The 131,684-nt window shown below is 42.4% G+C and overlaps 12 protein-coding genes, 1 long non-coding RNA gene and 3 pseudogenes across 13 annotated transcripts; 9 read left to right on the plus strand and 7 right to left on the minus strand.

The window, feature by feature from the left end:
• The first annotated feature begins 3,875 nt into the window (after positions 1-3,875).
• On the plus strand, positions 3,876-4,667 carry H1-4 (H1.4 linker histone, cluster member). Its single transcript, XM_032140628.2, has one exon. It carries the CDS (start codon positions 3,938-3,940, stop codon positions 4,595-4,597), a length of 660 nt encoding a protein of 219 aa, XP_031996519.1. The 5' UTR covers positions 3,876-3,937; the 3' UTR covers positions 4,598-4,667.
• An 824-nt stretch (positions 4,668-5,491) lies between these two features.
• On the plus strand, positions 5,492-6,046 carry LOC116459892 (histone H2B type 1-M). The gene has a single exon (XM_032140653.2). It carries the CDS (start codon positions 5,592-5,594, stop codon positions 5,970-5,972), a length of 381 nt encoding a protein of 126 aa, XP_031996544.1. The 5' UTR covers positions 5,492-5,591; the 3' UTR covers positions 5,973-6,046.
• Positions 6,047-7,698: 1,652 nt separating this feature from the next.
• LOC131382114 (uncharacterized) lies at positions 7,699-21,636 on the minus strand. Its single transcript, XR_009211286.1, has 3 exons — positions 20,793-21,636; positions 12,445-12,813; positions 7,699-8,637 (listed from the first exon to the last, which is right to left on the minus strand). It is a non-coding gene; the product is annotated as an uncharacterized LOC131382114 (long non-coding RNA).
• Positions 21,637-32,938: 11,302 nt separating this feature from the next.
• Positions 32,939-33,430, plus strand: LOC116459900 (histone H2B type 1-C/E/F/G/I). The gene has a single exon (XM_032140661.2). It carries the CDS (start codon positions 32,996-32,998, stop codon positions 33,374-33,376), a length of 381 nt encoding a protein of 126 aa, XP_031996552.1. The 5' UTR covers positions 32,939-32,995; the 3' UTR covers positions 33,377-33,430.
• Positions 33,431-37,886: 4,456 nt separating this feature from the next.
• On the minus strand, positions 37,887-96,576 carry LOC116459905 (uncharacterized). Its single transcript, XM_032140666.2, has 5 exons — positions 96,284-96,576; positions 76,340-76,349; positions 69,004-69,021; positions 46,071-46,426; positions 37,887-38,268 (listed from the first exon to the last, which is right to left on the minus strand). Exons 1-5 carry the CDS (start codon positions 96,574-96,576, stop codon positions 37,956-37,958), a joined length of 990 nt encoding a protein of 329 aa, XP_031996557.2. The 3' UTR covers positions 37,887-37,955.
• On the minus strand, positions 47,927-48,439 carry LOC116459885 (histone H2A type 1-D). Its single transcript, XM_032140643.2, has one exon. The coding sequence runs from the start codon at positions 48,386-48,388 to the stop codon at positions 47,996-47,998; it is 393 nt and encodes a 130-aa protein (XP_031996534.1). The 5' UTR covers positions 48,389-48,439; the 3' UTR covers positions 47,927-47,995.
• On the plus strand, positions 48,599-49,128 carry LOC116459894 (histone H2B type 1-C/E/F/G/I). Its single transcript, XM_032140655.2, has one exon. It carries the CDS (start codon positions 48,698-48,700, stop codon positions 49,076-49,078), a length of 381 nt encoding a protein of 126 aa, XP_031996546.1. The 5' UTR covers positions 48,599-48,697; the 3' UTR covers positions 49,079-49,128.
• On the plus strand, positions 51,287-51,808 carry LOC116459875 (small ribosomal subunit protein eS10-like; annotated as a pseudogene).
• Positions 53,752-90,024, plus strand: LOC116459911 (uncharacterized; annotated as a pseudogene).
• Positions 65,264-65,766, minus strand: LOC116459897 (histone H2B type 1-C/E/F/G/I). The gene has a single exon (XM_032140657.2). It carries the CDS (start codon positions 65,706-65,708, stop codon positions 65,328-65,330), a length of 381 nt encoding a protein of 126 aa, XP_031996548.1. The 5' UTR covers positions 65,709-65,766; the 3' UTR covers positions 65,264-65,327.
• Positions 65,986-66,505, plus strand: LOC116459884 (histone H2A type 1-B). The gene has a single exon (XM_032140642.2). It carries the CDS (start codon positions 66,040-66,042, stop codon positions 66,430-66,432), a length of 393 nt encoding a protein of 130 aa, XP_031996533.1. The 5' UTR covers positions 65,986-66,039; the 3' UTR covers positions 66,433-66,505.
• Positions 83,204-83,978, minus strand: H1-3 (H1.3 linker histone, cluster member). The gene has a single exon (XM_032140627.2). The coding sequence runs from the start codon at positions 83,925-83,927 to the stop codon at positions 83,262-83,264; it is 666 nt and encodes a 221-aa protein (XP_031996518.1). The 5' UTR covers positions 83,928-83,978; the 3' UTR covers positions 83,204-83,261.
• A 2,855-nt stretch (positions 96,577-99,431) lies between the features above and the next one.
• Positions 99,432-99,930, minus strand: LOC131382113 (histone H3.1). Its single transcript, XM_058432308.1, has one exon. The coding sequence runs from the start codon at positions 99,898-99,900 to the stop codon at positions 99,490-99,492; it is 411 nt and encodes a 136-aa protein (XP_058288291.1). The 5' UTR covers positions 99,901-99,930; the 3' UTR covers positions 99,432-99,489.
• A 980-nt stretch (positions 99,931-100,910) lies between these two features.
• On the plus strand, positions 100,911-101,375 carry LOC116459889 (histone H2B type 1-H). Its single transcript, XM_058432310.1, has one exon. The coding sequence runs from the start codon at positions 100,948-100,950 to the stop codon at positions 101,326-101,328; it is 381 nt and encodes a 126-aa protein (XP_058288293.1). The 5' UTR covers positions 100,911-100,947; the 3' UTR covers positions 101,329-101,375.
• An 18,920-nt stretch (positions 101,376-120,295) lies between these two features.
• Positions 120,296-121,496, minus strand: LOC131382116 (histone H2A type 1-H-like; annotated as a pseudogene).
• Positions 121,497-121,797: 301 nt separating this feature from the next.
• LOC116459890 (histone H2B type 1-C/E/F/G/I) lies at positions 121,798-122,280 on the plus strand. Its single transcript, XM_032140650.2, has one exon. The coding sequence runs from the start codon at positions 121,843-121,845 to the stop codon at positions 122,221-122,223; it is 381 nt and encodes a 126-aa protein (XP_031996541.1). The 5' UTR covers positions 121,798-121,842; the 3' UTR covers positions 122,224-122,280.
• The last annotated feature ends 9,404 nt before the right edge of the window (positions 122,281-131,684 follow it).

Raw genomic sequence — 131,684 nt, forward strand, 5'->3', positions numbered from 1 at the left:
ATGTGTGCTGGAATCTGGAATGTACCTCTTACCAACGGTTTTCTCAAGAGAACTTTTTAACCTCTGCATGTCCATTTCCTACTTTGTAAAGTAGAGATACTATCCATAACAGAGGATTGTTACACTGACTAAGTAAGAATGCAGGTAACTCAGGCTGCAGCCCAGCTGTGGGGGGAAAAAATTTCAGATAGCACGTAGTACAGTAGCCAACAAATGGAAAGGATAACTATCATTAAAAATGATAAAATGGATAAGGAATGTAGATGCTGTACTAGAGGATTCAAGTAGTCCATAAGCAGCCAAGGTTCAGTCTACCTTCTGTGGTTGGAAAATAATGACTCACTGGATGCTTAACTTTAGTTACTCTCCTTTCTCCTTCTTCAGCCCACTATAGTGGCCAGCCAGGTGTGAATCAAAGGAAGTCAGGATTGGACTAATGCTGTCCCCGTCTTTCCAATATATGGTCATATTCAGCATGGATATCTTTTCTAAGATCTCACAGACATGCCCAGAAATCCGTTGGAGAACTCACTTGACAGGAAGCACATTTGCCCTGCTGGTCATCTCTAGTGAGTTCAGCAGAGTTCCCAAACTTGGCTCGGCATAAGAATGGCATGAGAAACTTGATAAATATTCAGATTCTGAGGACCTACTGAAGAGTTATTACATCAGAATAATCTTGAGCAAGGCCTCAGAATCTATGTTTAAAACACATGCATGACTGGGTGGTTCATGCCTGTAATCTCAGCAGTTTGGGAGGCCGAGGAGGGTGGATCACCTGATATCAGGAGTTGGAGACCAGCCTGACCAACATGGTGAAACCCTGTCTCTACTAAAAATACAAAAATTAGCTGGGTGTGGTGGCAGGCGCCTGTAATCCCAGCTACTTGGGCGGCTGAGACAGGAGAATCGCTTGAACCCGGGAAGTGGAGTTTGCAGTGAGCAGAAATCGCGCCATTCATTGCACTCTAGCCTCAGTGACAAGAGCGAAACTCCATCTCAAAAAAATAATAACAAAATAAAAAATAGAACACATGCATGAACATGTGTGTGTGCACACACGCCTAGTTCTGAGATAGCCAGCCTGCTGATCAATAAGAAGGTAAGGCCTTTTGTTATTGTTCCTATTTCATCAGTGACAAGTGTCAAATAGATGCTTAATTTCACAGTGACCAATCCTCAATCTCTGTCACCAAGGCTCGAGAGCAAGTTCACTGCAACCTCCGCCCTCCTGGTTCAAGGGATTTTCCTTCCTCAGCCTCCCGAGTAGCTGGGATTACACCACCACAGCTGACTAACATTATTATTATTATTATTATTATTATTATTATTATTATTATTATTATTTTATTTTATTTTAGCAGAGACGGGGTTTCACCTTGTTGGTCAGGCTGGCCTCGGACTCCTGATCTCAAGTCATCCGTTCGCCTCAGCATCTCAAAGTGCTGGGATTACAGGCGTGAGCCACCTCTCCCAGCCCATGTATTTGGAGGCAGAGGCGCTGATTGCAGTGAACCAAAATCGCGCCATTGCACTCCAGCCTGGGCGACACAGTGAGACTCTGTCTCAAGAAAAAAAAAAAAGAAAACACAGGACACCTTAAGGGGGCAAGCAGTGGAATTTGAAAGACCACAGAATTTGGAGAGTTTAACTCCTTCCTAGCCATGAGGAATACACTGGATAAAGTGAGGCATGTGAAAGCAAACTTCCATGTGTTGTGTAAGTTTCAGTCATTTACAGGAGTGGTTTTTGTTGTCATTAAATAGGTATAATATTACCATTCTGGAATCAAATGCCCATATAATCACTTTCCCTAGTCTGTTTTGGTGATTTATCCATCTCCCTTTTTATTTCAATAAATACCAAAGGGCACATTTATTTTTGCACTTATGTGCAATAATTAGATTGAAAATATTTACACATCAAGATATTAAAAACATTGATAATTTACATCACTTTTATAACAAATTCAACATTAAACAATACTGTTTTGATACATTTCACTCGTGTCATATCAAAATTCTATATTCTCCTTATTTCAGTAGCAGAATTTGTGTCTGGAGATTTTGGGCAATGAAATTAAAATTTAAAGTGATATCCAACGCCGTATTACAATCAGCCACGTCCACAGAACAGTATCATATCACCTTATAGCATTGCGCAAAATTTTATTTTGTTTCCATGATAAGTGACTTGTAGTTCCAACCATACTGTTCCAGCCATATCGTTTTTCAGAAAAAATTCTTTTTTGTTTCTTGAGACGGAGTCTTGCTCTTTCGCCCAGGCCTGACTGCAGTGGCGCTATCTAGGCTCACTGCAAGCTCCGCCTCCCAGGTTCAAGCCATTCTCCTGCCTCAGTCTCCCGAGTAGCTGGGACTGCGGGCGCCGGCCACCGCACCCGGCTAATTTTTTGTATTTTTAGTAGAGACGGGGTTTCACCGTGTTAGCCAGGATGGTCTCGATCTCCTGACCTCGTGATCCGCCCGCCTTGGCCTCCCAAAGTGCTGGGATTACAGGCGTTAGCCACCGCTCCTGGCCTAGAAATAATTCTTTTGGTTGGGCTTTCATTGCCAACTTACATACACTCTTCTTGATTGGGCAACTACCTAAAGAAATTCACTCAGACATTGTTCAAAGGATGTTTTCAGAGGTCAGTGATTTATAATAGCTTAGATAGACTCTCAAAGCTCTGCTTCTGAGATCGAAATTTGAACTTGTCATTTAATCACTACATGTCACTTATTTTTCTTTCTATGGAGCTCTGGGAAGCATTGGGATACAATCTTCAGGGGAATTGAAACCATACATGGTGAGTGGATTAGTCATTCCTCAACTATTCAGTAATAATAGGGACTGGGTTTCCCTAATAATGGGAGTTGATATGTTTCAATCTACATTTCTTATTTATTTTCCCTTATCATCAATGCTTGAATTTCAGCTCTAAGCTACTTTATTGCAATTTGGTTCTGAAGCATATGCCAAAAGCACTCAGCAAGGCTGCAGACAAATGCTTTAAAGTAGAGTGCCCTCCACTTCCAGTGACTTTATGAACATCACATTTGAAAATCCTTTTTCATCTCTGTACGCTGAGTACATTTTGGACTTCCCTTCGTTCCCAAATACCCCGAATTCAAGGTATCTCAATCCATGGAGAGGTTGTCCAGAGGAAGAGAAGCAACAGCCCCGCCCCCAACCCTTGGGAGCAGAAAGGGAAAGAATTATCCAAAGGAATTGTTTAAAAACTCAGATGTAGCGGACAGATGTAAAACCATGGCTGCATAGATTGATGTCCCAGGGGTCCAAAACTTAATCTCAAATGGGCAATAATTTGTTTGGCATTAAACTAAACCAGTTTGATGAACTCAAATGCCCTCGGCTCAATAGGCAGGACTCTCCGAGGAGCCTGTGTTACTTCCCTCACTTAAGTGCAGATTTGTAATAAAAATCTTAATGCCAGTGGCATGCTTTTTGGACATATAAGAAGCTAACCACTTGGAGTATCATATTTGAGAGGTCAGAAAATTCCACAGTTAAAGATCGGTTTATAATTTACGAAGAAAATAGAAAGTTTTGTTTCTCTGAGTTGAAATTTGCCAAGCACGGCGGGAAATATTGCAAGTTTTTGGCACAAGGCTTTGTGCTTTCCTCATAATTTGAGATCTGCGTGAAGCCTGAGGGTTCGGGGATCATTATCTGAGAAAAACCGGGCAGTTCGGTGTAGACAATTTTTATATTTTTGGCTTTTTTTGAGGTGTAACAAACACAACTCGGGATCCGAGAGGACACTCTGCGGCTGCCAGCGAGGCGGGCTGGACAGCGCACCAATCACGGCGCAGCTCCGCCCTATATAAACGGGCGGGCGCAGCGCCGCGGCCCGAGTCCCGGCCAGTGCCTCTGCTTCCGGCTCGAGTTGCTCTCGCTCACGCTTGCCTTCAACATGTCAGAGACTGCGCCTGCCGCGCCCGCTGCTCCGGCCCCTGCCGAGAAGACACCCGTGAAGAAGAAGGCCCGCAAGTCTGCAGGTGCGGCCAAGCGCAAAGCGTCTGGGCCTCCGGTGTCCGAGCTCATTACTAAGGCTGTTGCCGCCTCCAAGGAGCGCAGCGGCGTATCTTTGGCCGCTCTCAAAAAAGCGCTGGCAGCCGCTGGTTATGACGTGGAGAAGAACAACAGCCGCATCAAGCTGGGTCTCAAGAGCCTGGTGAGCAAGGGCACTCTGGTGCAGACCAAGGGCACCGGCGCGTCGGGTTCCTTCAAACTCAACAAGAAGGCGGCCTCTGGGGAAGCCAAGCCTAAGGCTAAAAAAGCAGGGGCGGCCAAGGCCAAGAAGCCAACAGGAGCGGCGAAGAAGCCCAAGAAGGCGACGGGGGCAGCCACCCCTAAGAAGAGCGCCAAGAAGACCCCAAAGAAGGCGAAGAAGCCGGCTGCGGCTGCTGGGTCCAAAAAAGCGAAAAGCCCGAAAAAGGCGAAAGCAGCCAAGCCAAAAAAGGCGCCCAAGAGCCCAGCGAAGGCCAAAGCAGTGAAACCCAAGGCGGCTAAACCAAAGACCGCCAAGCCTAAGGCAGCCAAGCCAAAGAAGGCGGCAGCCAAGAAAAAGTAGAAAGTTCCTTTGGCCAACTGCTTAGAAGCCCAACACAACCCAAAGGCTCTTTTCAGAGCCACCCACCGCTCTCAGTAAACGAGCTGTTGCACTACTAGGGGGCGTGGCTGGGGAAAATGCTGCTAAGCAGGAGCGGGTCTCCCGGGAACAAAGTCGGGGGGGGAGAAGAGTGGGATTGTGTGTTGGCGTCTCGGGAGCTGTTTGACTAGCGTCGCGTCGCTTTACGTCGCCCAAGCCGCAGTGGAGTGGCGACATCGCGGTTTTATTGCGTTCTCGAATGCTGGAGTTGAACCCACTTGGGCCTCCCTAGTAGTTTGCACTTAGCACGACCTGGCCTGCAGATAGCAGGGAAAACAGAAGTCCGGATTTTCCCGGGCTTCTATGCTGGGTTTTTCCGAGTTCCAATCACAGCACAGCGTATCAATTTCTATGCTGATTAGAAGCCTACTGGTTTTCCCTACCGAGTATGGCAGGCAATGAGAGAGTTGAGTACGTGTCCATTTCAAGTGCTTGAGACCACTGACACATACTGCCAGACTTGGGGGATGTCCCAATTAGCACGGCTTCTGTATGCAACGAGTCCCATAACTTGTTAAAGGAAGAAAGGGATGTAAGCTCTCTTAATCTGTTAAGTATCTTTTCAGTGTAAGTTCTGACTCCACAATGCTAAAAAAGAAGTCGGATGTCAAAAACAACTGCTCCAAGCGAAGTGCACAGCTGTCTTGCCTAAAGAGGCCTATTTATAGTAGCCTCGGGTAGTCTGGTGTGGGTTTTCTGATTGGGTAAAAGTAAAGGAACGAAATAGCCAATGAAAAGGTAGATTTTTAAGTGTCGTTTACATTGGCATTTGTGACGACACACTAAAATTAATCCAATCATAAACGAAATCTGATTAACCTCATTTGAATACCGCATCTATAAATGAACGGGGCCTCGGTGGGAGTGATTATTTTCTCAGGTGTTTTCAACAGTGTTGTAACTGGTTAACACTACGATGCCTGAACCTACCAAATCTGCTCCTGCCCCAAAGAAGGGTTCCAAGAAGGCGGTGACTAAGGCTCAGAAGAAGGACGGGAAGAAGCGCAAGCGCAGCCGCAAGGAGAGCTACTCAGTGTATGTGTACAAGGTGCTGAAGCAGGTCCACCCCGACACCGGCATCTCTTCCAAGGCAATGGGGATCATGAATTCCTTCGTCAACGACATCTTCGAGCGCATCGCAGGCGAGGCTTCCCGCCTGGCGCATTACAACAAGCGCTCGACCATCACTTCCAGGGAGATCCAGACGGCCGTGCGCCTGCTGCTTCCGGGGGAACTGGCCAAGCACGCCGTGTCGGAGGGCACCAAGGCCGTCACCAAGTACACCAGTTCCAAGTAACTTTGCCAAGTAAGCATCTTTACACCTAATCCCAAAGGCTCTTTTAAGAGCCACGCATGTTTCCAATAAATGAGTTGTAATCATTTCATTCAAAAGGGGGATTATTGGACTTAGCACCACAGTACCAGTCTTTAATGTTACGTTAGTACTGCAGAGGAAATAACTTGGAAGTTTTAGGGAATAACAATTGTTACCAGAAATTGAGTGCTATGGGCACATATTAGATCGTTAGCTCATTTAGTATCACATAACACTAGCATAAACAAAGTATTGTAAATGTAGAGCTCTTTCGTTTCCGTGTGCAGATTTCCAAGTTGATCGTGATGTTGATCCGGGACTCGGTGTGGTGATGGCCCGCCCCGAGCACCAAAGTGCACGCTCTGGACAACTTCCTTATATTTGGAGCTTTCTCCACCACCACCCCCGCCCCCCATTTTCTTGTAAGATTTTTACCATGCAGATATGTAATAACTGCAAGTAAAGGCTGAAGACAATGTGAGCTGAACACGGAACTATTACAAAGGTTTCTGATTTGTTTTGTAATTGGGCCAGTTTCTGTCTGAAGCTCTGGCGAGTAGGGGAGGGAAAGGCGGATCCTAGGCGCTAAGGTGCAGAAAAAAGCAGCTTCTGAGACACCTTAAAATTCTTTTGCTAAACCGTCTTTCAGGAAGCTTTTTAATTTATAGTTTTCTTTTGGCAGCTTTCAGGTTAAAAGTCCTCTGGGTAACGGCAGAAACCAAATAGTCAATCATTAAAGTGTCTGACTGCAGGTAGGCAATAGTTATCGCAGGACTGAAGCCCCCTTTGCACTACAGTTTACCCTTTCCTAGATGCCCCTGAGTACCGAGGACTGGAGGAGGTAGAAAGGGAAAGAAAACCTCCTTCTGGCAGGATATAGCTTCTGCTGCACAAGGTAGGATGATGACAAAAGGTTTTCTCTGCTGGGGAATGGATGATTGTGGGGAAAAAAGAATCTCGGAAAAGAGTTGGGCGGGAACTAGGAGGGAGTGGCCAGAAGGAAAGGAACCAATACTTGAGACGTGAAAAACGTGAGATGGATGAGGCTAGGTTTGGAGTCAAATGTTGGCTGAGATGGAGAATTTAAGTGATGGATGATCATTGTCTGAAAGAGGAATGAATTTAGAAGTTTGTCCTCATGCCCTCATAATGTCCTCATGCCCTCATAAACAAACATGAAATCATGGATTATGGGATACATTTTCCATAACATGGCAAGCGTGGTACTTGGACGGATAAATAAAAACCTGAGTAATATTTTCTAAATTCTTAAAAGTAACAAAGAGGGTCTAAGAAAGTAAATTCAGAGCCAGGGACTTGGCCCATGTTAAACCCCAGGCACTACAGCTGGCTTTTACCCAACCCATGAAAACTGACCAGGGTATAGAGCCTGATAAGAAATCTTTTTAGGTGAAGGTGAGACACCAGACCAAAATCTGTCACCTCAGGGTAGAAGGATGAACTGAAAATAAACACACATACAAACCCATCACAGATTAATGCAAATAAAAGAGTCAGCTATGAAGTTGAGTTCTGAGCGGTGTAGATTCTACTGCTAAGGCTTGGACTACAAGCCATCCTTGATGCTTACTTGTTCCTGGCATTCATACCATAGGGATTCAAACACCCAAGCTGAGAATTTAATTTAGGCATATCCCAGGCTGGTTTTGTGCCCCTGAGCACCTGGTAGAAACAACTACAAGTCATCTCTGGAAAAGAAGCTTCATTTTACACCTCAACAAATTGCCACAGCTAAAATATCCCCCCAAAAATGCACAAGCAGCTTCACAATCTAAACAAACATCATGAAACCAGAAGTATGACTAATGAAAACAAAAGCAACAGACAATGGGAGCTGGGCGTGGTGGCTAATGCCTGTAATCCCACCACTTCGGGAAGCTGAGGCTGGAGGCTTGCTTGAGACCAAAAGTTTGAGATCCTGTCTCTGAAAAAAAAAAAAAAAAAAGCAACAGACAATGGAAATGAATGAAAAGGGAGATTTAACAAGATACAGACTTGAGGCCGGGCGCCGTGGTTCATGCCTGTAATCCCAGCACTTTGGGAAGCCGAGGCGGGCGGATCACGAGGTCAGGAGTTCAAGACCAGTCTGGCCAACATAGTGAAACCCTGTCTCTACTAAAAATACACAAAAAGGTAGCCGGTGTGGTGGTGTGCGCCTTTAATCCCAGCTAGTCAGGAGGCTGAGGCAGGAGAATCGCGTGAACCCGGGAGGCAGAAGTTGCAGTGAGCCAAGATCGTGCCACTGCACTCCAGCCTGGGCCACAGAATGAGACTCTGTCTCAAAAAAAAAAAAAAAATACAGACTTGAAATGACTAGTGTCTTTTTGGAAAAAAAAAAAAAAAAGAGTCCAGGCACAGTGGCTCCCGCTTGTAATCCCAGCACTTTGGGAGGCTGAGGCAGGTGGGTCACCTGAGCTCAGGAGTTCGAGACCAGCCTGGCCAATATGGTGAAACCCCGTCTCTACTAAAAATACAAAAATCATCCAGGCATGGTGGCATGCACCTGTAATCACAACTACTCAGGAGGCTAAGGCAGGAGAATCGCTTGAACCCAGGAGGCAGAGGTTGCATTGAGCCAAGATCACGCAATTGTCCTCCAGTATGGGCAGCAAGAGTGACACTCCATCTGAAGAAAAAAAAAAAAGAAACAAAAAGTCTTATAAATATATTGAGGGACTAAGGAAATACAAAAGTGACCACACAGGTTTGAAAAAAGAACCTAATAGAAATTCTAGAAAATAAACATGTAATTATAATACAAATTGAAATGAAAAGCTTACTGCAGAGGTTAAAACTCTAGACAATCTCTTAATATCGTCAAATATTTCTTTGCTTCACTGTTGGTTTTATAGAATCATACAAACAAGGTAGGTTTACACATTGAATTTGGTTGATAAATCATCATTTTTTTTTATTCTATAGGCCCCCCTCCCACTTTGTCCTCCTCTGAGATTTATTTTCAAAGAAGCTGTTCATTTGTTTTGTAGAGTTTTTCACAGTACAGTTGTTGCTGCGTCCATCCTAATGGTATTATTTAAAATCTTTACCTGACCTCTGTGTCCTCTATAAAATAATTCTTAAATCCAGAGTCCTGATCTGTTTAGATTCAAATTTTTGACAAGAATATTTCATAGGTATAATTGTGTATTTCTGTCAAGAGGCATGTATCATCTTATTTTTTCCTTCTCCCTCTCTATTTATCTTACTAGAGTTGATTCTGGGAATTGCCTGGATTCATTACAGTAGTCCACCCTTATCCCCAGTATTGCTTTCTGCAGTTTCAGAACAGATCAACAGCAGTCCAAAAAATATTAAATAAAAAATTCTGGAAATAAAAACTTCGTAAGTTTTAAATTTCCCACCATTCTGGGTAGAGTAATGAAATGTTGTGTTGTCTGTGCCTTCCAGGTCTGTCCTGCCTGGCATGTGAATCATACCTTTGTCTAGCCCATCTTATGCTACTTGTATGTTAGTCACTCAGTAGCCATCTTGTTATCAGATCAACTGTGGTGGTATCCCAGTGCTCGTGTTCAGGTCACCCTTATTTTGCTTAGTAATAGTCCCAAAGTGCAAGATAAATTATGCTGACAATTTGGATATGCCAAAGAGAAGCCATAAAGTGCTTCCTTAAAGTGAAAAGGTGAAAGTTCTCCAATTAATAAAGAAAGAAAAAAACTTACACTAAAGTTGTAAGATCTATGGAAGCAATGAGTGTTATATCTGTCAAACTGTGAAGTGGGAAAATTTTTTTTTTACTACTTTTGCTTTGTACTTCAAACTGCAAAAGTTACAGCCACAATATGAGATAAGCACTAAAAGTGGGAAAGACATTAGATTTATGGTTGGAAGACATGACAAGAAATGTGTTAAAATTGACTGCAGTAGTGTTCAATACTATCTGCGGTTTCAGGCATCCACTAGGGGCCTTGGAATGCATTCCCTATAGATAAAGAGAGATGACTGTATTTCATAAGAGTATTACAAAATTAAAGTGTTTTATTTTTATCATTCCATCTTCATGTATTAGCTAGAATACTTCTATAAAGAGAAAATTATCCTGTGGTACAATTTTTATAGGATAGTCAGGTTAAATGCTTGACTACTTCTCTTGTATCCATTTTCAGATTGATACATTACTTCTCTAGCAACCTCCAAAGGTACCCAATGGATTTATGTTTAGTATCATTATAAATTTAGGAACTGTTTTACTTTTGAATATGTAAATTTAGTGATCTTAAGGTGAATCAAAATATTAAACCAAAACCATGTGTACAGTTGAAAAATAATGTAAAAGAATAAAACAAAAATACTAGAGAAAGATTTGTTGAATATACTAAAAGAGTGATTTGTGTTTAAAAACAGAATTTCCTCAGTTTTTGGAATGCTAATAGTACTAACAAATTGATAGTAAATAAAATAGAACAATAAAATTCCACTAATACATTTCTTTCCTAAAAAAAAAAAAAAAAAGAAAAGAAAAGCTTACTGCATGTGTTTAACAGCAGCCAATTGGACCTACCAGTAGAAATTTAATAAACTATGTAATCAGATCTTAAGGAATTATCTGAAATGCAGAGATAAAAATGCAAAAGTGAGTTTAAGAAATCTGGAATTAGGTCCGGGCAAGGTGACTCATGCCTGTAATCCCAGCACTTTCAGAGGCCAAGGCAGGAGGATTGCTTGAGCCCAGGAGTTGGAGACCAGCCTGAATAATATGGCAAAACCCCGACTCTACTGAAAATACAAAAAATTAGCCAGGCATGGTGGTGCGTGCCTGTGGTCCCAGCTACTCAGGAGGCTGAGGTGAGAGAATCACTTGAGCTAGGGAAATCAAGGCTGCAGAGAGCCATGATCACACCACTGCACTCCAGCCTGGGCAATGAGAGTGAGACCTTGTCTCAAATAATAAATAAATAAATGAAAAGAGACCTAGAATTAGTAGTAAAATATGATCTGACGTTGATCTAATCACAGTACCAGAAGAAACAATCGGAGAATGATGCAAATGTGAGATTTAAAAGATCATGGCCAATAATTTTCTAGAATGGATGGATTACTAATAATTAAAAATAATATAAGAAAATAAAAATTGAAACCTAACTTATTGCTCATCAAAGCAAACCTAGGTTAACAAAGTAAATATTTAAACAGAAAAATGATACAAAAAAAGGGAGTCACTATGTGTGCTGTGAATTAACAAGCTCTCCAAATTTTTACAAATTTAATACTGATTTTCAAAAGATTGTGACTTCTATTACATATTGACATATTGACCTCACACTAAAGCACTGTTTGAAATTCTGCATGTAAGAGGATAATTGGATAATTGGTTATTTACATGAATTTTGTGTCTAGCTAACTTTATCAAATTCTATTAATCCTAATCAATATTTAGTCGACTGACTTGATTTTAATTGCATATAGTACTATTAGCGAATAAAAACGTTCGATATTCTCTCCCGTAACTATGTACTGTTTGCTTTAATCATCTTACTATGCTAGCTACCGTCACAAACAATATGTCATATTAGACATGCTACCAGGTATTGTCTTTTTCCTCCTGTTCATAGAAATGACTTCAGTGGTTGATGATTTATAATTGCTTTTGTGTGTATGTGCATGCATGTGTATGTGTAGTCTTCATTGTGTTAATGTAGTTTTTGGTTTTTGTTTGTTGTTGTTTTGAGACAGAGTTTTGCTCTGTTGCCCAGACTGGAGCGCAGTGACCGGATCTCTGCTCACTGCAGCCTCCACTTCCCAGCCTCCCACCTTCACCTCAGCCACCTGAATACCTGGGATTACAGGTGCATACCACCACACTGAGCTAATTTTTTTGTGTTTTTAGTAGAGACAAGGTTTCGTTATGCTGGCCAGGTTAGTCTCAAACACCTGACCTCAAGTGATCTGCCCGCCATGGGGTCCCAAAGTGCTGGGATTACAGCTGTGAGCCACCTTGCCGAGCCCTGTAGTTTCCTTCTAATCTTCTTTTAAGATTTTTTATTAGGAATGATTTATGAATTTTATTCGATCACTTTGACATCTGAAGAAATCATATGCTTTTTCTTTTTTAACCTGTTGCCATGAAGTATAGATAGATTTCTTTGTGTTGATTCATACTTTTATTCCTAGTCCAAATCTTATTTGGTTATGTTATGTTATTATTTTAAATAATATCTGAGTAAATTTTGTTAATATTTTTCATGGATTTTTTCCATTTCTATTTGCATAAAATCATTCTATGATTTTTTTTTTTCTTTTAGATTTAGTCTTGCTCTGTCACGCAGACTGGAGTGCAGTGGCATGATCTCGGCTCACTGAAACCCCCACCTCCTGGGTTCAAGCGATTCTCCTACCTCAGCCTCCTGTGTAGCTGGGATTACAGGCATGAGGCACCACACCTGGCCCATTCTATTATGTTCTATTTTGGGCTTACCTTTATCAAGTTTCATTATAAAAATTATAGTGGCTCTATCAGCTTAATTGTGGGGCTCCCCATCTCTATTATGTTATCTATTGCCGTGTAACAAATTATCCCAAAACTAATTTCTGTGAGTCAGGAATCCAGAAGTGATTTAGCTAGGTGGTTATGGCTCAGGGTCTTCCTTGAGGTCGAAGTCAAGTTGTAAACATAGGCTGCAATCATCCGAATCCTTGACTGTAGCGGGAGGATTCCCTTCTAAGGTGGCACACTCGCATATCTGGCAAGTTCAAGCTGACTTTTGGGTGGAGGTCTCAGTTCCTTGCCCGTTACACTTCTCTAGAGGGGTAACTGATTATCTTCAAAACCAAACAACTGTTTTCTCTTAGCAGGAGAAAACAGAAAGAGAAGAGGGGAGGAATAAGCCGCAATGCCTTTTGTGAACAAGATTCGAAACTTACACACTTCTGCCACACTTTTTAAACGTTATTTATTTATTTATTAGAGACAGAGTCTTGCTCCATCACCCAGGCTGGAATGCAGGGACCTGATCTTAGCTTACTGCAGCTTGGAACTCCTGAGCTGAAGCAATCCTGCCTCAGACTCCCAAGTAGCTGAGACTACAGGTGTGAGCCATTTCCCCCGGCACATGTTATTCAATATAAGCAAGTCACTGAAATCTGGCACATACCCAGAAGTAGAATTAAGCTACACCCTTTCAGATAAGAATAGTAAAAGAACTTCTTGAAATATTCCAAAGCCAAAAATGTGGACATTGACCCCAACTGCAAAAATACCTCAGCAAATTCCAACGTCTTGAAGACTTCTGAGTAGATCCCCCCATGGGTGAAGAGGCCAACCACAAGCAACACTCAGTGGTAGCAGAAGGTGGCAGGGGTGAGGACAGGAAGCAGTGCCCTTCCCAGTCTCCCAGCAGACTTGCCATCATGATCAGCCAGCCCTCTATACCACCCACTGGCCAGCCCATCCTGAAAGATGCCAAGTGGACAAGCCAGCACTCAGACACACAGATTTGGGAAAGTGGAAAACCATTTAGCCCTGGGGCTTGAGGCAGGGAAAGGGATGGGATGGGCAAGAGTCTATGGCCATGCCCAGTCCCAGGACGGGGAGCAAAAAAAGGACAGGTCTGGAGTTATTAGGATGGGCCTTTGTACTGAGTAGCAATGTGTACACCATTTGGGCTGTCAGAGTACCCCTGGACAGGAGCCTCAACATCCCCTTCCCTCCCCTCTATGATTGTTTACATCCTAACTTCTTCTAAGAGGGGAGAGCAAGGGGGAGATATATATATATATACAATTTTATATATAAAATTTTAAATTATTGATAGTTCATCTGGATTACCAAAATCTGCAGCCCTACCATAGCTAGTAGGCTGCAACCCTGGTCCCCACACCTAACGTCTTCCTGCTCCCCTTCCAGCCAACTATGCAGCCCACAAGAAGGCTCTGCAGGCCCCATTGCCCAGCACCATCCCATGGAAGGCTCTGGTGGTACCCCTGAGCCACAAGAGAACCAGCACCTTGATCTTGTAGAGTTTGTCATCACCATGTTCTCTCTCTGCTGTCCCTACCATGCCCTTCTGCCATCTTCTGGGAGAAGGAAACCAAAGTATCTAAAACTGGGGCTTGGGGAAAGATTCTAGCCTCTCTTCACTCTCCTCTCCCCACACTCTTTACTCCCCAGCCCAGAGAGATGCTCATATCAGGAAAGACTATTGAAAGATGATTTATTTTTCTCTGACCTTTCCATCCCTGGGAAAATGGGAAAAATAATCAATAATTAAAAAACAAGAAATCAGAAATCCTCCAATGAATCCACAGAAAATGATGTCTATCCTCTCCCCTTAGATTTTTGTTTTTGGAAATATTTTTAAGTTGCCTTATTGTGGAGTGGGAATCCGAAATACCCAAATGTCTGTTTTCCACGGTGGAGAGCCAACCCAAAGAGCTTCCACCTTCTCTGGATGTGCCTGGTCTTGGACTCCCTAGAATCTTTGTCTGGGCTGCTGCATGTACACAGCCTCTGTCCTGGAGGCAAGAGATGGTGGTGGCTTGGATCAGAACCATGCCCAAGATAGCTTGGCTATTGCATCGTTTGAAGCTGATATCCTCTGTCTGCACACAGCTGCTACCGTTGTGTCCCTGCTCTGCTTGCTATTGCCTCATGCCAGGCCCCGTCCTGCCATGACATCCTGCATCCTACCCATGAAACCCCAAGGCCAAGTTTGTTTCAAACTTTTGAAGAACAAACTTGGCCTGCATCTGGAACATACTCGTTCTCAACTGGAACATCTCCCCTACCCCAGAGAGAAAAGGTGAACACCCACAGCTGAGGCTTGGAAATGTTTCCTATGTTGACCTGAAAGATCTCAGACCTCAAGGAGGCTCTGTCTCTTTTTTTTTTTTTTTTTTTTTTTTTGGAGACGGAGTCTCGCTCTGTCGCCCAGGCTGGAGTGCAGTGGTGCAATCTCAGCTCACTGCAAGCTCCGCCTCCCGGGTTAACACCATTCTCCTGCCTCAGCCTCTCCGAGTAGCTGGGACTACAGGCGCCCACCACCACGCCCAGCTAATTTTTTGTATTTTTAGTAGAGACGGGGTTTCACCGTGGTCTCGATCTCCTGACCTCGTGATCCGCCCGCCTCGGCCTCCCAAAGTGCTGGGATTACAAGCGTGAGCCACCGCGCCCGGCCATGGCTCTGTCTCTCTTAAAAAGTGGAGAAAGTTGCCATTCTCCTCCTAGGGCCTAGTCTCATCCCCGCTCTGTAAGCCATCTATCTCTGCCCACCCTCCAATCGACCCCACTTGGGAATGAGGGATGAAAAGGAGGTGGGGGCCAGGAGGGAACCCTGCCAGCTGGTGAAGCCCTGTAGCAGGAAAATATATGTGGACATAGAGTATACCTGACTTCTCTTCTTCAGCCACTGACTGGATTGGGCTGTGAATGACAATGGAGTGGCTGAAGTCTCCTGTCATCAGAAGCTAGGGAGGGTGATGAAGGACTGACCCACACAGACTGGGATGTGTGTCGGGTACAGGGATAACTCCCTGTTCACTCTCAATGGGATCTGGGCAACACAGAGGAGTTGGTGGTCCTGTTGCTCACTTACTCAATGTCTTTGACCCTCCTTTTCAACTGGTTCCTCTGTTGAGCCCAAAGGCTGGAAGTAGGAGACAGTATCACAGGCTGACAAAGTCTTGCCTGTTACCTTGGGCATCTCATTGCTTTTAGCCTGGGCCCTTCCTCGCCTTTGACCTCCCAGTGGTTGGTATGTGGGAAGCCCATTTCAGTTCCTATGACCCATGTCTCGAACCATGGTCTCTGCTATGACAGTGGAATCTGAAGCCTTTCCCTGCTCAGTCTGGTGCCTGCTCTGCATCGTACCAGATACTGGGCTCCTGGACCCCCTCCTCCTTCCCTTTATTCCTTCTTTCCTTCAGGTCATGCAGCCATGTACTATATCCAGCACCACAGAAACTTCATTGTTTTTCCTCTGCTGCATCTGGGGGCACAAAGAAGCCTTGGGATGTGGGGGAAGGCTGTTCTTATCTGGGGTTTACTCCCAGGCCAGGGGGCTCCATCTTCTTCACACACATTCCTCAAAGAGGAAGCCCCTTTGGGGCAGGGAGGTAAGGACTTCATCTCAACATAGATTGCTGGTCGGCACGAGCAGAGGGGGACACTTTCGGCTTTTTTTTTTTTTTTTTTTGACATGGAGTCTTGTTCTGTCACCCAGGCTAAAGTGCAATGGTTTGATCTTGGCTCACTGCAACCTCCGCCTCCTGGGTTCAAGCCATTCTTCTGCCTTAGCCTCCCTGAGTAGCTGGGATTACAGGCATGCACCACCATGTCTGACTAATTTTTATATTTTTAGTAGAGACGGGGTTTCACCATGTTGACCAGGCTGGTCTCGAACTCCTGACCTCAGGTGATCTGCCTGCCTCGCCCTCCCAAAGTGCTGGGATTACAGGCATGAGCCACCGTGCCCGGCCTCTTTTTTTCTTTTCTTCACATTTTTTTCTTTCTTTTTTTTATTTTCGCTTTTCTTTTTTTTTTTTTGTAAAATGATAGGAGTTAATGTTGCAAAGAGTAGTTTACATATTCAATTTCTGAAGACACTTGAATTTAGGACCGATGTATCTGTGACAAGCATGCCAGAAGTGGCAGAGGCCATCAGGGCTAGCTACTTCATACCCACTATCCTCCCATGGGGATCCAAGACCTGAGACACAAAGCAACAGCCTGCCAAGATCTCTTTTCATCATATCCTTTTTTTTTTTTTTTTTTTTTTTTTTTTGAGACGGAGTCTCGCTCTGTCGCCCAGGCTGGAGTGCAGTGGTGCAATCTCGGCTCATTGCAAGCTCCGCCTCCGGGGTTCACGCCATTCTCCTGCCTCAGCCTCTCCGAGTAGCTGGGACTACAGGCGCCCGCCACCACTCCCGGCTAATTTTTTGTATTTTTAGTAGAGACGGGGTTTCGCTGTGGTCTCGATCTCCTGACCTCGTGATCCGCCCGCCTCGGCCTCCCAAAGTGCTGGGATTACAAGCGTGAGCCACCGCGCCTGGCCCATCATATCTCTTTCAAAGTTTGTCCATGCCAACACAACCTTTGGGCTTCAAACATCAGAAGGTCTGTGTGTCTCACCCCTGTTAAGGGGCAGGTTTCTCTTTCACCTGCTCTTGCACCTGGGAACAAATGCACTACCAGTAGAGAAGGGCCATCCAGCCCTCCCCCAGCCTAGACCGCTGGGGCTCAGATAGAGGTGCTAAGCCCCTATGTCAAAAGTTGTTAAATATTTTTGTGTTGTTCTATCAATCCCTTTCCTGGTGATTGATTTTACAAAAGTAAGTAAGCTACTTAGAAGGCCCTGGAAGTGAGGAGAAGAGCCAAGGAAGATGACTATGGAGGGTGAGGATTGTTGTTTTTTTTTTCAAAAAAGGCTAGGTAGAGTGATCTGAATTATCTGGTACCCTCCTGAATGGAATCCTCCCGTGTTGAAGGGTCCTTGGATTTTCCCCAGCCCCAACCCTCTCCCCCTTCAGGCATGTTGATAGTAGAAAAGATAAGAACTCAGAGCTGTTTATCATTGGAGACAAAAACTTGTCATCTGGCTTTGTAGAGAAGGTTCCACCTTACACTTATAGTATATTATCTTTACTATGGGCTAGGGTATCGTATTTATTTATTTATTTTATTTTATTATTATACGTTAAGTTTTAGTGTACATGTGCACAACGTGCAGGTTTGTTACATATGTATACAGGGTATCATATTTAAAAGCACACACAAAAAAAAGCAACGTAAAATACTTGAATGAGCTTGTATTATAACATTAATATTATTGAAGGCATCTGCTTTCCAGGCTGAATTGATTCATTTATTATTCTAGTCCTGCTTTAGTCCTTTGTAATTTGTGGTAATTATGCTTTCCTTTTTAATACCAAAAAAAAAAAAAAGTGTATAAAAATAAAAACTTGGGCCGGGCCCAGTGGCTCAAGCCTGTAATCTCAGCACTTAGGGAGGCTGAGGAGGGCAGATCACCTGAGGTCGGGAGTTCAAGACCAGCCTGGCCAACATGGGGAAACCCCGTCTCTACTAAAAATATAACATTAACCAGGCATGGTGGCGTATGCCTGTAATCCCAGCTACTTGGGAGGCTGAGGTAGGAGAATCACTTGAACCCGGGAGGCAGAGGTTGTGGTGAGCCGAGATCACACCATTGCATTCCAGCCTGGGCAACAAGACCGAAACTCCATTTTTTTAAAAAAATAATAAATAAATAAGTAAAAATAAAAATTTGATTAGGCAAAAAAATGTAAAAAAATTTATGAACATAATTTAAAACCACTATAGCTTTTTTATATTTGAAATGCTTGGATGTAAAAAGCATTTGTGCTTTAAAGACTACATAGAAATCAAATGTACAATCACCTGGCTCTGATACGTTTATAAATGGTAGAACCTTTAAGAATTTCAACAATTCAGACTAAAATTGACCACTATCCACAGAGACAAAGCCCATTAAAATCCCCTCATAATATCCTGATGGACTTTTCCCAGATATTGTAGAGGACAAAGTAGTGCCTCTACAGTTTACATAAAACATTATCCTAGCTCATAGCAGGTACTTTTTAAAAAATATGCATTGAATGTATTAATTCATCTGAGAAATTTTAAACTGCAGTCTGTAAAGCAATTCTCTAGTGCATGATTGTTGTTAGAATGTCCAACAAACAGACTGGGCCTTTTTAAAGAAAACAAAGTGAAGCAGGAAAATTAATACAATAAAAATTTTAAATCTTAGAAAATACTGCAGAGTATGAAAAAATGTTTAAAAATGGAAAAAACAAATTAATGAAATTTAAATTGGACAAGAAGTTAAAGCTAAGTTAATAATTTAATATATAAAACTTAAGATTAATGATTAAGTAATAGTAAAAAAAAGTTCCAAGTGTAAGATTAACAGATTAACACTCAGCAGAGAGCGGTATAAAGAAAAGAAATCAAATAGAAGAAATTAGTCATGAAGGATTTGTAAGGAAATTCATGAAGTATGCAAAACTCCCTAGGCACTGGCTTGGGCACTGCCGATACACAGAGAGATATGGTGGTCCTTGACCTCCTGGAGCCCTCAGTTAAAAAGACTTACAGTTAATTGTTTTCATTTACCTTTGTCTTTCACTAAAGCCTAAAAAAGTGTTTCTCATACTCTGGAAATCTTCAGCAAAGTCCCATGAACGTGGGCTCATACAGGAACTACCAAATTAATTGCATCAAGGCAAACATATGTATTCTAATTTTTGAGTAATAAAATATTGTTTTAAAATTTCAAAATATTCTTTATAAATACAAAACAATATTTTATACATATTATAGCCAAGTTCCAATTACTTTCTAGGAAATTGGGGAGAGCATGAGAAAAAAGGTGAGAGAAATTGAGAAGGACTCAGAAAAGGAATGGAAGAAGCAAACTCCTACTAAAAAAGGGAGGGGCCAGGTGCAGTGGCTCACAGCAATTTGGAAGGCTGAGGCAGGCAGATCACGAGATCAGGAGTTCCAGACCAGCCTGGCCAATATGGTGAATTCCCGTCTCTACTAAAAATACAAAAATTAGCCAGGCATGGTGGCATGCACCTGTAGTCCCTGAGCCAAGAGGGCACCACTGCACTCCAGCCTGGGCAACAGAGCAAGACTCCATCTCAAAAAAAAAAAAAAAGAAAATATTAATGGTGATGGCAAAATGGCACCTAATAACTAAACCCTTCTTATTTCTTCAATCAAAGGAGAGACATGAAGACAGAGGAGAAATGAATGCATAAAATAACTGACAATATGAATCTATACATAGAACTTAGGAAGTCTCATCTGCCTGAAAATGACTGTGGATCCCACCCAAATCCAACTCATCCTGGTTTGCTACACACTGGCTCATCAAAAGAAGGTTACCGAGTGGAAGAAACTAAACAAGGTGTTTGCACTTCATGTTACTTTTTGAGTTTATAAACATAAAAATACAATTTACTTCTGTTACAGACCTAGTTACTGGGAATTCATTACTTGCCATGGACTACCTTTGCTAAGAAAAGTCTGAATGAGAAGATGGCAGGAAGTCTGAAAAAAAAGTTATAATTAATAAAATCTGCGGAGAATTGTAAATTCTGCCTTGATTGTTGATCCAAACCCTTCTTCTAAGACCTCCCCTTTCTAGACATCTATCTACCTATTTTCACTTTACTTTCCAGCATCAAGAAGGTCTGAGTGGGTAAGGCCTAAACACTGATTTGGCTTTGGTAATGAACCTGAAGTTAAAAACAGGTTAGTTTATGCTAAGCTGGCATTTGAAAGGTCTCCTCCAGCATCTGAATTAAGGGAAACAATGTTTTGAAGCAGTCACAAAACTTTTCTGATGCATTAGATCTGAGGTAGGACCTGATAATTTGTACTTCTAAATTATCCAGGTGATGCTGATGCCGCTGGTCCGGAGACCACCTTGGAGAGCTTTACTTTAAAGGAAATGAAACTGCCCTAAAATGCAAATACTAAATAGCCACACAAAGCCGGAAAATCGCACAGAATTTCAAACCGAAGATGAGAGGTCTTGAAAAATAACAGCGGTCATCCTACTCCCGGTGCGGCAAAGCGGCCATGAAAAGGAGTCTTGGGGACCGGTCGTGCCCCTCCACGCAGGCTCCCTCATAGGGTCATCCCATCAACCCTCGCCAAAAACGCCGGCCCCGTCATAGGGCCGTCCGGCCACGCCCCTCCGTGCCCTGACGACAGATCCACACGTTACGCCGCCGCCACGTTACGCCCATCCGGCTCCGGCGTAGGGCGTCACGTACGTTTAACGTCGGTCCGGCGCGGGCGTCCGGGAGGTTGTCCGTAGGCCACTAACTGGTGGTTCCCAGTGCCCGCCGACTCGGCCTCTTTCTTCTGCGGCCACCAGATCGCGGGACATCGGAGACTTCGAACAATCCGGTGGAGTCCTTTACAGTTTAAAAACAGAGGACCGGCCGGGCGCGGTGGCTCACGCCTGTAATCCCAGCACTTTGGGAGGCCGAGGCGGGCGGATCACGAGTTCAGGAGATAGAGACCATCCTGGCTAACACCGTGAGATCCCGTCCCTACCAAAAGTACAAAAAAATTAGCCGGGTATGTTGGCACGCGCCTGTAGTCCCAGCTACTCGGGAGGCTGAGGCAGAAGAATCGCTAGAACCAGGGAGGCGGAGGTTGCAGTGACCGAGATCGCGCCACTGCACTCCAGCCTGGGCGACAGAGCGAGACTCCGTCTCAAAACAAAAAAACAGAGGACCGAAAATTTTGAAGACTGAGAGCAAGGCAACAATCTTCCCTTGATCTTTTTGCTCCTCTCACAAGGGTTTTTCAGACGGCTGAAACCAACGAAAAGAGTGAGGAAGCAGGCAGAAAATTTCAGCTTCCGTCTCTCGCATCCTCCTGCTTTCTACTCGGGGAGCTGGCACTTCCCCCCTTCTCTAGTAGCTGAAAATACGCCTCCCAACTCCAAGGAGACCTTTCTTGCACCTCCCTTACTGTTCTCACGCCTGTAGGGCTCTTCGTGTGAGGATTCGGTGTATGTATGTATGTATGTATATGAATGTGTGCGAATAATTATTTCCTAATTGTATTTTTTTTTTTTTTAATCATCTTCAGGTACACGCAGTGCCGTCCTCCATTAAACAGCAGGCACGGTGTCTAGGGTCCGCAGTTCTTTTGGAGGCTCATGAAAATATTTTAATTTCTTCTAAAGTCAGAAGGAAAAAAACGAACATTTAAGTCGAAGAAGACGTTATATATTAATCTTCATATGACTTTAATATTTTAATAAAGGAAGGTGCCCACGAAGGCAGAAACACCTAAGGTGCAAAAAAGACAATGCAGCCGTTGTTGCACATAGCTGACAACCCTTATGAATTATTTTTATTTCTTTTTATTTTTATTTCTTTTTTTCACATACATTTCTAAGTGATTTCCAGATACTAATGTCAGCCCCAAGACATACCTATGCACTGTTATCCGCCCCCCTCCCCCCCTTTTTTTTTTTGAGATGGAGTCGCCCTCTGTTGCCCAGTCTGGAGTGCAGCGGCACGATCTCACCTCACTACAACTTCCACCTCTCGGGTTGAAGCGATTCTTCTGCCTCAGCCTCCTAAATAGCTGGGATTACAGGCGCGCTCCACCATGCCCAGCTAATTTCTGTATTTTTAGTAGAGACAGGGTTTCACCATGTTGGTTAGGCTGGTCTGGAACTCCTGACCTTGTGATCCACCTGCCTCGGCCTCCCAAAGTGCTGGGATTACAGGCGTGAGCCACCACGCCCAGCCTGTTATCCCACTTTTACCCATGAGTATATACCAAGTGAAGCTTAAAATAACTTGTCCAATTTCCTACACCTAATACATGGCAGAGAGCTTTCTGACCTAGGCAGGTTAGCTCCAGGGTCCCTTCTTTACACTACAAATATTATCTCTTGGTAACTCTAAGGAATTAATTTAACATGTAAAAACAAAACCTTGTATTTCACATGATCAATGAGATTTCCACTGTTCTCTCTGCTAATAATAGTACTGCACATAAACATAGTACAGTATATACCTGTTTCTTTTTTTTATGGTACTCTCCCCATATCACACTATACGCCCACTCAACTACCACTTCTCTGGTCTTCAGGGATGCTTCTCTCTTCAGCTTGCTTCAGCATCCCAACACCATATATGGAGATGAAGTCTCCATTCTCTGTATTGAAAACAGTCACCAACTTGAGTCAACCAGATTCCTATAGCAAACTGTGAGTTGAGTTTACAATCAGAGAAATATTTTATCATTATTCACCCTCTCTAACCCCCTCATTCCCAGGGATACAGAGTTAAAGCATCCAGTGAAGAGCGATCTATAGGCAATTAGAGTATGTCAGCAAAGAGGCTGCCAGAAAACTCCAAAAATGCTTCACTCTGTTCTACTCACCTGCTGTTGATACCTAAACCAAATGCCACACTGTTTTAATTACTGTAGGTTTATATGTCTTCATATATAGTACTAAGTCAAGGCCCATCACTCTCTGTTCTTTCTTTTCCTTTTTTCTTTTTGAGAATCATCTTGACTATTTTCATTCATTGATATGAATTTTACAGTGTTCTACAAAATATTCATTAGGGTTTGCTTGGCATTAAGTTTTTCAGTAGTTTAGAAAACTATCCTTTTAGGATAGTTTAGAATATATGAACATTTTAATATGTTGAATCATCACAAAACAAACATAGTACACTATAAAACTGCCTCTTTTTAAAATGGATCTTGTTTTATGTACTTCAATGATATTTCATAATTTTTATCATATACATCTGGAATATTTACTCTTGGATTTAGAATCTGTGGTACTGTTGTGATGTCTGGCTTTTCTATAATATCTTGATTTCAGATAGGTAATTGCTAGTGTATAAAAACGCCATAAATTTTTGTATGGTACTCTTATGCCCACTAATTCCAATTCTTTTATTAATTTTTTTTTTTTTTTTTTAACGGAGCCTCGCTCTATTGCCCAGGCTGGAATGCAGTGGCTGGATCTCGGCTCACAGCAATCTCCGCCACCCGGGTTCAAGCGATTCTTCTGTCTCAGCCTCCCGAGTAGCTGAAACTACAGGCACGTGCCACCAAACCCAGCTAATTTTTTGTATTTTTAGTAGAGACGAGATTTTACTGTGTTAGCCAGGATGGTCTCTATCTCCTCACCTCGTGATCCGCCCGCCTCGGCCTCCCAAAGTGCTGGGATTACAGGCATGAGCCACCACGCCTGGCCTATGCCCACTAATTCCAATTCTTATTTGATCTAATTGTTTATAGATTCTTGTGAACTTTTACCTTGACAATTATGTTATTTTCAAAGATAATCATCTTTTCCTATTGAATCCCTGCTCTTCTGACTGCCTGTTCCTATCTCATGGTATTGGCCAAACCCTGTGATGCCATGTTGAATAGGAGTACTTTCACACCACACTTGTCTTCCTTCCGCCTCTATGGGAATCCTTCCAAAACGGCACCATTAAGTGTTATACTCACTGTAGCTCTGCCTTATGAAGTTCTCTTCTCATTGTAGTCTGTTAAGTGTTTATGATGAAAGAGTGTTATATTTTGTTAAATGCTTTCTCAGTATCTTTGGAGATGATCATGTTTTTTCTTTATTAATCTCTTTTTTATTTTATTTTATTTTAATTTTATTTTGAGATGGAATCTCACTCTGTCTCCCAGGCTGGAGTGCAGTGCCCTGATCTAAGCTCATTACAACCTCCACCTCCCAGGTTCGAGCAATTCTTCAGCCTCAGTTTCCCAAGTAACAGGGACTACAGGTGCGTGCCACCACGTCTGGCTAATTTTTGTATTATCAGTAGAAGACAGGGGTTCCCACCACTGGCCAGGCTGGCCTTGAACTCCTGGCATTAAGTGATCCACCTGCCTCAACCTCCTAAAGTGCTAGGAATACAGGTGTGAGCCACCGCTGTGGGCCTTCCTTTATTAATTTCTTTAACTGGCAGATTTAGAATGCTAAACTTAGAACAAGACTCCGTCTCAAAAAAAAAAAAAAAAATAGATTGCTAAACTTCCTTCTATTCTTAGAATAAACCCTATATAATCAGCTATTTATTTAAATAACATGGTCTCTGCAATTTCTCCTGGTTTCCATTTTTTCTCATAATAGGCGTTTTTTTCTAAAAAACAAAAATGAATGTTCATTAGTGAGACAAAACTGTAATTTTGTTTTTTTCTTCTTTCTCTCTTCCTTCCTTTTTAAAATTTGTATTCTCCTCCAGTTTTGCTAATAACGTTATACAATTTTAAAAGAAAAAAGTGAGTAGGAGAGCTATTTTTCTATAGTAACAGATTCTGTGAAATAGGTATCATGCCAAGTGAGGTGGCACGTCCCTCTAGTCCCAGCTACTCAGGAGGTGAAGCAGAAGGACCACTTGAGCCCAGGAGTTGGCGACTGTAAGGTGCTGCCATCATGCCTGTGTATAGCTACTGTGCTACAGCCTAGGCAACGTAGCAAGAACCATCTCAGAAAAAAAAAATAAAAAAAAGAGATAATCTATTCCTTAAAAATTCACTAAAACTTGGAAAATCCGACTGGACTTGGCAGCATTTGGGTGGAAGGACATAGAAAATATTTTTTAACTACCTACCTTATTTTCACAATCATAATTTGTTTACTCAGCTTGTCTATTAATTTTCTTCTTTTTCTTGAAAATTATTTTCCACTGAGTTTAATTTTTTGTAAAAGTTACAGAGCATTCTCTTGTCATTCTTTATATCTCCCTTTTTGTAGTTATGTTCCTTAATTTCTATAACTGTCTGAAACCAGGGTTAATTTTTTTTTGAAATTGTCCAATGTGTGCTTTGAAAAAAAGGAGGGATGTTTTCTGTGTCAAATGAAGGTAATCATAGATCAAATTTGCTTATTGTCTTGTTCAAATCCTAGAAAACCATTAACATTTTTCTTTGCTTATGAGTATCGAACACTCATACATAATATTAAAAGGTTACACTACAATTGTAAATTTGAAATTCTCCTTCTAATTCTGTCAGTTATTTATTGACATAGTAGTGGTTCTGTAGTCAAGTGCATATAAAGTTTTGAATGTTACATCTTATTTTTGGATTTTTATTTTATCATTATGGAGTATCGCAAAGTTCTATTTTGTTCTTTTTCAAATGTACTTGGTTTTGATTATCCCTTGGTCTTTGTTTTATTATTCTATTTTTTATTTCATTAAACTTTCAGTAAATAGTGATTTTTATAGTCTGTATCTAATCATTTCAATATCTGAAATCCTTTGTTTGCCTAGGGATCTAGGAGGAAATAGGCTCTTTGCTTATAAGGCAAACTTTCTTCGATTTTGTGACATTTGTTATGAACTTATATTTAAACATCCTAAGTTCCTGACAGAGTGTGTGGCATATAATAGGTGTTCAATAACTGCTTGCTCCATAAATAGATAATGTGTGTGGATGTAGACAACTTAGGTTCAAGATGCTTTCCTCCTGTAGGGGTTTGTTTTGTCTTCATCAGGCACAAGGGGGCACTATAAGCCTGAGTCAGTTTAATTTCAGGACTTCTTCATTGAAACTCAAGACTTCATTTAAATCTTTGGGGCCAATTTTCTCCATCCACCTCCTCAGAGTCAGAGTCCTGTAGAGAGAAACAATGTTTTATCCCAGGGATGTTTACGAGTTTTTTTCTTCTTTTTTCCTTTTTTTTTCTCCAGGCTACCCCTTTTTCAAACCATTCTGGCTTTATGCTATGTGTCTTCACTTTTGTTTAAGAGCCTAGAATTCTATTCCCCAAGGGGCAGACTTTTAATTCCCAGAGCTCATAATCCTGATTAATGGTATTTGCCCCCAGAGAACCAAAGATGCCCTGTTTGTCACCCTAGTTTCAGCTTCTAAATTTTATTGTTCTGGATGGTTTCTGGGAATTTCCCTTGTGGTTTTTTTTTTTTTTTGCTGTTTTTTTCTTTGGGATGTGTGTGTGTTTGAGACAGAGTCTTGCGCTGTCACCCAGGCTGGACTGCAGTGGCATGATCTCGGCTCACTGCAACCTCCACTTCCCAGGTTCAAGCGATTCTCCTGCCTCAGCCTCCTGAGTAGCTCTCATTGCAGGTGCGCACCACCGCGCCCGGCTAATTTTTGTATTTTTAGTAGAGATGGGGTTTCACCATGTTGGCCAAGCTGGTCTCCAACTCCTGACCTCAAGTGATTCATCCGCCTTGACTTCCCAAAGTTCTGGGATTACAGGCATGAGCCACCGCGCCCGGCCCCTTGTGTTTTTTGTTAATTGAGTAACTAAGTACAAGTTTGTTGGTTGTAGTTTCTCTAGTTCATAGGTGTATTGCTTCAATAGAGCTTTCCAGAATATCTTTTCCACATTGCAAATAAGAGTCCTTACAGTGTCCCTCTCTATCCCTATGAACACCTTTGCTTTAATATTTTCTCTGATATTAATATTGCTAAACTAGCACTGTCTTGGTAAACATTTATTTTCCAGGGATATTTGTCCGTCGTCTTCTTTATTATTATTATCTTTTTAAATCCACGCATGATTTGTTTTCAGGCCCAAATAAGAGGAGTACTCTCTAAGGCACATTATTACATATATTCTTTGCTTCAATTAAAAAAAATCATAAAAAGATAAAATACTGTTCATGTTCAAAAACAAAAACTGACATTTACTTTTTTTTTTTAGAAAGGCAAAATAAAACTTATAATAATTCCATGAAATTGCAACCATATAGCAAAATACCTTGGATATATTCCATTTAATTTAATATCTTGCATCATTTTTGAGTTTTGTTGTACGTAAACCTGAAAAAAAAAATCACTGTTCTTGGAGCTGGAGAGAACTTTTATGGGAAAAATTTCTATCAGAGAAACCTACTTATTTGTAAGCATACTAGCCAATTTTGTTTTTAAAGTAATGATCCTGTGGTCCAGGTAACACCCTTTAGCTCATCATTAAGTGATTACTACCTCAGAAGAGTTAAGAGCGATTGGGATTCAGGAAATATGACTAGACAGGCAATTTTCATGATATCCAACATATATTGCTTTAAATAATATATGTCAGTAATTTCTGATTACATTAAAATAAAACCAAATGTATTTAATCTTTTACATTTTTATTTTTTAAACATCAGACCCAGTGAGATTTAAATGATATGTCATTGATTGCAACTGATAATACTGATATTATTTTTCATTTTAATTTTGCCTATTTTTTAGGCAGTGTTCAATGGCCTATTGACCTTTATCTGAGCTCTGTGATAAAAAAAAAAACAGCAATGGTTAACAAAATCCTCCCCATCTTCTTTTATTCCAAAAATGGCTTACTGCAAAAACCACCCTTCATCATATGTGATTTAAATAAGACTCATGGGTCAGGCATGGTGGATCAGGCCTGTAATCCCAGCACTTTGGGAGGCTGAGGCGGGCAGATCATGAGGTCATGAGATCCAGACCATCCTGGCCAATATGGTGAAACCCCATCTCTACTAAAACGACTAAAATTAGCCAAGCTTGGTTCAAGCGATTCTCCTGCCTCAGCCTCCCAAGTAGCTGGGACTACCGGCACGTGCCACCATGCCCAGCTAATTTTTGTCTCGATCTCTTGACCTCATGATTTGCCAGCTTCAGTCTCCCAAAGTGCTGGGATTACAGGCGTGAGCCACTGCACCCAGCCAGGGAGGACATCTTCTATAGGGAGGTTTTATCTCCTAGGAAGAAAAATGGGAGATCAGAGTGAAGGAAGAGAAAGACCCTCTCATATTATTTTATATTGTTTTATACTCAGTACCTGTTTTAAGAAAAAACAACAAGGAAGTAAAACCAAAGACAGGCAGCCTGGCGCCAGGCCCGAAACCAGGCCTGGGCCTGCCTGGCCTAAACCCAGTAGTTAAAAATCAACTCATAACTAGAAACCAATGTTATTCATAGATTCCAGACATTGTATAGAAGAACATTGTGAAACTCCCTGCCCTGTTCTGTTTCTCTCTGACCACCAGTACATGTAGCCCCTGTCACGTAACCCCTGTTTGCTCAAATCAATCATGACCCTTTCATGTGTAATCTTTAGTGTTGTGAGCCCTTAAAAGGGACAGAAATTGTGCACTCGGAGAGCTCAGATTTTAAGGCAGTAGCTTGCTGATGCTCCCAGCTGAATAAAGCCCTTCCTTCTACAACTGGGTGTCTGAGAGGTTTTGTCTGTGGCTCGTCCTGCTACAAGAGCATCCCTCTTGCATCTGCTGTTTTTAAGTCCCTTTAGCTCAAAATAATCCTTATGCCACAGTGGCATATTGTAATCTGGAATATTCTGCCACCTTTCACATGTTTATGTGAATGTACTATGTGCCAGGCACTATTCTAAGTGCTAGATATACATCAATGGACAAAACAAGCAAAAATTCCTGCCCTCTTCGATCTTACATTTCTGTAGGGTTGTCATTCATTTTGTTTCTTTAACTTAAACAACCAAATCCTACCTGAATTAACACCGAAAATTTTCATTACTGATGCTTTATCTGTGTTGATTGAATTATTTAAAAAAGAAATTCATGCAATTTATCTTATCAATGAAGGCAACTAATCTAATAAGATTAAAATTCACTAATCCATCTCTACATAATTTCCAGGATAAAATGAACAGATTTAATTCATAGGATTTTGTTTTTAAAGATCTTATCACCAATAGCAATCAAAATATCTTTTTTTTTTCTTTTTCTATTTTATTTTATTTTAAGTTCCAGGATACATGTGCAGGATGTGTAGGTTTGTTACGTAGGTAAACATGTGCCATGGTGGTTTGCTGCACCTATCAACCCATCACCTAGGTATTAAGCCCAGCATGCATTAGCTATTTATCCTGATGCTCTCCCTCCCCCTACCTCTCCAACAGGCCCTACTCTGTGTTGTTCCTCTCCCATGTTCATAATTTTTCATTGTTTAGCTACCACTTATAAGTGAGAACATAAAGTATTTGGTTTTCTGTTCCTGCACTAGTTTGCTGAGGATAATGGCTCCCAGCTCCATCCTTGTCCCTGAAAAGGACATGATCTCATTCCTTTTTATGGCTGCTTAGCATTCCATATTGTATATGCACCACACTTTCTTAAACCAGTCTATCATTTGTGGGCATTTGGGTTGGTTCCATGTCTTTGCTATTATAAATAGTGCTGCAATAAACATATGTGTGCATGTGTCTTTATAGTTGAATGATTTATATTCCTTTGGGTATGTATTCAGTAATGGGATTTCTGGGTCGAATCAAAATATCTTTAAAAGATTAATCAGGCCCGACCAAGAGTGGTGGCTCACACCTGTAATCCCAGCATTTTGGGAGGCCAAGGTGGGCGGATCACTGGAGGTGTGCAATTCGAGAGCAGCCTGGCTAGCATAGTGAAACCTCATCTGTACTAAAATATAAAAATTAGCCAGACATGGTGGCATATGCATGTAACTCCAGTTACTGAGGAGGCCAAGGCACAAGAATTGCTTGAATACAGGAGGCAGAGGTTGCAGTGAGCTGAGATCAAGCTACTGCAGGCGTGTGCCACCATGCCCACAAAGGGAAGGGAAGGGGAAGGGATGGGAGGGCAGGGCAGGGCAGGGAAGGGAACTCGGAAGCTGAAAAAAAAATATTACCTAGTGAGAAATAGGAAATGCAAAATGGTTCTCTCCATCCAGATATTTTTATGGTCGGTATTTATGATGGTTTAAGGGACAATTATTCAAACCTTGCAAAGACATTTAGGGTTGAGGGATGGCAGGGTGGCCTGCCATTTTTCTATGCCAGGCTTCAGCCTTGAGCTCTAGATCTGTAGATGTATCTTCACCCTGAGCAGCTCTATGTGAATGTCTCAACCAGCCTCTCACCTTGTTACATATATACTAGAGAAATGTGTGCACATCTACACCAGGAAACATGTGCAAGAAAGTTCACAGAAGTAATGATCTCGATAATCCCAGATAGATACAATATGAAGGTCTGTTATAATAAATTAAATAAACCAGTGTTACTATATATTTAGCTATTTAAAATAATGAAATGATGGTACTGGAGTAACATATATGAACATGAATGAATCTCAAAAACATTGCTTTGGATAAAAAACATCATAAAATTATATACAGCTTGTGATTCCAATTACGTGAAGATAAATTAGGCAAAATTAAATGAATTACAATTTATGGATCCATTCTTAGATATTTAAACCAAGAAAAACCAAAAAACAAACAAAAACAAAAATAAGATTGATAGCCGGGCGCAGTGGCTCACGCCTGTAATCCCAGCACTTTGGGAGGCTGAGGCAGGCGGATCACGAGGTCAGGAGATCGAGACCATCCTGGCTAACACGGTGAAACCCCGTCTCTACTAAAAATACAAAAAAAAAAAAAAAAATTAGCCTGGCGCAGTGGCAGGCGCCTGTAGTCCCAGCTACTCGGGAGGCTGAGGCAGGAGAATGGTGTGAACCCAGGAGGCGGAGCTTGCAGTGAGCCGAGATCTCGCCACTGCACTCCAGCCTGGGCAACAGAGCAAGACTCTGTCTCAAAAAAAAAAAAAAAATAAGATTGATTAAGACAAAATGTAGGGCCAGGCTTGGGGTCTGACACCTGTAATTTCAGTGACTGGGGAGGCTAAGATGGGAGGATGCCTGGGCAATATAGTGAGATCCCCTTCTCTAAAAAAAAAAATTTTTTTTTTTCTTGAGACAGGGTCTCACTCTGTCTCCCAGGGAGGAGTGCAGAAGCACACAATCTTGGCTCACTGCAACCTCCACCTCCCGGGTTCAAGCAATTCTCCTTCCTCAACCTCCCAAGTGGCTGGAATTGCAGGCATGTGTCACCACGCTGGGCTAATCTTGGTATTTTTAGTAGAAACAGGGTATCATCATATTTGCTAGGCTGTTCTCAAACTCCTGGCCTCAAGCGATCCACCCGCCTTGGCCTCCCAAAGTGCTGGGATTACAGGCGTGAGCCACCGCGCCTAGCCATTTTTTTTTTTTTTTTTAGAAGGAGTTTTGCTCTGGTTGCCCAGGCTGGAGTACAATGGTGCCATCTCAGCTCACTGCAACCCCCACCTCCCGGGTTCAAGCGATTCTCCTGCCTCAGCCTCCCAAGTAGCTGGGATGACAGGCATGCGTCACCCTACTCAGCTAAGTTTTTGTATTTAGTAGAGACGGGGTTTCACCATGTTGGTCAGGCTGGTCTCGAACTCCTGCCCTCAGGTGATCCACCCGCCTCGGCCTCCCAAAGTGCTAGGAATACAGGCGTGCGCCACTGCGCCCCGCCCAAGATTTTTTGATTAAATAAATACAAATAAAGCACATTAGCTATTATTCTGAACACTGCTACATTAGCTACATAGAAAATTTTTTTAAAAAGATGTTAAACAGATTTTAAGGTTTTCTCGTCATCACTGAAGTGAGAACAACAAATTATTTTGTGAAACAAAGATAAGACACAATAAATTCCGAGTACACTTTTGTTAGATGCTAACCCACAGAGCGGAATACTTTTTGCGCAGCACCTTCATTCCTGGAGACTTAGGGCCCAGGAAGTGGGAATGGTGGCAGGAGAGGAGAGGGGCTAGGGGGCTGGGGAGCGTGGGGTGAAGAAGGGGGGGCTTAAAAAGGACAGTCAAATTTAAGAAGAACAGTTTCTTAAACTGAAGTTAGCTAAGCAGCGGGCTTTAGCCAAAGATAATAACATTAACTTGAAAGTAAAGCTGTTTGTTAAATAGCAGGCTTTCATTTTAATTCTTTAAAAAATATTTTCACTAGTTAGACTGAAGATTTATTTCTGATCCTCGCTGTAGGGCTAAACTAGGTGTGACTTGCTTTTCCATTAAGGACTGTAGCCATTTTGGCTAAGACATTCTTTCCTGTCTTAGCTCTCTTCAAGAGATGCTATTTACTTTCTTGTTGTTGTTGTTTTCTCCGGAGCTTTATTGTGCCTGCCCTTTATTTTCACGATGTGTTTGTGCATTCTGTAAAAAGTGGGAAACACTGTTCTCGGGATTGTGTGGGTGATCGCCGGTCGCCTAGCTTGCCTTTTTCAGGTCTCTCCTGCTGCTCCAGAATCTACATCTGAATGTCAAGGCATAGCTTTTCCAGGAGCTTTTAAACCGACCTTTCAATTCGAAGACGTAACTGCGCCAGGAGCTTTGTGTCCCTGGCATTTAAAAGCATAGAGGAGAGCAACTTCCAGTTTATAAAATAAGTAAACTAATCTGAATTGTTTGCAATGGTAGGAACTTGTTATATAAAACGTTAATTAGGTGGCCCGTGCTCGAAAACTGCTCTCAGGATATGACCAATGGGAGAGTAGACCTAGGCTCCTTCATTTGCATGCAGACTTCACGACAAAATAACGAATCAGAGATGGAGAAACTAAATCTTCATTTACATAACATTGTCTACAAATTCCGAGGATCAGGAGATGTACACTTCGTTTTCATTCCTACCTGCAGAACAGCAAAGATAGTATGCCCGAGCCAGCGAAATCCGCTCCTGCCCCGAAGAAGGGCTCCAAGAAGGCCGTGACCAAGGCGCAGAAGAAGGACGGCAAGAAGCGCAAGCGCAGCCGCAAGGAGAGCTACTCCGTATACGTGTACAAGGTGCTGAAACAGGTCCACCCCGACACCGGCATCTCCTCCAAAGCCATGGGGATCATGAATTCCTTTGTCAACGATATCTTCGAGCGCATCGCCGGCGAGGCTTCCCGCCTGGCGCATTACAACAAGCGCTCGACCATCACTTCCAGGGAGATCCAGACGGCCGTGCGACTGCTGCTTCCCGGTGAGCTTGCCAAGCACGCTGTGTCGGAGGGCACCAAGGCCGTCACCAAGTACACCAGCTCCAAGTAAACTTGGCCCTGCAACTGCCTTAGTAAACCCAAAGGCTCTTTTCAGAGCCACTCACCTTTTCACAATTGGAGCTATATACTGACATGTGAAGATACTAGAAACTCCTGCAGCTGAAATAGGCATGTTTTTAAAACTTAAAATGGCACTGTCTGGGCTGGTGGCTTTATGAAACTCTGGTTTCCGTGTTTTATGAGGTATCACTCGATAGCACCTAAGAGGCAATAGTAATTTGATAGTTTTGCTCTATGAAGAGGAACTTCGTTTCTCAAGAATCCTTAAAAATACGGGTTTTACCAAAGAAGCCCATATTATGGGGGGCTGGAGCGGGGGTGGGGAAGGAGGAAAGGAGACTGCTGCTCTCAAGTAGTTCTTAATGTTGAATTTGCTTTTTTCCTTTTTTTCCTCAATTACTTCAAAATGGTCTTAATTTGGATTTTTATTTTAGGTTCTAAAGGAAAAAATAAAACCCTTTTCCCTCCACGGCCTCACCTCCACGACCTGACTGGTTTCACCAATTAGACTTGAACAATTCTCAGTGTGCAACCACACTCGCGCTCGCACAGAAACACACATACACACATTGTTCATTGATCGACAATCCCCATCTCATCTTAATCATGTTCTTAGAGAAGTCGGGTCTCCATTGTTAAGGATTCTCCTAATCACAAAAACTGACTATATACCTATCCCCAACCCAATAATTAATAAGGGGCATGTGATCTTTAGGATAGGTGTAGTCAAATTAATCAGATCCCTGAGGGTAGGGGGAACTCTGCCTTCTCTGGAGACCAAGTCAGGGAACAAAGAAATAAAGTTGTATTAGGAAGAAAGGAGGGGAAATGACTTTTGGGGAGGAGGCATCTGCACTGCCTGATACAAGCACCTTCCAGGCGAAGGTGGATGGAAGGAATATCCAGTAGGTTGAAAATGGATAGTCATTCCTTCACATTCAAGTGCCAAGCAGCGAATTTTGTACTGAGGACTTTTGTACTGAGAAGAGTGGTTCTCAGACTTCAGTGTGCGCATCAGAATCACCTGGGGAGCTTGTTAAATAAAGGAGATGGCTGAGATAAAGAATATGCTAACCAAACCTCCTGCTCACATGGAGTTTTCTTGTGATAAACATGTGGGAGAAGATTGTGAAGAGTCTGAATGTCAAACAATGAAGTTTAGATTTGTTTTGCAGACAATAAAGTTATAGAAAGCTTGTGAGCAAGGACTAACAAAATTATAACTAGTTCTAGGAATATGCTTCCGGCGTCAGGAGACTGGATGCAGTGGAGGGAAATAAGGATGTTGAAGGAGGATAAAGTTTCAAGCCAAAGAAATGGCAGGAGTAATGGAGCAGAGGATACAATAAACAAATCGGAGAGTAGTTGAAGGGATTTCATTCAGTATTTCATCGAATACTGATTGCGTTCCCTTTGTGCCAGGCATTGAAATAATTCAGTGAGCAAGACAGACAAGAGACTGCTCTTCTGAGGCTCATATCCTAGTGAAGGAAGAGAGATAATAGACTGGGCATGGTGGCTCACGCCTGTAATCCCAGCACTTTCAGAGGCCAAGGAGGGAGGATCATCTGAGGTCGGGATTTCAAGACCAGGTTGTCCAACATGGCAAAACCCTGTCTATATTAAAAATACAAAAATTAGCTGAGCATAGTGGCACAGGCCTGTAGTCCCCGCTACTTGGGAGGCTGAGGCAGAAGAACAGAATTGCTTGAACCCAGGAGGCGGAGACTGCAGTGAGCTGAGATCACACCACTGCACTCCAGCGTGGGTGACAGAAATTCCATCTCAAAAAAAAAAAAAAAAAAGAAGAAGAAGAATATATAGGTCTATTTCACTCAGTAAATGGTAACAAACTCACTCCTGTTCAATGTATTATTTAGTATTATGTCTGCGATTCCTCTCTATCTTTAAATTTGGGATCTCTAGGTCTCAGACCCTGAAATCCTAGACTTCTGGTTGTTGACAGGAATCCATGGAGCCCTGGGAGTTCCTTGAGTTTCTGAGAATAAATGAGCCTCATAAAATGTCTATGTTCATATGTCTATTTTCAACAGATTCTCAAAGGAGTTTTTGATCCATCTATTACTACAAACTACTCTATTTTTTTTTTTTTTTTGATACAGAGTTTCGCTCTCATTGCCCAGGCTGGAGTGCAATGACACGATCTTGGCTCACCACAACCTCTGCCTCCTGGGTTCAAGCGATTTTCCTGCCTCAGCCTCCTGAGTAGCTGGGGTTACATGGATGCGCCACCATGCCCAGCTAGGTTTTTATTTTTAGTAGAGACAGGGTTTCTCCATGTTGGTCAGGGTGTTCTCGAACTCCCAACCTCAGGTGATCCGCCTGCCTTGCCCTCCCAAAGTGCCGGGATTACAGGTGAGAGCCACCGTGCCTGGCAGAACCACTCTTTAAGGGAAGTCAGCCCATTGAAATATACAGGTTACCACTGCTGAAGACATATAGACTATCTAGTCTATCCATTGATAACTTTTTTTTTTTTTTTTTTTTGAGATAGAGTCTCACTCTGTGACCCCGAAGCTGCTGGGACTACAAGCGTGTGCCAGAATGCCCAGCTAATTTTTGTATTTTTATTAGAGACGAGGTTTCTCCATGTTGGCCAGGCGAGTCCCAAACTCCTGACCTCAAGTGATCCACACACCTTGGCCTCCCAAAGAGCTGGGGTTACAGGTGTGAGCCATGTGCCTTGCCTAATCTCTAACTTGTAATTAGCCCCACTCTGTTCTGTCTGTAATGGAACACAACAGAGGTGATACCAAGTTGACAGGCTCATTTGGCATCGGCTTTTCTGTAAAGAGCTTTCAGGTCAATGGAAGGCTGTTCCACAATACTAAATAAGTTTAGTAACAAAACTGAATTTTGTGTGATAAAGTTATGCTGCTTACAAAGAGACTCAACAATAAATAAGCTTAAAGACAGATATTTTTGTTTCATGGAACAAATCTATTGTGATTAGTCCAGCTTTGTGAAGCAGCTCTGCTCCTTGTGATCAATCAGGAAATTTTGTTCATTCCAAGTCAATCTTCTGTCATCTCCTAGGGCCTGATGTTCTCTAATTGCTCAAAATGAAATCAATACCATTATAGTTGGGGAAGAAGGTAACATGGAAGTTTCAAAGCCCAGACCTGGTAGTAACTTTTCTATGTGTCTCACCTGTGTTGGAAATAATGTAGCCACATGCTTACATCTGCTCCCAGAAAGACTAGGAAATGTCTCTTGCTAGATAGCCACCTGTCTAGCTTTCTCTTTATTATGATAAAGTGAAAAAACTTCATTGGAAAAATGAGGGTTTACTCAATATTCTCCACAAATTAAAATCCATTTTGAGGACAGCGAATAATACAGTGGCATACTGATAGTCCTGAGATTGTAAGGACTGGAGTAACCCACTAGAGAATGGCTTACTTATTTTTGTCTCATTTCCTGAGGTGTAAAGGGAAAGAAGGTGTGAATTTAATCATGACAACCTCGGTTTTAAACGCCCATTCATGCACCCACAGTAACCTGATCTATGATTTAAGGTAAAATGATTTGTGTTAATAATAAAGTCTAAGACTATTTAAGATAAAACGACAACAAAAAAAGAACTCGTTCAACATACCTTTAAATTGGCCACGGGTACATAAAGTCCTTTTAAATTCAACAATAGAAAACCAGTAGATCTGGATGGAAGGCAGCTCAGAGGAAGAGACAAACAAGTTGGCCTCTCCCCATTCCACTAAAAAATGTTGAATCTTATGTACTTCCACGGTTGTTTTTCTCACGGTAATTACTACTTTCTTCTTTAAAGATTGTATTTGCCAGTCAAGTGCCTCTCACACACCTCCCATCCCCCCACACCAATAACCATCTGAATGCCATTTTGTCTTCCTCTCATGTAACAATGCCTCGGTAGGAACTAGTAACTACCTCCATTTCTTTCACTATTCTTCACGGCAGCATCAGCCTTTACCACCTGCCTTCTGAGGTACAGGTTTTGCTACCTTGTTTCTCTGATAGCCATGCAGAATGTTAGCGGCAGTTTGCCATCAGCCTCCTTACAGAAATGCAGAAAACACAGGCCAAGCGTGGTGGCTCACGCCTGTAATCCTAGCACTTTCGGAGGCCGAGGAGGGAAATCTCTTTTGAGCTGGAGCTCAAGACCAGCCTGGGCAACATGGCGAAAACCCATCGCTGCAAAAAACACAAAGATTAGCTGGGTGTTGGTGGCGCAAGCCGGTTGCCCCAGCTACGCAGGAGGCTGAAGCACAATAATCGTTTGAACCCGGGAGGCGGAGACTGCAGATCGCCGAGATCACGCCATTGCACTCCAGCGTGGGCGACAGAGCAAGACTGAAAATAAACTTAAAAATAAAACAAAATACACTATCCTCACTGGCCAATAAGATACGAAACCGAGACGTAATAAAACAATTTAACTTGAAAACCGGATCTACTAAACACGTGAAACTACATTAATTTTTAGCAGTGACTACTTCTCTTTCTCCTGAGTGGATAGGTGGCCCTGAAAAGGGCCGTTGGTTTTGTGGTAGTTAACTGTCGAGCTAAGCTCAGCCGCCGAAGCCATACAGAGTGCGTCCCTGGCGCTTGAGCGCGTACACCACGTCCATGGCTGTGACCGTCTTGCGTTTGGCGTGCTCCGTGTAGGTGACAGCATCGCGGATTACATTTTCCAGGAAAACCTTCAGAACTCCGCGAGTCTCCTCATAAATGAGGCCAGAAATACGCTTGACGCCGCCGCGGCGAGCCAAGCGCCGGATGGCGGGCTTGGTGATTCCTTGGATATTGTCACGCAATACCTTACGGTGACGCTTCGCGCCACCTTTACCTAGGCCCTTTCCGCCCTTACCGCGGCCTGACATACTGAAAGCACTGCTGTTAAGTCTGTAACACAATATCTCTGGCAGAGGCACGCAGCACTTTTATAATAGCGTGACGGACCTGTTTGAAAACCTCATGGGAAGGGGCGGGAACCACAGTCAGTTCCCGCCCTTCTGTGCAATTCTTCCCTGCTCAGACTGGAGGAGACCAGGAGGGGCCTGAGGTAACAAAAGAGCCTCAGCTGGGATTTAATACTCCTACGTATATATGTATATATATATATACACACATACTATATTTGCAGCCATTAACTGAGCCATCAGTTCATAAACTTTCGACAAAGAAGCCTGCCTGACAGTTGTCCCCCACTTTTTCCGGAATATGAAGTAATTAGTACACACAGTTTCCCTCACAGGGTGCTTTTTTTTTTTTTTTTTTTGAGACAGGGTCTTACTCTGTTGCCCAGGGTGGAATGCAGTGGCGCAATCTAGGCTCACTGCATCCTCTGCCTCCCGGGTTCAAGCAATTCTGCCTCAGCCTCCCGAGTAGCTGGGGTTACAGGAGCCCACCACCATGCCCAGCTAATTTTGGTATTCTTTTTAGTAGAGACGGGGTTTCACCATAGGCCAAGATGGTCTCGAACTCCTGACCTTGTGATCCACCTGCCTCGGCCTCCCAAAGTGCTGGGATTACAGGCGTGAGCCACCGCGCCGGACCACAAGGTGCTTTCCAAGTACTTTAAGCAACTCATATCTTTATTGTCTCTGAGACTATTTTTATTGATTTATGCATTCCTAGTTAACCAAGCAGGGCTCTTTGGCATGCAGGCTAGATAGTGCTACTGAGGGAACTAAAAGTATATGAAAGTTACACATTTAGAGGTCAAATTAGGATAAGATCACTGAGGGCCCATTGAAGACAATGTACATCCGTAAAACAAAACCTTGTTGGGCTGAAATTTATGAAAATTTATGCTTTGATTGTGGCTTTAATCATGGACAGATTGTAGCTAGCACTGCATCATTCACCACATTCTATTACTCCAACAAATTGGCATCATAGTATCCCTCCAAACTATCATAGAGACAGCCTGCTCCACATACATGCTGTAGGGGTAACCCTGGGCAAGCTATACTAAGTTTCCTTGTTGTAAATGTATTTTAAAAAATCTAACTTGTAAGCATTTGTTAAGTTGAAATGAGATAATCCTATCAAAATGCTTAGAAAAATGTCTAGATTCCAAATAAGCAATGACTAAACATTAATTATGGTATAGTACAATATTGTGGGTGTTTTCAATTCCTATCCTTAAGGTTCACCCTTCTAAAGGGATGAGAGTATTCTAATTTGCTAAAATCTGATTTTGAGAACTCCTCAAAATAATAAATAATTAAAAACTTAACTCATCATTAATCCCCATAAAAATTCCAGGTCCTTTAGGTGGAATACTTGGCTTTTCTTCCATGACTTGTGAGGAGAACCAAGTTTATCACAGCTGTTTGCTGTTTGATTAGTTTATGGTACATGGAAAAGATTGCAGAGTAAGGTTCTTAGCCTGGGATACATAGAAAGTCTTCAGGGGATCTGGGAATGAGTATAGAAAAAAAAAGACAAATCTTTTTTTTTTTTCTTTTTACTATTCTCCAACAGAAACTTAGCATTTTTTCTGTGTATGAACTCAGGCAACAAACAGTGTAATTGGCAGGACAAGTGCTTTTATTTATATCACATTCCCATTGCCAATATCTCAAAATTTCATTTAAAAATCTCAATCCTAAAGCCGGGCGCAGTGGCTCACGCCTGTAATCCCAGCACTTTGGGAGGCAAAGGCAGGAGGATCACGAGATCAGGAGACAGAGACAATCCTGGCTAACACAGTGAAACCCCATCTCTACTAAAAATACAAAAAAATTAGCCAGACATGGTGGCGGGCACCTGTAGTCCCAGCTACTTGGGAGGCTGAGGCAGGAGAATGGCGTGAACCTGGGAGGCGGAGCTCACAGTGAGCGGAGACCACTGCACTCCAGCCTGGGCGACAGAGCAAGACTCCACCTCAAAAAAAAAAAAAAAAAAAAACTCAGTCCTTCAAAACTATAATAAATCTTAGTCATATGGGTAGACTATTATTTAATGTATTAATTTAAAATGGACATATGCCAGGCCATGGCTTATGCCTGTAAATCCCAGCTCTTTGAAAGGCCCAGATGGGAGGATCACTTGAGGGTAGGAGTTCGAGACCAGTCTAGCCAACATGGCAAAACCATGTCTCTACTAAAAATGCAAAAATTTATCAGGCATGGTGGCGCACAGCTACTTGGATGGCTAATCGCTTGAACCTGAGAAGCAGAGGATGCACTGAGCCAAGATCGTACCATTGCACTCCAGCCTGGGCAACAGTGAGACTCTGTCTCAAAATCAGTAAGTAAATAAAATAAAAAATTTAAAAGCACAGATGTTAATATTTCACCAATTTAGATTTTTTATAATTTGATAATGGCATACTAATATAATTGTTTCACTTTGCATTCCTATATATTATCTAATGCATTTAAAACCATTATTCTGCGCGGGGCAAGGTGGCTCATGCCTGTAATCCCAGCACTTTGGGAGGCCGAGGTGGGTGGATCACCTGAGGTCAAGAGGTCAAGACCAGCCTGGCCAATGTGATGAAACCTCGTCTCTACTAAAAATACAAACATTAGCTGGGCATGGTGGTGCATACCTGTAATCCCAGCTACTTGGGAGGCTGAGGCAAGAGAATTGCTTGAACCTCGGAGGCAGAAGTTATAGTGAGACAAGATTAAGTCACTGCACTCCAGCCTGGGTGACAAGAGCGAAGCTCCATCTCAAAAATAAATAAATATTATTCTGGCCGGGCGCGGTGGCTCATGCCTGTAATCCTACCACTTTGGGAAGCCAAGGCTGGTGGATCACTTGAGCCCAGTTCAAGAGCAGCCTGGGTAACATGGAGAAACCCTGACACTACTAAAAATACAAACATTAGCTGGGCATGGTGGCATGCTCTTGTAATCCCAGCTACATGGGATGCTGAGGCACAAGAATCACTTGAACCCGGAAGGCAGAGGTTGCAGTGAGCCAAGATTGCACCACTGCACTCCAGCCTGGACGACAGAGTGAGACTCCATCTCAATAAATAAATAAGTAAATAAATAAAATAAAATCTTTCTTAGAAAGAGAGGCATAGTATGGGCCACTGAGAGCTAAATGGTGAAAACTTGAACGAGTTACCTATTTTATAACTGATCTGCATCCTCAGTGGTGTATAATGCCTCACCCGGTTATTCCATTTAAAATGAAAAATAAAAAGTCAAGCACTACTATGTCAACAATACTGCACAGGGCCTACTGCTGCAGAAAACAATCATTTGGGGAGTAGCCATAAAGGCAAAATAAAGAAATGGAAAGTTAAGGGCACTTAAGTTATGTTCTGGTTCCACACAACTCCCTATATGTATTTCTGCAAGTTTTTTTACATAAATATTTGTATGCTGTACTATAATACCAATCTGTATTTTTAGATGTTTGTAAACTACTAAGAAGATTTAAAAGTGGAGAAGTATGCAGATAATACGAAACAGATTATAATGGCCTTTTAAGAAATCGATGTAGGGGGCCTGGTGCCATGGCTCATGCCTGTAGTTGCAGCACTGTGGGAGGCGGAGGCGGGCAGATCACAGGGTCAGGAGTTAGAGATCAGCCTGGCCAATACAGTGAAACCCCGTCTCTAGTGTCTACTAAAAATACAAAAATTAGCTGGGCGTGGTGGCGCGCGCCTGTAGTCCTAGCTACTCAGTAGGCTGAGGCAGAAGAATCACTTGAACTAGGGAGACGGAGGTTGCAGTGAGCCAAGATCACGCCACTGCACTCCAGGCTGGGCAACAGAGTGAGATTTCATCTCAAAAAAAGAAAGAAAAGAAAGAAAGACATCAATGTAAGAATTCAAAACAGAGAGAGATCTCATCTATTTTGAGAGATGGGGAATGAACAATATAAAAATTTCAAAGTATGTCATTAGATTAGTTTGAAGTTTAAAACAGGGTGGGGGAGAGAGAAAAAAAGAAGAAAAAAAACTGAAAAAAGATACTCTGCAAGGTAGTATAATTAGACCAAGATCACATAGCTCCTAAGGGGCAAAAGAAGACTGAAATACATGTCATCATGTTTGCAAACTCCATGCTTCTACTAAACCACACTGCCAGATTGTTGATTTAAGGCCATATAAAAGAGTTTGATTGCCATACTAAGATTATTCTTAAATCTAAAGCTATATGAATCCAGCTTTTTCTTCACGGCTTATAAGAATAGAGAAAACCAGTTTTTAAGTGAAGAAAACATAAAGCTACAAGGAGATGGGGCATATAAATTTGAAGCTCATATGAAGAATATTTCACCCAGAGCAATGAAGAGAATGAATGACAGCACAGAGGGATGAGAGAAAGGAGCCACCCATAAAAAGGCTATAAAAATAGCCAGTCCAAAGAAGAGATAGAAGAGCAAGAATTACAACCATGAAAAGGCAAATAAACAAGGAAAGATGGATTTAGGAAGAATTCACCAAACTTAGATTGGATTTGGCAACAAAGGAAAGGGAATAATTGGAGTGTCAGTTAACAAAGCAATAGTGTTGCTGTGAATAGAATATATAGGAATGTCACTTGAAAGGTTGCTTTCTAGATGTGGTTGGATATGTTGAGGGTATGATATACGTAAACAAGCCAATATCCAGCAATCTTAGACAGAAGCTACTTAGATGAGGATGGTCATACTGAGAGTCTGGTATAGAAGATGAACAAGCAGATATCCAGCAATCATCTAGAAATCCAAGTTTGATACTTAGGCAAGAGGACAGGCCTGAAGGGAGAGACTTTAGTTACCTGTAAGAAACTAACTCACAAACCCATGAAGGCAAATAGGACAGTACCTTAGAGAATTCCTGCAGTTGGAAGGCTACAAGTCAGTTCTTCCTTTGTTGGTGCTCCAGGAAATCAAATGTAAATATAAAATATAAATATAAAATGGGTCAAAGCCATGTTAAGATTAGAAATACATGGGCTCCAAAAAAAGTGAATACACACTCAAAGTAAATGTGATTCATATTTAGCTCATGTCTCATCTCAAACATTTGATTTTAATTTTTATTAACATTTATTAATTTGTTCATGTCCTAGTTTAATTTGCTACATGAAGTCGTTTGTATTTTGATGACATCAAAAAGTGTGAAACCCTCACCTTTTGGGCTTTGCTCTGTCTGTTCCCAGCATTTATCTCCTTCATAGTCTTAGTAAAACATAGAAATGTATATGCTCCCAAGATCAGCATATGTTCAAGACATTGAGGAGTGAAGAAAATCAGTTAAATCACTTTCTGTCATCACTCCATTTTCTTCTCATATCGAACATAAGCTGTACTTCATCACTATAAGCCTATATCCTTGTTTAAACAAGAAATGTAGTACTGAATATGAAACATGGCTGTTTTTTAAATTTCTCTCTGTAGGGAATTTTGTGTGTGTGTGGTGCTTGTGTGTATATTCCTTGATCCTGGTTCTTGAATATTTTGCCAAAGTCTATCTTCCCCATGTCACCAAGCATGACAGACCCATGAACCCAAAGACTTATGAATATTTTAATAACTAATTTCCCCCAGTAAAAATTAAAAAAAAAAATTTTTTTTGACCCTTAAACGACTCAAACTCTCTGTTTTATGACCTTTCCTGGATCTCTCCTGAGTTCAGCTATGCAAACAGTCCCAATATCAGGAGAATCACTGATCATTGTATTTCCCATTTTCCCAAGGAAACGTTGAACATTTACTGGAACCCTCCCAAATTAACTAAACGTCCAAATAGTTACAAGAAGCTATCATGAAATATTTTCAGTCCCAACTAATTTTATCAGAAAGAGCTGTTGTTCTAAGTATCCGTAATGCTCTTCTTGTGGAGAAATTCAAAAAGAACCTGTTGTTTCTCTTTTAATATAAAACAGATTTCCTCGTTAAATCTCAATGAAAATCAAGTAGTTGTTCAATGTATGAGAAGCCAAAAATGTGTAGGCTATTATTAGAAGACAGCAAGCAATTGAAGACACGAATGGAAGAATTTATATTTTAAATCAAAACCAAGAAGTTGTCCCTCTGAATTGTGAATCTCTGAAAGTTGGAGCTTTTGATAAAGGCCGAGGCTGCCTTAATAAAAACTAGAGAAAGAAAATGTAAAGATCATAAAGCCTTAGCCGTTCCAGTTCATTGTAGAATAGAATTGGTGTGATTCCTCCTCAGGAAATTTAAACTATTTTGCTTTTCTGAATTTCAGCAAACACAACTCAGAAACAGGGTTGAGACTAGGTTGCTGCCAAGCTGAAAGACTGAGCTGGGAACCAATCAGCGCGCAGCGTGTCTGTGTGTGACATACACGTAATCACAGACACACTCGCAGCCTGATTTTTTTTTAACTGTTAGATATCCAAACCCACAATCATGTCCGAAACTGTACATGCCGTGACTCCTGGTCTGTCTCCCAAGTCAAAGACTGAAGTAAAGAAAAAGGTTTGCAAGTCCGAAGTTGCAGTGAAGCGCAAGAAGTCCAGGGCCCTTCTGTGAGTTCATCACTAATGACTTAGCCAGCCGCCTCCAAGAAGCGCAGCGGCCTGTGGCCGCGCTCAAGTAGGTGTTGGCGGCTAGGATATGAAGAGCGGCTGCATTAAGCCGGGCCTTGCCGTTCGCGGTGGCCTACGCTTGTAATCTCAGCATTTTGGGATGCCAAAGCGGGAGAATCTCTTAAGCCAAGGAGTTGTTTTTGGTGGTTTTGTCTGTGTTTGGGGATTTTTTTTTTTTTTTTTGATGGAGACTAGCTCTGCTGCCCAGGCTGGGGTGCAGTGGTGCGATCTCGGTTCACTGCAACTTCCGCCTCCCAGGTTCAAGCCCTTCTCCTGCCTCAGCTTTCCATGTAGGTGGGACTGCAGGCGTGTGCCACCACACCCGGCTAATTTTTGTATTCTCAGTAGAGACGAAGTTTCAATGTGTTGGACAGGCTGGTCTCGAACTCTTGACATAACGTGATCCGCCCGCCTTGGCATCCTAAAGTGCTGTGATTACAGGCCTGAGCCACCTCGCCTTGCCAAGCTGAGGAGTTTTGAGGCCAGCCTGGGTAAGATAGTGAGACCTCGTCCCTAAAAATAAATACAAATTTTTAAAAATTTGAATAAAGTTAGGCCTTGAAAACAAACGAGGGCATCTTCGTGCTAACGAGAGCAGCGCCTCGGGTTCGTTCCAGCTAAACCAGGCGGTGTTAGGAAAATCAAGACCGAGGCCAGAGAAGCCGCTGCAGTCATGCCCAAGACAGCTGTCCCGGCAGCCGAGAGGCCCAAGAAAGCTTAGGGCGTCCTTATTCCGAAGAGTACTAAGCAGACCCCAAAGGCTTTTGCGGGTGGAGGCTGCTGGAGAAGTTTGGTTGGTCAAAGGTGGCCAAGAAAGTTCCCAAGCCAGAGGTGTCCAAGCCTAAGAAAGCGGCCCCCAAAACAAAGAGAAATTAAAACTAGAGTACCTTAAAGGCTGTTTTAAGAACTGCCCAATTATAATAAGGCTTTTTACACCAATTCCGTAAGGGGAAGGGGGACGGATAGAGGTAAGAATGCTTACTTACCTTGACTGAACAGAGGTTCCAGTTTACGGACAGCAACAGTACACAGCAACTTTTATAGAAAAGGTGGTTGGCTCTGAAAAGAGCCTTTGGGTTTTGGTTAGCACACATTCACACGACAATTTACGCCCTCTCCCCACGAATGCGGCGAGCAAGCTGGATGTCCTTGGGCATGATAGTCACTCGCTTGGCGTGAATAGCGCATAGGTTGGTGTCCTCAAAGAGCCCCACCAGGTAGGCCTCGCAGGCCTCCTGCAGCGCCATCACCGCCGAGCTCTGAAAGCGCAGATCGGTCTTGAAGTCCTGCGCGATCTCACGGACCAGACGCTGGAATGGCAGTTTGCGAATCAGCAGCTCTGTCGACTTCTGGTAGCGGCGGATCTCGCGCAGAGCCACAGTGCCTGGCCGGTAACGGTGGGGCTTCTTCACGCCGCCGGTGGCCGGAGCGCTCTTTCGAGCAGCCTTAGTGGCCAGCTGCTTGCGTGGCGCCTTCCCACCGGTGGACTTGCGAGCAGTCTGCTTGGTACGAGCCATTGCGAACTTCTAAACCCTGCTAAATGACGAAAAAACGAAACGCTAACCTTTTCTACCCGTATATATAAAGACAGCCCTGTTCTGATTGGACAAGGCAGCCATTCCCCTGCAGCTCGATTGGTGGAGACGTCCATTCCCTGACAGAACATCTCCTGCATGTAGACCAAATATTAAAACTTTCCTCAGTCCATCTCCTTTAACTGCTGGGTTTTCAACCCTTTCGCCTCTGTGCCATGTTTCTGGCTTTTATTTAAAACCGACTTTGATTCTCCTTTGCAAAATTGTATCTAGCTACTAGGATGACGTGTCTTAATTTCTTTTCAAATGTTGGCGCTGAAACTGGCTTTGATCAACGTTTTAAAAAGGCGCGCGCTAGTTGTGATTGGCCAAGTGATTTCTTTCTACCCTCTTTAGTTTAGAAAGGCTAATTTCATATCTTGATTTGTCTATTTAAACTTGGAGATATTTTCAATAATTTGTTCCAAATGCACCATGACTATTAACTCATACGTAACAATTTGAAACCTGATGTTAAGCTACATGAACATATTTAATTTCACCACAATATGACATCCTCATGAACGCACTCTCTTATCTTTTACAAGTTCAACTGGTATTTGTGTAATCTGCTGTAAAAAAAAAAAAAAAAAGCCAAATTTATAAATGGCACAAAAAGACCAGTGTGCCCTTTTTAGTCATGCTGAACACTGTGCTAAGAAACACCACCTAAGGGCCATCTGGTTCCAGAGGATGTAGGTTTGTATTCCTATTTATAATTAATTAGGGTTAGCTCAGTAGAGTCGAAAGTGGCTTGCAAAAACAAACCCAAAAATCTTTACAAATTACAGGTTATTTCGTATCATTAAGATGCATACAAAAGACAATAAAAGGTTGGTTCTGGTTCTGTTGCTTTAAGTCACTAACTATATTTGTATGTAAATGTAAACACTGACAAACATTAACTTCTCTCCTCTATTTCTCAGGCCTTTTAACAGCTTTGCAATCCTAACGAGCTGCTGCATTGATCGATGTAAATTACATGTGACACAAAGTCTCTTTGCATTTTAATTAGTTTGCTTTTTTGGGTTTTTGTTTTGAGATAGAGCATGGCTCTGTAGCCCAAACTGGATTGCAGTGAGCCGAGATCGCGCCTCCGGGGTTCAAGCTTTTCTCCTGCCTCAACCTCTTAAGTAGCTGAAATTACAGGCGCGCGCCACCACGCCCGGCTAATTTTTGTATTTTCAGTAGAGACGTGTTTTCACACCGTGTTAGGCTGTTCTGGAACTCCTGACCCTGTGATGCGCCCACCTTGACCTTCCAAAGTCCTGGGATTACAGGCGTGAGCAACCCCGCCCGGACAATTTGCTTAAGTATTTTTATGGCATCTTTAAAATGGACGGTGTTTCACGGTTCATAGTGTAAGAACACCCACTTATAGGTGGAAGAATTATTAAAGAAAACTGCAATAGGTACTTACATAGAGAAAATGTGAGCCCTTTTAATGAATACATGGGTGGCTCTGAAAAGAGCCTTTGGTTAAGATTGCTTCCGCAAAAAGCCAATATGCGAGTTCTCGTTTTACTTGCCCTTGGCCTTGTGGTGGCTCTCAGTCTTCTTAGGCAGCAGTACAGCCTGGATGTTGGGCAGAACACCGCCCTGAGCAATTGTGACTTTACCCAGCAGCTTGTTTAGCTCCTCGTCGTTGCGGATGGCTAGCTGCAGGTGTCGGGGGATGATGCGGGTCTTCTTGTTGTCGCGGGCCGCGTTGCCCGCCAGCTCCAGGATCTCGGCGGTCAGGTACTCCAACACCGCCGCCAGATACACTGGCGCGCCGGCCCCGACTCGCTCGGAGTAGTTGCCCTTGCGGAGCAAGCGGTGCACTCGGCCCACAGGAAACTGGAGCCCGGCCCGCGAAGAGCGGGTCTTGGCCTTGGCTCGGGCCTTTCCGCCTTGCTTGCCGCGTCCGGACATTTTGAAACCTCAAAAACAATGTTGAGCAATGAAGACAAAAACATAAAAGTGAGTTTTGTTAGCAAGTGAGAAACTATTATACTTGGAAGTCGAATTGTAAATAACGCTATTTGATTGGCTAGAACAACCAACCAATTGCAAAGAAACGCGAGAATCACCTAATTTGCATACCACAGGCACACAAGACAATTTATCCAATCAATGTGTAAGCTTTTAAATGCCAGTTTAGGATAGGAGCTCTACAAATATTACCAGCTGCAGAGTGAAGACACTTGCATTTCCCTTTAGGTTGTGGACGAAGTGTTTATCATGCCTGAACCTGCTAAGTCCGCTCCTGCCCCAAAGAAGGGCTCCAAAAAGGCGGTGACCAAGGCGCAGAAGAAGGATGGTAAGAAGCGCAAGCGTAGCCGCAAGGAGAGCTATTCCGTGTACGTGTACAAGGTGCTAAAGCAAGTCCACCCCGACACTGGCATTTCATCTAAGGCCATGGGCATCATGAACTCCTTCGTCAACGATATCTTCGAGCGCATCGCTGGCGAGGCTTCCCGCCTGGCGCATTACAACAAGCGCTCAACCATCACCTCCAGGGAGATCCAGACGGCCGTGCGCCTGCTGCTGCCCGGGGAGCTGGCCAAGCACGCTGTGTCGGAGGGCACCAAGGCTGTCACCAAGTACACCAGCTCTAAGTAATTCTAACGTCTTCATACCCAATCCCAAAGGCTCTTTTAAGAGCCACCCACTTTTTCAGCTATAGAGTTGTAATTACCTGCATATTTTCTGTGTTTACCACCAACAGGTTTGGTTTTATCCTGATTTGAGGAGATTGCTGCTGTGTAGGTCTAGACCACAGTTCTTTTCACTGGTTGAAGGCAAAATGCTGTACTTAACCGTGGCACGTTTGCTTTACCCCAAGTGCTGGTTAGAAGGCTGGCCCATTGTGCTCATATGCACATCTTTCTTATGTTGTGCTGTGATGTGTCCCTTGTCAAACTGGTTGCATAAGAAAAGCACTTTTGAAATTAATTTTTTTTTGCTACTAACATAGTGCGAGGGAAAGGAATGTCTTCCTTAATTCCGGTTTAGTCATCACAGCATTGGCGAATTTAGCTGGTTAAAATAATGTAATCAAATTCTTCAAAATATAAGGAAAGCAAGAAAAGTAATGTGCATGAAAACAGAAAATGTGAACACCGGTGCCTGGATGCAGCACTAATAATCAAAATTGTTCTTGGTTTAGTTAAAGAAAAGTTTGGCCACTGGCAAAATACCATTTGGGAGTAATGACTGGAAGTCCAGGAGAGAAACACCCCTAATACTAAAATATTTTCTTGTCACTTCCTCAAAGTTGTTTTTGACTTTTTTTCTTTCAGGGTTGACTTCATATGTGTTCATTTTATTCTAATAGGCAAAAGTTGCAATTTTTAAATGAAAAAATGATTTGTCATTCTACTTAGAAATACCACAATTTTTCTATTCTATATACTCATATATAAAGATATTGAAGTTTTACCGTATTCTTTGTAATTACAAAGCTTACTTGAGATCATAAACTGTTATGAATGGCATCCATTGTAGAATACTTAGAATTTTTACAAAATGTTTTTGTATCTTAAAAATATTTAAAATATTATATGCAAAATATTCTTAGAATTTGAACCCAGTTAAAAAAGGAATAGTATTCTATACTATTCCTTTTTTTTTTTTTTTTTGAGATGGAGTTTTGCTATTGTTGCTCAGAGTAGAGTGCAATGGCGTGCTCTCGGCTCACTGCAACCTCTGCCTCCCGGGTTCAAGCGATTCTCCTGGAGTAGCTGGGACTACAGGCACCCGCCACCACGCCCGACTAATTTTTTATATTTATAGTACACATGGGGTTTCTCCATATCGGCCGGGCTGGTTTCGAACTCCTGACCTCAGGTGATCCACCGTCCTCAGACTCCCAAAATGGTGAGATTACAGGTATAAGCCGCCACACCCGTCCCGTAATTATTTTTCAACTTCCCACTCCCTGTCCGGCACATAAATGGACACAGAACACAGCACATACAAAGCATATATAAACATTCAAATAAACAAAACCCAACTGAAAAAAAATGAAAGCAGCAAGAAAAACCTAGAAAAACGAAAACTAAAAATACTAAGTAGCTTCATGTGCAAATTTACATGGGGATAGCAGTCGATTTTTGCTTTCTGTAGTTCCAGAAGTAAATATCTAAACTAAGGTCTACATCAGCTTGAGGGGAATACAACTTTCTGAAATTATATGCAGAAATGTGGCTATATGTGTTTCCCCTTCCCAGAACAAATTATATAGCTTTCTATCAGATTCTAAAAATATTATGATCCACTATGTTAAGCAGAATAAGGCTACCCCAGTGATGACCACATCCTAATCCCTGGAGTCTGCAAATTCCCAGAGTCTTTGTTAGGTAACATGACAAAGGGCAACTAAGGTTTCCATGGAATTAAGGCTACTAATTGGCTGACCTTAAAGTAAGGAGATTATATTGCATGTTATGAATTAACCCAATATAATTACGAAGATTCTTAGAAGTGGAAGAGGGAATTGGAATAGAGAACTAGAGATATGGCAGCATGAGAAAAATTTGGCCATAAATTGCAGGCTTTCAAAATGAAAGAAAAGGACCATGATCTAAGGAGAGAGTGGCATCTATCAGGTAAAAAGACAAGGGAAAAGATACAGGTTCTTTATTTCTTTAGTTAATATCAAGCCAACACCTTGACACTTTTGCTCAGTAAGATCTGTGACTGAGTCCCAATTTTAAAAACTATATAATTATAAATTTGTATTTTTTAATCATAAAATGTGATACATTTTCAAACCAGCAATAGGAAACCAATACACCCATGCAAGTTTAAGAATTGAGTAATGTACCAGCCCCGGCCCGGGACCCTACAGCTGCCGAGATGTTGATGCCTAAGAAGAACCGGATTGCCATTTATAAACTCCTTTTTAAGGAGGGAGTCATGGTGGCCAAGAATGATGTCCATACGCCTAAGCACCTAGAATTGGCAGACAAGAATGTGCCCAACCTTCATGTCATGAAGGCCATGCAGTCTCTCAAGTCCCGAGGCTACTTGAAGGAACAGTTTGCCTGGAGACATTTCTAGTGATACCTCACCAATGAGGGCATCCAGTATCTCCGTAATTACCTTCATCTGCCCCCAGAGATTGTGCCTGCACCCTACATCGCAGCCGCCCAGAGACTGGCAGGCCTCCGCCTCAAGGTCTGGAGGGTGAGCAACCTGCAAGACTCACAAGAGGGGAAGCCGACAGAGATACCTACAGACGGAGTGCTGTGTCCTCTGGTGCTGACAAGAAAGCCAAGGCTGGGGCTGGGTCAACAACCGAATTCCACTTTAGAGGCAGATTTGGATTCTGGTCAGCCACCTCAGTAAAACTGGAGAAGATTATTTTACATTGAATAAACTTACAGCCGAAAAAACTTAAAAAAAAAAAAAGAGAATTCAGTAATGTATTAACTAATAGTCTATTAAATTATAATTTTATATATTTAAATACAAATGTGTAAATACTATTATTATAGAAGCATGTAAATTCTTCCTAAATATCACAGTCTCACAGAATTTTGATATTGCTGGGATTTTAACAGCAGCAATTTACAGTTCCTTTTTGTTTAGTTTCTACATATTTGATTTCTTTTCACAGTAGAAATCCTAACATTTGTAAGTCTAGCAGGGCATACAAATTAACTAACATGTACCCGGTAGCCTTCGAACGGAAGACCCAAAGATACAGGGGAAATCATACATTTTTATGCTTAGATTCAACAAAGTATGGACAGCTGTGTAGAAATATGATTGGACACAAAGGGTACGAGCTAATGCTAACAGATTGAGCTAATGATAATAGCCCAGCAAGGCCTGTCTAGATTCTTCTTGGACTTTCTGGGCAGCATTCTCTCCTCTTGGGAATAGGACAAGCCCTCTTAAATCGGGGTCTTATGACCTACAATCAAACAAGGTAGGCCAGGCAATTTCTTTACTGCCAGTTTTCACACAAAAAGGCAGAGGGAAAGTTGGATTAATATTTTTTAGGTTTTATGGCTAGCTTTGGGTCTAGCTTTGGTTTATATGTTCCATCTTGGGGAGGAAGGAGTCTAGTTCCTATAGCTAGCTTCGGGGAAGAATGGGAAGGAGAAAGAGGAAGGTGGGAGAAGGAGAAAAACTTACTGCTGAGGCCTTCATTTTGCAGCATTGTTTTCTGAGTCCCAACACTACCTTTTATTTTAAAAGGCTGTAGGAAGTCGCCTATTCAATAACTTGGCCCATTACAGGTTGCCAGTTCTCTTGTGATAAAGGCTGCTACCAGCATCAAAGAGAAAAGAAAACTAACAATAGAGAAGTAAACATTAACACACCAGTGAGTTTCTAGGTTTAGATGTGCGAGTTAGCTAGATATTTAAATGAGAATTATAAATTTTAATAAACAGGGAAGAAAGAAAAATAAGCCAAAAATGTAACACGGGCGTCCACAGCGAGGACCAGAATTCGTGGGATCAATTTTTTTTTTTTTTCTTTTCTTTGAGACGTTGTTCCGCTCTTGTTGCACAGGCTGGAGTGCAATGGTGTGATCTGGGCTCACCGCAATCTCTGCCTCCTGGGTTCAAACGATTCTCCTACCTCAGCCTCCTAAGTAGTTGGGATTACAGGTATGCGCCACCACGCCCAGCTAATTTTGTATTCTTAGTAGAGACGCGGTTTTTCCATGTTGGAGACTGGTATTGAACTCCCGACCTCAGGTGATCCGCCCGCCTCAACATCCCAAAGCGCTGGGATTACAGGCGTGAGCCGCAACGCCCGGCGGGATCACTAATTACCCATGTCTTTCTCTTCGGGAAGAAAATCCTTTTGGTCAGATTTCCCTTGGCTTGGTAGTGGAGAGGGTGAGATCTTGCAGTTTTCAAACACTTCCTAAGGGGGTTCCGTCCCCAAGAGAGCAAGCAACAGAAATGCCCGAGGCACCGTGCCTATGGGGACAAAGCTGAACTCCTCATGGAATGAGATTGCTGCAGTTCCGGTCTTGTGAGCTGAAGCTCCTATTCAGTCGTCCTAGAGCATCCCAAGCAGCAAATGATATTAAACATGTTAATGTATTTAATCTCATTTACTTGTTAAAATACGCCTAAATTTCCTCTTTGGGAACGCAAGACTTGCATTGATGCCTCCATGGAGAGCGCACTCTGCCGGCGGGAACTGGAGTCGTTGGTAACGTCCTCCCGGTCTAATCTGAGAGGGGTGGGGCCAGCAGGCAGTACCAAAGTTCCCGTATGTGCGTTCTCAGTCTTCAATTAGGTCCGAATTCCCGGAATATAAGGGTACTACCTTCGCTTATCTTACAAATTTCTGCGGCGTTTTTCGTTGGTGTGTTCGGCATGTCTGGTCGTGGCAAAGGCGGAAAGGGGCTGGGTAAAGGAGGCGCTAAGCGTCACCGTAAAGTCTTGCGAGATAATATTCAGGGCATTACCAAACCTGCTATCCGGCGCCTTGCTCGTCGCGGCGGCGTCAAGCGCATTTCTGGTCTCATCTATGAGGAGACTCGCGGTGTTCTGAAGGTGTTTCTGGAAAACGTGATTCGTGATGCTGTCACTTATACAGAGCATGCCAAACGCAAGACTGTGACAGCGATGGATGTGGTCTACGCCCTCAAGCGACAGGGACGCACTCTTTATGGCTTCGGTGGCTGATGCTTCCGCTTAAACAATTCATCTCGACTTCTCAAATCAAAGGCCCTTTTCAGGGCCGCCCACACTTTTCCTCAAAAGAGCTCGTGACTTGTTTCTAAGTTATTGCTCCTGTGAACAGGTACGTATTTCTTTCGCCGTTTTTTTCTGTTCCAAATTACATTTGGGGTTTCCGCATACGATTTTCTAGGCTACGATCCCTTTGTGTTTACAATTACTGTATTAAATACAGCCTTATCAGGAGGTGTAGTAGGGCCTTAGATTGCACTGAAAAGGGTAAAGTAATAGTGTCTCAAATCTGTTTCCCTTACCACTTTTGAGTACTTAAAAACTGCATGGTTTTCGACATAAGTAGGAAAACTGCAAGAGACTGCGTAACCGCTCAAAATGGCGGAGAGCGAGGAACAAAGCTGGTGCCTGGCAACGGGCCGGACCCGCGAATTAGCGCAGCCAATCTTGGGAAGGATTGTGGGCCTTAAATACTAGCGGCCTGTTTTCTATTTAACCTAACGACCGACTTTCTGGTGTAGATAAGCTCACGCAAGGAGAGGTTGCAAGCATGCATTTCGGAATTCTTTTAAACCAACCTAGTTGTCTTAGAAGTTCTCATATTTGCTGTGTTTCGAATAAAGGAATTTGACCGTCCTTAAACTCTAAAGCTTGAAATTTAGCATTTATCTCACATGAGACAAATGTTAAAGTTTAGGAACTCATGTTCCTGCCTGAGGCAAGGAACTGAAACCAGATCACTGCATCCAGACTGTAAGACTCTGTGTCTCATGCATCATTGCTTCCTTATCCCTCCCTGATTTCCTGTTTTCTCGTCCTCCTCGCTACATAAGCCCCCAGATTTTGGTCGGGGAGACGGATTTGTGATTTCATCTCCCTTTCTCCTAAGCAGCACTGGATTAAAGCCTGCCTTCCTCTAAGTCATTGACATTCTCTGGCGAGCAGAAGGACCTAGACTGAACCCCTGGAATATCGGTAATAAAAACATTTAAAAAGTAGGTAGGATGTTACTTAGTGAACAACGGTATAGAAACATCACTTAAACTTGTTAACAATAGCAATGACAGTTTTTATAGTATACATACTATACTATAATAGGACATCATACCACAAATTGTTAGGTATACACTACTTAAACTCCACATAATCGAGTCGCATGGCTAGCAGAAAAAATGAAGGATTGATCATCTTAGTGTTATTGCCATATGGTTTCTTTCCTGTAAGCAGAAACCAACTGCTGGAAAGCATTGTAGAAACTATAGTTAGAAAATTTTCCAAGGGATTCTGATTGACCAGCCAGAAACCCCTTTCCCTTGCTTTGCAGTCCTGCCACAACTCTAATTAGAGGACCAGTCTTGTAGATACTCGTTATTGATAAGTGGACAATAGACCTTAAGCCAGTTTCAGCCAGCTTGTAGAGACTGAACAAATTGTCTGCCCTACAGTTCACCTTTTGGCATACAGTAAATCCCACCTCATTCTAATGCTAAAAGGCTCCCCATGGTTAAAATGAAATGTGTGTTACATGTTTTCCCGAAGTGCAAGTGCCTGACTTCCCTCATGAATATTCATAGAATTTTTCCAAACCTACTCAATCTGTATGTAAGATTGACTCTGTAAGGCATATATATATTCCAGCTCCCCTTCACTGCCACGGAGCGCTCATTCCATCCTGGGATTGCTTCTCCCTCTGAAAATAAAGCCTTTGTTACTTCCTACTTGGATCTCATTGTCTATTATTCAAAAAAGACATGTACTCATTCCACATTAAAAACATCCCGGTTATGCCCCAGATGTCTTGGAGATCTGGTTTGTTTAAAGAAGGATCCAGCCATAACTTCGGTTGTGTCTCCAGTTTTCTTATCTAAAACAGGCTCCTCTCCCCTACTTCCCCATTTTTGGACATTGATTTCTTGGAGACCAGACTTAACGGAATTTTTTTTGTTTTGTTTTGTATTGGCTTGATTCTTAATCATTTTACTTGGCTTCTGTACTCCATGCCCTGTAAAGTACAAGTGACTTCCATACACTTAATTGAAATCCGGTGAATATTCCTGTCAGGAACAGTTTACAGATTTAAGGTACATAGTAGTGCACTACATCAGAAACACACGATGTCTGGTTTAGGTAAACTCCAAGTGATAGAAAAATCGCAGGTTTGGGCTGGGAACAGTGGCTCATGCCTCTATTCCCAGCACGTTGGGAGGGCAAGGTGGGTCGATCACCTGAGGTCGGGATTTCAAGACCAGCCTGGCCAACATGGTGAAAACCGGGCTCTACTAAAAATAAAAAAATTAACTGGGCACGGTGTCAGGCACCTGTAATCCCAGCTAATCAGGAGGATGAGGCCGGAGAATCGCTTGAACCCAGGAGGCAGAGGTTGCAGTGAGCCAAGGTGGTACCACTGCACTTCAGCCTGGGCAACAGAGAAAGACTGCCAAAAAAAAAAAAAAAAAAAAAAAAAACCGTTGGTTTAGAGTGATAGTTTCACTGAAAATCAGATGTTTCTTCTAGCCAGCAAGTAATCTGTAGGCTGATACTTTGAAATCAGGAAAATAAATAGTTATTTTGAATGTCATTTTTTAAAAGCGTGAGCTCGTGCATATATATGAAAAGCATCATGTTACTGGTGCTAAGGCACTAGTTTGAGGAGAAAAATTTTATGAGAATGTTAATGTAACAACAGCGACAAAAAGGAGCACATAGCATGTACCAAGCATTGTTCTGTGCTCTGGGAATTAGAACAGTGAATGAGAAAGAACAAAACAAGATGTTTGTATTCATAGAATTTATAGTTACTGGGTGGGGGTACATACACAAAATAAGTAAAACTGTGTGTCAGATGGTGCTGACTGCTATGAAGATCACCGAAGCAGGAAAAGGCACAGCATGTGGAGGGAAGAGGTGATATTTTAAATGATATGGTCTTGGAAAATTTTACTCATAAAGTGATAAAAAATACATTGAGAAAGTGAGAGAGTATGCCAAATAGAATACCAAGCAGGAAAGCCTGGAAGTAAAAAGCAGGTATTATGGCTGGAAAAAGGGGCAGAGGTGAGGCAGACAATGGAAGGCAGGACAAGGGACCCCTCCACACTTGTTTACATGCTATGCTGACTACAGCAGCACCCAGCTCCATAACCTTGCAGCCATTGAAGCTTCCGCTCATAAAATCAGCCAATCAGACATAAAAGAAATAGAACACTCCAACCACAAACATCCTGGCCATCAGCATAGGGACTTCCAAAAGACCTTCCCCAAATGAACATGTGCTGTAGGGCCTTAGATTATCCTAACCTAACTTTTGCATCATGTTAATGATAAAAATCATACCCCTGCATGGAGATTTAAGATGCCAATGAGACCTGAGACACAGGAAAAAGCATGACAAGGGACTGCAAAGGTGTATCCAACAGACCACCCCAAACATGCCATGATGTCACCTGGACAAAGCCCAGAGAAGAATAACAAACTAGACTAGCTTGCTTTCAAGGAGCCAGCTGCAAGTATAACTCTGGTTGCTGTCTCCCTTTCTGCTCAAGCTGAAAGCCCTAATAAACTTCCTTGCTCACGTGCGTCTTAGATTCTTGGTTGATTTCTGTTTCCTGAGGGGCAAGAACCCACTGCCGGTATCGGAGAGGGTGCAAAGAAAAAGCAAGTAAGCGGCCGGGCGCGGTGGCTCACGCTTGTAATCCCAGCACTTTGGGAGGCCGAGGCGGGCGGATCACGAGGTCAGGAGATCGAGACCACGGTGAGACCCCGTCTCTACTAAAAATACAAAAAAATTAGCCGGGCGTAGTGGCGGGCGCCTGTAGTCCCAGCTACTCGGAGAGGCTGAGGCAGGAGAATGGCGTGAACCCGGGAGGCGGAGCTTGCAGTGAGCCGAGACTGCGCCACTGCACTCCAGCCTGGGCGACAGAGCAAGACTCCGTCTCCAAAAAAAAAAAAAAAAAAAAAAAAAAAAAAGCAAGTAAGATCTGCGAGGCAAATGGAGACGAGCGAGGCAAATGGAGACGAGTCTCTATATGGCCTTGTAGACCAGTGTGACTACTGTTTTACTCTGAGTGAGATAGGAGCCACTGCAAGGTTTTGAGCGGAGAACTGACATAATCTGATTTATAGACACACACACACACATATATATATATATATATATTTTTTTTGAGACAGAGTCTCAGTCTGTCGCCCAGGCTGGAGTGCAGTGGTACAATCTCGGCTCACTGCAACCTCAGCCTCCCAGGTTCCAGTGATTCTCCTGCCTCAGCCTTCCGAGTAGCTGGGACTACAGGTGTGTGCCACCACGCCCGGCTAATTTTTTGTATTTTTAGTAGAGACGAGGTTTCACCGTGTTCCAAGGAAGTTTTGGAGAGGATTCAAATTCTTAGTTTTGGATATCCAGAGAGAATTTAAGATGCCTGTTACATATCTAAGAGAAGGATATGAAAGATATGAAATAGACAGTTGGCTATAAAAACCTGCGGGTTAGAAAAGAAACATGGAGATATAATTCACAGTCGTCAAACCATAATTGCCATAAAAGTGAAAAAGCCACAAGATGGGATTAAATCTCTTAAGAAAGAAGGTAGATAATAAAGAGAAAAAGCTTTGGGTCAAAGAAGTAAAGAGTGTTTTGTATTCATGACGTGAATTCCTAACTTACAGTTTTACAATTTCTTTCTCCAGTAATTTTCCTTTTCTCCTGTAATTTTCAGAACAAACAATATTATCCCTATTTTACAAATGTGGAAAAATTCCCTTACTAATATGAGTATGAAATAACATTGGAATCCTCACTTAAATAATCTATTAAAGTTAGAGCCATGGGGAGATCACTTTGGAGATCCAGTGATAGATATTCACAGTTTTTCCAAAACACACCCACTCTCGCCACATATCTGGGGACATTTGAATCCCCTGATGCAATTCTATGTGTTCTCAGGCATCCTGAAGCCTATTTGTGGAAACCGGCTTCAGAGCTCTGTATCTGATTCTGCCTTTTCTCTTCCCTTAGCGCTGCCACTTCTGATGGCTCTGAGAAGATGGACCTGGAGAATGAAAATCTCCATCTGATTCCTTTGAACTGATGTTTCCTTGTTGCCATGGAGATACTATACATATATTTATGTCGTGAACACTAAATGACCAGCCTACAGCGTTGTACTCCATACTCAGAGACCCTGTTATTTACTTGAAAGTCCAATTAATATGAACTTCCAATTTCAACAGAATCTCGTTATCTCTGCCAAAACAGCTAATCTCATCATCTTGAAATTGGTGAATGGCATTTATACACTTTAAGTTGGAATCATGTCTTTTTCTTTCACATCCTACATAATAATCTATCAGTAAGTTCTATGAGCTCTTCCTTGAAATCACAAACAGAATCCAACCATTCAGTGGTCAGAGTCGAACCATCCTGGCAACAGGTGAAACCTTTATTAAACATACAAATTAATAGGGCAGTGGTGGGCCTAGCTGAGGCAGGAGAATGGCGTGAACCCCGGAGGCGGAGCTTGCAGTGAGCCGAGATAGCGCCACTGCACTCCAGCCTGGGCGAAAGAGCAAGACTCCGTCTCAAAACAACAACAACAACAACAAAAAACTCAAGGTCCTTTCAGTGGGTTACAGTGCCACACTGTCTGATCCTTGTTACCTCTTTGGCCTCAAATCCCGCTACTCTTCCTCTCCTTCCTAGCCAACTCGACTAGTTCCTGGAACTTGCTAGAAGTACTCATCACTTTCAGGAAGGACGTACTGATGGTTCCCCTTGAGTGGTCCACTCAGCTTCTAGGTTTCTGTAGGTGTTGTTCCCTCACTTCCTTCAGGTTTGTATTCAAATATCATAGTTTTCTTGAGGCTATCCCTAACAGCACTGTTTAGCATTACAACCCCTCCCCACCACCTCCATATTTTTTCCTGCCCTTGAGGAGCTTCCAGTCTATTTGGTCAGTCAAAACATGCCCTCATGGGAATCAGAGCAGGAATTAAATACTATATACAATTTCAGAAAACAGGCCAGGCACGGTGGCTCATGCCTGTAAGCCCAGCAATTTGGGAGGCTAAGGTGGGTAGATCACCTGAGGTCAGGAGTTCGAGACCAGCCTGACCAACATGGTGAAACACTGTCTCTACTAGAAATACAAAATTAGCCAGGTATGGTGGCACACGCCTGTAAATCCAGCTACTTGGGAGGCTGAGACAGGAGAATTGCTTGAACTCAGGAGGCAGAGGCTGAAGTGAGCCGAGATCGTGCCATTGCACTCCAGCCCGGGCAACGAGAACAAGACTCCATCTCAAAAGAAAATAGAAGTTCAGAAAATAGTATAAATCATGTCAGTATTGGAAGAGATGGTTGATGCTTGGCCAAGTGGCTTTTTGCCACGTTTGGAGGCATGTTAGGCCAATGACAGGAATGTGGACTTTATTCTGAACAATATGGAACCACGCAAAATCCCTTTCCTGACCCCTCAACTGTTCTGATTATGTAAAACAATTCTCATATCTTTTACAAAACTATTTCTTGCACTGAGTATGTTGAATTCAAATTGTGTGTTTAATTTATCTGAACAAGTGCCTGAATGAATGGATAAATAAACACAAATCTAAATGAATTTACAAATGATAAAATGAAATACTTCAGTGTGCATGTGAAGTATTTCCTTTCCCTGGCAGAAAAGGAAAATATTTCAAGAAGAACAAAACAAGTCTCACAGGCCGGGTGCAGTGACTCACGTCTGTAATCCCAGCACCTTGGGAGGCCAAGGCACCTGAGGTCAGGAGTTCAAGACCAGGCTGGCCAACATGATGAAACCCCATCTCTACTAAAATACAAAAATTAGCCGGGCATGGTGGCACACGTGGTCTGTAGTCCCAGCTATTCGGGAGGCTGAGGCAGGAGACTCACTCAAACCTGGGAATTGGAGGTTGCAGTGAGCCGATATCGCACCACTGCACTCCAGCCTGGGTGACAGAGCAAGACTCCATCTGAAAAAAAAGGAAAAAAGGGAAAAAAAATCAAGTCTTATATAGTAGCAGAGATTTTTGTTAAGCACTCACTCTTTTTTCAGAATCTACAGACTTTTGGAGTATAAGGGGAGATTTCCTTTTTCATAACCAAATTTTTGCTATAAGCAATATTTCGTAGTTTACAGTTCTTTTTATAGAAGTTGGAGTGACTTTTCCACAGACATAATTGTACATTATTTTTTCTTTATTTGCTTTTAAGTTTGTACTTCTAGACACATTTAAAAATGTAACAAATTGATATACAAGTTATAAAGAATAACATGATGGCCATGCTTGAACCCAATTGTCAATCAAAAAATTTGTTATATCTGTTATATTTGTCATATTACCAAAAACTGCTTTGAACTCATCTCTCATCTTCCTGCTACTGCCCCCAGAGGTAACCATGACCATAAATTATGTCACTTTCTGGCCTTAATCCTTCTTGTTCCTCTGTTCCTTACAGTCATTTTGTACTTTTTAAATTAGCCCTCCCATTTGATCCTCTCTGAGGTCATTAGGACATTATTTCATAAACATGAACATGTGCTCAGAGTCACACATATTATTAGGTGGTTCACAAATAATTCTTAGTCTGTTTTTTCCTGTTTTTTTTTTTTTTCCTTTTATGCTAGGATATTCTATTCTCTTGATTTTCCATTTCTTTAGTCAGCGTATCTTAAATTTACTCTATTCGTTTTTATATTGCATAGGATAATAGCTGGTACGTAGTTGGTGCTCAATAATTACTTGTGGAATAAGTTAGTTTTTCTTAACATACAGCAGAGAGACTTGGAGAGGAAAGGGCCTAGGGAGAGTTTCCTATTTCTTAACCACACCATTGAGAGTTTGGCATAGAGACAAATAGAGAAAGTTATCTTTAGAGGAGCTGTCTATTGCACCAAAAAAAAATGTAACAGCACTGTTAACATCTTGGCATTGACCCCTATAGTCACTCTTTTCCCTAAAACTGTAGTGTGTGTGTTTGTGTGTGTGACATCATGTAAATATGAATACACTATTTGGCAACTTGGATTTACCCCATACAATACCATGAGCATATTTTATGTCGGTTTTTTTAAAAGCATTATTTTTAACAGTTGCATAATATTCCATTAGGGATAAAACCTAGTTTTAGGCAAAGTCCAACTCTTCAACATTAATATTTCCAGTTGTTAGCCACAGTAAACAAAAATATGGACAATATTTACAAAATTAGAAGTTAAAATCAATGAGAGTTTGTATATTTTTAAATATTTGCAGAAAAGAAAAGGGAGTATTCTGGAATGGGGACTAGATTTCAAACTTGGATGAGTTAAGTGAAGATAGGTAGAGTATCATAAGGTCTGTCTTGGTTGCGCTGAGTCTGAGATGCCTGTGAAATACTTATTTCATGTACTATTTAGAAGCCTAATCACCATAATTTTTGATATCGACTGAATTGCCTGTCCCCAGCCCACAATTCAAACATTGAAGTCCAATACCAACTACTTGAAAATGTGACTTTATTTGGAGATAAGGTCTTTAAAGGTGTAAAATGAGGTTTTAAGGGTGGGTCCTAATCTATTCTGACTGCTGTCCTTATAAGATGATATTAAAACACAAACCACACACACACAGGAAAGACCAGAGAGGGGAAAACCCAGGGAAGTGGCCCCAGAAAAAATCAATCATGCTCACTGGGTTGATCTTGAACTTGTAGCCTTCAGAATTGTGACAAAATTAATTTTTTTAAGCCACACAGTATTTGGTAGTTTGTTTTGGCAGCCCTAGTGAACACACTTCTCAAACATTTTCATTCTGGGAATACTTTTCTCCACACCTTTTTAATGTTATGCCAGCTTTTGTACTCCACAAAGACAAACACGCAGAACACAGATGCACACCTACCCCTACTGTATGTTGTAGGGGAGGAAACAGCGTTTCCTTTTACCCATCTTATGTTCATTGGCTGGGGCCCTGAAACAAAATACAGATTAACAAGAGAAAAATATACACTTTTTTTTAATTTTTAATTTTTTTTTTTTTTTTTTGATACAGAGTCTGGCTCTGTCGCCCATGCTGGAGTGCAGTCGCCTGATCTTGGCTCACGGCAAGCTCCACCTCCAGGCTTCATGGCATTCTCCTGCCACAGCCTCCCGAGTAGCTGGGACTACAGGCACCCGCCACCACCCCCGGCTAATTTTTTTGAATTTTCAGTAGAGACCGGGTTTCACCGTGTTAGCCAGGATGAGTCTCCATCTCCTGACCTCGTGATCCACCCGCCTCGGCCTCCCAAAGTGCTGGGATTACAGGCGTGAGCCAGCGTGAGCCACCGCGCCGGGCCAAGAGAAAAACATTCACATTTAATATAAAGTTTTACATGACATAAGGAAATAAGGACCTGTAGAAGGGCTTAAACCTGAGTGTTTTTGCACTAGGTTTGATGAAGAGTAGAGAGTCATGCAGAAATATAACAAGACAAAAATAATACGAGCTAAGGATAATAAACAAGGAGAAATCTAGCAAGGTCTATTGTTCACATTCCTCTCATACTCTGCAAGACTCACAGGAGGGTCTTAAGACCTGCTTCAGAGGAAGGTCATAAGAACATTCCTGTCTATGTTGTTCTACTAATGTCTCAGAATATTTACTATGTCAATGCGCCATACTTTGGAGTACTATGTTGTTTTCAGAAACCTGAGGTTGCTCATGGAGTACTATGGAGTAGTGACTTTTTTTTTTTTTTGGTCCCATTTTAGAAATTTGATTAATGAGTATAAACTAATGGTTTCTGTGTTTGAGACGGAGTTTCGCTCTTGTTGTCCAGGCTGGAATGAAATGGCGGGATCTTGACTCACTGCAACCCCCGCCTCCCAGTTTCAAGCGTTTCTCCTGCCTCAGTCTCCGAAGTAGCTGGGGTTACATAGGCATGTGCCACCACGCCAGGCTAATTTTGTTATTTTTAGTAGAGACGGGGTTTCACCATGTGGGTCAGGCTATTTTTGCACTCCTGACCTCAAGTGATCCACCCGCCTCGCCACCCAAAGTGCTGGGATTACAGGCGAGAGCCACTGCGCCCAGCCAGCAAAACCTGTAATTTTTTTTTTTTTTTTTTTTTTTTTTTATGAGATGGAGTCTAGCTCTGTCGCCCAGGATGGAGTGCAGTGGCGCGATCTCGGATCACTGCAACCTCCGCCTCCCGGGTTCAAGAGACTCTCCAGCCTCAGCCTCCGGAGTAGCTGAAACTACAGGTAAGTGCCACCACGCACGGCTAATTTTGTTTGTATTTTTTTTTAGTAGAGACAGGGTTTCACAGTGTTAGCCAGGATGGTCTCGATCTCCCGACCTCGTGATCCGCCCGTCTCGGCCTCCCAAAGTGATGGGATTACAGGCGTGAGCCACCGCGCACGGCCGAAAACGAGATTTTTAAACTCAACTTTACGTTGCCAATGCCCATGGTATTCCCTCCACAACAAACTCCACAAGAGTGCTCAGAAAAGTCAAACTTGCTGTCAGGTGATCTTTAGGGACCCAAAGACTACTCTTCCTACCCCTTCCAGTGTTGCCCAGGCTGGAATTGCACTAGTGTATTCACATGTTCCTGCCGTCTCTAGCTCGAGTTTAAGCTATCCTACCACCTCAGCCTACCGAGTAACTGATAGTACAGACGCAAGCCGTCACACGCTGTTAGCTTCATTTTTTGCAGAGACGAGTTGTGTTGCCCAGGCAAATCTGTTAACTCCTGAGCTGAAGAGAGCCTCATGCATCGGCCTCCCAAAGTGATAGGATTACAGGATCTTGCCAACACAGAATAGGAGTATCTCCTGATCAACTTTTTTTTTTTTTTTTTTTTTTTTTTTTTTTTAGTCTTAGCCTCGCCTGTCCCCCAGGCTGGAATGCAAAAGCGCCATGTCGTTTCACTGCAACCTCTGCCTGCTGGGTTCAACCGATTCTCCTGCCGCAGCCTCCCGAGTCGCTGGGATGACACGAGCCTGCCCCACGCCCGGCTAATTTTTGTATTTTTAGGAAAAACGGGATTTAACCACGTTAGCCAAGCTGGTCTCGATCCGCACGCCTCAGCCTCCCAAAGTGCTGGAATTACAAAATTGGAAAAATTATTCCCTAGAAAACGGTGAAGTTCAATATTAAAGCTCTTTATGTGAGACTTGAGTGGCTCTGAAAAGAGCCTTTGAGTTTTAAAGTACCTAAACACACATTTACTTGGAGCTTGTATACTTGGTAACAGCCTTGGTACCTTCGGACACTGCGTGCTTGGCCAGCTCTCCGGGAAGCAGCAGACGCACGGCCGTCTGGATCTCCCTGGAGGTAATGGTCGAGCGCTTGTTGTAGTGGGCCAGGCGGGAAGCCTCGCCTGCGATGCGCTCGAAAATGTCGTTAACGAAAGAGTTCATGATACCCATGGCCTTGGATGAAATGCCAGTATCGGGGTGAACCTGTTTCAGCACCTTGTACACATACACGGAGTAGCTCTCCTTACGGCTGCGCTTGCGCTTCTTACCATCCTTCTTCTGCGCTTTGGTCACAGCCTTCTTGGAACCCTTCTTCGGAGCAGGAGCTGACTTAGCTGGCTCAGGCATGCCGTCAGAAAACAAGAACAGCAGTAAGAATCAATGCACTTCAACAAGAGCTAGTGTCTAGAGTCTCTCCTTTTATAGGCCTTTCATGCAAATGAAGAATTCAAAATATCCAGCTCTGATTGGGCAATGTGTTAGTGACGCATACATGTAAAAGAGCCTTCACCTTATTTCCTTTCTAATTGGTTGACTCGTCAAAGAATAATTTTAACCAATCAAATTGCGCTTTTCACAATTCTACCGACGACTATAACTAGCTTCTTATTCCTCCATCGAGCCCATTCTTTTTCTTTATTCTGTGGATTGTTAGCTCTTCTGCTGTTAGGAAGGCACTATGTCTGGACGTGGAAAGCAAGGCGGCAAAGCTCGGGCAAAAGCTAAAACGCGTTCTTCCAGGGCCGGGCTTCAGTTTCCAGTTGGCCGTGTGCACCGCCTTCTCCGCAAAGGCAACTACTCCGAACGAGTCGGGGCCGGCGCTCCAGTGTACCTGGCGGCGGTGCTGGAATATCTGACGGCGGAGATCTTAGAGCTAGCTGGCAACGCGGCTCGCGACAACAAGAAGACCCGTATCATCCCGCGCCACCTGCAGCTAGCCATCCGCAACGACGAGGAGCTAAATAAGCTTCTAGGTCGCGTGACCATCGCGCAGGGCGGTGTCCTGCCCAACATCCAGGCCGTATTGCTGCCTAAGAAGACGGAGAGCCACCATAAGGCCAAGGGCAAGTGAAATGATTACTAGTCAAGTCCATCAGTGATCCCGAGTCCCAAACAAAGGCTCTTTTCAGAGCCACCCACGTTTTCTGTAAAGTGCTGGAATACACATACGATGCCTGAAATCTCAATGTTCCCCACTGTCCTAGTTTTACGAACGCTTCTGACGTTACTGGTCAGTTCTTTCTTGAAATCCTTGCCCACGTTTCATGCGCTAATTTATCTTACTGGTGTTTCTTTGCAGTAAAAATGCGCTTATAAAGGTATACAAGAATAGAAACCGAGGTTGTGACACCAGGGTGTCACTGCGTTATTTTGTCTATAGGTCCATGGTGTGTATACAAATTTATCAATACACAGGCTGTTTATTCATGTGCACTTGTCAGAAAAGGCTGAAATATTAATGCAGAAATGAGAGAACAAAGAAGGATAGCTGTCCATTAGCATTTCAGGGCGGGCTTTTTAAGTTTTAAACATGACTACATTCCGGCTGGGCTCAGTGGCCCATGCCTGTAATCTCAACACTTTGGGAGGCCAAGGCAGCCGGATCACAAGGTCAGGAGTTCGAGATCAGCCTGCCCAACATGATGAAAGCCCGTCTCTACTAAACAAATACAAAAAGTAGCCGGGCGTGGTGGTGTGCATCTGTAGTCCCAGCAACTTGGGAGGCTGAGGCAGGAGAATCGCTTGACTCTGGGAGGCACAGGCTGCAGTGAGCCGAGATCACGCTATTGCACTCCAGCCTGGGCAACAGAGCAAGACTATGTCTCAAAAAAAGACTACATTCCTCCAGCGAGAATTGTGTTTGTTGGATTTCTCTTTTCAAAAGGAGCAATTAACACTATTCTAAAATAAACAGTAAACAAAACTAAGCAGTAATGGCCTGACGCCCTAGCTCAGACCTGTAATCCCAGCAATTTGAAAGACCAAGGCTTGATTGAGCCCAGGAGATCAAGACCAGCCTGGGCAATGAAACGAGACAGCCCCCTCATCTCCACAAAAAGTAAAAAGCCTGCCCTGCCCGGTGGCTCATGCCTGTAATTCCAGCACTTTGGGAGGCCGAGATGGGCGGATCACTTGAGGTCAGGAGTTCGAGGCCAGCCTGGCCAACATGGCAAAACCCTGTTTCTACTAAACATACAAAAAAATTAGCCAGGCATGGCGGTGGGCTCCTGAAATCCCAGCTACTCGGGAGGCTGAGGGAGGAGAATCGCTTGAACCTGGGAGGCGGGGTTGCAGTGAGCCAAGATCGTGCCATTGCACTCCAGCCTGGGCAATAGAGCGAGATTCCGTCGTCTCAAAAAAAAAAAAAAGGAAAAAGCCTGGCGTGGTGGCTCAGTCTGAGATCTTAGATACTTGGGAAAATTAGGCGGGGAAGGATTGATTGAGCCCAGGAGTTCGAAGTTGCAGCGAGCTATGGGGGGGCAAAGCAAGATCCTGTTTAGGAAAGAAAAAAAAAAAAACCCAGCAGCAAAAACTTAGTTTTATGACCTAAATTTATAAATGGACTACACTGTAAAGCACAATTAATTATTCAACTTTAGTAGAAATCCAGTCACATTTCTCTGTAAAAAATCTCAAATCTAATTGGATCACACACCAGGCCCTATAAAAAGAAGTGATCTGTAAATCTGATATGAAAGGTCATGGCCTGCACCAAGCCAACCACACGAAAGTCCAACGGTGGCAGACAGCCTCCTAAGCAGCTGGCCACTAAGGCAGCCAGCAAGAGCACTCTGGCCACCAGCACCTTGAAGATGTCCCTCAGATATAGGCCCTGAATCATGGCGAAATTCATCGCTACCAGAAGTCACTGAGCTACTTAAGGGAAAAGCTGCCCTTTCTTAAATGTTAGGACAAGGTTGCTGAATGAGATTATTAAAAAAATTAATGCCCCTAGGGTTCTAAATAATTGGAGTTATATCTATTCCACTGAACAGAAGTTATTTGCATCACAAATAATTTGCATCCAAAATAATTTCTGGTGATACAAATAACAGAAATTATTTGCATCACGAGACAAAAGCCTCCAAGAAGTAACTTCAATAAGTTTGATACCTTTAATCAATAGTAAATTGTGAGATGATGTAAGCACACTTCCTTGCAAACTTTGTAAAAACTATAAATTTTTTATAGTGGGATACATTACACTCCCTCCCTTTTTTCCTTACAAGTCTTACAATTTTTCTTAAACTAAATTTTCACTAGAACAAGATTAAAATATAGCAATTGCAAGATAAATGTCTATGAAGCCCCATAGTATAACTCCTTGACATTCTTTACACAATCAAATTGGGGCTCAGAAACAATACCCCAAAATGAAGGCCAAAGAAGCAACCTCAGAAGCAAAATTTTTCTGTGAGTTTCTCCTGCCTTCTTGTCTCTCAGTCCCATTCTCCCCTGAGGCTAGACATAGAAACTAGAATTCCCGTTTCCCAGAGTGGCTTATGACAACCAGAATCCTTTTTTCCCAAAGCCAGCCATAAAAACTAAAAATATTACTCTAACTTCCCTTCCACCTTTTTGTGTAAAAACTGGCCACAGAGAAATTATTTGATCCACCTTGTTTAATTGCAGGTCATAAGACCCCATTCCAGAGATGGAGCTGTCCCATACCCAATACCAGAAGGAAGGAATGCATGTTCAAAGAGGTGAGGGATGAAATGAAAATTCCAAACCCCTTTGACAGAATAATGTACCCTCCTTTGGCTAAAAGACCCCAAAATTTAAGTTCCCAGCCATGACAGGATGGAGGCTGCACATCCTGTTTCTTTCTACCCCTCTTCCCCTTTCTAATCACTGCTAGATTTTCTCAAAGTCCGATTTGAGGGAATAATACACCGGAAAGCCCCTTTACTTACTTTATCTGGTCCCTTCCACCCTCCTCCATGGTGATCCAGACAAGACAGGTATTAAGGACCATAGAGTTTCTTGATAAATGACTGCAGGCCCATGACTGGTTGTGACCAGTCTCCTGAGAATGCAGATCATGGACTTCTGCCCTACATTTCAGTTTTATATATAGGACCTAATTATAACTCATTTACATGTTAAATCTTCACCCCAAAGTGATCATGGGACATATCTTACCTACATGTAAACCTAATACACATGTGCTTGGGTCTCCTTCATGAATATTCATAGCTCCTCCTATAACCTGTTGAATATGTATATTTCACCAACCCATTCCTCAAAAATTCCTGTTTTACCCCTCCCTGCTTCCCTCCAAGTGCCCGTCTCGCAGCAAACCAAAGCTACCCTTCCCAGCCTGTCAGAATGGCCACCCTGCAGGCTGCAACTCTTTTGAGAAATAAAGCTCCTTTGCAAATGTATGAACCGTCTCATTCTTCAGTTGACAGAGGCCAAGAAGAGTCTAGACAAACAGGCCTTGCTGGGTTTCTCCACTCAGTTTATTAATGTTTCATCATACCCTTTTTATCCAATCAAATTTCTACAAGGTTGTCCACATGTTGTTGAACCTAAGCATAAAAGTGGACAATTTTTCCTGTATCTTTGTGTTTTGATCCAAAAGGCTCCCTTGAACACGTTAATAAATTTGTGTAACTTTTTTCCAATTAATCTGCCTTCTGCAAGCTAATCTTTCAGCAAAGCTTCAGAGCTCGCCTTGGCTCCTATAAAATGATAAACACTTTAACTTTTTATTCTTTTCAGACTTCAAAGTAATTGACCTGATGTTCTCATCGGAGTTTTTCTTGGAGTTTATGTAGCTTCCAGGAATAGCAAATTATTTTCTGGACTTTTTCTTTTCATGAAATGGCATTGTGCTTCCACAGTGATTTATCTTCCCCTTTTTTTAAACACCAGAATTAGCAGTTGTAGAGGCTGTCCTTCAAAAACATATGATCGACGGAAAAATACTCATATAACACTTTGTTTTGTTGTTTTGTTTTTTTTTTTCATTTTTGGGTCTTGCTCTGTTGCCCAGACTTGGTTGAAGTGTCACAATTATGACTCACTGCAGCCTCAAATTCCTAGCCTCAAGCAATCCTCCTAACTCAGCCTCCTGGGTCACTGACATTATAGGACTCAGCCACTGTGCCTGGCTAAAAGAATTTCAATTACTGTCCATTTACTGATATTTTGCTATGGAAAAATTCAAACATCAATAATTTTGCTAGTTGCCCACCTCTTCTTGCGTCATTGAGTAATGGCTTAACAAGCCCCCTTAGTTCCCTAACACAACTGTATAGACATATAGATGTAGACATAAATATAGATATTGATGTATTGTAAATAAAGTCCAGATGCTATAACTGGGTTCATAGAGATATATTAAATGTCCTCATTGTTTCAAGGCCTATGCTGTCAAGATATGGTAAAGAATCAAGAAACAGAGAAGAGAAATGGAGAATCCTGGAACAATTCTATCTATAAAGAATAATGCAAGCCACGGCCAGATGCGGTGGCTCACACTTGTAATCCCAGCACTTTGGGAGGCCAAGGCAGGTGGATCACCTGAGGTCAGGAGTTCAAGATCAGCCTGGCCAAAATGGTGACCCCCCCCCCCCCTCCCACCCCCGTCTCTAGTAAAAATACCAAAATTAGCTGGGTGTGGTGGCTGGTGCCTGTAATCCCAGCTACTCAGGAGGTTGAGGCAGGAAAATCGCTGGAACCGGAGAGGCAGAGGTTGCAGTAAGCTAAGATAGCAGCACTGCACTGCAGCCTGGGTGACAGAGTGAGACTCTGCCTCAAAAAAAAAATAAAAATAAAAATAAAAAAGAATAATGCAAGCCGCAGATGTAATTTTGAATTTTCCAGTAAGCACATTTTAAAAATTAATAAGCAGGTAAAGGAATTTTAATAATTATTGTATTTAAAACAAAATGCAAAATAATTATTTCAAAATATAGTCAATATAAAAACATTATTAATGCAATATTTCACATTTTTTTTAAATCTTAAGTCTTCTAAATATGAGGGACATCCTATTCAATTTGATATTACATTTTTGTTGGAAATAAATGGAATTTCATTTTGCTTTCATAAACTTCAGTGCTGAAAAATTAAATTCATATAGCTGATTGTTTAAAACATATTCTAACATTTTCCAATAACTGAAGTATCAGCCTTTGAATTAAAATAATGAAAATTAAGTAAAATAAAAATTCAGGCCGGGTACAGGGGCTCACGGCTGTAATCCCAGCACTTTGGGAGGCCGAGGTGGATGGATTACTTAAGGTCAGGAAATCGAGACCAGCCTAGCCAACATGGTGAAACCCCATTTCTACTAAAAATACCTCCACCCCCACACCCCCACGGGCCTCAAAAAAAATAAGCCGGGTGTGGTGACAAGCATCTGTAACTCCAGCTACTCTGGAGACTGAGGCAGGAGAATCCCTTAAACTTGGGAGGTGGAGCTAACAGTGAGCTGAGATCACCCCACTGCACTCCATCTGAGTGACAGAGCAAGACTCCTTCTCAAAAAAAAGAAAGTCAGTCCTCAGCAGCAACAACCACATTTCAAATGCTCAGTAGCCACAATTGGTTTCTGACTGTTTTATCACATAACGCAGATCCTACGGGAAATTGTGTTCAGGTAAGGAGATAGTGATGGAAATTACTGATTAATACAAGTGAGCTGCTAAGTTCTTATGTAATCATGTAAATTTTGCACTGACTTCTAAAATAAAGCTTTACACATATTTAGAGATGAGGATTATGAAAGGAACTGAAGGTAGGTTCCCATGGCAAAACACCGGATTGACAGATTTAAGAACACTGGGGAGGAAATAAAACTATGGGGCATAAAGATGGAATTTCCTTAATGGTTCTCACTGACTGTGACTTCAGAGTTTATCTTTTGATTTTGGAAACATTTTTTAGATGTAGATATTAACATTCTAATAATAGAAATGAAAAAACTAAAATGAAAATGAGAAAACAAAAGATAATATCAATAAACAGGTTTTGGGCCTCAGTACGGAGTGTGGAGAGGAAAAGCACAGAGGGGGCATGGCTCTCATTAACAAACAGCCCAGCCCACAAATAGGTGATCATATTGTACAAAAGGATTTCAGTTCTTTCCTTGCTTCCTATAAAACAATTTTGCCAACATACCTAACCGTTTTGCCTTGATTTAAAGCGTACAGAATTTTCTTTTTCTGAAAAGGAGAGAAGCAAGGGACTCATATATATTTCAGATGTGAGACTGAAACGCAGGACAATGTGTAATTTCAGTCAAGACTTGCCCACGAGTCCTAAGATAATTCAAATTTGCAAAATAGACACTAACTTGAAAGGTGCAATTTTATCAATCCTGTGGTTAGCAGAATTTTGATGAATGCCCTAAAATAGGGCAGGTTTAACAGAATTCAGGGAATGAGCAGGAATGCACAAAGCATCCTTTGTCCCCCCCCCACCCACCTCCAGCTTGCAGACATCCGCGAGCATTTGCGGGCAGAGATAAACTTGGTTTAGCCGTCTCCCCTCCCTGGAGGACGGGGGCTCCAGCATATTCCCGCTGTCAATCGCCTTGGACTACATGCCAGCGTCATTGCGAACCTGCTACAACACTTTACAAAATAGCTTTCCAATGAGAAAGAAAACCTACTGGGAAAGAAAATCAAAAAGAAACTAGACCTTGCAACAGGCACGCACGCGCACTATCCCCCTCTGAAATATTTATAGTACGCTTACACAAACGCGAACTTGTAAATCTAAACTCTGCCTGAACCAAAGTAGCCAATAGATTTAAAGTATGTAAATTAGGAATTCCCAAACTGCTCTTTTTATTGGCTAGGAAAAGAACACCTTACAGGGAATCCGGTAGGTTAATTTACAATACTGTTAGGCTATAATGTCATTCCTTAAGAATCTTTTCCAGTAAACATTTGTTACGTTTTCAAAGTAATTGGGAGCCGCTGAGTTTGGAAGCGAAAACCAAGTTAAGAAGTCCTGTTATCTGGGTGAGTCCAGTTCCTGTAAATGTTCTGTTGGATGTGTCTTAAATTGTTCGGTGCACCTCAGCTCTCTTCCGCAGGGATCCGGAGAAACTGCGCCATTGTTGTCTTATAAAGAAACAACCTTCTAAGACTCTCTTCGCCGCCATCTTTTTGAAGATTTTATATTGAAAATACTTTTTTGACGGCTCTTGCCATATCTGGACATTTTAATTTCAACAAAACGAAATAATAGCGTTAAATTCTTTTAGTCAAACCCGATATTACAGAGGTAAGGATTCCAGGATGTTAGAATTTTACTATAACACAACTGAAACACAAAGTTCCTTATGCTTAAACAGTGTATCTTAGAAAACCTTCTTTGAGTGAATTAGCTATGTACTGTATAATGAAACGAGGAATCATTGAGAGATACTTAGACAACGGATTTTAAATGAGTGAATAGGGAAGGGAAAAACTTCAGGAAAATGAAGCAGAAAAAAGCAGCGGAGATTTTTGAAAAAATTCTAAAGCACTTTCTAATGCAAACACATTCGATTTTTTATAGCTAAACAGGATAAAAGATCAATCTATTAAGTTAAATGATCAATATCTTTGCAGGTCATGCTCTGTGAAACATCAAAGAAACCTGTAACAAAAAAAGACTTGTTTAAAAGAGCCAGTTTTCTATCCAAATTTACCAATCAGAATCTTGCACTGAAAAAATAAACCAATCGTGAATCTCTACGACCACTTCCGGAATTTACCAACCGATCACTAACAGGGATTGTCCACAATCCAATCAGAGTGATTCTGTTCCTGTATAAATAGAGGGGCAAACCAATCTTCCTAATTCACTTACTTGGCAGATGAGCTATGGCGCGTACAAAGCAGACGGCTCGTAAATCCACAGGCGGTAAAGCACCGCGCAAGCAGCTGGCCACTAAGGCAGCTCGCAAGAGCGCTCCGGCCACGGGCGGCGTAAAGAAGCCCCATCGCTACCGCCCTGGTACCGTGGCTCTGCGCGAGATCCGTCGCTACCAGAAGTCCACCGAGCTTCTAATCCGGAAGCTGCCGTTTCAGCGCCTGGTGCGAGAAATCGCTCAGGACTTCAAGACCGACCTGCGCTTCCAGAGTTCCGCGGTGATGGCGCTGCAGGAGGCCTGCGAGGCCTACTTGGTGGGGCTTTTCGAGGACACCAACCTGTGTGCTATCCATGCCAAACGCGTGACCATCATGCCTAAGGACATACAGCTTGCCCGCCGCATTCGTGGGGAGAGGGCGTAAATTGTTTTGAGTGCAAAACTTAAGTCCAAAGGCTCTTTTCAGAGCCAACCATTTTGTCCATGAAAAAAGCTGTAATCCTTTGAGACGCATTAGACCACTAAACTGTACTGATCCAAATAGACATTTGAAATAGTGGCATTCAGCCCTCTCAATGCTTCATTTAAGTGTCCAAATTTAAGCGCTTCCTCAGGTTTCCCCTGGGGCTGGGCCTCCCTACGCCGTTCTCCATTGGTTTAGCTGGCTTTGTTTTGCTGTTCAGGCCCTCTGCTGCTTTCTTGTACTTTGTTCTCGTTTTCTAACTCGGCCACTTTGTCCTCTGCTTAACCCATCCTCTTGTTTTCTGGCTCTTAACGCTCTTTCAAGTGGTGGCCTGCATTTTAGGTCTTAACTGCCTAGGCTTCCAACGCCTTGGATTTGCCTTTCCCTGATGTTTATTTGACCTTGCCCGAGGGGCCAGCGCTTTTGGTCTGCATCAGGCTGCCTTACTCCACTAGTGTTTTCAGACCCAGCTACTTGCCGGCGACGGTCGGCGCCTTGGGTGCGGTCAAGATTACCCTCTCTGTGCGCCTGATACTGGTCTAAGGCTAAGGTTATTAGCTGGAACACCTAGACCCCTGGCACTACCACACAGCTCTTGCAGACTTGACAGCCTTGCTTAGGTTCTAAACTGCAGGAGTCAAAGCAACGAAGGTGCAGATGGGTGTCTCAGACAGACCTGAGTGCGAAAGGAAAATGCAGAAATCATGAGCCCTTTCAACTTCCCAGCTGACATCTTTTGTTTGCTTTTTTCTTTTCTTTTCTTTTTTATTTTTTTACTTTATTTATTTATTTTTTTTTTGAGACCGAGTTTCGCCCTTGTTGCCCAGGCTAGAGTGCATTGGCGCAATCTCGGCTCACCGCGACCTCCGCCTCCCGGGTTCAAGCAATTCTCCTGCCTCAGCCTTCCCAGTAGCTGGGATTACAGGCATGAGCCACCTCGCCCGGCCTTCCGGCTGGTATCTTAAAAGAACTTTTCAACTTTAGTAAATACCCTGTCTTAATCAAATCTCATTAAAGGTACCCCATATTTATCAACAAAACATGAAAATCCTTGGACGGCTTCAAAGTTCTCACAGAAAATATTCTGCCTTTCCTTTCCATACAAAGGCACAGCTTCGAAACTGGTAGATGAAGGGAAGGAAAATAAGGAATTCTGTTCTGAAATCATACAGGCTGTTATTTAGAAATACAGACGGGTGTATGTACTATATGGGATACTACATGCTGTTTGGAAGAATTTTGTTTATTTAAACATTTCAGCAAATTCCTCAGTTTTGAAATGGGGTGGAGTATTTTTAACTGTCATTGAGAAATTTCTATTAACTTTTTTTAATGTGCTGTTTTCCCACAAGTTGCACTAAGGAAAGAGGTTAGTCATGTGGTAAAATTAATAGTGACAAAGCTGTAAATAGCTCTGCAGGCCAAGGTAGCCATAGTAAGAAGTTCTGGAGATTTATGGAAGAAATTTTTGTTCATGGAAGCCTGTCAGACATGAAGGCATGGGTCTTGTGAATTGGAGATTCAGTGCATGAGGAAAACCGCATAACTATCCTTAATTAAGGTAACTACTGTCAGATATTTGTAACATAGTGAACATCCTATTATGCTGGATAGAAGCATTCTCTATTTGAATGTTGTTTCCTGTATCCTGTACTTTAAGATTCTAGCTCAACAGGTTTTAACCTGTATTTCTCTTACAGCTGTTGGACTTCAGTACTTGAGGACTTGGACTTGGTGGACACAGAATGCATCTTTTTATATCATTAAATCCACCAGGACATCTAGCATGGTCATTTGCCTAAAACAAAGCCTCCAGAAATTTACTCAAGTTGAGATTTAAAATACAAGATTACTGAACAGAATTTACCATTGAGTGCATTCCTATTTACAAAAAAATAAAAGATTAGATAAAGTTTATATAATTTTAATATATAGTTTTTCTAAATAGGAAAAATCCACACTTATTGAGTGGCTGCAATGGGCCAGAAGTCATGCAGTATTTTATGAAGCCTCCAAAAATGTAAGTTCAACAGTTATCTATTATCTAAAACAAATTTAAAAACCAAAACTAAGATAATTTCAGATAGTGCTGGAGCCAAAACTTTCCCCACTAGGCATTACTGTTTTAAATAAACAGCCTCAGCAGAATCCTCATCAGTTACTCCCGAGGGCTTTATCACCTGGAAGAGCTACTAACATGTTTAAATTTTTCACATGCAATAAAATAAATGGATGTTTTAAAATTTACAGGGTCTTAGGCCAGGCAGGGTGGCTCATGCCTGTAATCCCAGCACTTTGGGAGGCCAAGGCAGGCGGATCACCTAAGGTCAAGGAGTTCAAGACCAGCTTGGCCAACATGGCTAAACCCCATCTCTACTAAAAAAAATACAAAAATTAGCCAGGTATGGTGGCACGTGACTGTAATCCCAGCTACTTGGGAGGCTGAGGCAAGGAGAATCACTTAAACCTAGGAGGCAGAGGCTGCAGTGAACTGAGACTACGCCATGCCACTCTAGGCTGGGTGACAAAGCAACATTCCATCTTAAAAAAATAATAATACCAGCCTGGCCAACATGGTGAAACACCATCTCTACTAAAAATACAAAAATTAGCTGGGTGTGGTGGCGGACACCTGTAATCCCAGCTACTCAGGAGGCTGAGGCAGAGGAATCTTTGAACCTAGGAGGCAGAGGTTGCAGTGAGCTGAGATTGCACCACTGCACTGCAGCCTGGGTGACAGGGAGAGACTCCATCTCAAATAACAATAATAATAATAATAAAATGAACTTTACAGGGTCTTATACGATTGTGAAGTTCTATTACACTATAATTAGTACTGCAAATTGCACAGAAATGTAACTGATGGACATACAGTAAAATATGACATTAACACTGACAAATTTTAGCCTTTCTGCATACTATTCATATAATAGCCTTGATTTAACCACATATACCCAGGCAACTTTTTTCAAAGGCATACACTGAGATAGTAGTAAATAATACCAGATGTCTTTAAAATAAATTGTGATTTTATTTGGGGAAGATCTCAAATCTGACTCAGGTGTAAGATCATATTTTCTATGTACTTGTTGGCACACTATATAGTATATATCCATTTCACAGTTACATAGTTGCCTGCAAGTACTTATAATTAAAATAAAACAACTATGTAATATCTGAATAACCAGTAGCTTCTTCATATTATAAAGATAATAGCTAAAACTGAAGACAATTCAGAAATCCCATTTTATTATTTCTCCATACTCTCCCTACTCGACCTGCCAACAGTAAATATTGATATGTAACATTTTGGAATTTGCAAGGCAAAGGTGAAATTTTTTTTCTTTGTTTTTGTTTTGTAGTTGCCCCCACTAAAAATTGTATATATATAAAATGGTATACTTCCGAAGATAAGGTAGTCTGTAAATCAGGCCATTGAAACAAGGGTCATGAAAGGGGCAGAGAAATTTGTTACTCTTGTTTTCCCACCCAGGAAAACAGAAAATGAAACCACTGAATTTGATGAGTATCTGACAATAATGTAACCCAATTGATGGAATTTTTTAATTCAGACACACACACACACACACACACACGTGCCCCTAGAGTAGTGGAAAATAAGACAAATGCTCTAGAGTTCAGTTTAGTTGATGGGAGAAAATAATAGATGCATTAAAAATTTTCTATTGATAATAATTGTTCTCAACTATTAAATGTCATGAAAGCACATTTTCAGAGATAAGTTTACGTTTTGAATTAGAGGGACTTTTGCATGGAGATGTAATTTCAGAAGGAATTGGAAGTATTAGAAAGATTCTCACAGGGAATTATTCCTGAACAAAGTTGTAAAAAAAAAAAAAATAATAATAATAAAGAAGAAGAAGAAATAGAAAGGCTACATTGTTATTAGTGTCTGTGAGTGCCAGTAGACAGTATTATGAAAAGGGGCTAAGACGCTACAGGGCTTTCCCTTGAACCTATGAGAAGCCAGTGACCTTTTTCATAAGGCATATTTGGTTTTTGTTTTTGAAAATGGGCCGGGCGTGGTGGCTGACACCTGTAATCCTAGCACTTTGAGAGGCCCAGGTGGACAAATCACCTGAGGTCAGGAGTTTGAGACCAGCCTGAACAACATGGTGAAACCCCCTCTCTACTAAAAATACAAAAACAAATTAGCCAGGTATGGTAGCGTGTGACTGTAATCCCAGCTACCTGGGAGACTGAGGCAAGAGAATCACTGGAACCCAAAAGGCAGAGGCTGCAGTAAGCTGAGATTGAGCCACTGCACTCCAGCCTGGGCGACAGAGCAAGACTCTGTCTCAAAAAATAATAAATAAATAAATAAATAAATAGTTAAGAATTTAGAAATTGGAGGCTAGAGAAATTAGGGAAATAGTAAGCATTGGAATAATCCAGCTATGAGAGAATGTAGACGGGAGAATATGTCAGAATTATTGAGGATTCTTTAAAAATCAACCTGATTTAGTGACTGTGTAACAGGGATGATTGAGGCCTCCCCACAATACCATGAAAATCTGCTTCCTCCAGTTAAAGTAGTGACTTCAGGTTGATCCTAAAAATTACTTTTGTGTCAGACCTATGCCATACACATAAGTACTCTCCAACAGCTAAGATAATATGAAAATGCCCTTCACAACTTCCATGCTAAGACACTGTTAGTTTTCTTTACCAATCTCAAGATATTCATTATAACTGCTACCAAAATTTTAACATATGGAGAAAGATTTAAACAAGTTCAGATTTCCTTGAAAACAAGTGCATGTCCTCTGTGGCAAATGAATATGAATATGAATTTATATAAATCAGAGCAACTCTGGAAGATCATTGATTGAATCATCACATTTAATTGCTTCTCTTGCATTCCAAACACATTGTGAAATGGATACTTCACAAGGGGCCGGAAACAGAAATACATAAATTCTGCTTATTTCTCAATGAGCCTAAAAAGGAACTGGAAAATACCACTCCTTTTCCAGTTGATGTAACAGAATTGAAGCAGCATAAGAATGATTCTAGGAATCAAGAAACTTGTTTGAGACCTAGGTCCACCATTTACTGACAGCAAATGGTCATTTCTTGCCATTTAACCTTTCTAAAGCTCCAAGTTTCTTAACAGTAAATCAAGCATTTTAGCTATACCTGATATAAATGCATTGTAACCGCCCAAGTGAGGCAGTTAAGTAAGTGCTTTGTAACAGTAAGAAACTAGAGGTATGTTATAGTCATTTGGACTGCTCTTGCGGAATGCCACATTCCCCACCTAATTCTCTTATTCCTTATCACTTTTCATCAAAAGCCTAAATCTTGTCATTCTGGGTACTAAAGACCTCCCAGATCTCTTCTCCCCATTGGGAATTGGAAAATAATACCCCAAAACGAAGGCCTTAGAAGCAGAAGTGACCTCCTGCTATCCTTTGGCCTCTCATCCTCCGTTTAGGCTACACATAATCACTAGAATCCCCCTTCCCCAAGGTGGTTACTGAAACTAGAACCCCTTTTTCTTCAAAGCCAGCCATAAAACCTAAAAATCTTACTGTAACTTCCCCCCCTCCTTTCTGTGTAAAAGCTAGCCATAAGAAAGTATATATCTTACGTTGTTTGGCTGTAGGTCATAAGACCCTCCCTCATTCCAGAAAGGGTCCTCTAGAATGAGGAAGGAATACCCAGAAGGAAAGAATCTTGCCAGAGGCCAAAAGAGTCTAGACACAGAGGCCTTGCTATGTTTCCCCAGTCTATTAGCATTAGATGACACCCTTTTTATCCAATCACAGTTCTACATGGCAGTTGGTACTTTGTTGAAACTAAGCATAAAAATGGACAGTTTCCCCTGTACCCCTGGGCCTTCATTGTGAAGGTTCCCATGTCACATAAACCTATGATGAATTTTGACTTTTCTATTAATGTGCTTTTTTTCCATTGATTTTCAGTGAACTTTCGGAGGGTGAAGTTTTGCTCACCCCTACATACCTGTACTTTTCACTCATTTTCAAAAAGATTATTTTGAATAAATATTTCAAATCTTCCCATTTATTCAGATCCCCTTCTCAATCAAGCCACTCTCATACAGGGAGGTATTTTGGCTTTCTCTACAAAGAAGAAATTGTGTGATGTAGCCATGGTTCCAAAAAAATTAAACTCCTGCTTATAACTAGAAAGATATCACAGGCTACGTCCTTTTCTTTGTGGGGAGGGAGGCAAATAATAATGTAAAATATAATAAAATATTAACTAATAAGCAGAATGTAAACAAAGAAGATTAAGAGGTATTATAATCATGAGGGATTTATGGTATTTGGTCCCACTGCAAACTTGTTCAAGAGTTCATGACTTGTTTTGTGCTATGTATTCTGGAGACTCTGGAAATCTATAGACGCCTTCTCAAAACCATGTTTTTAAAAAATACTGATACAGGGTAAGAAAGGTAGTGACACTAAATTTTTTTTTCTTAAAGTCTGTATATGTGCTTTAGTTACACATCAAATAATAAGATCTAGCAGCAAGTATAATGTTGGCTTCAAAGGTTCACAATTAGTGTAAACTATTTCAAGACACCTGTAATAAGTACAAAGTGATATAAAAATATCTATGATTATCATTGATGTGAAATCCAGTGATTAGCTGCCTGTACTCACGAAATAAGCAAATTGCATTTAGGATTTGTGAAAATGTAATTTTTTCCCATCTAGAGTCCGATAAACATCTGTAGAAATCAGATTTTGTCGAGATTTCTCCGTACTATTAAGTGGGTTTTTCTAAAATCAAAAACAAAACAAACAAACAAAAAATAACCTCAGCCTCCCAAACACAATGGAAACAGTAGTACATCCAAGTCAGCCCAACTTCCTATAGCCCATTTCTTTGTCCTGGTAACCCCAATTTCAGGCTTCTTTCTCCCTTCTCCAAGTTTTTTCATTTATTTTTCCCTCTCTATTTCTTATCTAATCACCAAATATGTATTGGATAGCTAACTATAGCTCCCTGATTCAGCTCAATCTGTGAGAAAGCAATTTGAGAAAGGAAGTAGATTATAAGCTGACAGAGGTTCCTTTCATACTTTTTGCTATCTCTCAGCATCAGGGTGGTAGCAATACTTGTACAGACTGACGCAGAATGACAAGGTGAGTAGTCTCCAAAAAGAGAATTCCATTTGGAGAATTCCATCTGAGCGGGAGGTGGAAAAAAAACAGGCTTTTCGACTACGTCCCAGCATACACAACTTTTAATATCACAACCTGATTGGTGAAAAATTTTCTCTCGGAAAAACCACGCAAATAAAAAACTAAGAATACGTTCTGATTGGTTAATTCAGCAGGCTCTGCAAACCAACGGAAAAAGCAAGTTTTACAAAACTGAGCCAGACTATGAACTATCCCTCCGATTGGCGTAATACTAGAATTGCATTTTTTTCTAACGTTACTTGGACGCGGGAAGCAAGACCAAACTCGCGCCAAAAACAAGACCTGCTTTGCCACGCGGGCCTACAGTTGCCAGTAGGGCTAATACACCGCGTCCTCCGCAAAGACAGCTACTCCCAACGGGTTGGGCCAGCACGCTAGTGTTACTTGGCGGCAGTGCTAGGAGGTTAAGAGTAGGCAGAAATAAATGAACAAGCAAGAGATCCCCTGGGAAAACAAGTCCTGGAGACGCTGGCCACTGACAGAAAAAGACAATGGCCACACTTTTTATTTTGAGACGGAGTCTCGCTCTATCGCCCAAGCTGGAGTGCAGTGGCGCGATCTCGGCTTACTACAACTTCCGCCTCCCGGGTTCAAGCGATTCTTCTGCCTCAGCCAAGTAGCTGGAATTGCAGGCGCGCGGCTAATTTTTGTATTTTATTTAGTAGAGATGGGGCTTCACCATATTCTTCAGGCTAGCCTCGAACTCCTGACCTCGTGATGCGCCCGCCTCGGCCTCCCAAAATGCTGGGATTGCAGGCGAGCCACCTCGTCAGGCAGTGCAGCCCCCACACTGCCTATTTCCAAGTACGGTACCTGAGGGCCGATATCCCAGAGCTAAGGCTTATTATCAAAGGCCTGCGAAAAGACAGACATCTGGCGCCACCTGCAGTTGTGCAGCTAGGCCATTCTCAACGACCAGCTGCACAAGATCGTGTGCCGCAGGAAGCTTGGGCATGCCACGTGCTGCTCACAACCAGGACGGGCTGTGCTTAAGTCATCTCAATGCTAAAGTAAACTAAAGCATTTACACCATATCCCTGTGCTAGTAATAAAATTTTTTCAGGGCCACTTTTAAGTGCTGCGCTTTTAAGAGAAATCAGCCGGCCAATCACACCACCACGGGAACCTGAAAAAGTAGAACCTGGTAGCTCAAGTAGCCTTAGCTACTCCGGTGACTGGTTGAGACTGAGGCAGGAAGATCCTTGCGCCCAGAATGCTGGGAGCTGCGAGCTACTGACCCCCCAACCGGCATGACTGGGATAGACCGTGGCCGCACAACATCGCAGCACCCCACCCCTCTCCACCCCACCCCCCTCCACCCCACCCCCCCCAAAAAAAAGGCTTCAGCTCTTTTGACTGAGACCTGTGGGTGGCTCTGAAAAGAGCCGTTTAAATTTGCAAAGCGGAACGTCCCGCCAGTTTCACTTTTTCTTCGGAGTTGCCTTCTTTGCCTTTGTAACCTTCGGCTTCCCCGACTTAGGCTTGGCTGCCTTGGGCTTCGGGGTTTTGGCCTTAGCTGGACTCTTGGCAGCTTTTTTTGGCTGGGGCGTTTTCACCTTTTTCGCACTCTTGGCCACTTTCTTGGTCCCAGCAGCAGTTGCTGGTTTCTTTGCCTTCTTAGGCGTCTTTTTGACGCCTTTCTTCGGGGTAGCGGCGCCAGTCACTTTCTTGGGCTTCTTAGCTGCCCCAGCAGGCTTCCTAGGCTTGGTTGCGCCAGCCTTTTTGGCTTTGGGCTTGCCTTCCCCGGAAGCCGCTTTCTTGTTGAGTTTGAAAGAGCCAGAAGCACCGGTACCTTTGGTCTGCACCAGGGTACCTTTGCTCACCAAGCTCTTGAGACCAAGCTTGATGCGACTGTTGTTTTTTTCTACATCGTAACCGGCAGCCGCAAGCGCTTTCTTAAGCGCGGCTAGAGAAACGCCGCTGCGCTCTTTAGAAGCTGCGACTGCCTTGGTGATAAGCTCAGACACTGGGGGTCCGGATGACTTGCGCTTCCCAGCAGTTGCGCCTGTCTTCTTCGCCTTTTTCTTCACAGGTGTTTTTTCTGCGGGTGCAGGAGTGGTAGGAGCAACTGGAGCAGTCTCCGACATGTTTTCGTCTTGCCAGAAAAGACAAAAGTAATCTGAAACTATCAGAACAGCGTGTCCTCTACGAGGGAGGCTGAGGGTTTATATAGAGAGACGCTGAGTGATGATTGGTTCCTTGCTCCATGCGCGGCGCTGCTGGAAAAGGACTCCTCGTATGTACCGCGCTGCTGTGTTTGTTGCCCCTTAAAAAAGAGTAAAAATATAAGAAATCTGGGCATGAAATAATTAGAGATTTGGGGGAAACTGATCCGAGAGAGTTCGGGCTTCATTCCTGACTTTTGTTCTATGCATAGTTTTAAAACCGGCATCTTGAAACTTTTCTTATTCCCCCAACTCTCTTTCAAGCTTCGGTCAAATCGAGACAACTTTCAGGTTTTCCTTAAAAATACTATTTCTCCCTCTTCCACTTGCAAATCTCTTTTCTAGGGTATTGTTCTGTGAATTCTTATCGTCTCAACTTTATATAGATAAACTCATTTTTATCCAAATGTGCAGGGAAATTGGGTTTTTTCGCAGGAACAATAGCACAGGCTCTCTGGCGAGCTGTTTACATCAACCTCTAGGAATTGGCACTGAGGTAGAAAGTTCTATGTACAAGAGGGGTGATTATTTTCGAAAAGATAGTTTTAAAAAAAATAGTATTTGAGTTACCAGTGTGTAAGCTGGATTTGATCTCCATATTTCAGTGGTTTAAACATTTCAAGAAAGATAAGGGTGAGGCTACATTATTCCTCTTACAGAAAAAAAAAGTCCTAAGTAGAGTTACCAACCTTCTCTTAAAAGTTAGGATCATGGATTTTTCCGACCTAGAATGGGTATTAAAGATCAACTACCACATCTCCAAAAAAGAAAACTGAACCAACAAATAATAGAATGGCAGGCCAACATCATTTTGGCAACTGTGAGCATTGAGAGCTTATGTACATGTTCATGTCCCATCACTTTATAAATAATTTAATGAAAGACACTTTTTTTGCTAATATTCATCATAGAATTTTGTACATTTTTTACATTTTAAAATTATATTTATAATACAAATTTCCCTTCCTCTCTCTCTGTACAACCTGTTTCAATAACTGGTAAAAGTCACTTTAAAAAAATAAAATACAAATTTTCAACATTGCAAGTGTGGGCATCGAGGGTTAGAAAGAAAAAAATCTGATTTAAATCACTCTAAATTTTCATCATTCTTCTTGGCTTTTTACACATAAAATATGAACTAAGCTGTCACACCCTAAATTAATTGGTTGAATATGTCCACCTAAGGAGCTGAACAAACATTTCAGAGCAAACAGAAGTAACTTCAGTATTCCTTATCTGTTAGTTTGCAATACAGCTGATGGAATTAGGTTATTATTGGATAATGAAGCACAAAATTGATATTTTCCATCAAATAATCAGATGCTGAAATGAACTCCTATGTTTGTTAAAGAAACAAGAGAAGTAGTTTGATGTTATGTTTCTTCTAACAAAAATAATCATTTCAAAGAATCAAGTTATTCTGGCCTACACTCAATAGTGATTAGAGGATTTTTTCATATAAATCCTAGATAAAATAATCGACTTTAAAGATGTCATCTCTCCTCATTCAACTAATTTCATAAAAATTACTTAGCTTGTCTGGCCGGGCACAATGGCTCACGCCTGTAATCCCAGCACTTTGTGAGGCCATGCTGGGCAGACCACCTGAGTCAGGAGTTCAAGACCAGCCTGGCCAACATGGTAAAACCCTGTCTATACTAAAAATACAGAAATTAGGCGGGCATGATGGCACACGCCTGTAATCCCAGCTACTTGGGAGGCTGAGGTAGGAGAATCACTTGAACGGAGGCGGAGGTTGCAGTGAGCCAAGATAGTGCCATTGCACTCCAGCCTGGGCAACAAGAGTGAAATTCCATCTCAAAAAAAAAAAAATAAAATTACTAAGCTTGTCTTAAGTAATTATTTACTCTCTTGCATGTATGGGAAACAAGTCTCTGGGACTTAAGACCGTGTTATATACCACAGAAATACAAATTTGGTTTATAAAAAAGCTAAACTTATAGAATTGGATTAGTAGGACCCCATAATTCCAGTAGGGAAGCATTTTATAGGTTTCTGGAGGCAGGGGCAGTGCATCATTATGGATATCATTTTCAACAGTGATAGTCACAAGCATACCATAAGTATTTCTTTTTTGGGACCATAGCTGTATATTGCCTAGACGTAAAGATACAATTAAAATTCAGATTGTTTACTGTTTATTATTTTGATCATTATTGTAGTCTTAATAGTTGTTGAATAATTGTTGGAATTGTTCACCGTGTTTGATATAGTCAATTAACAGATGCCACCATTTCGTTCTTGTGCAACATTGACTGGTTCCCATGGCTACTTAGGATCTCAATAAGTAAAAAGGCATTGGGCTAACGAATCTCTGCCCTTTCTGGAGGGCAATAACTGAGACTCAGTTTCACCAACAAAGTTCACCAGATGTTCAAAGAGGAAAGGCGCTAGGCTACATAAGTTGGGACCTGGTACTTATCTTCTCTTAATTGTAGCATGGACAACGTTCCTGAAAGCTGGATCACCCCATGGACTGTAAACTTGAAGTCCTGCAAAGTTTCACCTATTACTTTGGTAGTCCTCAAAAAGAGTTCTGTGTTGCTTTGGAATCCTAAAACTGAATATAATCTAAAACAGTAGATTTCCCATTACACTGAGGTTGGAACCGTTTATTTTATAGATGCAAAAAGTAGCTAGGAAAAACTAGTTAGATAAGTGATAGCTATCTAACTTAAGGCCCAGTGTTCTCTTCATTTTGTGTTAACTCCCCCATCCCCACCATCACCATAGTAAATGACTGTGAGAGTTGTAGGTAGTATTCAATAGATCAGTCCAGTGACACTGTGCTTAAGCATCACACAATTCAGATTTTAAAGATTTCCAAAAAAAAAAAAAAAAGAAACTATGTAGAATAAATATTAAAAGGGGCGAAAACATATATAGACTATTATAGAAAATAAAGCTTTGTGTTAGAATCAAATGTGTTCCAAAGGTCCATGAGAAATCACATCTAACCATCTATGAGGTAGTCTTACCTGAGGACACTGGCTCCTTGAAATTCCTCTATTAATTTTATTTCCTAAAAAGGCCACTACTACACTCAGACTTACAATTTTCTTTTTACATGTCTCAGGCATCCACCAAACTCCCTCCTCCCTTCTAGACTGGATTAGAAGCTGTTCAGAAGAAACCCCCTTATAATAGATACAGCCCAATAGAACTTTCTGCGATGATAAAAATATTCTGTATTAACACTGTCCAATAGGTAGCCACTACCCATATGTGGCTACTGAGTACCTTAATGTGGCTAGAGTAAGCGTACAAATTAATTTTTAATTTAAATTAATTTAAATAAAAATGAGCACATGTTGCTAGTGGCTAATATAGGACCGCAGAGCTTTAAAACAATTATTCTCAAACTTGGAAGAGCATACCTACCACCCACTTAGAGATCTCATTAAAAATGCAGTATCAATTCCATTGATTTGGGGTTGGGCCCGAAATTCTGTATGTCTAACAAGCTTCAGAGTGATGCCAGTAAAGCTGGGATATGGCTGCTCCACCCTTAAATACTTGGCAGTAAGTAGAAGTATGCTGGTCTGATATCTGCCCCCTAACCCTGAGTGTACTTTTCCCTTTACTAAACTTTTGAGTTCTTTAAGAGAATAAATGTGATTATCTTTGTAAACCTGGTATTTGTACACCATTCTTGGCATGTAGTGGACATTAAATTGTTGAATGAATGAATGATGCTTGTTTGGTGCCTACCACAAAAAGGAGAGCACTTGAGATCCTTGTGTCTATTCCTACAGGTAACTGAACCTAAGCCAAAATTTAAGTAGACTCTTAACTCCACAAAATGAATAATCTTCTCACTGCTTTTAGGCACCAGCAGAGAAGGGATTTTTAAGTTACCCCTGCAGTATATAGGAGGCAATGAATGTGAAGGAGTAGAATGTAAGAGTTAATGTTGAATTTTTCTACTACACACCCTATGATCTGTGTGTAGAACATTTCTTCTGGAATCTTTTATTAGGACAGTATTTCACAGAATTTATTAGTATTATTTTTGTTAATTTACAAACCTTTATTCACCATGATTTACCATGTATGCTTTAGTGGCACGAAAGCAGTGGTAGGTAGCAAGGTAACGAGACTCCAGAATTGACCCAACAATACAATGCCATTTATTAGAGGATAATGTCTTCAAGCCTGGGGTTCCTTATCTTTACACCTCAGATATTGCATTATACACTGAAAAACTAAGAATGAAACTTCAATTAATATTGGTTTCCCGCCGGGCGCGGTGGCTCACGCCTGTAATCCTAGCACTTTGGGAGGCCGAGGCGGGTGGATCATGAGGTCAGGAGATCGAGACCATCCTGGCTAACACGGTGAAACCCCGTTTCTACTAAAAGTACAAAAAATGAGCCGGGCGTGGTGGCGGGCGCCTGTAGTCCCAGCTACTCGGGAGGCTGAGGCAGGAGAATGGCCTGAACCCGGGAGGCAGAGCTTGCAGTGAGCCAAGATTGTGCCACTGTACTCCAGCCTGGGCTACAGAGCAAGACCCCATTTCAAAAAAAAAAAAAAAAATTGGTTTCCCTGACTAGAGGTCTTTCTTTATTAGGAATTCCAAAAACGATGTGAATGTATATGTCTCTGCCAAACGCTAAGTCTCATGATTGGCCAAATTTAAGAAGTATTGCTACATTTTAATAATTAATAAAAATGGCCGGACGTGGTGGCTCACGCCGGTAATCCCAGCACTTTGTGAGACCAAGCTGGGTGGATCACCTGAGGTCAGGAGTTCAAGACCACCCTCGCCAACATGGCAAAATCCCATCTATACTAAGAAAATACAAAAATCACCCAGGTGTGGCAACGCGTGCCTGTAATCATAGCTACTCGTGAGGCTGAGGCATGAGAATCGCTTGAACCCAGAAGGCGGAGGTTGCAGTGAGCCGAGATAGCGCCACTGCACTCCAGCCTGGGCAACACAGTGAGACCCCATATCAAAAAAAAAAAAATAGTAAAAATACATTTTTAAAGAATCTTCACATTTAAAAATTAAAGCCAGGCGCCTGTAATCCCAGAACTTTGGGAGGCCGAGGCGGGCGGATCACCTGAGGTCAGGAGTTCGGAGACCAGCCTGGTCAACATGGCGAAACTCCATCTCTACTAAAAATACAAAAATTAGCAGGGCGTGGTGAGGCGCGCCTGTAGTCGCAGCTACTGCAGGGGCTGAGGCAGAAGAATCGCTTGAACCCGAGAGGCGGAGGTTGCAGTGAGCCAAGATCACGCCACTGCACTCCAGCCTGGGCGACAGAGCAAAACTGTTTCAAAAGAAATAATAATTTTATTCTCTTGTCTTTCCATTCGGTAGACAAGTGTAGCGTTAGTGCCTCCTTTTTGCAAATAATAAGGCTTTTAGGAGACAGACATTATCAGTTCTTCGAGAGCCCACAGGCACTGGACTAGACGACAAAAAAATCTACACTCAAGACCCAAACAAGGAAACAGGAAGGAGTCAAATCAACTTGCATTTCCCCTACCCTCACCGCCCCCTTTCCTTCCCAAGGCAATAGTGTAGGGGACGCCCAGTAAGTTACGGAAAAGGCGGAGACAGAGGTTTCGTTCCCGCCCCTCCAATTCAGTCTCCAAAAAGGTCCGCATAATTGATATGTAAGAGGCTTCAGTGAGTAGCAAAGTTGCGGAGGTTAAAAGTTGCTGTTTGTCTCCGATCATGTCTGGTAGAGGCAAAGGTGGTAAAGGTTTGGGGAAGGGAGGCGCTAAGCGCCATCGCAAAGTGCTGCGTGATAACATCCAGGGCATCACAAAGCCCGCCATCCGTCGCTTGGCCCGACGCGGCGGCGTGAAACGCATCTCGGGCCTCATTTATGAGGAGACCCGCGGTGTTCTTAAGGTGTTTCTAGAGAATGTGATCCGGGACGCTGTAACCTACACGGAGCACGCCAAGCGTAAGACAGTCACTGCCATGGATGTGGTCTACGCGCTCAAGCGCCAGGGTCGCACTCTGTACGGCTTTGGTGGCTGAGCCTCACCCCGGATTTTTATTTAATAGCTCATCCATAAAAGGCCCTTTTCAGGGCCACCTCCTTCGTCACACGAAGGGCTGTAACTGATGATGATTTGGGTTTCGTTTTGTAAACGGGATTCTAGCTGAGTTAAACCGAGCCGTTTTTAGCGATCCTCCCAAGATGGTGGATGTGCTAAGGACAAAGGGAAGGCGAAACAATACTAGAAACTTGTTGAGGTATTTCGATCGCAAGCCACGGAAAAGGATGGAAATGGTTTAGGAATACCAGCAGCCTTTTCTGACGTATGTGATGTGTCTTATTCCCAGGTTTCTAAAATTTAACTACTCCTATGTTAGGTGGATGGGACTTAACTACACTAGCATTACATTTTTATTTTTTGAGACGGAGTGCTCTTGTCCAGGCTGGAGTGCAGTGGCGCAATCTCGGCTCACCGCAACCACCCCCTCCCGATTTTAAGAGTCTCCTGCCTCAGCCTCCCGAGTAACTGGGATTACAGCTATGTGCCACCACGCCCGACTAATTTTGTATTTTTAGTACAGACGGGGTTTTTCTTTGTTGGTCATGCTGGTCTCGAACTGCTGACCTCAGGTTATCCGCACTTCTTGGCCTCCCAAAGCGCAGGGATTACAGGCGTGAGCCACCGTGCCCGGCCTTAGTGTTATTTATTAGCCATAGAATGTGAATGATCTTAGGGCGGCTATGGACAGACCAGTTACTGGTAAACTTAATCCACTACTTATGTCCGGGCGCGGTGCCTCAGGCCTGCAATCACAGCACCTTGGGAGACCACGGCGGGCGGATTACCAGAGCTCAGGAGTTCGAGACTAGCCTGGGCAACCAAAATGGTGAAACTCTGTCCCTACTAAAAATGTTAAATAGGAAAGTTAGCCCGGCGTTGTGGCGGACGCCTGCCGTCGCAGCTAATCTGCAAGGGCTGAGGCAGGAGAATCGCTTGAGCACGGGAGGTGGAGATTTCAGTGAGCTGAGATGGTGCCACTCCACCCCTGCCTGGGCGACAGAGACCATGTCTCAAAAAAAAAAAAGTCAAGTTTGGCTGGGCTCGGTGGCTCATGTCTGTAATCCCATCTGTAATTCCAGCACTTTGGGAGGCCGAGGCGGGTGGATCACTTGAGCTCAGCGAGTTCGAGACTAGCCTGGCTAGCGCTGCAAAACCCCGTCTCTACTAAAAATACAAAAATTAGACGTAGACGTGCTGGCACGCGCCTGTAGTCCCAGCTACTCGGGAGGCTGAGGCAGGAGAATCGCTTGAACTCGAGAGACTGAGGTTGCAGTGAGCCAAGGTCGTGCCACTGCACTCCAGGTCTGGGGCACAGAGCAAGGCTCCGTCTCAAAAAGAAAAAAAAAAAGCCCAAGTTTTTGTCTTACCCAGTGAATTCTTTGTTGGGGCACTTACTGTGATTTCAGGTCATTGACAATCTTACTGCTTTATTTCTCAAGTACTGGCAATTTATAACCTAAAGTGTTTCTCCTTGTGCTTTGTCAACCTACCCGGTTATCACCTGTGATCCTGCCTCCTAACGTTTTCATTTTTTCACCACACCAAAGAAGTGGCTTCTCATCTGTTCTTTTTTTGTCAATGGTAATTCATTACATACACTGTTCCACAAATATTCTTCAACTTGGGGTTTCCTCTTCAGGAGGCCTTTACCTGATTCCTATGGGCAAAATCAGTATCTGGGGTTTCCTTACAATTCACGAAGCACACTCTACACATGTCCCTAGCCCTACTTCAGAATTCCCTATATGACTTAAAAGCTACTGCACACTTAAATAGTTGGCAGTAATTCTTGCCCTCTTCCCAAGATATTTTCAGGCCTTGAACAATGTCTTTAATTTAGTATCCTCAGGACGTAGTATTCAGTTCATAAATGTTTGTGCAATGACTGAAGGAATCAATGAAATTAAGCTATCTGGGCCATCACCAATATATCGTTATAAAAATCATTCCCCTTTAATTAAGCAATATCTCTACTCCCACAGAACCATCTTCTCTATTCACCTTTACACAAATGTCAATATTCATGGCTGCCAACAATTTATATTACAGACTTTTTAAAATACAGATCGAGATCCATTCATGGGTAATGAAAATAATTTAGTGGGTCCCAACCAGCATATAAAACATTAATAGAATCCAATATAACAACTAGAAATTATCAAAATATCCCATCTAGTAAGTAAAAATATTGTGTCGGCCGGGCGCGGTGGCTCACGCTTGTAATCCCAGCACTTTGGGAGGCCGAGGTGGGCGGATCACGAGGTCAGGAGATCGAGACCACGGTGAAACCCCGTCTCTACTAAAAAATACAAAAAATTAGCCGGACGTGGTGGCGGGCGCCTGTAGTCCCAGCTACTCGGAGAGGCTGAGGCAGGAGAACGGCGTGAACCCGGGAGGCAGAGCTTGCAGTGAGCCGAGATTGCGCCACTGCACTCCAGCCTGGGTGACAGAGCGAGACTCCGTCTCAAAAAAAAAAATAAAAAATAAAAATATTCTGTCATAAAATTTTAGTTTCAAATAGATGTACTTTTGGTTTTACTTTGGAATTTGAAGGAGAAAAGGTTCAAAAAATACTGGTCCATTTATTTCATGGATAAATTTGTCAAATTCTCAGGTTAGGACATTGCCTCACTTCCCTGGGTTTCAGAACTTCAATACTCAGCCTCATTTGCAGCTGGAATGCAGATATGTAACCTAGGCTTCACCAATGAGTCACAGGTTTAAAAGACTTCTCTTCAGAAATGGGACCCAGGAGAGAAGAGACGGCCTAAAGCTTCTGTTTCTGCTGTGACAGATGTCAGATGGGCCAACTTTTGGCAGTAGCAGCAGCCATAGGTTACAGGTGAGTCAAGTTCTGATTCAGAAGTAACAGGTGTGACACACCAGCACCTGACTAGTTCTGCAGCACAGCTTTGGAGTTTGTCCCTGGAAGTGTCATCAGGCATGGTTCTATAACCCTCCCAAGAATGCTATTATCTATTCAATATCCCTTTAAACATCACAGTTAATGTGCGATTACCAGTCAGCTAGCAACTAAGAATTTAGAGTTTCAAACAAAAAGGGTTTTAACGATTTTCTAATGGAGTTTTGTGTATTTTAGGAATTCGGAGTCGTTTTACAACACTATTAAAAGGTTTTATGCCTTAACTATACTTCTGGTAGACAATAATGCCTCCCCCCCAGACACACGCATCTTAATCCCAAAAGCTGCGAATATGTTTCCTTAAATGGTAAAAGTAACTTTCCAATGTTATTAAATTAAGGCTTTTGAGATTGGATGATTCTGGATTACCTGAGTGGTGCCATTGTAATCACAAGGATCCTTATAAGTAGAAGCCAGGAGGGTCAGAGTCAGAGAAGTGATAAGGGTAATGGATTGTGATGCACTTTGGAAACAGAGGAAGGGGCCACACTGGTTTCCCTTTGTTTCCTGAAACACATAAAGCTTTTCTCACCTTGAGATTTTTCACTTGCATGTCCTCTGGCCCAGAACATCCTTGGCCTGCCTCCCAATCTATGTGTGACTTCACACAAGAGCAGTGATATTTAAGCCAGTCATTTTGGCTACAATCCACTGTTTAAACACTATGTCATACTTTATAGGGGCATAGAAAATTATGGCAATTGCAGGAATGTTGTTTGACAGAATAGAGTGGAGAAACCCTGAAAGGTAAAAAGCTTGGCTTTGACAGAAAAAATAAATAACAATGAGAAAATGTGTATCCTAGAAAGGGTTTTTAAATTCTAGATTGACTCTTGCATTAAAATCTATTTTTAAAAAGTTTTGTTGTGTTCTGCTTCATGTGTTTGTTGTTGTTAAACACAATGATTATTGTGTCAAGTTTCATTTTCCCCTATGAAAGCAAAGTAATATAAATCAAACATACACCATTGTAAGTTAAAAACTCATAGACTGAGAAAGTAAATATTTAATTCTGTGGAATTAAGTATATAGAGTAAGTTTTTCTTATATAAGAGTCTGTAGATCCTGTGTGGTCTACAGAAAATTTAAACTTTGACACCGTCTCTACAAGCTGTTTCCAGTGGCAAGGCAAAGGATTGGCCAAAAAAAAAAACAAAAAAAAAAACACATATAATACAAACACAGAACTGTTCACGACATTTATTTTATGAAACATGGAAGTGGTGGCATTTCCTCATAAAGTGTCTTCCAGTTGGACCTCTAGACTTATTTCCACTTTCTCCTCCAAGCCCTGGGCTTTGGGAGACTAACTGTATGGTTCTGACCAATATGCTACCCCGACCTCCACCTTCTGGTAGGATTCAGCCAGTGGAAACCCCACACAGGAGACGGGAGGAAAGGAGGAAAATGAGATGAGGTATTTATTCCCCAGTTTCCGTTTCACTGGCTGCTAGCAGCATCTCTCCAGGCCAGGGATCCCTCTCTCTGCAGCTATAGCAATTGCTTCCCATGCCCCTTCAGAGTTATAAGTGATCCTTACTAGACCTGGATGGAAGCACTACTTTTTCAGTTTTCTGTATCCTGCCCTCAGTTTGCAAATAATTTCTTTAAGAAACCCTCCTCCAATTATCCCATGTGAGTAGGCTACTTGTTTCCTGTCTTGACCTTAGCGGAACCCAATATTTTCACTACACAGCACAAAGTTTATGGCCACAATATCCAAAAGAATTGATGTAACTTAAATGCAAGTTTCTCCGTGTCACACCTCGTTAACATGCTTCCAACAATATAAGGTTAATTCTCAGTTTCTCGATTTGCAAGAGGAGGCCCTCCTCAATCAGGCAACTGCCAGGCCTGCATCTTTGGTCATATATGTATTCCCAGTCTCCATGGCATCAAACTACTTATTGCCCCTTGTGTCTTCACACTAGTGGAGACCTACCCTCTCCCAAATTACCTGAAATGCCCTGTTTCCATGTCCCTCCCCTCTGGCTAACAGCTGATCAGAGTGAGAGCAAGAGGAATAAATGTACCTGCTTATGACAAGTGTCATGCGGCTCAGTGTCCTGCTACTTCCATCCTCTCTCTGCAGACAGGTCTTTTACACTCACCTGTTCAGAGACCTCTCCCATGATGGCACCAGAGTTTGTAACAGTTTATTATCTGTTAATTTTTCCCAAATTTTTATTATAAAAATATTCAGAATAAAACATAATAAAAGATGGGTTTATCAGTCATCCACTACCTAGATTCTGTTTAATTTGGATTTTACCACCATCTGAAAGTAAGTGACAGACTCATGAGAATTTACACCTACATACTTCAGTATCTAACCCCTAACAATAAGGGAAATTCCATGTAATCTCAATATATCAAACCTTTCTTTAAAAACTTACTAAAATGACCTGTTATCCAGTTCATGTTCAAGTTTCCTTGATTATCTCCAAAATGCCCTTCAAAACTTTAGAGACAGACTGCAATTAATACATTTAGTTGCTATGTTACTCTAATCTCCTTCAAACTTAAAGTCCTCCAATTTTTGTCGGTGGCTCTTTGAACAAAGCAATTGTCCCAAATGTTCCACATTCTGGAAGGTTTTTTCCCCCTCTTGAGATGTTTAATTGGCTCTTTGACCTCTATACTTTCGTAAACAGCAAATTGAGACACGAATTATTGCAGTTACACTTTTATCAAGGTGTTTCTATGTTTATGATGGATCACAAGCAAAGGCACGAAACAGGTAAACTTCTTTTAGTGCTGCTAAATTAGATCATTGAACTAGCAAGGGGGCCAGTCCCTCCACTGCAGACACATTTGTCAGAATGGCATCTGGCAAGTTTGTGCTAATTATTGCGTATTCTCTGGTTATTGAAATTGCTTATTAAGCAGAATGTAAAAGTCGGGTTATCTTGGCACTAAAACTACAATTTTAATTACGGAGGATAATCCTAACAGTAAGGAGAAAAACACACTACCATAACCACATTTTGAGAGCTTTTAAATGACAATGTAGCCATTGATGTCCTCAGCCAGCCCACCAGATTTCTAATCTCTAAACACATGATTAATTTACCACCTTGTTGTATTCCATGTTGTATGTCAGCCTTGGCGTAAATTTATACTTTACAGCATTATACACTTACAGCTTTTGGGCACCTACAGCAGTAAAACACACAATATTGCTGAGTGCGTTAGGTAAGTTTCCACAATGTTAAACGTGAGCCCTTCAGGAGAAAACGTACGTGGCCCTGAAAAGGGCCATTAACGATATTACAAGGAAAGGCCTGGCCTCACTTAACTGCCAAAGCCTTACAGGGTTCGTCCCTGGCGTTTGAGCACGTAGACCACGGCCATGGCGGTGACCGTCTTGCGCTTGGAGTGCTCCATGTTGGTCACGGCGTCCCAGATCACATTTTCCAGGAACACCTTGAACACCCCGCAGGTCTCCTCATAAATGAGGCCCGAGATGCGCTTGACACCGCCATGCCAGGCCAAGCGCCGGATAGTGGGCTTGGTAATGCCCTGAATATTATCGCTCAGTACCTTGCGATGGCGCTTGGCACCGCCTTTCCCAAGGCCTTTTCCGCCCTTGCCCCGACCAGACATGATAAACACGTGAGAACTACCTCTAAACAAAACGATTACTCGCTTTCCGCAGCCTTTTCTATAATGGTGGAGTAGGCCTTTTTGAAAACTGAAAGACTAGGAAAGGCAGGAAAACATATTCAGTACCCGCCCATCTACTTCTAGTAATACCAAGACACAAGAAATTCTCTTGTAGTAGGGAGATTTGCTGGCATTTAGAGAATAAGGATCTCTAAACGAAAGTGTCAAACATGTACCTAGAGGAAAGTATCTCGATTTTTGATGTCTGTATGTGTTTAAAGATTTACTCCTTCCGCGTGTGTTAGAGCATTTACCATGCTGAAGCTGAAACAAGCCCAAATTCAAAGACATAAAAGAATTCCTAATCCTATTGCCAAGCCGCCCAGCTAAAGAGAAGTAGCCTGGTTTTTGGTTTCGAATCTGGGAGTGGCTGCTCTCTCACCGACATTCGACGTGTTAATCTGAGTTTCAATGGCCCTATCTGTAAAAAGGGTAAATACTTGTTAATAATTGAGTTACTTTAAGCAAAACACTGGCATATAGTTAGTAAATGTTTTTTTTTTTAATATGGAGTTTGGCTCTTGTTGCCCAGGCTGGAGTGCAATGGCGCAATCTCTGCCCACTGCAACCTCCACCTTCCGGGTTCAAGCTATTCTCCTACCTCGGCCTCCCAAGCAGCTGGAATTACAGGTATGTGCCACCACTCCCGGTTCATTTTTGTATTTTAGTAGAGACCGGATTTCACGTTGTCCAGGCTGGTCTCCAACTCCTGCCCTCAGGTGATCCGCCCGCCTTGGCCTCCCAAAATGCTGGGATTACAGGCGTGAGCCACCTCACCGGCCAGTTGATAAACGAATTCTTATTGCCACAGACTTTTTTTAATAGACAAAATAATAATACAGAGGTAAAGCACACCGAAGGATTTTAAAACATTGCCTTTGCAACACCGATACATTCAGTGCGCTCTCACTTATATTAAGCACTATACAGTTAAGCAATGAAGAATTGACCAGAAAAAAGATAATGTAAATTGCCAGAGGCTCCATGCCCTGTTCTTCTCATATGGAGGACAGAAGGTACAGGGGGTGACTGTCTTCTGGGGTTGATACAACAGGAAACTCAGGGAAAGCTGTCATAAATGTTAATAGGAGAAAAGGGGAATTTGCACACAAGCCAAAATAAAGACATAAGCACCACTAACTTTTTACATTACAAAATACTTGCTGAGCTAGTTAAACGAGAGCATTTAAGTGGAAATAAATGATGTCTCTAAAATAGAATGTTCAAAATAACAGTGGATTTTTTATTGTGCAGTTACAATACACCAAACACACAGTCCTAAAGATCATGGGTTTTTGAAGCAGGGTCAGCAATATCTAAAAAATCATGTAACTGCATAAATGAATTATGGCCTAATGAGCACGTCACCACAACAAAAAGCCAAGAGTGCAAACAACTATTTGTGGGGAAAACAAACAAACAAACTTGATAAACCATGGAATTCCAAGCAATAAAAGTAGCAATCCCATCACAGCCTATTTCTACATTATTTTGAAATAACTAGATTTTTTTTTTTTTTTTTTTTTTTTTTGAGGCGGGGTCTCACTCTGTAGCCCAGGCTGGCGTGCAGTGACACGATCTCGGCTCACTGCGACTTCCACCTCCCAGGTTCAAGTGATTCTTCTGCCTCAGCCTCCCTAGTCGCTGGGATTACAATTGCCCGCTACCACGTCCGGCTAATTTTTTTTATTTATAGTAGAGACAGGGTTTCTCCATGTTGGCCAGGCTGATTAAATAAGTAGAATAACAAGAATTTGCGTTGGGCACGGTGGATTACGCCTGTAATCCCAGCACTTTGGGAGGCCGAGGCGGTCAGATCACCTGAGGTCAGGAGTTCCAGACCAACCATAGGCAACATGGTGAAACCCCCGTCTCCACTAAAACTACAAAATTAGCCGGGCGTGGTGGCACACGCCTGTGATCCCAGCTACTTGGGAGGCTGAGGCCGGAGAATCGCTTGAACCCGGGAGGCGGAGGTCGCAGTGAGCCGGGATCCCGCATTGCGCCACTGCACTCCATCCTGGGTGACAAGAGTGAAACTCCGTCTCAAAAAAAAAAAAAAAAAAGTTGCAATAATATTTCCTTGAATCCAGTTTTCCCTGAGCATAGTGTACTGCTCCACCTGCACCTCGGGGTTTTAATTGGAAGGCTCCCATGCCACGTAAAATTTGTATTATATTAACTTGTATCCGTTTCTCCTGTTGATGTCTCAAATGAACTCTCAGGGAAAGCCAAAAAAAATGTGATTTAACTCCCCATACTGTCACAAATAAAGCTTTCGTACACTTTTGTCAACAAGTTGTTTCCTTTGTCCCTGTAGTTTTGGTTTTGCCTCAGCACACAACCATTTTCTTTTTTTGTTGTTTTGAGACAGGGTTTCGCTGTCACCCATGGCGGAGTGGAGTGGCGCGATCTCGGCTTAGTGCAACCGCTGCCTCCCGGGTTCAAGCGATTCTCCTGCCTTAGCCCTCGATATAGCTGGGACTGCATGAGGGCGCCACCACGCCCGTATTTTTGTTTTTTGGTTTTGTACTTTTAGTGAAGACGGGGTTTCACCATGTTAGCCAGACTAGTCTCGAATTCCTGACCTTCGTATAAGTAATCCGCCCGCCTCAGGCTCCCACAGTGCTGGAATTACAGGCGTGAGCCGCCGCTCCCGGCCATTTTGAAGACAGTGGCCAAGAGACAAAAGCATAGTTTAGAAAAGCCACCGGCCCTGCCCCCATCCCCTAACCCTCCACCCTCCTTGTTTTAGGAGACGTTACTCCCTAGTGCTGCGGCGCTTTCAACTGAAATTGTTGGTGGCTCTGAAAAGAGCCTTTGGTTTCAGTTGGCACACACCCTCAGTATAACTTATGCCCTCTCTCCGCGAATGCGGCGAGCGAGCTGGATGTCCTTGGGCATGATAGTCACTCGCTTGGCGTGGATGGCGCACAGGTTGGTGTCCTCAAAGAGTCCCACCAGGTAGGCCTCGCAGGCCTCCTGCAGCGCCATCACCGCCGAGCTCTGGAAGCGCAGGTCGGTCTTGAAGTCCTGCGCGATCTCACGTACCAGACGCTGGAATGGCAGCTTGCGAATCAGTAGTTCAGTCGATTTTTGATAGCGGCGGATTTCACGGAGAGCGACAGTACCAGGCCGGTAGCGGTGGGGCTTCTTTACGCCACCGGTGGCTGGCGCGCTCTTGCGAGCCGCCTTAGTGGCCAGCTGCTTGCGCGGCGCTTTGCCGCCAGTGGACTTACGAGCTGTTTGCTTCGTGCGGGCCATGGGAATGGGTTTCAAGCAACCGTCACAACTGAACAAACAGTTGTTCCTACTCCTATTTATAAAGGCAAAGTCCTTCTGATTGGTCCGAATCTTCCAATTTCGCGCCCTGAATTATGTAGTGTGATAGGACTTGTGATCAGCTACTAGGTCTCATTTTAGAAAATCTTAACCTATCTAAATGCTTTTTTTTCCCTGTTCCTTACATTTTATTATGTTTTATGTGCCTACCTGTATTACGTACCTTCATTGATTTTATTTTAATCAGTTTGTTTGGGATTATGTTTGACAGACGGAAATGAACGTTCTGCAGTTCCGGAGAGATTTCAAAAACTCCGCGTTTGAAAGTGATTGGTCCAGATCAATTTCTCCATTATACTTTTTAAAAAATTCTTACTTTGAAGAAATATTTTATTTTTAATATAAGTACCCTATTTCATATATTCTGAACCTTTCAACAAACACTGGTTTCACTTCCAGACACTCCGTTCCTAGGGGATATTAAAATCCCATGGCTCTTGAGATGTGTTCCTCCTTTGATTACTGAAAAAGCTTACATTTTTATGTAAGAATGCTGACGACCTTGATCAGATTATAAAAGAAAGCCAATGGTATAATTCTGGAAACACGTAAATCTTTAGCTAATTTCCATTTTAGAATTAGCTATTCATAGATAATTTTAAATCCGGAAGCTGCAATTTGGTAGGAAATCAGAAACATAATATCCGTCTTTGTTTCTGTTTAAATTCGCACCTAAGGAGACAGAACTTATAGCTAGATGTTACTGGCAAGGTATTAATTTTTCTAATGTTTTGAATGAAAAAACTACGTTTTTTCCCCCGGGTGGTGTAGAAAAAGATTTAGGGTAGCTTTCGCATAAATATCCAATCAAAAAGTAGACTTGAATTTAACTTTTTTATTGGCTGATTTGGTCCAATCAGGGATTGAGAATGATTAAGCACCTATTTGCATAAAAGACCTACAAAAACGGCCAGCTGTGCTGCTGAGCGTCCACTTTTGGGTGTATTCTTATTCGTTTATCTTGTTGCAATGCCTGATCCAGCTAAGTCCGCTCCCGCTCCGAAGAAGGGCTCCAAGAAGGCGGTGACCAAGGCGCAGAAGAAGGATGGCAAGAAGCGTAAACGCAGCCGCAAAGAGAGCTACTCCGTTTACGTTTACAAGGTTCTGAAACAGGTCCACCCCGACACCGGCATCTCCTCCAAAGCCATGGGGATCATGAATTCCTTTGTCAACGATATCTTCGAGCGCATCGCCGGCGAGGCTTCCCGCCTGGCGCATTACAACAAGCGTTCGACCATCACCTCCAGGGAGATCCAGACGGCCGTGCGTCTGCTGCTGCCTGGGGAACTGGCCAAGCACGCCGTGTCCGAGGGCACTAAGGCCGTCACCAAGTACACCAGCTCCAAGTAAATGGACGCATGTTCAAACCCAAAGGCTCTTTTCAGAGCCACTTAATGATTTCAATTGAGAGTTTTAATGCTGGGTGCTGCTGTATTCTATGGGAGAAGTGTCGCCAATACAGGTAAAATTTTCCTACATCACCAGTTTATTCTGTGCTTTCGACAAACACTAAGCTTTTAGAGCTTATTTGTCTTTATAAAGGTGGTGTATAACTACATTGTCCAGGCTGGTCTTAAACTCAAGCAAGTTTTCCCACCTCGGCCTTGCCTTGTATTACTGAGTAGATAATTTGACACAGCAGGAAAAGTGGGCATTCTTATTTAGGAACCAAAAAATAAGTTTGCAACTTACAATGCAATCAATTTGGAGCAACGTGTCCACCATTCTAGAGCTGGTAAGTCTGAGTATTCAAAATGAGTTGAAAGTACATTTAGTGCCTACAATAACCCACTCTTGATAGCATAATGTGGTCTTTGTAGGAGTCTCGTGGAAGTTAATGTCAGCTGGGATGTTGTAGTTTACCAAATACCTGAGAAAAATTTAAATTTCTTAATAGATAAGGATTGAGAGACAAACTTTATGGAAATGAAAAAATGCCATGGAATAAACCTTAAGTTATTCGGCAAGTAATATGAGGAGTTTTAGCTGTCTTTGAAAAACCAGATTTGTAAGACAAAGAAGAGCAGAGAATATAAGTAGTAAAGGGCCTGGCAACTATGTGTCTTTGTTTTTAGGTAATGTTGGTTGGCAGTCAGCAAAAAGGCCAGGCTCTGGTAGTCTTAACTTGAAAAGGCTAACAGGAATCACCGAAACTATGTATACAACTTCTGCCGTGGGTTTTTTAAATACCAAGATTACCGATTGTAATGGTAGGGTAATATAGACTGAAATCCCTACATTCCTCCACCCTCATGGGCATTTCTCTTGGATCATAAAATGTGGGGGTAGCAGGAGGTAAGGGAAGAGTATTTTAAGAGCCTAGATCTGAGATGTATGTTCAGTTTTTCCTCAAAGTATCTGGTGGTTGGACTAGTACTTTATTCATTTATTGAGAATCTATTAAATTACAGAAAATACTTAGTAAAGAGCAGTGAGAAAGACAGAAACTATCCCTGTCCTTTACCTGGATTGAAATCTAAAGTGGATATTTATACAATAAACTCACAAACTAAAGAAAGTCTGAAGGTCACGTTTTTCTTTTAACTGGCTTTTGATGGGACTGAATTTAAATTGCCAAAAGGTGAATTAACATCATCTTGAAAACTTGCAAGTTCCTGGAGGCAGTTCTGGAGGGAGGGTGGAGCAAAAGAGATGGCAGAAGAAGAGGAGCCAGCAGCATGGAATTCAAAAGTAGACATTCTTGCCTCCTCCCTAGTGGACAGGGAGGAGGGGTGGGGAGAGCACAAGAGAGCCATGACAGGAAGGGAGAGAGTACAGAGTTTAAGTCTGTATTGATGGAACTATGGTTAAAAATAGGGGCTACCCGTTTATATTCTCATCTGGCCATGTCTCATCAGTGGTTTACAAGGATTTCATAGAAGTGCTTTACTAAAATGTACAACCTCACTGAAATATAGAAAGTAATACTATAAGACAGCAAATATTTTATATTTATGCAAATAATTTTTTAATAAAAGTTTTTTTAATGTCCACCTGTGTTAGTATCTGATACCTCTGGAAGTAACAACTTAAAATAGTTACTCGTTAATAAAAATAAGTCTACTTTTCCCTCACACAAAGCTAATAGAGCTCAGACATGGGAATTAATATCCTTAGAAATTCCCCCTCACGGCCGGGTGCGGTGGCTCACGCCTGTAATCCCAGCACTTTGGGAGGCCGAGGCGGGTGGATCACGAGGTCAGGAGATTGAGACCATCCCGGCTAACACAGTGAAACCTTGTCTCTACTAAAAATACAAAAAATTAGCTGGGCGTGGTGGTGGCAGGCACCTGTAGTCCCAGCTACTCGGGAGGCTGAGGCAGGAGAATGACGTGAACCCCGGAGTCGGAGGTTGCAGTGAGCCAAGATCGTGCCACTGCACTCCAGCCTGGGCGACAGAGCGAGACTCCGTCTCAGAAAAGAAAAAAAAAATTTCTCTCTCTCTCTGTACATATATCATATAGACATAAAATGTGTGTTTGTCCTCTATATATAATGTGTTTCTTATTATTTGAAATTCTCTCAAATACATTCTGCTATTGAATTCTCCCATGGAGGAACAACCTAACAAATGGGACAGACGAAATTCATAAGAAGTGTTAAGTATTACCTATACAAGAAGTCTGAGATGTAGACAAAATTCAAAACCTATATTCATAATCAATCATAGATGAGTAGCCTGTGAGACGTGTTAGACACAGAGAAAGTCAGCAGGGCTTGTGTGTGCACTACTCAGAGACAGAGATGAAAGAACCCAAAACTGCTGGATATTTGTGAGACACCATATATTTATAAAGTACTCAATATTTATGGGGTCATAAATTGACCGCCCACTGTTAACACCCATTTTGGCTGGCTTCATTGGCCCCTCTACAGACAGCATGCATATAAAAGGCATGGCTGGTCAGTATGCCGCTATTGAGCAATATAAGTGGCTGTATACCAATAGAGCAAGCATGTGTTGGCTCCACATAATTTGCATCTGCTGACTCCTTTGCTTATAATGAACTCTGTTTCTCGAAATCACCCTCTCAGTGGGGAAAATATGCAAGGGGGAGAGAGAAACCTCACACACATGACATGCATAACCAAGGATTCAGGTAGTGAGACTGTCATTTGCAACCTATCTGAAAAGTGTTCACTTGCCAAAGCTCTTTCCGCTTGTTTCTTGCTATATGTTTTAAATTGATTCAATAAAATTAAATAATCCATGGAGCTCAGGAAACTTACATTGGGCTATGAGACTTTCTATTCATAGCCTCTGGAACGGCCTCCCTGGTAGTGTATTTGGAGGCTATCTTTGCATTAAATTAGTTTTCCGCATGACATTGTAATTTTGTCTTTTTGAATATATCCCTGTTTCCAGCTCCAGCTGTCATATTTACATTTAATCCTGAAGGAAGGGAAGGCCTGTGCAGTGGCTCACGCCTGTAATCCCAGCACTATGGGAGGCCGAGGCAGGCGGATCACCTGTCAGGACTTCGAGACCAGCCTTGGCCAAGATGGTGAAACCCCATCTCTACTAAAAATAAAAAAATTAGCTGGGCATGAAGGCCTGCGCCAGTTATCCCAGCTGCTCAGGAAGCTGAGGCAGGAGAATCACTTGAACCTGGGAGGTGGAGGTTGCAGTGAGCCAAGATTGCACCACTGCATTCCAGCCCAGGTGACAGAGTAAGAGACCCTGTTTCAAAAAAAAAAAAAAAAAAAAAGTAAACAATGTCAAGAATTGCTTCAGTTAGGAAGATAAGAAAACAATGCATCTCTAACTAGAATCAAATGTTCATTTTAACATGAACAGACGGTGCTGACTTCAAATGTAGCTGTTTGCAATCAGCATAGGGCTTAGGAAATCAGAAAAACACCTTGAGAAGTGAAGTCAGGGCTACATGGTCAGATTCAATCCCTAACATGAATGAGATTGGGCTGAGTTTGAAGTCCAATGGCACTCTGCTTTTCTGTTTTGTTTTTTGAGACGCGGTCTCACTCTGTCACCCAGGCTGGAGTACAGTGGTGTGATCACGGCTTACTGCGGCTTCGACATCCCTGGACTCGGGTGATCCCACCTCAGCCTCCCAAGTAGCTAGGACCGCAGGCACACAACAACATGCCCAGCAAATTTTTTAATATTTTTTTGTAGAGATGGTGTTTTGCCATGTTGCCTAGGCTGGTCTCAAACTCCTGGGTTCAAGTGATCCACCTGCCTTGGCCTCCCAAAGTGCTAGGATTACAGGCGTGAGCTACTGTGTCTGGTTATGCTATTTTAAATACCCATTCTAGTCAGCAATCTGGTAAAGCTCCAATTCTACCTGCCTTAGTCCTGTCCTCTATCTTCCTGGATTTTCTCAACTCAACATTGGAGACATACCTATTGGTGTCAATGTTCTTTATGCATTGACTCCCCCTGACCCTCACCAATAAGATTCAACCTTGCCTTTTGCTTGCTTTATTTATTTATTTATTTATTCTGAGACGGAGTTTCATTCTTGTTGCCCAGGCTGGAATGCAATGGCATGATGTCGGCTTACTGAAACCTCCGCCTCCAGGGTTAAAGTGATTATCCTGCCTCAGCCTCCCGAGTAGCTGGGATTACAGGCATGCACCACCACGCCTGGCTAATTTTGTATTTTTAGTAGAGACAGGGTTTCTCCATGTTGGTCAGGATGGTCTTGAACTCCCGACCTCAGGTGATCCTCCCGCCACAGCCTCCCAAAGTGCTGGGATTACAGGTGTGAGCCACCACACTTGGCCACCTTTTGCTTTAAACAGCTCAGCTTTCTCATTTCAAGGTACTCTGCCTTGTTCCTCAAAGCCTTTCACATCTGAAATGCCCACATTACTTGAATCAAACCACAAAGGTGAACCACACATGGTCCTTATAATCTAGGATATGAAACATTGTCCCATGGAGAAAACATTGTCCCATGTGGAAAACAACTTATCAAACAAAAATAACCAAAAGGGTCAGAATATATTTTTCTCATTTTTGTTTAAGCCCTTCTTCTTGCACACTGAAGAATATAAAGAATTTATTCAAGCACAAAGCATAAGGATGGAATACCTGGAAAAAACAACTCCAAAGTAATAGAGATAGCATTCTGAAACAGGGAAGTTCAGATTTCATTTATAAAGTTAGAGGAGCTTTTAGCAAGGCTCTGCACAACTTCTGGGGAGAATAGCTGAAGGCAACTGTTCTCTAACCTTGAGGCAGAGGGTGAGGAGCAAGTGCAAGGGAGCGAGGGGAAATTATCTTGATCAGGCTTGTTTGAAGTTATCCTGGAATTGACCTTTGAACATCCGTGTGTGCGTGACATTCCCTGAAAGGGGAGCAATAAATATTAATTACCCACAGATTGTGTTTGCCCCAGGCTTTCGGCATTCTGCCTGCACTGAATGAAAGCAAGCAGCTCCAGCTTCTCGGGGCTGCACTTTGGCCACTTGAGCCAGGCAGTCTCCTAGCTGCTCTTACACACTGCATAGCTGTGTGTGAGTACTCTTTTCATCCATCAGTCAGCCAAGGTCTGCGGGACAGATCCGGCAGGTGGTGCCCCGTGTGAGGAACGCTGCAACGGATCTGGACTGAACCCTCAAAAATGAAAGTAAAGTGACTGCTCAGTAAGTAATTGGTCCCCGCTGGGGATTTCCAAGTTCGAGGGGATTTTCAAGCTAGGGTTTCATCATGAGACAACAGTTATCAGCTCAACAGCAACAGTATATAAAAGTATTGAAATAGCTGCTTAAAGCTAGTGGAGCCTTGGTTTCGGAGACTTAATTAAGGAATGTAATGCAAACTGTTGTATTCCATAACCCATGGTTCCCAGAAGGCACACTAGACCTAGGGCTCTGGGAGCAATTGGGAAGAAATCTTAAAACAACATCATGTACAAGGGTAACAGGTCCCACTAACATCTTTAATGTTATGGGCCTTAGTTAGGGCTGCTTTGGCCCCGCTCTACACAGAAGAGCCTAAAAAAGGAGGGGAGGAAGAACCATCATCTACCTTACTGCCTCCTCCTCCTCCCTCAGCCCCGCCATTACCCGGGTAAAGATACCAAAGAGGAGACGGCGGTTTTTCCTAATTCCCTTCCCACAGTAAATTGGGAAGAAGACAAGAAATATACTACAGTTATGGGACCCTGTCTTAGGCAAGCGGCATTAGAAGGGGAGCTCCTGGCTTGTCCCGTGATGCAAGATCAACAGGCCAATTGGGTACATGAGCCTATTACTTTCAACACTTTTAAGGAAATAAGTAAAAGCATTAGAGAAAATGGACCTGCTAGCCCATTCACAAGAGGATTAATTGAGGTCATAGCAGATAACTACCATATTGACTCCATGGGACTGGTCAGTGCTAGCTAAAACAACTTTAGAGGCCTGTCAATACCTCCTCTAGAGGGCAGAATATAATGAATTCTGTGTACAACAGGCTGACCAGGATCAACTGGCAGGACAGATCATATCAGCTGCTATGCTCCAGGGGAGGGGTTCCTATGTTAATGTACAACAACAATTAAAATTTTTCCCTCAAGCCTATGCACAACTGTCTTTGTGCACTCACAGGACCTGGGACCAAATTCCCAAAGGTGGAGTTCAACAGGGATCTTTTATAAATGTTCCACAAGGGCGTCAGGAGCCATTTGTTGAATTTATCAATCGGTTAACCCAGGCAATTAAGAGACAAATTAGTCATGCCAAGGCCACTGATATCTTATTGTTGCAATTGGCCTATGAAAATGTTAACGTGGATTGCCAGCAAGCAATACAAGCAGTCAGAGGGAAAGCAGCTACAGTAGGGGAACTCATAGGAGCATGTCAGCTGGTGGGGACTGAAACACACAAAGCCAGAATATTGGCTATGGCATTAAAGCCTCCAAAAGTAAAAAGGGATAAAAATCCAAATTGTTTTCAATGAGGAAAGCCAGGTCATATGAAGCGGGAATGCTCCAATAGTAAAGACCAAAGTAACTTAGGAAAAGAACACCCTTCTATATAAGCACAAGCCATAAAACAAAAAAGGGGGAATATGAGTAAGGACCCTACAACACTACTAGCACAAGACTTATTTACCCTTACCTTCTTAAATTTAGACTTATTTACCCTTAACTTCCTAAATTTAAACTATAAATTTCAATCAGCCATAGAAAAGCACTTTGCAAAAACCTTTCAAAACACAAAACCTTTACATTTTTGGAAAGATGTAAATAGTAAGCTATGGTGAGGTCCAAATGATTTGTTAACGTGGGGAAGAGGATATGCTTGTGTTCACACCCCTTCAGGTCCTCTTTGGATTTCTGCGTGACACATGAAACCATACCATGGCGTCGCTGGAACCCAACCCGGTACCAAAAATAAAGGAAATGACCCTGCAGGACCCGCAGCCCCAGAACAATGCGGCTTCCTCGGACGACACAGGTCCCAGACATTATGCTGAAGAAGACAACTCAGGAAGCTGAGCGAATCCTGCTCCAGACACAAACACCGTTCACTCCAGATAATGCTTCTCCTCTGTTGTACATTGTAACACTCGTAGGGTATTGGTTTTTCTTATTCTCTCACTTTGCCTGCAACTCGTACCTGCTACATTCTATTAGGCCCATCTTCTAGATCCACCTTTCTTCCGCCCTGTTACTTGGGCAGACAACCCCTTCCCAGCTTCTAACAATGTGACTGCTTGGGTAGGAGGGATAAACATATGCCTGGTGGGGTTCCTCAGTAACAGCCCTATAGAACAATGTGAAAAACACCTCTCCTGGATAGACCCCGACTCCTGGGGGTCACTCTTTGATTGGAAAAGAATATTACTGATTATACTCATGCTTGTCTTATGTTACCTACTGCTTCTGGGATGCAAAGCTGGAACACAAGCTGTAACTGCTGCACCTGTCAAGCCTGTCACTGCACACATCTGTATTCTTCAATCAACAAAACCTGATGCAAAAAACAGAAAAGGGGGAGATGTAGATCAGTCAGAGTGGTGAGAGAAACTGTAAGGAAAGGAGCAGGCCTTCTGAAAGTTCAGAAGGCTCTGCATAACTTCGGGGAAGAATAGCTAAAGGCAGCTGTTTTGTAACCCTGAAGCAGAGGGTGAGGAGTATGTGCAAGGGTGTGAAGGTGAAATCTTGATCAGATTTGTTCGTTTGAAGTTGTCCAGGAATCGGCCTTTGAACATCCATGTGACTGACGTCGCCTGAAAGGGGAACAATAAATGTTAATTACCCACAGATTGTGTTTACTCCAGGCTTTTGGCATTCTGCCTGCACTGAGTAAAAGCAAGCAGCTCCAGCTTCTCGGGGCTGCACTTTGGCCACTTGAGCCAGGCAGTCCCCTAGCTGCTACACTGCATACCTGTGTGTGAGTACTCCTTTCATCATCAGTCAGCCAGTGTCTGCGGGACAGACCCCGCAAAGCAGGACAACAAAGGGGAGGTTAAACAAAGATCATTAACTAAGAAGCCAGGGCCACGCAAGGTGGCTCATACCTGTAATCCCAGCATTTTGGGAGGCCGAGGTGGGTGGATCACGAGGTCAGGAGTTCAAGACCAGCCTGGCCAAGATGGTGAAACCCCATCTCTACTAAAAAATACAAAAATTAGCCGGGTGTGGTGGCAGGCGCCAGTAATCCCAGCTACTCGGGAGGCTGAGGCAGGGGAATTGCTTGAACTCAAGTGACAGAGGTTGCAGTGAGCCGAGATCATGCCGCTGCACTCCAGCTTAAAGAAGGCAGGAGACTTTTGTCCCTAATGCCTAATGTTGCTTAATTCTAGACATGACATTGTATATAACAAGAAAAAAGAGAACTCAAGTTATCTCATCTCTCGAGCTTAATGTGTTTTAGGAATTCCAACAGCTGGTTTTCTTGTGTTTTTTTTTTTCTTAAGGAGATAAGGTCTCATTTTGTCACCCAGCCTGGAGTGCAGTGGCACAATCATAGCTTACTGCAGCCTCCAACTCATGTCTCTAATGACTCTCCCACCTCAGCCTCCAGAGTAGGACGGGCTACAGGAATGCACCATCACATCAAATTTTATTTATTTTCACAAACTATAGCACAGCAATGGAATATGCTTAACATTAGGAGAGTTTCGAGACCCACTACCTGGGTTGGAATTTGTTACATCATTTGTATTAACTGGAAGACTTTAGGCATTATGCAGAACCATTCAGCTTGTTTCCTCATTTATAAAATAGAAACAATGGATTTTCGTAATGATGAGGCGATTGCTCAAGCTTATTTACAGTTGGGTCTAACAAAGAATTCTGACTTCTATTTCACTTTTCTTTCTACCACTATCAAGAACAAAATGGTGGCTTCTGCACAGCAACTTCAGAAGATAAGCAGGTTTTCTGGAAATGGATTTAGAGCAAGCGAGGATATCTAAAATCAAAGATACATGACACTGTTGGGGCTCAGAAACTGATATCCCAAAATATGGCACTTTGACATGCTGAAATGAAGAAGCTACAAGGTCTATCTGACCTTCTCCCCGCCCCTCCTGTCTCTCAGTCCTCTGTCTCCCAAAGCACAGGATGAAGTTGTTTTCAGAAGTTCCTTATCTGCCTAAAGTCCAAACCTGCCAAAGAATACAATTATCTTTAGTCTCTACCCTGAGGTTTCATTAAATGAACTAATATCACAGGGAGAAACACAAACCTGTCAACAAACCTAGACAGATTTTGTCACAAACCACTGCCTACTCTGCAGCCCTAACAGACATTGTCCCAGGCCCTTGCATGTTCTTCAAGCCCATTGAATTCCCCTACAAATCATTTGTTATATCCCTAAAAACACTTCTCAAGCTCCCATTTCCCTAGGAAGTAGGATAAACATCTATGCCCAATTGCAGTATTGGGTGATCACTCTATCCACCCCCCTCTGCAGTGTACATGTTAATAATTTCATATGCCTTTTATTAATTCTGGTCATTAATTTAACCTTTTTCTTCTTTTGAGCCCATGTTGAAACCTCTTTTTTCAACTTCTCTTCCACTTAGGTGTGGCCTTTTAGCTAAGTTCCTGCCAATGGAACACAAATACAAGTAAAGATTGACATTTCCAGGCCTGGGATATAACAACTTTCCATGAAGGATTTTTCCATGTTCTTTCCCCTTGCAGGACAAATGTAGAAGCCACATTTAGGATGGCTAAGCCACAAAGACAGAGGGCATCTAGGTTCCAGAACCACTGCTGGAAGAAAGAGGGACCTGCTGATCTAGAATACCCTTTTTGAACATCGTATCCGCAGAAAATAAACTTGTATTTATCTTAACTAGTATGCTCTGCACCAAAGAAGGGTCCAGATTCTTAATTTCTAAAAGGAAATGCATTCACTTGTTGCTGGATGAATCTTCAGGTCAAAACACTTCATCTGTAAAAGAAACATAAGATTTCATGAAGAGAAACAAAGCAAAATGTGGACTTCTTAAGAGTTAACCAGAGGAGAGGAAGCTATATTCACATCTATCAGCAGTAGAACTTCTGTCCACAGCCTAGTGATCTTTCAAATGTGGATGTGACCATAAGGATGAGGTAGTTTCATTGGATATGTTGCCTCTTGGGTCCTCCATTAGAAAAACATAAGGAGGGCTGGATGCGGTGACTCACACCTGTAATTGCAGCACTTTGGGTTGCTGAGGCAGGAGGATCACTTGAGCCCAGGAGTTCAAGACCAGCCTGGGTAATATAACGAGACCTCATCCCTATATTTAAAGAAAAAAATTAAATAAAATCAGTAAGGTGGCTGGGGGTGATGGCTCATGCCTGTAATCCAACACTTTGGGAGAGAGAGGTGGGAAGATGGCTTGAGGCAAGGAGTTTGAGACTGCAGTGAGCTAGGATCACACCACTGCAGTCCAGCCTGGATAACAGAGCGAGACTGTCTCAAAGAAAAAAAAAAAAAAAAGAAAACGGAAAGAAAAGAAAAGAGAAAAGAAAAAGAAAAGAAAAGAAAAGCTCAAGGAGAAAACAGAGACTCTGTAATATTGACACTGCTCCCCAAAAGTCTCATAGAATAATCTGGGTAAATTTTGTAAGACACCAGACATGTCTTTTTTCCTCTAACTGCACTTACCAAAAAAGTGAAAGTAATTGATAGTCCATTATTGACAGTTATAATCATAAATAAAATCCCTGGATCTCATATCGGACAATAGTCTCACTTAATATGAAGGATTAAGAAGAAATGTGATCTCTCAATTTTTTGTCAAGGTTTATCTAGGGCTCAAAATCAGTAGTTGGGAACATGTATCATCTTCATCATAATTTAATTTTATTATGGATTCGGCTATCATATTATAACCATTATAGAAATTTTAATGTGGACTTCTGTTGCTAGTAGGAGCAGTTTTCTTTGTACTTGGGAGCTCATCCATAGATATCTAGTATAATGAAATCTCAGAAAATGTTATAGCATATAAAGCCTTTTTGTAAAGATTACATTAGATTCTTTCACGTGAAAAGTAAAATGATAGCAATTTTGCAGATCTTTTATTTTTTATTTTAAATAAATTATCATATAATAATACTCTTTCCTTAACTACTGGTATCCTTGAATAGGGCGAGCAGTCCTCCATGGGGTTAGCACTCATTGCTTATCTCTTCCTGCCCTTGCCTCTTGGTTCACTGTCTTAACTGAATGTCCTTGGGTATCTGGAGCAACACTTTTGAAAAATTAAAATGTATGAATCAGGCCGGGTTCAGTGGCTCATGCCTGTAATCCCAGCACGTTGGGAGGCCAAGGTGGGGAGATCACCTGAGGTCAGGAGTTCAAGACCAGCCTGGCCAACATGGCGAAACCCCATCTCTACTAAAAAAAATACAAAACTTAGCCAGGCATGCAGGCACCTGTATTCCCAGCTACTTGGGAGGCTGAGGCAGGAAGAAGTGCTTGAACCTGGGAGGCGGAGGTTACAGTGAGCCGAGATCCCGCCACTGCACTCCAGCCTGGGCAACAGAGTGAGACTCTGTCTCAAAAAAAAAGGCGGGGCGCGGTGGCTCACTCCTGTAATCCCAGCACTTTGGGAGACCAAGGTGGGTGGATCACCTGAGGTCAGGAGTTGGAAACAAGCCTGACTAACATGGCAAAACCCCGTCTCTACTAAAGATACAAAAATTACCTGGACATTGTGGCACATGCCTGTAATCCTAGCTACTCAGGAGGCTGAGGCAGGAGAATCACTTGAACCTGGGAGGCGGAGGTTGCAGTGAGCCGAGATCGTGCCATTGCACTCCAACCTGGGCAACAAGAACAAAACTCCATCTCAAAAAAAAAAGTATAAATCAGTACTGAGTTACCTAGAAATTCCAGCTTAAGAAAAACAAAGACCCTGGTTTTATGTAGTTGGCTATCAGAACAATGTCCACAGCCCAAATATGCACCTAAAACAGGATCCATGAATCAATGCTTCTTCTCTCTGGTATGATCTTCCTACAGATATATAAAGAACTCACTCTCTTCTCTGCTCAGTCTTGTCAGGACCAAGAAAAATCTTCGCCTTCACCCTCTGAATTTTTTCTCAAAAATCAATTAACAAAAAACAGATTAATAGGAGAGAAAGGCACACAAGTTTATTAACATGCAGGAGGGAGAAACACAGAGTAATTACCCCAACCCCAGCAGTGGGGTACAGAAGCTTAAATGCCATCTTTAGGTTAAAGAATGGGGACTCAGAGCATGGCCAAAAACAGGTTAGGGTGGTCAATCATGCAAGACAGGTTACGGGAGGGCTTTGCCAACAAAGGTGGTCTTGTTATGTAGATGAAAACTCAGGTAACAGCCCTCAGGAAGAATACATATATAGTAAATGTTTCTTTCAGACCTTTAAAGGTGTCACACTCAGACTTTTTTTTTTTTTTTTTGAGAGGGAGTCTCGCACTGTTGCCCAGGCTGGAGTGCAATGGCACAATCTCGGCTCACTGCAACCTCCACCTCCTGGGTTCAAGCAATTCTCCTGCCTCAGCCTCCTGACTAGCGGGGATTGCAGACGCCCACCACCATGCCCAGCTAATTTTTGTGTGTTTAGTAGAGACGGGGTTTCACTACATTGGCCCAGGCTGGTCTCTAACCCTGACCTCAAATCTGCCTGCCTCGGCCTCCCAAAATGCTGGGATTACAGGCGTGAGCCACTGCGCCCGGCCTGGTGTCAGACACTTAATCTTTCCTAGATTGGACAAGGTAAAGCCTCAGAAAAAAACCCTGGCAGCACCAAAGCAGTTTTTCTCTACAGATGCACATCTCCACAAAAGGCAGCTCTGTAGGGCAACTTCTGTTTGCAGACCCTCCAGAGAGCCATTTCAAAATATGTCAAAGAAGTATACTTGGGGAAGAAATAGTTGATTTCCTTCAGACTTGTTGGCCTAAAAGAAAGATGCAGAGGCACAAATCATAACTTAAAGAATTTATGGCTGGGCGCAGTGGCTAACGCCTGTAATGCCAGCACTTTGGGAGGCCGAGGCGGGTGGATCACGAGGTCAGGAGATGGAGACCATTCTGGCCGACATGGTGAAACCCCATCTCTCCTAAAAATACAAAAATTAGTCAGGCGTAGGGGCATGCGCCTGTAGTCCCAGCCACTCAGGAGGCTAAGGCAGGAGAATCACTTGAACCCAGGAGACAGAGGTGGCAGTGAGCGGAGATTGCACCACTGCACACCAGCCTGAGTGACAGAGGGAGACTCCATCTCAAAAAAAAAAGAATTGAGGCGGGGAACGGTAGCTCACGCCTGTAATCCCAGCACTTTGGGAGGCCGAGGCGGGCGGATCACAAGGTCAGGAGATGGAGACTCATCCTGGCTAACATGGTGAAACCCTGTCTATACTGAAGATACCAAAAAATTAGCCCGGCATGGTGGCGGGCACTATAGTCCCAGCTACTGTGGAGGCTGAGGTAGGAGAATGGCGTGAACCCAGTGAGCCAAGATCACACCAGCCTGGGTGACAGAGCAAGACTCTGTCTCAAAAAAAAAAAACATTTACTTGAGCCAAAGTCAGCACAGCAGCTTAGAAATCTCAGACCCAAGTAATCCTGGATATGAGCTCCACTGGCCTTTGTTAAAAATAGGTTTTTAAAGGCAAAAAAGGGGAGACAGAAGGTGGGCTGATACAAAATTTTTTGTCAGGAATTGTCATTGGTTTACAGAAATAGCATTAGTTATTGGCTATACATTGTAAAGCTACAGGGTGTGGGTTACAGTGTGGGATGCGGCATTATTAGATAAACTTATAGCTACTTATAACAATAACAAGCAGTATCTAGAGATGAATACATAGCTCAAAGAGGGGAGTAGGTAGTGATTGCCGTCTTATTTTAATGTTACTGTGGGCCTGATAATTTAAAATGACTCCCATTCCTCAGATGAAAGTTATTTTCTTGGCCTGGTGTGGTAGCTCAGGTCTGGTAGCCCCAACACTTTTGGAGGCCAAGGTGAGAGGATCCCTTGAGCACAAGTTTGAGACTTGCCTGAGCAACATAGTGAAGCCTCATCTATACAAAAAAAAAAAAAAAAAAAGTTATTTTCTTTTCCCAGTCTTATCTCAGTTGTGAGTTCTTCCCCATCTACCCTTTTTAAAATTACAGCTGTCTACCACATTCCATCCCATCCTCTGGCAGTCATTCCCTTTATCCATTTTAACTTTTCTACATCCTTCTTACCTAAGAATATACTAAACATTTTTTTTTTTTTTTTTTTTTGAGACACAGCGTCTCACTCTGTCACCCAGGCCGGAGTGCAGTGGTATGATCTCGGCTCACTGCAACCTCCACCTCCCAGGTACAAACGATTCTCATGCCTCAGCCTGCAGAGCAGCTGGGACTACAGGCACGCGCAACCATACATGGCTAATTTTTTGGTATTTTTTTAGTAGAGATGGAGTTTTGCCATGTTGGCCAAACTGGTCTCGACCTCCTGACCTCAAGTGATCTGCCCAGCTGGGCCTCACATGCCATAGACTTTGTGTAACTTGTGTTTCTTTCTCCCAGATGCATCCTCAACCTTGGCAAAAATAAACCTGTGAATCAGTGGAGATCTGCTCAGTCACTTTTTGGTTTACACTATCAGAGAGAACAGAAGAAGTACAGAAAAGAGCTTTCACTCTTATAGGCCTGGTGATGCACCAGAAGTTTCTATAAAGCAAGCTTTACTAACTACCTTTTATCTATTTGTTTGCTTTCCCCAACATTGCCGCCCCTGGAGACTCAAAGTACTTCTCCTTCGCCTTCTAAATTATCTAAAAATTTACTGTTCTTTGTTGAAGACACTACACAAAAGCTGGAATTCAAAGCCACCTCAATGTGTACTCATTCCCTAGGTGTCATTGATGTATATGTAATATATATGTTAATACACTTCTGCTTGTTTTTCATTTGTTAATCTGTCTTTTGTTACATGGGTTTGTTTCAACTAAGAACCTACGTGAGAGGTGGGAGTTGAAGGGAAAACTATTCTGCCCTTTCTCCACCTTCATCTCCTATTATCCCCTGCTCATTCCCCATAGTCACCATGGTGCCTCAGCAGTCTCCCTCCTCTTCTCCCTGAACACATCCACACAGGTTGCTTCCTCACCTCTTTCAGCTCTTTGCTGAAATATTATCTTCTTAGTGCAGTCTTCATTTGTTGCCTTATCTAAATTTCAGCTTCCCATGACACTCCTTAGTCTTGCTTTATTTTTCCTTCTCACCATCTAACATATTACATAAACATATCTAGTTTATTTTCTGTCTATTCCAGACTCAAATGTAAATTCCATGAGAGCAAAAATTTTGTGTTTTGTTCTCTGGGTGTATTTCCAATGCACAGACCAGCATCTGGTACATTGTAAATTCTCAACCAGTGTTGTTTGCAGTAAATAAAAATCAATGTTGAAGAAATGTGTCACCCAAAATGGATCATATTAAATTTTTAAAAAAGAAATACTATTTGTTATAAAAGTAATGATGGCATCATAATTTATTTTTGTTTTTATTTTTGAGATAGAGTCTCGCTCTGTCACCAGGCCGGAGTGCAGTGGCATGATCTTGGCTCACTACAACCTCCGCCTCCCAGGTTCAAGAGATTCTCCTACCTCAGCCTCCCCAGTAGCTGGGATTACAGGCGTGCACCACCAGGCCCGGTCCAGCTAATTTTTGTATTTTTAGTAGAGATGGGGTTTCACCAAGTTAGCCAGGTTTGTCAAGAACTCCTAACCTCATGTGATCCTCCCACATCGGCCTCCCAAAGTGCTGGGATTACAGGCGTGAGCCAAGGCACCTGGCCCATAATAAGGTGTTAAATAGCAGATAACATATATAAAATAGATGAAATGATATTGAAATTGTCATTGCAAAATTGTAACTGAGACAGTCAAAGAGATCTGACCTAAACAACTCCATCTTGCTTCTAACCTTCAAGCTGTCCTTGTTCATTCCTGGGTGTAGGCTGAACTACCTTTGGAAGGAACCTAGTTATAGTTTAAAACTAATATGATAACAGCCCTTTCCCAAAACAAACCTCCTTGCCTGGGGACTAGACTGCCTTTGTAGGACTAACAAATTACTCACAAGATTAGAAATTATGGTTTAGGGGTAGGTCGTAATGGCTCACGCCTGTAATCCCAACATTTTGGGAGGCAAAAGCGGGCGGATCACTTGAGGTCCAGAGTGCGAGACCAGCCTGGCCAATATGATGAAACCTTGTCTCCACTAAAACTACAAAAATTAGCTGGGCATGGTGGCGCACACCTGTAATCCCAGCTGCTTGGGAAGCTGAACAGAACCGATCGAACCTGGGAGGCAGAGTTTGCAGTCTCCATCCTGGGCAACGCAGTGAGACTGTCTCAAAGAAAAAAAAACACACACATTATGGTTTAGGAGTCCTGCAGCTGGAACCTACAAGATTCTGACCCCACCTAAACTGCTCCTAAGATCAGTGCTTGAGGTATTTTGCAGACCTGATGGATCAGCTGGCCCCACCCAGATTGGTAAACTGACTCATCCAATCTTGTGGCCTCCACCCAGAAACTGACTCAGTCCAAGGAGACAACTTCGGTTCCCTATAATGACATCTCTGACCTGACCAATCAGAACTCCTGGTTCATCGGCTTCCCCCCCAGCTGGAATGCTGGGGAGACTGATTTCAGTAACAATAAAACCAGGGTCTCCCGCACAGCTGGCTCTGCGTGAATTACTTTCTCTATTGCAATTCCCTGCGTAGATAAATCAGCTTTGTCTAGGCAGCGGGCAAGGTGAACCCATTAGGCAGTTCCATTCTTTGCTTTACAAAAATCAATAGATAAAACACTTAGCCAATGTTGTTATTGAAGCTGGATGAGAGGAACATAGGTTTATTAAACTATTATCTCCTTTCCCATATATTCTGGAATGTCAAATAAGTTTTTAAAATAAAAGCAATATGTGAAAAAAATGACAAGTTGCTAAATTAACAAAGGTCATAAAGAAGGATCTGCTGAATACCCAAACAGGGCCTTGTGCTAATCTGTAAAGGAAGGGTTCTATATGAAAACATATCTTGGTTGTATGCCAAGCAGCCCAGGATGGTATGTGTTCCTCCTTGTAACATCCCTAAAAACCTGATACTTCCAATCACTGAAAGGACCTCAGTGTTTCAAGAAAACAAAAAACAAAACAAAACAAAAAAGAAAAAACTTACATTAGTGTTGCCCTAAGAAATTCTTATAAAAGCCAGGTGTTGATAGTCAAGCAAGCCAGAAAGTCTTTAGAGACCAGTATATTCTCTCTGAAGGCAAACTACAAGCAAACTGATTCAATTAGAAAACTGCTAAGCCTAGAGGCAAACCAGAGCTAATGAGAGTATTAAAATTTATGTAGCAAGGAGTCTCAGCCCCAGCTGTTAGAAGCACTTGAATTTTAATAATTACCATTCCCTGGGCCCACTCTACAGATTGCTATTAGTCTCATTGAACCCCAGCTAAAGATTTTTCTAAAGCCTTCCCATGTGACTGTAATGTTGCATTGAGACAACTGATCTGTAAAGAAATAAAACTATTTTAGGGGATTGTTCTGTGCACTTGCTTTAGAGAACATTTCATAGAATATTTCATTCTGTAACATAAATAAACATGCATTTTGCAAAAGCTCACTCCTTGTAACAGTTCACAGGCAGGATGCCTTTGTTGATGAGACCAAAACCAACAACCTAGGCTTCCTAAATCAGTGTTCATGAGAATCATCTGAGGTATATGCAGATTGACTCCAGCCCTAGATGGGGATTGAAACAAGCTCCCATGTAATGCCCTGGGAGCTTCTAACAAGTTCCCAGGTAATGCCCATGCTGCCAGTAATGTAGAGGCCAATCTGGCTTTCGTTTCTGCCACCAATTTCTAATATTGAATCAACTATCAGCCAAAAATGTCGATAGTATCATTTCACAGAAAAACCAATAACTTTAAAAAAAAAAAAAAAAAAAAAGGAAATTGTGGAAATAGCTTGCTTCAGACACGAAAAAACGGCAACCAAGGATATCCGTACCTACCCTCAACTGCCAATGCTCATACCTGTAAAGTCTTAAAAGGGATTAACTACAAATACACAACGAAAAAAAAATCCCTTCTATAATGGGCATAAGTAGACAACGGGACTAACGCTTGAGACAAACCATGTATAAAATGAACCCAGGTGGCCCCTTCCACTACCAAATCGAAGCACCAAACCGTTAAAAGCCAGTTTAAAAAAAGAGGACGCTGACAATCTGGTACTTTCGGGAGAAAGCATGGGAACAAATATACCAAGCTTACCATTAACTTTAGCCAATCAAATGAGAACTTAATACTAAAACGAGCGTTTAGTTTCAAAAATTCGATTAGTTAATCACAGCTATTTTCGGGTGAAAGTAAGCGGCTCTTAAAAGAGCCTTTGTAAGTTGGATAGAACTACTGCCCAGAAACCTCTACGCTCTCTCCCCACGAATGCGGCGAGCGAGCTGAATGTCCTTGGGCATGATAGTCACTCGCTTAGCATGGATGGCACACAGGTTGGTGTCCTCAAAAAGCCCCACCAAGTAGGCCTCGCAGGCCTCCTGCAGGGCCATCACCGCGGAACTCTGAAAGCGCAGATCTGTCTTGAAGTCCTGAGCGATTTCTCGCACCAGGCGTTGGAAAGGCAACTTTCGGATCAGCAGCTCAGTCGACTTCTGGTAGCGGCGAATCTCGCGCAGAGCCACGGTGCCGGGACGGTAGCGATGAGGTTTCTTCACGCCGCCGGTGGCCGGCGCGCTTTTCCGAGCCGCCTTAGTGGCAAGCTGCTTGCGCGGCGCTTTGCCACCGGTGGACTTGCGTGCAGTCTGCTTGGTGCGGGCCATCTCAGACTACCTGAAAGAAAAACTCAGCCACTTGGCAGAGTGGAGACTGCCCTTATATATACTCAGAAACATTCTAATTGGCCTTGTTGATTTTCAAAAGTCCCGCGCAACAAAACCATTGGCTGAAGAGTCCAACGATGTGATTGGTGAATTATGGGAAAGTCTGATTGGCTGAATCACTTCATTTTTGAATCCTCTTTTCTCGGTTAGTCTGCGATCTAAGAGCGTTAATTTCCTAAAGTTCTAACTCTTCGCTTCTCAAGCTGTAGTCCGTAAACGACTACTTTAAGACTTTGGAAGACGCTAATTCTCATTCAGTAGATGTGTTGTGGGGCCAGATTCGGAGGACCACGTTTTGAGAAGTTTATCTTGTGCCGTTTCTTTGACTCACCTGTACTGCTGGTAGAAACCGTTGACCATTATAAGGCAGGATTCCTGGGTGGTGTACCTGGGAAATCACGAGCCAAGAAGTCACCGACATACAACAGTGAGCAACAAATGTTAAGTGAATTCTATTTTGTCCCAAATGGCGTTTGGCTTCGGTTGAGAATTTTTAAAGCACAGGCTAATTTTAGGTTTTCCGACGACTCTATCATTTACTTTTCACTGGGTCCTACTGATGATATTCCAGGATACCACCCCCACTAGCCTCTTCTGCAGGATAACTTGAACCCTGGAGTGGCCCTGTCCATCTAAACTTTACAAAGTTTTGTAAACGTTATTGAACTTGCTTCTTCCCGACTACATTAAAGCACTTACTTGCGATATTAAACATTTTCTCATTAGTCCTGTTTGCCTAGTCAGTCACTTGTATAGAATATTGGGCAGGACACCGCCCTGCGCGATAGTAACTTTGCCCAGCAGCTTGTTGAACTTCTCGTCGTGGATGGCGAGCTGCAGGCGTCAGGGTCTGACGCGGGTCTTCTTGTCGCGGGCCGCGTTGCCCGCCAACTCCAGGATCTTGGCGGTCAGGTACTCCAGCACCGCCTCCAGGTACACCGGCGCACCGGCCCGGACCCGCCTGGCGTAGTTGCTCTTGCGGAGGAGGCGGTGCACTCGGCCCACAGAAAACTGGAGACCAGCCCTGGAAGAGTGCGTTTTAGCCTTGGCGCGAGCTTTGCTGCCCTGCATTCCACATCCAGACGCAGTGAAGTATTTAAATAATTGTTTAGAAGAAGGAAAGTGATTGATTCTAGTAAAACGCAAGCAGCTAAACTATTATAATCTATATTCGACAAAGTAGACTGTGCTATCTGCTGAACACAGATTTCAGCCAATCGAAAAGCAGGTATTTAAAAAAAGTAAAAAAAAAAAAAAAAAACCACTTCTGACTTACATAATTGTAGTTGAAAGGTCAAATTATGCAAGGTTGAGCTTCTGGGAGAGCCAATGAGATTTAGGAGTTCAGAAATGACCTATCATATATTCAGACACTAAAAGAACCAATCAGAAACCGAAACTCAGCAAGCCTCATTTGCATATACACGCAATAAATAATGAGGGCGTTTGGGATTACCAGCATTTTCCTGTAGTCATTTGACGGTATCACTTCGACCGCGGACATGCCTGAACCAGCTAAGTCAGCTCCTGCCCCGAAGAAGGGCTCCAAGAAGGCGGTGACCAAGGCACAGAAGAAGGACGGCAAGAAGCGCAAGCGCAGCCGCAAGGAGAGCTATTCCGTGTACGTGTACAAGGTGCTGAAGCAGGTCCACCCCGATACCGGCATCTCGTCCAAGGCTATGGGGATTATGAACTCCTTCGTCAACGACATTTTCGAGCGCATTGCAGGCGAGGCTTCCCGCCTGGCGCATTACAACAAGCGCTCGACCATCACTTCCAGGGAGATCCAAACGGCTGTGCGCCTGCTGCTGCCCGGGGAGCTGGCCAAACACGCGGTGTCGGAGGGCACCAAGGCTGTCACCAAGTACACCAGCTCCAAGTAAACTAATTACCTGAGTAAAAGCGCCAAAGATCCAAAGGCTCTTTTAAGAGCCACCCATGTTGTCATTTAAAGATCTGTAATTTTCCAGACTTGGCAAGGTAAGATGGCTAAGCAACACATGGGATAGTAAGGGTTTACTGAAACATCCAAGTTCGGCCGGGCGCAGTGGCTCACGCCCGTAATCCCAGCACTTTGGGAGGCCGAGGCGGGCGGGTCACCTGAGGTCAGGAGTTCGAGACCAGCCTCGCCAACGTGGTGTGAAACCCCGTCTCTACTACTAAAATATACAAAAATTAGCCGGGAGTGGTGGCAGGCGACTTAATCCCAGCTACTTGGGAGGCAGAGGTAGGAGAATCGTTTGAACCCAGGAGGCGGAGGTTGCAGTGAGCCCAGATCGAGCCGTTGCACTCAAACCTGGGTTATAAGAGCGAGACTTATCTCAAAAAAAAAATCCAGGTTCGTTGTTTTTTCCCCTACAGATTGTAAGGGTCACCAAGGAGTAAGCGCGTATGCAGCTTAATATGACACATTTCACTCAGCAGCTAAGGAAAAATCGTGTTCTAGATTAATCTCCACTTTTCTTCTCCCCGCACACCACCACCTTAAAACTTTGTTTTCGTTTTTAGTTTCACTTTATCATCCTATTGCCCTTGATTTGGAGTACCTGGTGGAAATCAAGTTTGGGGTAGTATTAAATCTAAAATAAGGTCTGAGAAAGCGAAACTCGTCTTTTAGTTCGTTGTTAGCTTTCAAATGGTTGGAGCGGCATATGATGGAGGAAATCACCTCTATTGGTTGCATTTCTAAACCATGGCAGATCGCTACCAGACGTTCTCATATCCCCCTTCCAAGTCCATTGATTTCTCTACAAATTTTACTGAGTTTATAATTATTGGATTACTTCACGTAGCTATATATATTACCTCTTGGCAAGATCAGGAACTCTAGCATCTTCCTAGCTGAACATATTGAGGTTTAAGAGAAAGAACAGGCAACAGGATAGCCTGAAGTTGGAGCAAAGAAATGAAAATTCCCAGTGCTACAGTCAGATGCTTTTATCTGTAAGCCTTTTTAAGGCTCCAAGGACTGTGTTCTCCCTAAACCTCCTCCTCCGTGTCCTGGAACGACTTTGTCCACAGCTACTTCCTTTCCTGAAATTTCATTTTAAGAGAGGAGTGTTACAAGGAATTAATATTTGTGTGGTAGTCCTTAGAATGCATTATTTCATTCATTGATTTTTTTTTTCCTACAGTCAGCTGTGAAATGGAATCTCCTCTTTTACAGATGAATGACCTCAAGAATTAAGGTTAAGTAACTAGCCTTAATCTACTCTGATTCTAAGGATTACTTCCCACTATTTGTTAGAGACCATCCCAAGCAGGAGCCTACTTGCTGTCATAGGAGTCAGGAAATTTAGGCTCAGTTGTAATAAAAGAAAGCTAGTCAGGAGATACACATACTCTTTGTTGCACAGCAAAGTCCTTACACCAGCAAAAGTTTCTTTTAAAAATAAAATAATATTAATGGTGATCTTTGGGCCCTAAAGATCACCTGGCAGCAAGTTTAACTTTTCTGAGCACTGTATTCTGGTGGGGAAACCATGGGCAATGTCAGTGTAAATGTGAGCTCTAAAATCTTATTTTCTATTTATTACCTACATGTCATTATCTGCAAATACCCACATAGCAGCTTACTGTGAACATTAAGTGACAAAAATTTGTTTTTAATTTTTTGTTTTGAGACAGGGTCTCACTTTGTCATCCAGACTGAGGTGTAGTGACACAACCACAGCTCACTGCATTCAACCTCCCTGGCTAGTGCTCCCACCTGTCTCCCAAGGAGCTGGCACTACAGGCATGCACCATCACACCCACTTAATTTTTTTTTTTTTTTTTTTTTTATGATTTTTGTAGAGCCAGGGTCCCACTGTGTTGCCCAGGCTAGTCTCAAAGTAAATTTGTAATGGAATTTGTGAAGAAAATTCCCTAAGCCCCAAATATAACTAAGGCATTCATTTCTTGCTCCCCAAAGCTAATTTTAAATACATTTTAAATTATATATTCATGAAATATTCAAGCATGGATTAAGGGGGACATCACTCAGGAAGTGATATAGTCCTGATTGATTGTTTCAATCCTAAGTTTGGGCAATTTATCTAATTCTTTTGTAAGCACTTCCTTATCTGTTTATTCCAAACAGGAGTAATAATTAGTAACTACTGCATGACATTGCTGGAGTGATGAATCAAAGAACACAGCTAAAGCACTTAGGACCGTGTCTGCACAGAGAATGACCCCCTAAATATTAGCTATGGCTAAGCCTCTGGTTGAAGTGATAGTGAAGGTGCCTTTGCTCCCGCCCACATTTAAAGCCCAGAGTCCTGAGGCCTGGAATAATTAGCATTTGATGTGAAATGGGCTTCTTTGTCTGGCAGTGTAAATAATACTCTTTGAACAGTTCAATCCCCTCTTTAAAGCCATTGCTTTCCTCTGAAGTATTCTGAAGACATCCTACTGCCTGTGGCTGTTTGATTTCCCTATCATTGCTTGCCAATTCAAGCAACATGTCTCATATTTTCCAGGGACTGTCTCATGCCCTCACTAGAACTAGGGGTGCCTCATTTAATGGTCAGATGTGTTTAGTTGTAAGGAAAGAAACCTAGAAATTCACATAAGAATTGCTTAGTACCTTTTTACTCCTTTTTTCCCCAAGTTTCCTATTAACTTTGCTAACCTTGCTACATTTATTTTCCATCCATTTGTTGACTAGCTTTCCCTCATATACCTCCAAATCACAGCCCTGTTTTCAGATGAACTTCTGCACCTTGGTAAGTATGTTCTTTAATTGGAATATAAGAAATTGGCTGGCTAATGAGGGCCACACTTTCCTGAATCCATTGTATCCCTGAGACATAGGTCACTTCAAAGGAAACTGATTGGTGTAAATTCCTGGCCTGAAAAGCTGAAGAACACCACCTCACCACTAGAGAAGTAACATCATTTTTAGGCTCTGATTTGAGTCGCTGCTACCATTGTATTTGTCACTCCTGCGGTAATTTCTGAAAAGAACCAAGAAGTTACTATCTCCCATCTACCCTCAGCAATGTATATCTTGATGGCATTCAGAACATACTATCTCAAAATATGGCCCCTTGACACACTGAATATTTTAAGGTGAAAGAATATGAGAAGCATCGTGGGCAGGAAGGTCTCTCTGATTTTTCCCAACTCTTCTCCCCTAGAAGCAGGTCATAGGACCCTCATATAAGTCCTAGAGATTCTGAGAGAAATCTGAACAAAAAGACCTTGCTAGGTTTAGTTTTACCCTTAGCTCAGTCTTCTTTTTGTCCTATTATATTTCTGCATGACTCTCCACTCTTCATCAAACCTAGTGTACAAATACTCAGGTTTACCCCTTCTCCAGGTCTTCATTTCCTTACGAAGGCTCCCATGTCATGTGAAATTTAAATAAATGTTGTATTAGTCCATTCTCACACTGCTATAAATAAATAACTGAGACTGGGTAATTATAAAGAGAAGAGGTTTAATTGGCTCATAAAACCTCAGGCTGTACAGGAAGCATAACAGCTTCTGCTTCTGGGGATACCTCAGGGAGATTTTACTCATGGCGGAAGGCAAATGGGAAGCAAGGCATCTTACATGGTGGTGCAGAAGCAAGAGGGAGAGAAGGTGGAGGTACCATACCCTTTTAAACAACCAGATCACAAAACTCACTATCCCAACAGCTCCAACGGGGTGGTATTAAACCTTGAGAAACCACCCCTGTGGTCCAATGACCTCCAACCAGACCCCACCTCCAACACTGGGGATTGCAACTGAACGTGAGATTTGGGTGGGAACACAGATCCAAACCATATCAACTGTATATGCTTTTCTCTCGTTAATCTGTCTTTTGTTACAGGGCCCCAGCCAATGAATTTCAGATGGGTAGAAGGGAAAGTTTTTTCTTCCCTACAGCACACAGTAGGTGTGGGCGGGCATCTGTGTTCTGTATGTCTGTCTTTCTAGGGTAGAGAAGCAGACATAACACTGAAAAAATGCAGAGAAAAATAATCCCAGAATGAAAATGTTTGAGATGTGTATTCGTTTGCTAGGGCTGCCATAACAAAGTACCACAGACTGAGTGGCCTAAACATTTATTTTTTCACAATTCTGGAGGCTACAACTCAAGATTAACCCTGTGAGCAGGGTTGATTTCTTCTGAGGTCTCTCTCCATGGTGTGTCGATAACTGTCTTCTCCCTGTGTCTTCACATTATCTTTTCTCTGTGTGTGTGTCCAGTCTTCTTTACTTATAAGGACACCAGTCAGATAGGATTCAGACCCACCTCAATAACTTCATTTTATATGTTTAACGACCCTAACTCTAAATGCAGTCATATTTTGAAGGACTTCAACATATGCAGCAGGGAGGAGGGTAAATCAGTCTATAACAAGAAGTGCAGTAATTAGTCTTCCAAATACTGTATGAACTAAGTATTCCACAGGTGGCTCAAACCCAGCAGGACCAAGACTGGCCTCATTATCCTCATAGCTCTGCTTATCCAAGTTTGAAATTTGGTCCTCATCCTAGATTACCACCATTCATTTTCATCATATATTTAATAATATACAAAATCCTATTCTATTGATTCTATTTTAACATCATATTTTTGTTTGTGGCTAAAAACTGGAAAGACAAATGTTGAAGAGCAGGAGTTTCACTAAAAATAGGTTTTATCAGACCCAGCACAGTAGCTCATGCCTATAATCCCAGAACTTTGGGAGGCCGTGGTAGGCAGATCACTTGAGCCCAAGAATTTGAGACAGCCTGGGCAACATGGTTAAACCCCATCTCTACAGAAAATACAAAAATTACTCCGGTGTGGTGGTGTGCACCTATAGTCCCAGCTACTCAGGAGACTGAGGTAGGAGGATCATTTTAGCCAGGGAGGCAGAGGTTGCAGTGAGCCATGATCCCGTTACGGCACTCCAGCCTGAGCGACAGAGAGAGACCCTGTCTTAAAAGAAGAAAAAAGACAAAAATGGTTTATGCATAATGAAATACTGTGCAGCTATTACAACTAATGTCAAAAAAAAAACATAAAATATGCTTGAAGGATAGTACTTTGGGAAAGGTGCCAAATCATATATTCTCATTTATATTAATATATCATATACATGTGTAGTATAGTTGGTTACAGGAAAAAAACCTGACTAGAAGGCTCAATGCCAAAATGTAAACCATTCTGTTGCATTCTTTGGGATGAAAGGATCAGCTCCTCTGGAGAGAACTTTCTCTATTTGGCTGTCTCTAAAACTCCCAGTAGTGTGGTTAAGAAAAAGGAAGTTCTCCATTAAGCCCTTTCCTTTTCCAAGTTTCCCTGTCCTGTGTTAAGAAAAATAAAAGTAATTTTTTTCTTTTTTCTACTGCCTCCATATTTGCAGAAAAAAAATTAATTGAACAAATAATTATTGAACACCAACTATGTACACAGTATTATTCTAGGTTTGGCATATAAAAAATTAATAGGATAATTTTAAGATACAATTCCTAAGGAAATTGAAAAACAAGGCAAGAGAAAAGTATCCTAGCATTAAAGGAAAGAATAGAGTAAGATTAGTGAACCACTTAATAATCTATGTGACTCTAAGTATATGTTCTTGTTTATAAAATAATGCATGAGTGACCTCAAAGAGGATCAAATGGGAAAGTTAGGCAAAACTTGCAGTATTACTGTAAGGACCAGAAATGCATAAGGAATTTTAATGCCAAGCCAGCAACATTTCAAGGCAATAGTTACCTCCAGGAGAAGTAGTGGGAGGATGAGAGATGAGGTCAAAGTTGTTATTTGTAATATTTGTTATACCTGGTTGGCAACTGGGTTCAAGCATGGTTATCATATTATCCTTTATAACTTGTATATGGATTTAATACTTTTTTTCTTTTTTTTTTCAGACGGAGACTTGCTCTGTCACCCAGGCTAGAGTGTAGTCGCAATCTCGGTTCACTGCAACCTCCACTTCCTGGGTTCAAGCAATTCTCCCACCTCAGCCTCCAGAGTACCTGGGACTACAGGCACACACCACCATGCCCGGCGAATTTTCCTATTTTTGGTAGAGATGGGGGTTTCACTATGTTGGCTAAGCTGGTCCCGAACTCCTAACCTCAGGTGATCCACCTGCTTCAGCCTCCCAGAGTGCCAGCATTACAGACATGCCCTACAGCACCTGGCTTTACATTTTTTTTTGAGACGGAATCTCGCTGTCACCCAAGCTGGAGTGCAGTGGTGCAATCTCAGCTCATTGCAAGCTCCGCCTCCCAGCTTCACACCATTCTCCTGCCTCAGCCTCCCGAGTAGCTGGGACTACAGGCACCCGCCACCGCGCACGGCTAATTTTTTGTATTTTTAGTAGAGACGGGGTTTCACCATGGTCTCGATCTCCTAACCTCGTGATCCGCCCACCTTGACCTCCCAAAGTGCTGGGATTACAGGCGTGAGCCACTGCACCCAGCCTACATTCTTTTATATGTATCTAGAATTATAAATTTTAAAGCAAATAAAGAAACAATAATGAACAAATGTATTCATGGAAAAGTCATCTCGCCTTCCATAAAAATACAGAACCTCCATAACTATTGCTGGTATTAGAAATTTGGTTATACAAAAGGCAATCTCGCCTTATACTCTGAAAGTCTATAGATGCTCAAAAGACCAGGCACTTTACAAAAATCACTGCTAATATACAAGACTTGCTGTGTAAAGGATAGTTCTTGAAGTATCTTCCTTTTTTGCCAGGAGGACATAACCTAACATGTACACTAAAGTATTTCATTTTATCAATTGTAAATTTAGATTTATATTCATTTTATTTATATTCATCTAGGCACTTATTAAGATAAACACATAATTTGAGTCTAATATGCTCAGTGCAAGAACTAGTTTCGTGAAAGATGCTAGAATTGTGACATAATCAGAACCAAAGCAGGGAGGGGAGATTTTGTATAGTTCCCTGCTGTCCAGAATAAAGTCTATATTCCTGTCATTGGCCTAACAGGCCTCCAACATCTGGCACCAAGCCAGGAACTATCACTTCTGATACTGACTTGAATTACATTCATCTGACATTCCATATAATATTCCATGCCTGCTTTCCTTTTCATAAGCATATGTTTTCACTCTCCAAATAGACTGCAGGATCCTTAAGAGCAGGGAAAAATATAGTGGAAAGGCCGTGGAGAAGGGAGCGGGATTGTAATGCCAATGGGGTCACAACCAGCCTCACACAGAGGGTGTTATTTGAAAGAAGTGAGGCAGCAACACTTAAATCTAGAAGCTGAGTTGCCCACACAAAGGGAACTGTCAATATATAGTCCCTGAAAGAGATATATACTTACAGCAAGTTTGAGAGGCTAGCAGAGCTGGGCGAGGAAGGAAAGGAGTAGTGGGATTTGAGGCCAAAGAGATAACAAGAGCCAGAGAGTGGGGCCTTGCAAGGTACTGAAAGGACTTTGGGTTTTGTTTTTAGCGAAATGAGAGTAATTGGAGGGTTTTCAGAAGAAGAGTGACCTGATTTTATTCACCCTTTATTGGAAATCTGTGGGACAGAACTAGGCAATGAGGGTGCTACAACAATAAAGGTGAGCGTTGGCAGTGGCTTGACCAGAGCAGAAGTGGGAATGAGAAACAGTTGGATTCTGTTTGTTTTCAAAGAAGAGCTCATAGAACTTACTGATGGATTGTTATGCAGGATGTGAAAGAAAACCACAGAAATGACTCCAACTAAAACAGTAAAATGCCATTCACTAATTTCAAGATGATGGGAGAAGCTGTTTTGCAGAGATAATGAAAGAAATTCTGTTTGAAGCCTATAAAAGTTTGAAGTGCATATTAATTGGACTTTCAAGTTGAGATGTCAAGTAAGTAGCAGGGTCTCTGAGTATGGACTACAAGGCTGTGGGCTAGTGACTTAACGTCCGCAACATCAACATATAGGCAGCATCTCCATAGCAACAAACATCAGTTCAAAATAATCAGACAGATTTTCATCCTCCACGTCCATCTTCTCAGATCCATCAGGAGCCACAGAACTAAGGGAAGAAAAAAGGCAGCATCAAATACAGAGCTATCAAGCTGAGATCCACAAATACGTTTCAGAAGGCCTGAGAACTCCTGGAATTGCAAGCAAAATGTATGGGGAAAGTGGGCACATTTTGAAAAAGGTGTGAATATCTATCACTGGGTCTCCAAAGTAACCCCTTCATGGCTCTAACTTTAATAGGTTATTTGAATGAAAATTGCAATATTATTGCATACCCTTATTACCAAGGGCATTTTTCTGCATTTGTAAAACAGGGACAACTTTTTCTGTTTGTTCCAAAAATTACAGAAACAGAATTACTAAAGAAAGCACTTGTAAAACTGTAAGTTAGGAATCCAGATGTCCTATGTACAAAGCAAACATTCCTTACTTCTCTAACCCAGGGCCCAGTCCTTGCACTGCTTCTCTTCATTATCAATCCTCTTTTCCTAACAGATATCATTTCACCTTCTGGCTTTTTTACTCTCATGGGAGTAAAAACTCAATGTATGTTTCCAGCCCAGACCTCTTTTCTGAACTCCAGATTTATATATCAAACTGCTTACTTCGTATCTTCCTCTTAGATATGTGTAATAAGCATCTCACACTCTCTCTGGATGTCCAAAACTAAGACACGGAATTCCTTCAGTATTCTTCCCCGTTTTAGCAATTGATACCTCCATTTCAGTTGCTGTCAATGAAATCACTGGAATCATTCATAAATTTTCTGTCTCATACTCTACACATTCAGTGACTCAGAAACGAACTATCAACCTTCTTTCAAAATAAATAAAGAATCCAACAACTTTTCACAGCCTCTACCACTAATACACTGGTCCAAGCCACTACCATCTCAACTCCTTTATTTTAGTACCCTCCTAACTGGTCTCTGCTCCTATCCAGGCTCCATCACAGTTTATTATTCATCAGGCATCCAGACAGCTCATTCTAAAATATAAATCAGATAATCTCAGTCCTCTGCTCAAAACCCTGAGTGGCTCCCACCTCACTAGGAATAAAAGCCAAAGTAGTTAGACCGGCCATATAGAAACTGCTCACCTCCACTTGCCTTTCAGACCTCATCTCCGTTCCTCTGCACCCCTTCTGCCCTTTTGCCCCGACACAATAACTCTCTGCTATCTCCAGGCTTTGCTACTTTGCCTTCTATTTGGAATATTCTCTCTTTTTTTCTGCAACCATAGCCCTATCAGTAAAGCTTTCCATGACCCTATCATTTAAAATTACCACCTTCTCGACTGGGCGCGGTGGCTCACACCTGTAATCCTAGCACTTTGGGAGGCCGAGGTGGGCGGATCACATGAGGCAGGAATTCAGGACCAGCCTAACCCCATATGTACTAAAAATACAAAAATTAGCTCGGT

This window comes from Hylobates moloch, unplaced genomic scaffold (genome assembly GCF_009828535.3).
Source record: "Hylobates moloch isolate HMO894 unplaced genomic scaffold, HMol_V3 SCAFFOLD_20, whole genome shotgun sequence".
NCBI lineage: Eukaryota > Metazoa > Chordata > Mammalia > Primates > Hylobatidae > Hylobates > Hylobates moloch.

Bases quoted from the DNA above. Each gene is read 5' to 3' on its own strand.
- H1-3 (XM_032140627.2), bottom strand. From the start codon at position 83,927: ATGTCGGAGACTGCTCCAGTTGCTCCTACCACTCCTGCACCCGCAGAA.
- LOC116459897 (XM_032140657.2), bottom strand. From the start codon at position 65,708: ATGCCTGAGCCAGCTAAGTCAGCTCCTGCTCCGAAGAAGGGTTCCAAG.
- LOC116459890 (XM_032140650.2), top strand. From the start codon at position 121,843: ATGCCTGAACCAGCTAAGTCAGCTCCTGCCCCGAAGAAGGGCTCCAAG.
- LOC116459885 (XM_032140643.2), bottom strand. From the start codon at position 48,388: ATGTCCGGACGCGGCAAGCAAGGCGGAAAGGCCCGAGCCAAGGCCAAG.
- H1-4 (XM_032140628.2), top strand. From the start codon at position 3,938: ATGTCAGAGACTGCGCCTGCCGCGCCCGCTGCTCCGGCCCCTGCCGAG.
- LOC116459884 (XM_032140642.2), top strand. From the start codon at position 66,040: ATGTCTGGACGTGGAAAGCAAGGCGGCAAAGCTCGGGCAAAAGCTAAA.
- LOC116459889 (XM_058432310.1), top strand. From the start codon at position 100,948: ATGCCTGATCCAGCTAAGTCCGCTCCCGCTCCGAAGAAGGGCTCCAAG.
- LOC116459905 (XM_032140666.2), bottom strand. From the start codon at position 96,576: ATGTCTGGTCGGGGCAAGGGCGGAAAAGGCCTTGGGAAAGGCGGTGCC. The intron at 38,269-46,070 runs GCGAGTGACTAT...CAGTGCTTTCAG, and splicing joins CTATGCGCTATTCACGCCAA to TATGTCAGGCCGCGGTAAGG.
- LOC116459892 (XM_032140653.2), top strand. From the start codon at position 5,592: ATGCCTGAACCTACCAAATCTGCTCCTGCCCCAAAGAAGGGTTCCAAG.
- LOC116459900 (XM_032140661.2), top strand. From the start codon at position 32,996: ATGCCCGAGCCAGCGAAATCCGCTCCTGCCCCGAAGAAGGGCTCCAAG.
- LOC116459894 (XM_032140655.2), top strand. From the start codon at position 48,698: ATGCCTGAACCTGCTAAGTCCGCTCCTGCCCCAAAGAAGGGCTCCAAA.
- LOC131382113 (XM_058432308.1), bottom strand. From the start codon at position 99,900: ATGGCCCGCACGAAGCAAACAGCTCGTAAGTCCACTGGCGGCAAAGCG.